The sequence below is a fragment of the Brachionichthys hirsutus genome, unplaced genomic scaffold (assembly GCF_040956055.1).
Source record: "Brachionichthys hirsutus isolate HB-005 unplaced genomic scaffold, CSIRO-AGI_Bhir_v1 contig_1145, whole genome shotgun sequence".
NCBI lineage: Eukaryota > Metazoa > Chordata > Actinopteri > Lophiiformes > Brachionichthyidae > Brachionichthys > Brachionichthys hirsutus.
The window spans coordinates 525,419-647,938 of NW_027180315.1; the positions used below are offsets into that span (position 1 = coordinate 525,419).

The following is a 122,520-nucleotide window of genomic DNA, read 5'->3' on the forward strand; positions in this document are numbered from 1 at the left end:
GGGATGGTGGTCCGGCCTCCTGCTCCCTCCTCTCCATCCCAGGGAATAATACTCCCAAATGGCTGTATAGGGTCGGATAGAGCTGAAGCCCCTGCACTGTCTACTCCCGTTCCCCAGACGCTGGTTCGCTGGGTTGGGGGGTTGCCCGAGCTCGGCGGTGGGTTGGGTGGTGGGGGCGGGGATGGGGTGCATTGGTGGAGGGTCGGGGGGGTGTGGGATGGGTGGAGGGTGCTGGGAGGGGGGCGGATGGTTGTGGGGGGCGTGGTGTTGGGTGCTGGTGGGGCACCAGGCAGGCCCGCTGTGCCCCGGTATGGTATTGGCCCATGGACACAGTGCTTTTTTGTTTGTTTGTTTTTGTTTGTTTTCTGAGAAGAAAGTGCAATGGATTTATTTGTGCTCCTTAATTCTACCCCTTCATCCAACCATCACCAAGAGTTGTCCCAATACACCAGGTTCACATCCGTCTCTAGAGGAAAGTATGGATCACCAAGTTCTCAGATCTGAGGAAAAAGAGAGAGAGCATAGTGAGACCCACAAACACTGACCCAGCAACCTCCACTGACTCAGAGATCTGTGTGCGGGGTTGACTCTCTAAACGAGTTTTAATAGGTGCCAGAGTGGTGGATCTGGCATGTGTGAAACCTCCACCTAAGAATGGGGCAGCCATCCCGGACCCAACAATGGCAACATAAGCCCCCAGATCACCCCAAGCAGCCACAGCAACCCGAGAACGACCACCATGGTCCCACCAGAGTCACACGCAGAAGAACCAACCCAGGGCCCGGGGGCAACCTACACCAACACAGCCGACGAAACCTAGGCCAGCGCAGCAGCACGGGGCACAGTGGGCCGGCCTGGCGCCCCACCAGCACCCAACAACACGCCCCCCACAACCATCCGCCCCCTCCCAGCACCCTCCACCCATCCCACACCCCCCAGCCCCCCCCCCACCCTCCATCAACGCACTCCTGCCCTGCGCCCTCCCCCTTATCTCCCAACCTAGCACCCACGTGTCCCCATGTGGTGCATTAAAATGGGGGGGGGGGTTGCAGAGGGACGCTCGGTGAACGCCCCCAGCACCAGGCCCCCCAGGTGCATGTACCCTATGTGTATATTTACAAATGTGTTGTGCTAAGGTGGTGAGTTAAGAGGCGCAGCACATGAGGCCCCAGCCAACCAGGCGGGGGGAGGAGGGAGCCCGACCATTGTCCCCAGCCTCACCCACTCACAGGTGTAAGAGGGCCCAACCATGCACAGGGCCCGGATCGAGCGCCGCCCCCAACGCATCCCACCCATCCCCCATAATCCAGCCCCCAGGAAGGAGGGAGTCGCGAGGCGCTGGCAGGAGGCAGGATGCCGGAAGAGGAGAGGCGGGGAGAGAGGGGAAAGGGGGAGACCACGAGGGCAGAGAAGGAGAGGCGAAGGAGAAGGGAGAGGGGCGAGGGGGAGGCAGGACAGGAGACGAGACCAAGGAGAAGAGGGCGAGCGGGGGATGGGGAGGGTGGAGGAGAGAGGTCAGGGAGGAGGGAGGGGAGGTGAGGGGGCCATGGCCACGCCAGGTCACCAGCCGGACCCGGGCCGCTACTACCAGCAGAGGAGTGACAGACTGCGCCAGCTCAGTGTCATCCCAAACGCATGGGCCAGCACCCCGGCATGGCAACCTAGTGGAACACCGGCAGCCGCCCGAGAAGCATGCGCCACCCAGCAGAGACCGCACATATCAAGCCACGGGGACAGCCCCTGAAGAGTTAGCCCAGCATGCAACAGCCCTGGAGATCAACCATCCTTGTGTGGAGAACATTGAACTGGAGACTGGAGCTGAAACATAGAAAGTTAGAATGGCTGGGAGGTGATGTACTTCTGAGGTCCACTCGGTCCTGGAGACAGAAACCGGTTTCCTAAATGAAAACAGAAACAAGATGAGTCATGCAAAAAAATGTAAGCAGCATCACCATTTACATCGTTGTGGTGGCTTTCGCTAGCAGGCAGAATCAGGTTGCAATATTTATATTTAATGATTTAATAAAAGGAGACCAACTTTCTGTAAAATATTTCAAATATTTTTTATTTATTTTTTTGGAAGCAGATATTTTCTCCATTGATATGTGTTCTATGAGGAGGTTCAAACAATGGTTGATGTTTAAAAACTGTTTATTTTTCCAGTTAACAAGGATTGTTTTCTTGGCGATGGCGAGGGCTGCGAGTGTGGGGTGCGTATGTTTCTTAGAAATAACGAATGGTCGTATATGACCATTGTTTTTAATTTCTGTTACTGATCTGAAAAATAACGGCGCTAACATGGTCCAGAAATGCTTCATAAATTCAGCCGGGAAGCCGTACGGGCCTGGTGCTTTGCCGTTAGGCATACTATCTAGGGGGCGCTATGGAGTTCATTTATAGACAGCGGAGCTTCCAGAATGTTCTTATACTCTGTTGATAGTTGAGGCATATTCAGATTACTGAGAAATGCCTCAATATCCTCCGGGTTGGGTTTATAAGCTGCTGAATACAAGTTGTGGTAGAACGTGTAAAATATCTGATTGATTTCTTCTGGTGATTGCGTACACTCACCATTTAACCCTTTCATTGCTGTTATGAGAGATCTTTCTCTGTTACGTTGGAGTTGATTCGCCAGAAACTTGCCTCATTTGTTATTATATTCAAAGTTGTTGTATCTCAGTTGTTGTAATATGAACTCTGTTTTCTTTGATAGTATATCATCTAGTTTTAGTTTTGTGTTTTGTAGTTCAATCCACATTTGATTGCTTGAGTTTGCTGCGTACGCATCGGTTAATAGTTTAATTTTCTCCTCTATTTCCTTTTCCATTTTCTGTTCCTGTTTTTTTTTGTAAGAGGCATATGATATAATTTTACCTCTGATTACAGCTTTCCCTGCTTCCCAGAGTAAAGACGGAGATGAGTTTGGAGAGTCATTTGTTTCCAGATAGTCTGCCCACTCTCTTCTTATGACCCTATCAAATTCTGCATCTTTAAGCAAAGAGGTGTTAAAGCGCCACGTTGACGGGGGTTCAAAGGTCGCTGCGATTTGTAAGCTGAGCGTAACCGGAGCATGATCGCTGATAATTATTGGATTAATTTTAGTAGAAATATTCTCAATCACAGAATTATTTGTGAGAAAATAATCAATTCTTGAGAATGAACGGTGCACAGAAGAAAAGAACGTGTATTCCCTCTTCATTGGATTCTTTCATCTCCACCCGTCGCCAAGGCCAAAATCATCCATATATTCCAGTAGTACTTTGGCTGATTGTGTACTGCAGTACTGGAGCAATCTACTGATGGATGTAGAACTGTGTTGAAGTCTCCGCCGATTATGATAGTTGAGTCTGCTGTTAGCTCGAGTAGCTGAGAGAACAATGTGTGGAAGAAGGCCGGATCATCACTATGAGGAGCGTACAGATTCACTATTGAGTATAATTTACTGAATAATAATGTATCGGCCCTCTGGATCCGTTACAGTGTTGTTTAACGTGAAGAGTAGTCTCTTGTGTATTAATACAGAGACTCCTCTTTGTCTGCTGTTATAGCAGGCAGAATAAACTTGACTGAAGTTTGTGTCTGTGAGTAATTTCTCTTCTGATTTTTGTAAATGGGTTTCTTGTAGGAGACAAATGTTCCTGTTGATTCTTTTTGCCTGAGAGCGAGCACCACACACATTCCAGATAGCAAAATGAACTTAGACATACCGATGGTGAGCAGTCAGGTCTAAATGTGTGTATCTCTGTGAGCTGCTTACTATTCTCTGCATGTGATGAGTTAAAGTCGAGGTGTTGGATGGTTGGATAGCTGAGAGGGATATAAAGAGTCTTAAATGTGTGCACAGCAGAATCAAGAACACTGATACATAAACAAGTATAACAAACAAGTGATAGACATAGAGGGTGTGTGTGTGGGAAGAGGGGAGGGGTGAGAAGTGAGGGGGGGAGAGGATCTGAGGGGAGAGTTGGGACAAGAGGAATACATTCATTCCTAATAGCCCAGTGAGATTTGGATCATTCGTTTCTCCATTTCACATTCAAGATTCAAGATTCAAGATACTTTATTGTCATTATGCGAGCATAATAAAATCGTGAGAAGGCCCACGGCTTAAGGCACAAATCATAACAAACTAAATTCTCTCTCTTAAGAAACAATATATATACACACAGAGAGAATATATATACACACAGAGAGAGTGAGAATCACAGGCAGTAGTGCAAAATGGCAACAGCAGCAACAGGGCCGGCATAAAGTGCAAAATAGGAACAGTAGCAACAGGGCCGGCATAAAGTGTCCCAGATCCCTACAAGGGAACGACTGCTTTCACAGCTCGGGGGAAGAAGCTGTTTCTGAGCCTCGCTGTGCTGCTTCTTATTGTCCTGAACCGCTTCCCTGATGGGAGCGGTACAAACAGTCTGTGGCCCGGGTGGGTGGGGTCTGTGGAGATGCGCATATAGATATATACGGACATATACGGACATACACATATATACATACATAAACATCTACATATACACCAAAACATAACTACACCTACACATATACATATTGACGATGCATTATGTTAAATTATAATCCTCATCCACATGAAAATGCCTCTAATTCTTGGCTGAATGGGATAATTACGGGTGTTTCTGACTCAGAACAGCCGGGGGGGGGGGGGGGGGGGGGGTGGCAGGGTCTCGGTACAGCTGGTTGTGGATATATAGTTTATCCACAACCAGCGTAGCTTGTTTGCCCTTCTGCCTATTCTGCTTCATGATCGGATACAGTACCTTTCGCCGCTCGTTGATCTCTCTCAGGAACTGGTCATTCATCCCGAAAGAGGTTCCTTTAAGCTCCCGTCCTTTGCTCTTAAGCAGCATTTTATGTTTAAAGTGTTCAAATTTGGCGATAATAGGACGGGGCCTATCGCCTCTACGGGCTCCGAGGCGGTGGACACGGTGAAAGGAGATTGTACTTACCGTCTCCGGGGGAATTTTCAGTGACGTCGTCATAAAGTTTTTAATTAAGGACTCTGGATTGTCCGCGGCGCTCTCGGAGATGCCTGAGAATATTAAATTGTCTCGCATACTGCGCGACTGAATGTCCAGGACTGTCTCTCTGAGCGTCTTATTTTCTGTTTTAATCTTCTCCATTTCGACTGACACAGTCGCAACGGAGGAGCGTAGCTCGATGTTCTCACGCTGAAGCTCAGCCATCATACGATAAGCGAGCTCCAAACTAGCCTTAAGATCTTTAACGTCGGCGTGGAGCACGCCGAGGACGTCCAGTTTTTTATTAATGGAGTCCAGAATGTTAGTCGGAGTATCTTCGTTGCCGAGATCTTCCGTATCAGTAGCCGAGTCGGCCTTTCTTTTCTTGGAGGGATTATCGCCCGACGCGGATTCCTCCATGGCGCAGCAGCTGGAGTAATACTGGTCGATAAATACCTCGAGGTTCTCCACGCTGAGCAATAATTCAATCCGTCAATGAATAAAAGTAATCGAAAAGGGCGAATTATGCGATGGTGGTGTCTAATATTATATTAGTAGCAGAAAGCCGTCATGTATCTTATCCAAAAATCACACGGGAGGTCTCGCACGATCACATCCGGTCCGACCGCGTCACATCCGCCGTCATCCCGTGTCCATCGACGGCAACCCGTTCAAATGCCTTAACCCTTTATAAACTCTTTACATCAATAGCGGGGTCCTTTTGTTTTATAGTGCACACTTATCTCGTTTTATCACATTTGTTCTCATCACATTTATTCTTATCCTTTTGTTGGGTCTAAAATGGATAAACCCAGAGAGGCCTTGCACCGAAGAGAGGAAACGAGGCAAAACTGTAGATTATTAGATTTATTAAGACAGCTGTCAGCCGGGAGGGATGGAGAGACGCAAGTAGTTAGCTTTGTTCGGCTTCACCAACGCACTCCCCCGCCTCCCGGTCAGCACACAGTTTATAAGCGTTACGCATACACATGAATATCGTGAGTAAGGTCAAGAAGAACAGAGTGGCTCTGTCCTAACTTCTACTGATTGGTGTGTTATTGATAAGCACCAGGCGAAGAATGATTTGACAAACATAGGCTACTGAAGAATCAGGAATACACAATGGAAAATGTCTCCATTTTGTCTCCACTCAGGCTGCAGATAAGAATGTGTACGTGCGCAAATCACCCAGACCTGAAGACTCCAACCTTGGGCAGATAGCTCTTCGAAACAATACGAAGCGTTCCCTTCTTCAGTCTAGTCAGCATATAACAGATCTCCGACTGTCACTAACTCAGCAGTTAGTCACATGGCAGAAGAAAAACGACACAAGGGGGGTTTGAGCATTAAAGAGGATTATACACAGATGTTCTGAGAAATACACAAATATATGGAACGATCTGTTTAAGCAACTTCACATTTTCCAACTGCACTGATCTGCTTCGTCCGTGTGCTTTTCACAGACTTTAACGTTACCGTAATTTCCGGTGTACAAGCCGTTACTTCTTTCCAATATTTTGAACCTTGCGGTTTATGCAACGACGCGGCAAATTTACGTATATTTTCCCACTTTCGATACGAGCCGTGTTTCGTTAAAGCCTATTTATTTTCGTTACAAAATTAACGCCCGCCCGGAGGGAAAGCCTCGCTTGCGCGTAGCTGGGGAGATCCGTGAGAAGGGCCCGGCGCTCGTCCAGAGTCGCCGCCGCCGGACCGCCATACCCGGTCCCCGCCGCCTGTCCGCCATCCGCTACGCGGCGTCGAACGCGCCGCGTAGCGGGGAAGGAACCCACCCCCTCGACCTCCCGGGCGTCCCCACCCCTGCTGCACCACGCTCCCGCGGACGGAGGATGAGGGGCACGGGGGCAAGGGGGACGGGGACACCCCGCCAGGCGGGCGCGCGCGCCGCACAGCCTCCGACGGGCGGAGAGGGGAGGGCGACGGGGCGACTGCTCCCCCAGCCGCGGCCCGAGCCCAGCCCCGCTTCGCACCCCAGCCCGACCGACCCAGCCCTTAGAGCCAATCCTTATCCCGAAGTTACGGATCTGATTTGCCGACTTCCCTTATTCTAACATGCCAGACGCTGTTCACCTTGGAGACCTGCTGCGGATATCGTTACGAGCCGTGTTCCGTAAAATATAATTTGTCTCAATGCACTTACGGCTTACGAATATGGGCGGCTTATTTTAGTACAAAATATATATATTTTTTAATTCAGTGGGTGTGGCTTTTTCACAGGTGCGCATAATAGTTCAGCAATTACGGTACTTTATTAAACGGGCGTTACTTCAAATCCATATTTAACTCGTACGCTCATGCAAGGCCAAGCTACTATCTGGCAGAATTAATCAAATAGGTTCTGCTCACCTTTGTTTGTGCAGCAGCAAGGTCTCCCAGCGAGCGGACTGCGCCCACAGAAGTCACCGGGCGGGCAAACACCGGTTTCTGTAGGGTTTTACCAAACCCTCTTCCGGTTCTTTGTTCTCCTTCGTGGGCGCGTAGTCAATGAGGAGGACATGTGTCAAGATTAAAAAGTTTATACAAACAAACAGATCAGTACAAATTGGTTTAGATTATCAGCGCTGAGGTTCGATCCTGTTCCTTGTGTGTGTCCCAAGTCTGAACAAAGGGCCGTTCTCTGTCCACGAGCCCACCCCCTCAGCGGGTGGGGGCCCGGCCCAGCCAATCTCATCCCCTGTTATTCAGCATTATTATGTGTCGTCACCAATAGGTGCGTTTACATGGACAACATTTCTTTATTCCGATCAGAGTTCAGAGTAAAATTGTGATCCGATGCGCCGTGTTCATGGACCCTAAAAATCCGATCCGATTAGGATTTGCGTGTTCATGCATCACACTTTTGATCGGAACAGAATATTCTGACATGCGCAGTTTGACCAAAAGCACCGGAAATGGCAGAAGAAGAAGCGTAGCGTAGCGACTTCCGCTGTAAACAAATCATTGCTCCGCGCTTTCCTGCCTGAAACGTCAGCGTTATTTCGCTCGTTGTCCCCGTTTGCGCTTTTAGTTTCCTCCTTTAATGTCTCCGGCAACATGTTTGTCTCAGATATTGACCAGTTCTGTCTTCCGCCCGCCGTGCTTTTCGCTCGCTCTGCTTCAACTAGCTTCCAGCGATAGCAGCAGCACGTGTAGCTGACGTCACAGACATGCGCAGTAAGGACGACTTGTACCGAAACATCGGAATAAGTGTTTTCATGCGCCCTGACCGGGTCACAAATCGGTATAAACCACCCCTCTCCATCGGGATAGAATTGTGACCGGATCAGGCTGGATTGGGTTGGACTATTCCGGTTAAGGTGTGTCCGTGAAGCATTTTTATTCCGATCAGGATTTTAACCGGGTTAAACGTGTCCATGTAAACGCACCTGATGAGACGTTCAAGTGTTATCAGTAATAGTAATACTGTTGTGATGTCGGCGTGTAATCATGTTATGGAATCCCATCTAATACAGGAATCCCTACATACATAATCATCTGCATGTACCAGTGACCCTAAATGGTCCCGTTATGGACGGCTTGTTTATTTAAACGTGATTACACTGGTCTCTAATTGTTTCTTGTGTATTTATATAACGAGAGCTGTGTCTGAGTTCTGTCATCAAAGCAGTGTTTTGTGTAAAACGAGCGATGTTAGTGTATTATAATTCCTAGCTGCTGTATTTAGGTGACCGGGCCTGCTTTGGACACTCTAATTGGAAGAACAGGTTCCAGAAACCTCTGTGATTGGGGGCCCCAAAGTTGAAACTGTGAGAACAAGCTTCCCCTGGCAGATACTGACACAAGGACACAGAACGTGACTCCCACAGTCACACCCACTTGTCTGTCACCTCAGTTCCAGCCACATATGTCATCTATAAGTATGCAGTTACAAGTTATTGAGACATTTGCTTGTGTGCATATTTATGCTGAATGTAAACTTCAAACGCTCACTGAGGCGGCCCGTGCGCTCTCTTGTGGACGTTTCTGGAATAACACCAGAAGTGTTCAAAACATTTGTAATCTAAATATCGCGTGAACCGTACATTGTAGAAACTTTGGTCCCGGCGTCGTGGGAGGGGTTTCCAGTACCTGGTCGACTGGGAGGGGTACGGTCCGGAGGAACGCTCGTGGGTCCCGGCGTGGGACATCCTGGACCCGTCCCTCATCCAGGACTTCTGTCGGGACCACCCCAGCCAGCCTGGGGGAACATCAGGTGCTGTTCCTAGAGGGGGGGTTCTGTCACACCTTGAGGCAGGCCGGTGTCAGTCGCCCACTATCTGTCACTGTCTTCCCCTCTCCTGTGCTCCTGACAATCAGCTAATTCCAGTCACCTGTGCTCCTGCCACCACCTGCATCTCATCAGTCCGGACACTATTTATACCCAGCTCAGTCCTCTGCTCTCTGTCAGATTGTCAGTGATGCCCTGCCTGATTCCTGGCTCTTAGCCTGCTCCTTGGGATCTGTCTGCTGGTTTGGGTTCTTTTCTGCCTCGGCCCGTGAAATAAGGTGTCAGCAATAACACACGCACGCACTTCTGTCAGTTAATAAAGTCGAGTTGTGTGTGTGTGTTATTTTGACATCTTAGGTAAATTCAGAAGAGCCTGGTGTAAGGGTTCACCAAACCCTCTTCCGGTTCTTTGTTCTCCTTTGTGGGTGCGTATTCAATGAGGGATGTGGGTTCAGATTAAGACATTTATATAATAAAAAGATCAGTAGTCAGTTAGTTCAGATATCAGCGCTGAGGTTTGATCCTGTACCTTGTGAGTGTCCCAAGTCTGAACAAAGGGCCGTTCACTGCTTCCGTGTCTTCATATGTCTCCTCCAAACAGCCGATCTGTCGGAGTCCTGCCCCGGTGCCCAGAGGAGATCCCCCGCCCTCGTGCTCCTTCCCGCCTGCCTCACCCGGAGAGCCAGGCCGCCGCTGCTGTGTCCTTATTTTCGTGGGTCCAGCTCCTTCGTCCGAATGGGCACAGAGGCGATTCTTCTTTGTGGCTGCGTCTGCAGCCTTCCGCCTGCAGCTTCAGCTGCTTTGATGGCTGCTGCCGCCATCCGGAACGCGGCCACGGGGGGGATCTGCATGTGCTTCCTTACCAGCAAGTTTCTGGAGGTCCAGATGGCGTCTTTGATGGCGGTGATGGCGAGCCACTGCTTTGCATGTTCTTTTGCAGGCACTTGTTTTTGGTTCACTCCGTCGAGGACCAGTTGTGCAGTGAGGACCTCCCTTGCTGGCAAGTACGGGAAATTCAAGGAGCTGGCCATTTCCCACAGGTCCACAGCAGCGCCGCACTCCAAGAGCAGATGCCTCACCGACTCCGGGGCGCCACAACCCAGTTGGGGGCAGATCGACAGTCTTGCCATTCCCCGGGAGTGCATTACGGACCCGACCGGGAGGATCTCGTGGGCCACCATCCAGGACAGATCCCGGAGCTTGTTTGAAAGAGCAGGATGGTTCAAGTTGCGCCAAACTGTTTGGGGTTCGCCGAGTGCAAGCCCCCGCACTGGACTCACCGGCTCGCGCTCCTGCACAACACATAAAAGAGAGCGATGGCTGGTTAAAACCGACAACTCCTCATGTTCCAGATTAAAATTCTTTAAAAAAAACTTAATCAAAGTGTAGGCTGGTGGCAGGTTAGAAGACACAGGAACTTTAAGATCAGTGGGTAAAATATTTGAGTGTCTGAGGTAGGACCCCATCCAGAAGCGTGCCATGGCCACAGTTTTTGGGTTTCTGGATGGGGCTGTGGCTGCTCCAATGTGCGCTGTGGTGTACAAGGATGTTAAGAACAAGGTCAGGTATGGAACCCCCTTGCCTCCTTTCTCCTTTGGCCTTTTTACCACACTTCTCCTCAACCTTTCCCACTTGGATCCCCATAAAAAATAAAAAATGGCTCGTTCCAAGTCTAAAATCACTCTCCTCGGAGGGGTAAAAACAGAACTGACCAATAAATGCAAAGGTAAAATCACGGCTTTAATGATTAAAACCTTCCCTTCCATAGTCAGTTCCCTTAGTCCCCAATACCCCAGTCTCTGCCTAACTTTCCCTACCACGTCTGGCCAATTTGTATGCCCTCCCCCATCCCTGTCAAATTTAATCCCCAGAATCTTTTGGTCAGTCTGAGTCACAGTCAGGGGCAGTCCTGTACGTTCAGTTGGTGTCCAAGGGCCATAAAATTGGGCTAGCGTCTTGCTTCTGTTCAGTTTGGAACCAGAAGCCCGCCCAAACCAGTCAGTCAAGTCCAGGGTCCGGTTGACAGATAAAAGGTCAGTGCATAAAACGATGTCATCCATGTATAAAACGCATTTGCTACTCAGTCCCCCGGACCCTGGTACTACCACCCCGTGGATTCGTGGGTCCCTTCTCAAGACCTGTGCCAGCGGTTCGATGCAGATTACATAGAGGAGAGCGGATAACGGACAACCCTGACGGACACCGCAGTTAATCTCCACTGCTTTTGTAAGATCCCCGTTAACCATGAATTTGCTGGTGATGTCTCTGTACAGCAATCCCACCCAAACTATAAACCTCCCTGGAAACCCCATTTTTTTCAGTACCTGGAACAGGTACTGGTGCGAGACCCGATCAAAGGCTTTCTCAAAATCTAGGTTTAAAACAACTAACCGAATGTTCCTGTCTCTCGCAAAACAGACGGTGTCTCGGATCAGTACGAGGCTGTCGGTGATCTTCCTCCCCGGGACGGCACAGGCTTGATCCGGGTGAATCAAGTCTTCTAAAACAAGGGACATCCGAACTGCTAAAAGTTTGCTAAAAAGTTTACAGTCGAAGTTTAAAAGCGTGATTGGTCTCCAGTTTCTAATGTCAGTCTTGTCTTTGTTTTTAAATAGGAGGGTCACTATCCCTATCCTAAAACTGTCAGGTAGCCGATCTAGTCTTTCGAATTCCATAAAAACAGTCAGTAAGTCAGGTGCTAAAAGATCCCAAAATGTCAAATAAAATTCCAAGGGAAGTCCGTCTTGTCCTGGTGACTTCCCTTTCGTAAAAGCTTGTATGGATTTATTTAACTCTAGCATGTTAAAATCTTGGGATAAAAGCACACTGTCACTTAAAACCTGTTCAGTGGAATCTAAAACTTCATTCAAGGTGTCAATAAAAACAGGTTTTTCTCTATACAATTCAGAATAAAAGCTTTCTATATGCTCTCGTATTTCTTTGGAAGTATTAAAAGTGCATCCGTTCGGGTCCTTTAGTTTTAAAATTGCCCCTCTTTTATTTAAAATCTTTCTAAAAAAGTATCGCGTGCACTTTTCCCCTTCCTCTAGCTGCTTCTCCCTGCTTCTTAAAATGACACCTTTACTGTGGTTATCTGCTAAAATTGACATTTCACGCTTAATATATTTTACCTCCTCACTAAAATCCAAACCTTGTAAAGTTAATCTAAAATAACGCTGCAGTCTTTTCTGCAGTCCCATCATGCGTCTGTTTTCCCTATCTTTCTTTCTCTTACCTGCCTGCCTAAAGAAAGTCTGGGTCCTTTTTTTAACCATTTCCCACCATAGTGCTCGTGTATCGTAGAAGTCTTGGAGGGTCTGCCACATTGTGTACTGCTCCCTGTACTGACTAACTAACTCCCTATCTTCTAGAAGGGAGCAGTTGAGCTTCCACAGACCCATCCCTACAGTCACACCTGAAGAGAGTGAGAGGGTGCAGGTCAGCATCGAGTGATCTGAGAAGAAAACAGGGATTAATCTAGCATCGGTGGGTGGGCAACCCCGGGTAAAAATGTAATCTATGCGAGAGGCTCTGGTGCCGTCACCACTGGTCCAGGTGAAGCCCTCCTCTCTGGGATGCATGGATCTAAAGCAGTCAGTCAGCTTAAAATCCTTGCAAATTCCCTGAAGTAAAACCGACGTCTTGTCTATTTTAAAATCTGTCCCTGCTCTCTTCCTATCCTGCCTACTCAAGATACAATTAAAATCACCCCCTACAACTAATGGCGCCCTACCTAGCATGTGGGACTGCAGGTCTTCTAAAAAGTCGTACCTGTCGTTTTTGTCATTAAAACCATAAACATTTAAGAGGTTAAAATCCTGTTCCATAAAAGTCAAATGTGCTAAAAGTGCCCGACCGTGTCTCACCACAGTGCTGCCCTTCACCACAATCTGAGGATTTTTTACTAAAATGGCCACTCCGTCATTCTTGTTTTCATCTGATCCGCTCCATATAGACGGGAGTGGCCACATCTCCTCCCACTGCGTGTACCTCTTTAAAAACGGAAGGTTGCATTCTTGAATTAAAAACACATCTGACTTAAAATTGTAAAGGAAGGATAAAATACTCTGTGCCCTCACCCTCGACTTCACACTCCTGACATTAATTGTCGTGAAGGTGAGGGTCATGAATATGGTTATTAAAAACAGGTACAACATTTTAAAAGACAATAAATAATTAAAACACTAAACCTAGTCGTACGTGTCCGCCAATATTGTAACAGGATCTCATGTCATAATATCCTCACAGTCGGGAGGTGAACTTCGAGATCCTGTCCTCCGGAAAGCAATATCTGCTCGCCGTTCCAATGGAGTTGATTGCAGTGCAATTGTTAGGAAGGAACACTGACCTGGTGAACCGGAGGGGGGGGGGGGCTTCGTCCTGCTCCACAGGGGAACTGTGAGAGCCTGGCTCAGCCTTTCCCCTCTTCTCCAAGGCTTCCTCAGCCTCAGAGCTCGACAGTTCCGATGCAGTCCTCTTATAACAGGGCTGGGCATTGGGGAGGCAGATTTCACCGGACCCCTCTTCACTCACTGTGATAAGACTTCCCGTGGAGTCCTCACCGGAAGAGCTAGGTCCAGCTCCACCATCTGCCTGACTCTCCCCAGCAGGCTCCCCAGCTGCCTGGCTCGCCACGGCAGGCTCCTCAGCTCCCTCTGCTGGGTTGAGTTCAGGCCCCTCCCCTTTTCCCGCCTCACCGGGCTCTCCTCCAATCACCAGTTTTGGCGGGAAGTTTGAATTTCCCAGCCCCGCCCCTTCAATCAGCACTTTGCCGCCATTTTCCGCAGGTGTGTCGGTCATTGTCGGTCTGGCCTTCAATTTGTTCGCAAATGAGTTTGGGCAATCCCTGAAGAGATGGGTAGTGACTCCACAGAGATTACACTTTCTGCCATTGGTACATTCCTCAAATGTATGCCCAATCTCTCTACATTTACCACAAATGATGTGCGGACACGCCTCAGCAAGGTGCCCATGCTCACCACACTTGTGGCACAGCTTGGGCTGTCCTTGATAGTGGATGTAGCCCCGGTCGTTTCCCAGGACTATCATGGACGGGAGATGCTTCAGGCCCTGGAAGCCCTGAGGGTCCTCCCATTGTTGAATGGGGACCCTCCAGGCACAGTTCCAAATGCCATCCACATCCCTCACTTTGGTAGCCTGTCCTTTGACCGTGCAGTATCTACCCAGCCATACCAAAATGTCTCCTGCGTTCACCATTTCATTGAACATCCTGACAATAACCGTTTTAAGGCTATTGTCAGTCAGTTTCTCAATTTCGAACACAGAGAACTGGGTCTTCACATTTTCATACTTCATCCAAAACTGTTTCAGTAATAAATCGGACATAAAACTTACGTCAAAACCTTTGTTAAAAGGGAGGGTCAAAATACAATGGAGGTCATCTGGCTGAAAACCTAGGGCCTGCTGGATTAGCTTCCTGGAGAAGTCTAGCCTCGACATCCCCAGGAGCCTCCCACCCTCCTCCCTGAATTTAAAACGCACACTGTGGTGCCTCCGCATGCCGGCACGTGCAGCCGACATGGCGAGAGGCACCACCAAGAACAATAAATTAGCTAAAAACAGGTAAAATACAATTTAAAATATAAAAAATGTTAAAACTTACCTTGAGGTAGACCTAAAGTGCAAGTGGAAAAAGTGCAAACAAGCAAGTAATGTGCAAAATACAACAAATTAACACAGAAACGGAACAATATCCTCCTCTCAAGCTAAGGGATTTTTCCAATAATTTGGAAAGACCTTACTGCCAAGGAGTGATCACTGTCTTAGCCAAAAGGCCGAGAAGCGATGAGCCCGGTTCGTTTGGCGCAGGTGCCAACTGCCTGAAGCCTATCCCTCAGGTCGTGGTGCAGACACATGCTGACCATAGGAAAAGCTGCTGATTCAAACTCGGCTTGTGGTCCGAAGCTCACATTGACTATATTATACCCTGTTGATCATTTTGGTCTTGACAGGGTGGATCCTGGATGTCCCTCCTCTCCCTCTCTCCCTCTCTGCCCATCTCCCAAGGCCCACCCACCCGTCGCAGAACACTGCCCGACCTCACCTCACCCACGCTGGGCTGAAGAGGGAGATGCCCCCCCCTACCCCACATTCTGGCCCCAGTCCGGGGATGCCCGACCGACACAACCCGGCTCTCCACCACCTCCCAGGCACCCACACTCTGGCCCCCATCCGGCAAGGCCAGACCGCCACAACCCGTCTCTCCACCACCTCCAAGTCACCCACACTCTGGCCCCAGTCCGGCGAGGCCAGACCGCCACAAGCCGTCTCTCCACCACCTCCAGGGCACCCACACTCTGGCCCCAGTCCGGCGAGGCCAGACCGCTACAACCCGTCTCTCCACCACCTCCAGGGCACCCACACTCTGGCCCCAGTCCGGCGAGGCCCGACCGACACAACCCGGCTCTCCACCACCTCCCGGGCACCCACACTTTGATGATGATCACACACGGTTCATTTTATGCACCATTAAAAAAAATCATATAAATATGTCTTGAATTTGAAAGAAATCACATTTTATTTTTTTCCCCACTAAAGATGGGTTCGGCGAATGTGCATATGAAACTGGTGGGGTTCGGCACCTCCGACAACAGTAAGAACCACCGTGCAATGCTGCTTTGCTTTGATGTTATGCTTTGAGTTCACAATGGTTTGGTATTGTGTAATGCCTGTATGCTTTGATGTTTTGAAACTCTGGACGTTTTCCCTTTTCCCCTCCAGGGGAGGGGGTGCTGCCGCTCCAAATGTGCCCAGGGGAAGAGGCAAGGCGTCATCGTGAAGACTAGCGTATTCCTCCACCTCTTGACGGGTTTCGACCACAGCAGTGAAACACACAAAGCTCTCTCATAGCTGAAATCGTATTCCACGGATCAAGTGGAGCTTTACGATGTAAAAATTGATTTATTCAGAACAATGATTTGAATTTGTAAAATACAATTTAAGAGTAACAATTTGAGCTGAGGTCATGGAGACAAAATGAAAGAATTGATCCCTCTGGATCTAACTCATTTGACTCATTTCTGTGCAGTTGAGGACCAAACTAGAAAGATAAAACTGGCTTCCTGGAATCTCAGGTTTTCCGTGATGTTTCAGCCCATGGACAGCACTGGCAGGGAAACAACTGACCCAGATGAGTCTATCAGCTCATCCTGTGTAAAGGAAGGTTTAGCCAGAGCTAACTATGCTTTGCTCCTATGCTATGCTACTGTGCCTTCAGCCTGTCATCCCTCCCTCTAAATGCAGTGAGCTCATGAAGGATCTTGTTTTTGACCACATCTGGAGTCAAACACGATGTGTTTGCTTTATGACACAGCAGGAAAATTATTTGTCCATCAAGGCGGTGCATCGCCTCCTGAGCAGTTGAAGAAGACGCTGCCGTCAGTGAGAAACACTGATCCATGCTGCAGCCATAGATTTAATGTTAAAATTCTAACATCAAAGCACAAGTTGATCAAAGGCCTACAGTGCATATAAGAAGGATTGCGTCCCACATCAGCCACGTGTACACTACACTACACTTAATCGGAAATAACAAATACTTTTTTTCACAGGGAAAGGACACCCCACTTTAGCGGGGCGTAAAAAATTGGCTTCAACTCTCGTTGTTCCACTCCACGGAAATCTTTAGCAAAAGGCGAAAGATTTATACGATCTGAAGTGAAGCAAGAGCGATCTACCTCTCATTGAAAGTCAGACCGACCCCATTTCTGACAACAAGACTTTCAGTCCTGGTTCATCTCAGAATATCACCCGCACTGATCTCCAGTCAGCATGCAACAGTCATTGGTTTTACACAAGGCAGGAGGAGGGTGCACCGTCCCTGGCAGCACTGCAATACCAGGTCAATGCGCAGAGCGAGTGAGGCAAGCCCCTTTCTCAGCTCCCAGCTCTAAAAATCTGCTTAATATGGTATCCTCTAATAGAGGACATATCAGATATTAAACTGATAAGAACAGATACTACACTTGATCTTAGCCAAAAGGCCGAGAAGCGATGAGCCCAGCTTGTTTGGCGCAGGTGCCAACTGCCTGAAACCTATCCCTCAGGTCGTGGTGCAGACACATGCTGACCATAGTAAAAGCTGCTGATTCAAACTCGGCTTGTGGTCCAAAGCTCACATTGACTATATTAAACCCTGTTGATCATTTTGGTCTTGACAGGATGGATCCTGGATGTCCCTCCTCTCCCTCTCTCCCTCTCTGCCCATCTCCCAAGGCCCACCCAAGGCAGAACACTGCCCGACCTCACCTCACCCACGCTGGGCTGAAGAGGGAGATGCCCCCCCCCTACCCCACATTCTGGCCCCAGTCCGGGGATGCCCGACCGACACAACCCGGCTCTCCACCACCTCCCAGGCACCCACACTCTGGCCCCCGTCCGGCAAGGCCAGACCGCCACAACCCGTATCTCCACCACCTCCAGGGCACCCACACTCTGGCCCCCGTCCGGCGAGGCCAGACCGCTACAACCCGTCTCTCCACCACCTCCAGGGCACCCACACTCTGGCCCCAGTCCGGCGAGGCCCGACCGACACAACCCGGCTCTCCACCACCTCCCGGGCACCCACACTTTGATGATGATCACACACGGTTCATTTTATGCACCATTAAAAAAAATCATATAAATATGTCTTGAATTTGAAAGAAATCACATTTTATTTTTTTCCCCACTAAAGATGGGTTCGGCGAATGTGCATATGAAACTGGTGGGGTTCGGCACCTCCGACAACAGTAAGAACCACCGTGCAATGCTGCTTTGCTTTGATGTTATGCTTTGAGTTCACAATGGTTTGGTATTGTGTAATGCCTGTATGCTTTGATGTTTTGAAACTCTGGACGTTTTCCCTTTTCCCCTCCAGGGGAGGGGGTGCTGCCGCTCCAAATGTGCCCAGGGGAAGAGGCAAGGCGTCATCGTGAAGACTAGCGTATTCCTCCACCTCTTGACGGGTTTCGACCACAGCAGTGAAACACACAAAGCTCTCTCATAGCTGAAATCGTATTCCACGGATCAAGTGGAGCTTTACGATGTAAAAATTGATTTATTCAGAACAATGATTTGAATTTGTAAAATACAATTTAAGAGTAACAATTTGAGCTGAGGTCATGGAGACAAAATGAAAGAATTGATCCCTCTGGATCTAACTCATTTGACTCATTTCTGTGCAGTTGAGGACCAAACTAGAAAGATAAAACTGGCTTCCTGGAATCTCAGGTTTTCCGTGATGTTTCAGCCCATGGACAGCACTGGCAGGGAAACAACTGACCCAGATGAGTCTATCAGCTCATCCTGTGTAAAGGAAGGTTTAGCCAGAGCTAACTATGCTTTGCTCCTATGCTATGCTACTGTGCCTTCAGCCTGTCATCCCTCCCTCTAAATGCAGTGAGCTCATGAAGGATCTTGTTTTTGACCACATCTGGAGTCAAACACGATGTGTTTGCTTTATGACACAGCAGGAAAATTATTTGTCCATCAAGGCGGTGCATCGCCTCCTGAGCAGTTGAAGAAGACGCTGCCGTCAGTGAGAAACACTGATCCATGCTGCAGCCATAGATTTAATGTTAAAATTCTAACATCAAAGCACAAGTTGATCAAAGGCCTACAGTGCATATAAGAAGGATTGCGTCCCACATCAGCCACGTGTACACTACACTACACTTAATCGGAAATAACTTTTTTTCACAGGGAAAGGACACCCCACTTTAGCGGGGCGTAAAAAATTGGCTTCAACTCTCGTTGTTCCACTCCACGGAAATCTTTAGTAAAAGGCGAAAGATTTATACGATCTGAAGTGAAGCAAGAGCGATCTACCTCTCATTGAAAGTCAGACCGACCCCATTTCTGACAACAAGACTTTCAGTCCTGGTTCATCTCAGAATATCACCCGCACTGATCTCCAGTCAGCATGCAACAGTCATTGGTTTTACACAAGGCAGGAGGAGGGTGCACCGTCCCTGGCAGCACTGCAATACCAGGTCAATGCGCAGAGCGAGTGAGGCAAGCCCCTTTCTCAGCTCCCAGCTCTAAAAATCTGCTTAATATGGTATCCTCTAATAGAGGACATATCAGATATTAAACTGATAAGAACAGATACTACACTTGATCTTAGCCAAAAGGCCGAGAAGCGATGAGCCCAGCTCGTTTGGCGCAGGTGCCAACTGCCTGAAACCTATCCCTCAGGTCGTGGTGCAGACACATGCTGACCATAGTAAAAGCTGCTGATTCAAACTCGGCTTGTGGTCCAAAGCTCACATTGACTATATTAAACCCTGTTGATCATTTTGGTCTTGACAGGATGGATCCTGGATGTCCCTCCTCTCCCTCTCTCCCTCTCTGCCCATCTCCCAAGGCCCACCCAAGGCAGAACACTGCCCGACCTCACCTCACCCACGCTGGGCTGAAGAGGGAGATGCCCCCCCCCTACCCCACATTCTGGCCCCAGTCCGGGGATGCCCGACCGACACAACCCGGCTCTCCACCACCTCCCAGGCACCCACACTCTGGCCCCCGTCCGGCAAGGCCAGACCGCCACAACCCGTATCTCCACCACCTCCAGGGCACCCACACTCTGGCCCCCGTCCGGCGAGGCCAGACCGCTACAACCCGTCTCTCCACCACCTCCAGGGCACCCACACTCTGGCCCCAGTCCGGCGAGGCCCGACCGACACAACCCGGCTCTCCACCACCTCCCGGGCACCCACACTTTGATGATGATCACACACGGTTCATTTTATGCACCATTAAAAAAAATCATATAAATATGTCTTAAATTTGAAAGAAATCACATTTTATTTTTTTCCCCACTAAAGATGGGTTCGGCGAATGTGCATATGAAACTGGTGGGGTTCGGCACCTCCGACAACAGTAAGAACCACCGTGCAATGCTGCTTTGCTTTGATGTTATGCTTTGAGTTCACAATGGTTTGGTATTGTGTAATGCCTGTATGCTTTGATGTTTTGAAACTCTGGGCGTTTTCCCTTTTCCCCTCCAGGGGAGGGGGTGCTGCCGCTCCAAATGTGCCCAGGGGAAGAGGCAAGGCGTCATCGTGAAGACTAGCGTATTCCTCCACCTCTTGACGGGTTTCGACCACAGCAGTGAAACACACAAAGCTCTCTCATAGCTGAAATCGTATTCCACGGATCAAGTGGAGCTTTACGATGTAAAAATTGATTTATTCAGAACAATGATTTGAATTTGTAAAATACAATTTAAGAGTAACAATTTGAGCTGAGGTCATGGAGACAAAATGAAAGAATTGATCCCTCTGGATCTAACTCATTTGACTCATTTCTGTGCAGTTGAGGACCAAACTAGAAAGATAAAACTGGCTTCCTGGAATCTCAGGTTTTCCGTGATGTTTCAGCCCATGGACAGCACTGGCAGGGAAACAACTGACCCAGATGAGTCTATCAGCTCATCCTGTGTAAAGGAAGGTTTAGCCAGAGCTAACTATGCTTTGCTCCTATGCTATGCTACTGTGCCTTCAGCCTGTCATCCCTCCCTCTAAATGCAGTGAGCTCATGAAGGATCTTGTTTTTGACCACATCTGGAGTCAAACACGATGTGTTTGCTTTATGACACAGCAGGAAAATTATTTGTCCATCAAGGCGGTGCATCGCCTCCTGAGCAGTTGAAGAAGACGCTGCCGTCAGTGAGAAACACTGATCCATGCTGCAGCCATAGATTTAATGTTAAAATTCTAACATCAAAGCACAAGTTGATCAAAGGCCTACAGTGCATATAAGAAGGATTGCGTCCCACATCAGCCACGTGTACACTACACTACACTTAATCGGAAATAACAAATACTTTTTTTCACAGGGAAAGGACACCCCACTTTAGCGGGGCGTAAAAAATTGGCTTCAACTCTCGTTGTTCCACTCCACGGAAATCTTTAGTAAAAGGCGAAAGATTTATACGATCTGAAGTGAAGCAAGAGCGATCTACCTCTCATTGAAAGTCAGACCGACCCCATTTCTGACAACAAGACTTTCAGTCCTGGTTCATCTCAGAATATCACCCGCACTGATCTCCAGTCAGCATGCAACAGTCATTAGTTTTACACAAGGCAGGAGGAGGGTGCACCATCCCTGGCAGCACTGCAATACCAGGTCAATGCGCAGAGCGAGTGAGGCAAGCCCCTTTCTCAGCTCCCAGTTCTAAAAATCTGCTTAATATGGTATCCTCTAATAGAGGACATATCAGATATTAAACTGATAAGAACAGATACTACACTTGATCTTAGCCAAAAGGCCGAGAAGCGATGAGCCCAGCTCGTTTGGCGCAGGTGCCAACTGCCTGAAACCTATCCCTCAGGTCGTGGTGCAGACACATGCTGACCATAGTAAAAGCTGCTGATTCAAACTCGGCTTGTGGTCCAAAGCTCACATTGACTATATTAAACCCTGTTGATCATTTTGGTCTTGACAGGATGGATCCTGGATGTCCCTCCTCTCCCTCTCTCCCTCTCTGCCCATCTCCCAAGGCCCACCCAAGGCAGAACACTGCCCGACCTCACCTCACCCACGCTGGGCTGAAGAGGGAGATGCCCCCCCCTTCCCCACATTCTGGCCCCAGTCCGGGGATGCCCGACCGACACAACCCGGCTCTCCACCACCTCCCAGGCACCCACACTCTGGCCCCCGTCCGGCAAGGCCAGACCGCCACAACCCGTATCTCCACCACCTCCAGGGCACCCACACTCTGGCCCCCGTCCGGCGAGGCCAGACCGCTACAACCCGTCTCTCCACCACCTCCAGGGCACCCACACTCTGGCCCCAGGCCGGCGAGGCCCGACCGACACAACCCGGCTCTCCACCACCTCCCGGGCACCCACACTTTGATGATGATCACACACGGTTCATTTTATGCACCATTAAAAAAAATCATATAAATATGTCTTGAATTTGAAAGAAATCACATTTTATTTTTTTCCCCACTAAAGATGGGTTCGGCGAATGTGCATATAAAACTGGTGGGGTTCGGCACCTCCGACAACAGTAAGAACCACCGTGCAATGCTGCTTTGCTTTGATGTTATGCTTTGAGTTCACAATGGTTTGGTATTGTGTAATGCCTGTATGCTTTGATGTTTTGAAACTCTGGACGTTTTCCCTTTTCCCCTCCAGGGGAGGGGGTGCTGCCGCTCCAAATGTGCCCAGGGGAAGAGGCAAGGCGTCATCGTGAAGACTAGCGTATTCCTCCACCTCTTGACGGGTTTCGACCACAGCAGTGAAACACACAAAGCTCTCTCATAGCTGAAATCGTATTCCACGGATCAAGTGGAGCTTTACGATGTAAAAATTGATTTATTCAGAACAATGATTTGAATTTGTAAAATACAATTTAAGAGTAACAATTTGAGCTGAGGTCATGGAGACAAAATGAAAGAATTGATCCCTCTGGATCTAACTCATTTGACTCATTTCTGTGCAGTTGAGGACCAAACTAGAAAGATAAAACTGGCTTCCTGGAATCTCAGGTTTTCCGTGATGTTTCAGCCCATGGACAGCACTGGCAGGGAAACAACTGACCCAGATGAGTCTATCAGCTCATCCTGTGTAAAGGAAGGTTTAGCCAGAGCTAACTATGCTTTGCTCCTATGCTATGCTACTGTGCCTTCAGCCTGTCATCCCTCCCTCTAAATGCAGTGAGCTCATGAAGGATCTTGTTTTTGACCACATCTGGAGTCAAACATGATGTGTTTGCTTTATGACACAGCAGGAAAATTATTTGTCCATCAAGGCGGTGCATCGCCTCCTGAGCAGTTGAAGAAGACGCTGCCGTCAGTGAGAAACACTGATCCATGCTGCAGCCATAGATTTAATGTTAAAATTCTAACATCAAAGCACAAGTTGATCAAAGGCCTACAGTGCATATAAGAAGGATTGCGTCCCACATCAGCCACGTGTACACTACACTACACTTAATCGGAAATAACAAATACTTTTTTTCACAGGGAAAGGACACCCCACTTTAGCGGGGCGTAAAAAATTGGCTTCAACTCTCGTTGTTCCACTCCACGGAAATCTTTAGTAAAAGGCGAAAGATTTATACGATCTGAAGTGAAGCAAGAGCGATCTACCTCTCATTGAAAGTCAGACCGACCCCATTTCTGACAACAAGACTTTCAGTCCTGGTTCATCTCAGAATATCACCCGCACTGATCTCCAGTCAGCATGCAACAGTCATTGGTTTTACACAAGGCAGGAGGAGGGTGCACCGTCCCTGGCAGCACTGCAATACCAGGTCAATGCGCAGAGCGAGTGAGGCAAGCCCCTTTCTCAGCTCCCAGCTCTAAAAATCTGCTTAATATGGTATCCTCTAATAGAGGACATATCAGATATTAAACTGATAAGAACAGATACTACACTTGATCTTAGCCAAAAGGCCGAGAAGCGATGAGCCCAGCTCGTTTGGCGCAGGTGCCAACTGCCTGAAACCTATCCCTCAGGTCGTGGTGCAGACACATGCTGACCATAGTAAAAGCTGCTGATTCAAACTCGGCTTGTGGTCCAAAGCTCACATTGACTATATTAAACCCTGTTGATCATTTTGGTCTTGACAGGATGGATCCTGGATGTCCCTCCTCTCCCTCTCTCCCTCTCTGCCCATCTCCCAAGGCCCACCCAAGGCAGAACACTGCCCGACCTCACCTCACCCACGCTGGGCTGAAGAGGGAGATGCCCCCCCCCTACCCCACATTCTGGCCCCAGTCCGGGGATGCCCGACCGACACAACCCGGCTCTCCACCACCTCCCAGGCACCCACACTCTGGCCCCCGTCCGGCAAGGCCAGACCGCCACAACCCGTATCTCCACCACCTCCAGGGCACCCACACTCTGGCCCCCGTCCGGCGAGGCCAGACCGCTACAACCCGTCTCTCCACCACCTCCAGGGCACCCACACTCTGGCCCCAGTCCGGCGAGGCCCGACCGACACAACCCGGCTCTCCACCACCTCCCGGGCACCCACACTTTGATGATGATCACACACGGTTCATTTTATGCACCATTAAAAAAAATCATATAAATATGTCTTGAATTTGAAAGAAATCACATTTTATTTTTTTCCCCACTAAAGATGGGTTCGGCGAATGTGCATATGAAACTGGTGGGGTTCGGCACCTCCGACAACAGTAAGAACCACCGTGCAATGCTGCTTTGCTTTGATGTTATGCTTTGAGTTCACAATGGTTTGGTATTGTGTAATGCCTGTATGCTTTGATGTTTTGAAACTCTGGACGTTTTCCCTTTTCCCCTCCAGGGGAGGGGGTGCTGCCGCTCCAAATGTGCCCAGGGGAAGAGGCAAGGCGTCATCGTGAAGACTAGCGTATTCCTCCACCTCTTGACGGGTTTCGACCACAGCAGTGAAACACACAAAGCTCTCTCATAGCTGAAATCGTATTCCACGGATCAAGTGGAGCTTTACGATGTAAAAATTGATTTATTCAGAACAATGATTTGAATTTGTAAAATACAATTTAAGAGTAACAATTTGAGCTGAGGTCATGGAGACAAAATGAAAGAATTGATCCCTCTGGATCTAACTCATTTGACTCATTTCTGTGCAGTTGAGGACCAAACTAGAAAGATAAAACTGGCTTCCTGGAATCTCAGGTTTTCCGTGATGTTTCAGCCCATGGACAGCACTGGCAGGGAAACAACTGACCCAGATGAGTCTATCAGCTCATCCTGTGTAAAGGAAGGTTTAGCCAGAGCTAACTATGCTTTGCTCCTATGCTATGCTACTGTGCCTTCAGCCTGTCATCCCTCCCTCTAAATGCAGTGAGCTCATGAAGGATCTTGTTTTTGACCACATCTGGAGTCAAACACGATGTGTTTGCTTTATGACACAGCAGGAAAATTATTTGTCCATCAAGGCGGTGCATCGCCTCCTGAGCAGTTGAAGAAGACGCTGCCGTCAGTGAGAAACACTGATCCATGCTGCAGCCATAGATTTAATGTTAAAATTCTAACATCAAAGCACAAGTTGATCAAAGGCCTACAGTGCATATAAGAAGGATTGCGTCCCACATCAGCCACGTGTACACTACACTACACTTAATCAGAAATAACAAATACTTTTTTTCACAGGGAAAGGACACCCCACTTTAGCGGGGCGTAAAAAATTGGCTTCAACTCTCGTTGTTCCACTCCACGGAAATCTTTAGTAAAAGGCGAAAGATTTATACGATCTGAAGTGAAGCAAGAGCGATCTACCTCTCATTGAAAGTCAGACCGACCCCATTTCTGACAACAAGACTTTCAGTCCTGGTTCATCTCAGAATATCACCCGCACTGATCTCCAGTCAGCATGCAACAGTCATTGGTTTTACACAAGGCAGGAGGAGGGTGCACCGTCCCTGGCAGCACTGCAATACCAGGTCAATGCGCAGAGCGAGTGAGGCAAGCCCCTTTCTCAGCTCCCAGCTCTAAAAATCTGCTTAATATGGTATCCTCTAATAGAGGACATATCAGATATTAAACTGATAAGAACAGATACTACACTTGATCTTAGCCAAAAGGCCGAGAAGCGATGAGCCCAGCTCGTTTGGCGCAGGTGCCAACTGCCTGAAACCTATCCCTCAGGTCGTGGTGCAGACACATGCTGACCATAGTAAAAGCTGCTGATTCAAACTCGGCTTGTGGTCCAAAGCTCACATTGACTATATTAAACCCTGTTGATCATTTTGGTCTTGACAGGATGGATCCTGGATGTCCCTCCTCTCCCTCTCTCCCTCTCTGCCCATCTCCCAAGGCCCACCCAAGGCAGAACACTGCCCGACCTCACCTCACCCACGCTGGGCTGAAGAGGGAGATGCCCCCCCTACCCCACATTCTGGCCCCAGTCCGGCAAGGCCAGACCGCCACAACCCGTATCTCCACCACCTCCAGGGCACCCACACTCTGGCCCCCGTCCGGCGAGGCCAGACCGCCACAACCCGTATCTCCACCACCTCCAGGGCACCCACACTCTGGCCCCCGTCCGGCGAGGCCAGACCGCTACAACCCGTCTCTCCACCACCTCCAGGGCACCCACACTCTGGCCCCAGTCCGGCGAGGCCCGACCGACACAACCCGGCTCTCCACCACCTCCCGGGCACCCACACTTTGATGATGATCACACACGGTTCATTTTATGCACCATTAAAAAAAATCATATAAATATGTCTTGAATTTGAAAGAAATCACATTTTATTTTTTTCCCCACTAAAGATGGGTTCGGCGAATGTGCATATGAAACTGGTGGGGTTCGGCAGCTCCGACAACAGTAAGAACCACCGTGCAATGCTGCTTTGCTTTGATGTTATGCTTTGAGTTCACAATGGTTTGGTATTGTGTAATGCCTGTATGCTTTGATGTTTTGAAACTCTGGACGTTTTCCCTTTTCCCCTCCAGGGGAGGGGGTGCTGCCGCTCCAAATGTGCCCAGGGGAAGAGGCAAGGCGTCATCGTGAAGACTAGCGTATTCCTCCACCTCTTGACGGGTTTCGACCACAGCAGTGAAACACACAAAGCTCTCTCATAGCTGAAATCGTATTCCACGGATCAAGTGGAGGTTTACGATGTAAAAATTGATTTATTCAGAACAATGATTTGAATTTGTAAAATACAATTTAAGAGTAACAATTTGAGCTGAGGTCATGGAGACAAAATGAAAGAATTGATCCCTCTGGATCTAACTCATTTGACTCATTTCTGTGCAGTTGAGGACCAAACTAGAAAGATAAAACTGGCTTCCTGGAATCTCAGGTTTTCCGTGATGTTTCAGCCCATGGACAGCACTGGCAGGGAAACAACTGACCCAGATGAGTCTATCAGCTCATCCTGTGTAAAGGAAGGTTTAGCCAGAGCTAACTATGCTTTGCTCCTATGCTATGCTACTGTGCCTTCAGCCTGTCATCCCTCCCTCTAAATGCAGTGAGCTCATGAAGGATCTTGTTTTTGACCACATCTGGAGTCAAACACGATGTGTTTGCTTTATGACACAGCAGGAAAATTATTTGTCCATCAAGGCGGTGCATCGCCTCCTGAGCAGTTGAAGAAGACGCTGCCGTCAGTGAGAAACACTGATCCATGCAGCAGCCATAGATTTAATGTTAAAATTCTAACATCAAAGCACAAGTTGATCAAAGGCCTACAGTGCATATAAGAAGGATTGCGTCCCACATCAGCCACGTGTACACTACACTACACTTAATCCGAAATAACAAATACTTTTTTTCACAGGGAAAGGACACCCCACTTTAGCGGGGCATAAAAAATTGGCTTCAACTCTCGTTGTTCCACTCCACGGAAATCTTTAGTAAAAGGCGAAAGATTTATACGATCTGAAGTGAAGCAAGAGCGATCTACCTCTCATTGAAAGTCAGACCGACCCCATTTCTGACAACAAGACTTTCAGTCCTGGTTCATCTCAGAATATCACCCACACTGATCTCCAGTCAGCATGCAACAGTCACTGGTTTTACACAAGGCAGGAGGAGGGTGCACCGTCCCTGGCAGCACTGCAATACCAGGTCAATGCGCAGAGCGAGTGAGGCAAGCCCCTTTCTCAGCTCCCAGTTCTAAAAATCTGCTTAATATGGTATCCTCTAATAGAGGACATATCAGATATTAAACTGATAAGAACAGATTTTTTCTTTCGAAAAGTTTTATTGACACTTAATACTCATATATACATTCATATAATTCTTTTCATATAGTATGTGTACACAATTCTGTAAAAACACATCTAAGACATTAAAATTCTGCCTTAAAAGAGGTTATACAGATAAAAGTGTTTGTGAAAAGATGATCTTATACAAGTTAAAACTGTGTCAAATATCCTTAAAACAGTCTTTAAAAGAGGAGTGCATTGTTTAAAAGGCTCTGCTGATCTTTCAGTTTGTGCCGGAGCGCAGTGAGTCCCTACCAAGGGGAACTCATCCTGCTCCTCCAAACAGCCGGTCTGTCGGGGTCCTGCCCCGGTGCCCAGAGGAGATCCCCCGCCCTCGTGCTCCTTCCCGCCTGCCTCACCCGGAGAGCCAGGCCGCCGCTGCTGTGTCCTTATTTTCGTGGGTCCAGCTCCTTCGTCCGAATGGGCACAGAGGCAATTCTTCTTTGTGGCTGCGTCCGCAGCCTTCCGCCTGCAGCTTCAGCTGCTTTGACGGTTGCTGCCGCCATCCGGAACGCAGCCACGGGGGGGATCTGCATGTGCTTCCTTACCAGCAAGTTTCTGGAGGTCCAGATGGCGTCTTTGATGGCGGTGATGGCGAGCCACTGCTTTGCGTGTTCTTTTGCAGGCACTTGTTTTTGGTTCACTCCGTAGAGGACCAGTTGTGCAGTGAGGACCTCCCTTGCTGGCAAGTACGGGAAATTCAAGGAGCTGGCCATTTCCCACAGGTCCACAGCAGCGCCGCACTCCCAGAGCAGATGCCTCACCGACTCTGGGGCGCCACAACCCGGTCGGGGGCAGGTCGACAGTCTCGCCATTCCCCGGGAGTGCATTACGGACCTGACCGGGAGGATCTCGTGGGCCACCATCCAGGACAGATCCCGGAGCTTGTTTGAAAGAGCAGGATGGTTCACGTTGCGCCAAACTGTTTGGGGTTCGCCGAGTGCAAGCCCCCGCACTGGACTCACCGGCTCGCGCTCCTGCACAACACATAAAAGAGAGCGATGCCTGGTTAAAACCGACAACTCCTCATGTTCCAGATTAAAATTCTTTAAGAAATTTTTAATCGCAGTGTAAGCTGGTGGTAGGTTAAAAGACACAGGAACTTTAAGATCAGTGGGTAAAATCTTTAAGTGTCTGAGGTAGGACCCCATCCAGAAGCGTGCCATGGCCGCAGTTTTTGGGTTTCTGGATGGGGCTGTGGCTGCTCCAATGTGCGCTGTGGTGTACAAGGACGTTAAAAACAAGGTCAGGTCTGGAACCCCCTTGCCTCCTTTCTCCTTTGGCCTTTTTACCACACCTCTCCTCAACCTTTCCCACTTGGATCCCCATAAAAAATAAAAAATGGCTCGTTCCAGGTCTAAAATCACTCTCCTCGGAGGGGTAAAAACAGAACTGACCAATAAAAGCAAAGGTAAAATCACGGCTTTAATGATTAAAACCTTCCCTTCCATAGTCAGTTCCCTTAGTCCCCAATACCCCAGTCTCTGCCTAACTTTCCCTACCACGTCTGGCCAATTTGTATGCCCTCCCCCATCCCTGTCAAATTTAATCCCCAGAATCTTTTGGTCAGTCTGAGTCACAGTCAGGGGCAGTCCTGTACGTTCAGTCGGTGTCCAAGGGCCATAAAATTGGGCTAGCGTCTTGCTTCTGTTCAGTTTGGAACCAGAAGCCCGCCCAAACCAGTCAGTCAAGTCCAGGGTCCGGTTGACAGATAAAAGGTCAGTGCATAAAACGTTGATGTCATCCATGTATAAAACGCATTTGCTACTCAGTCCCCCGGACCCTGGTACTACCACCCCGTGGATTTGTGGGTCCCTTCTCAAGACCTGTGCCAGCGGTTCGATGCAGATTACATAGAGGAGAGCGGATAACGGACAACCCTGACGGACACCGCAGTTAATCTCCACTGCTTTTGTAGGATCCCCGTTAACCATGAATTTGCTGGTGATGTCTTTGTACAGCAATCCCACCCAAGCTATAAACCTCCCTGGAAACCCCATTTTTTGCAGTACCTGGAACAGGTACTGGTGCGAGACCCGATCGAAGGCTTTCTCAAAATCTAGGTTTAAAACAACTAACCGAATATTCCTGTCTCTCGCAAAACAGATGGTGTCTCGGATCAGTACGAGGCTGTCGGTGATCTTCCTCCCCGGGACGGCACAGGCTTGATCCGGGTGAATCAAGTCTTCTAAAACAAGGGACATCCGAACTGCTAAAAGTTTGCTAAAAAGTTTACAGTCAAAGTTTAAAAGCGTGATTGGTCTCCAGTTTCTAATGTCAGTCTTGTCTTTGTTTTTAAATAGGAGGGTCACTATCCCTGTCCTAAAACTGTCAGGTAGCCGATCTAGTCGTTCGAATTCCATAAAAACAGTCAGTAAGTCAGGTGCTAAAAGATCCCAAAATGTCAAATAAAATTCCAAGGGAAGTCCGTCTTGTCCTGGGGACTTCCCTTTCGTAAAAGCTTGTACGGATTTATTTAACTCAAGCATGTTAAAATCTTGGGATAAAAGCACACTGTCACTTAAAACCTGTTCAGTGGAATCTAAAACTTCATTCAAGGTGTCAATAAAAACAGGTTTTTCTCTATACAATTCAGAATAAAAGCTTTCTATATGCTCTCGTATTTCTTTGGAAGTATTAAAAGTGCATCCGTTAGGGTCCTTTAGTTTTAAAATTGCCCCTCTTTTATTTAAAATCTTTTTAAAGAAGTATCGCGTGCACTTTTCCCCTTCCTCTAGCTGCTTCTCCCTGCTTCTTAAAATGACACCTTTACTGTGGTTATCTGCTAAAATTGACATTTCACGCTTAATATATTTTACCTCCTCACTAAAATCCAAACCTTGTAAAGTTAATCTAAAATAACGCTGCAGTCTTTTCTGCAGTCCCATCATGCGTCTGTTTTCCCTATCTTTCTTTCTCTTACCTGCCTGCCTAAAGAAAGTCTGGGTCCTTTTTTTAACCATTTCCCACCATAGTGCTCGTGTATCGTAGAAGTCTTGGAGGGTCTGCCACATTGTGTACTGCTCCCTGTACTGACTAACTAACTCCCTATCTTCTAGAAGGGAGCAGTTGAGCTTCCACAGACCCGTCCCTACAGTCACACCTGAAGAGAGTGAGAGGGTGCAGGTCAGCATCGAGTGATCTGAGAAGAAAACAGGGATTAATCTAGCATCGGTGGGTGGGCAACCCCGGGTAAAAATGTAATCTATGCGAGAGGCTCTGGTGCCGTCACCACTGGTCCAGGTGAAGCCCTCCTCTCTGGGATGCATGGATCTAAAGCAGTCAGTCAGCTTAAAATCCTTGCAAATTCCCTGAAGTAAAACCGACGTCTTGTCTATTTTAAAATCTGTCCCTGCTCTCTTCCTATCCTGCCTACTCAAGATACAATTAAAATCACCCCCTACAACTAATGGCGCCCTACCTAGCATGTGGGACTGCAGGTCTTCTAAAAAGTCGTACCTGTCGTTTTTGTCATTAAAACCATAAACATTTAAGAGGTTAAAATCCTGTTCCATAAAAGTCAAATGTGCTAAAAGTGCCCGACCGTGTCTCACCACAGTGCTGCCCTTCACCACAATCTGAGGATTTTTTACTAAAATGGCCACTCCGTCATTCTTGTTTTCGTCTGATCCGCTCCATATAGACGGGAGTGGCCACATCTCCTCCCACTGCGTGTACCTCTTTAAAAACGGAAGGTTGCATTCTTGAATTAAAAACACATCTGACTTAAAATTGTAAAGGAAAGATAAAATACTCTGTGCCCTCACCCTCGACTTCACACTCCTGACATTAATTGTCGTGAAGGTGAGGGTCATGAATATGGTTATTAAAAACAGGTACAACATTTTAAAAGACAATAAATAATTAAAACACTAAACCTAGTCGTACGTGTCCGCCAATATTGTAACAGGATCTCATGTCATAATATCCTCACAGTCGGGAGGTGAACTTCGAGATCCTGTCCTCCGGAAAGCAATATCTGCTCGCCGTTCCAATGGAGTTGATTGCAGTGCAATTGTTAGGAAGGAACACTGACCTGGTGAACCGGAGGGGGGGGCTTCGTCCTGCTCCACAGAGGAACTGTGAGAGCCTGGCTCAGCCCTTCCCCTCTTCTCCAAGGCTTCCTCAGCCTCAGAGCTCGACAGTTCCGATGCAGTCCTCTTATAACAGGGCTGGGCATTGGGGAGGCAGGTTTCACCGGACCCCTCTTCACTCACTGTGATAAGACTTCCAGTGGAGTCCTCACCGGAAGAGCTAGGTCCAGCTCCACCATCTGCCTGACTCTCCCCAGCAGGCTCCCCAGCTGCCTGGCTCGCCACGGCAGGCTCCTCAGCTCCCTCTGCTGGGTTGAGTTCAGGCCCCTCCCCTTTTCCCGCCTCACCGGGCTCTCCTCCAATCACCAGTTTTGGCGGGAAGTTTGAATTTCCCAGCCCCGCCCCTTCAATCAGCACTTTGCCGCCATTTTCCGCAGGTGTGTCGGTCATTGTCGGTCTGGCCTTCAATTTGTTCGCAAATGAGTTTGGGCAATCCCTGAAGAGATGGGTAGTGACTCCACAGAGATTACACTTTCTGCCATTGGTACATTCCTCAAATGTATGCCCAATCTCTCTACATTTACCACAAATGATGTGCGGACACGCCTCAGCAAGGTGCCCATGCTCACCACACTTGTGGCACAGCTTGGGCTGTCCTTGATAGTGGATGTAGCCCCGGTCGTTTCCCAGGACTATCATGGACGGGAGATGCTTCAGGCCCTGGAAGCCCTGAGGGTCCTCCCATTGTTGAATGGGGACCCTCCAGGCACAGTTCCAAATGCCATCCACATCCCTCACTTTGGTAGCCTGTCCTTTGACCGTGCAGTATCTACCCAGCCAAACCAAAATGTCTCCTGCGTTCACCATTTCATTGAACATCCTGACAATAACCGTTTTAAGGCTATTGTCAGTCAGTTTCTCAATTTCGAACACAGAGAACTGGGTCTTCACATTTTCATACTTCATCCAAAACTGTTTCAGTAATAAATCGGACATAAAACTTACGTCAAAACCTTTGTTAAAAGGGAGGGTCAAAATACAATGGAGGTCATCTGGCTGAAAACCTAGGGCCTGCTGGATTAGCTTCCTGGAGAAGTCTAGCCTCGACATCCCCAGGAGCCTCCCACCCTCCTCCCTGAATTTAAAACGCACACTGTGGTGCCTCCGCATGCCGGCACGTGCAGCCGACATGGCGAGAGGCACCACCAAGAACAATAAATTAGCTAAAAACAGGTAAAATACAATTTAAAATATAAAAAATGTTAAAACTTACCTTGAGGTAGACCTAAAGTGCAAGTGGAAAAAGTGCAAACAAGCAAGTAATGTGCAAAATACAACAAATTAACACAGAAACGGAACAATATCCTCCTCTCAAGCTAAGGGATTTTTCCAATAATTTGGAAAGACCTTACTGCCAAGGAGTGATCACTGTCTTAGCCAAAAGGCCGAGAAGCGATGAGCCCGGTTCGTTTGGCGCAGGTGCCAACTGCCTGAAGCCTATCCCTCAGGTCGTGGTGCAGACACATGCTGACCATAGGAAAAGCTGCTGATTCAAACTCGGCTTGTGGTCCGAAGCTCACATTGACTATATTATACCCTGTTGATCATTTTGGTCTTGACAGGGTGGATCCTGGATGTCCCTCCTCTCCCTCTCTCCCTCTCTGCCCATCTCCCAAGGCCCACCCACCCGTCGCAGAACACTGCCCGACCTCACCTCACCCACGCTGGGCTGAAGAGGGAGATGCCCCCCCCTACCCCACATTCTGGCCCCAGTCCGGGGATGCCCGACCGACACAACCCGGCTCTCCACCACCTCCCAGGCACCCACACTCTGGCCCCCATCCGGCAAGGCCAGACCGCCACAACCCGTCTCTCCACCACCTCCAGGGCACCCACACTCTGGCCCCAGTCCGGCGAGGCCAGACCGCTACAACCCGTCTCTCCACCACCTCCAGGGCACCCACACTCTGGCCCCAGTCCGGCGAGGCCCGACCGACACAACCCGGCTCTCCACCACCTCCCGGGCACCCACACTTTGATGATGATCACACACGGTTCATTTTATGCACCATTAAAAAAAATCATATAAATATGTCTTGAATTTGAAAGAAATCACATTTTATTTTTTTCCCCACTAAAGATGGGTTCGGCGAATGTGCATATGAAACTGGTGGGGTTCGGCACCTCCGACAACAGTAAGAACCACCGTGCAATGCTGCTTTGCTTTGATGTTATGCTTTGAGTTCACAATGGTTTGGTATTGTGTAATGCCTGTATGCTTTGATGTTTTGAAACTCTGGACGTTTTCCCTTTTCCCCTCCAGGGGAGGGGGTGCTGCCGCTCCAAATGTGCCCAGGGGAAGAGGCAAGGCGTCATCGTGAAGACTAGCGTATTCCTCCACCTCTTGACGGGTTTCGACCACAGCAGTGAAACACACAAAGCTCTCTCATAGCTGAAATCGTATTCCACGGATCAAGTGGAGCTTTACGATGTAAAAATTGATTTATTCAGAACAATGATTTGAATTTGTAAAATACAATTTAAGAGTAACAATTTGAGCTGAGGTCATGGAGACAAAATGAAAGAATTGATCCCTCTGGATCTAACTCATTTGACTCATTTCTGTGCAGTTGAGGACCAAACTAGAAAGATAAAACTGGCTTCCTGGAATCTCAGGTTTTCCGTGATGTTTCAGCCCATGGACAGCACTGGCAGGGAAACAACTGACCCAGATGAGTCTATCAGCTCATCCTGTGTAAAGGAAGGTTTAGCCAGAGCTAACTATGCTTTGCTCCTATGCTATGCTACTGTGCCTTCAGCCTGTCATCCCTCCCTCTAAATGCAGTGAGCTCATGAAGGATCTTGTTTTTGACCACATCTGGAGTCAAACACGATGTGTTTGCTTTATGACACAGCAGGAAAATTATTTGTCCATCAAGGCGGTGCATCGCCTCCTGAGCAGTTGAAGAAGACGCTGCCGTCAGTGAGAAACACTGATCCATGCTGCAGCCATAGATTTAATGTTAAAATTCTAACATCAAAGCACAAGTTGATCAAAGGCCTACAGTGCATATAAGAAGGATTGCGTCCCACATCAGCCACGTGTACACTACACTACACTTAATCAGAAATAACAAATACTTTTTTTCACAGGGAAAGGACACCCCACTTTAGCGGGGCGTAAAAAATTGGCTTCAACTCTCGTTGTTCCACTCCACGGAAATCTTTAGTAAAAGGCGAAAGATTTATACGATCTGAAGTGAAGCAAGAGCGATCTACCTCTCATTGAAAGTCAGACCGACCCCATTTCTGACAACAAGACTTTCAGTCCTGGTTCATCTCAGAATATCACCCGCACTGATCTCCAGTCAGCATGCAACAGTCATTGGTTTTACACAAGGCAGGAGGAGGGTGCACCGTCCCTGGCAGCACTGCAATACCAGGTCAATGCGCAGAGCGAGTGAGGCAAGCCCCTTTCTCAGCTCCCAGCTCTAAAAATCCGCTTAATACGGTATCCTCTAATAGAGGACATATCAGATATTAAACTGATAAGAACAGATACTACACTTGATCTTAGCCAAAAGGCCGAGAAGCGATGAGCCCAGCTCGTTTGGCGCAGGTGCCAACTGCCTGAAACCTATCCCTCAGGTCGTGGTGCAGACACATGCTGACCATAGTAAAAGCTGCTGATTCAAACTCGGCTTGTGGTCCAAAGCTCACATTGACTATATTAAACCCTGTTGATCATTTTGGTCTTGACAGGATGGATCCTGGATGTCCCTCCTCTCCCTCTCTCCCTCTCTGCCCATCTCCCAAGGCCCACCCAAGGCAGAACACTGCCCGACCTCACCTCACCCACGCTGGGCTGAAGAGGGAGATGCCCCCCCCCTACCCCACATTCTGGCCCCAGTCCGGGGATGCCCGACCGACACAACCCGGCTCTCCACCACCTCCCAGGCACCCACACTCTGGCCCCCGTCCGGCAAGGCCAGACCGCCACAACCCGTATCTCCACCACCTCCAGGGCACCCACACTCTGGCCCCCGTCCGGCGAGGCCAGACCGCTACAACCCGTCTCTCCACCACCTCCAGGGCACCCACACTCTGGCCCCAGTCCGGCGAGGCCCGACCGACACAACCCGGCTCTCCACCACCTCCCGGGCACCCACACTTTGATGATGATCACACACGGTTCATTTTATGCACCATTAAAAAAAATCATATAAATATGTCTTGAATTTGAAAGAAATCACATTTTATTTTTTTCCCCACTAAAGATGGGTTCGGCGAATGTGCATATGAAAATGGTGGGGTTCGGCACCTCCGACAACAGTAAGAACCACCGTGCAATGCTGCTTTGCTTTGATGTTATGCTTTGAGTTCACAATGGTTTGGTATTGTGTAATGCCTGTATGCTTTGATGTTTTGAAACTCTGGACGTTTTCCCTTTTCCCCTCCAGGGGAGGGGGTGCTGCCGCTCCAAATGTGCCCAGGGGAAGAGGCAAGGCGTCATCGTGAAGACTAGCGTATTCCTCCACCTCTTGACGGGTTTCGACCACAGCAGTGAAACACACAAAGCTCTCTCATAGCTGAAATCGTATTCCACGGATCAAGTGGAGCTTTACGATGTAAAAATTGATTTATTCAGAACAATGATTTGAATTTGTAAAATACAATTTAAGAGTAACAATTTGAGCTGAGGTCATGGAGACAAAATGAAAGAATTGATCCCTCTGGATCTAACTCATTTGACTCATTTCTGTGCAGTTGAGGACCAAACTAGAAAGATAAAACTGGCTTCCTGGAATCTCAGGTTTTCCGTGATGTTTCAGCCCATGGACAGCACTGGCAGGGAAACAACTGACCCAGATGAGTCTATCAGCTCATCCTGTGTAAAGGAAGGTTTAGCCAGAGCTAACTATGCTTTGCTCCTATGCTATGCTACTGTGCCTTCAGCCTGTCATCCCTCCCTCTAAATGCAGTGAGCTCATGAAGGATCTTGTTTTTGACCACATCTGGAGTCAAACACGATGTGTTTGCTTTATGACACAGCAGGAAAATTATTTGTCCATCAAGGCGGTGCATCGCCTCCTGAGCAGTTGAAGAAGACGCTGCCGTCAGTGAGAAACACTGATCCATGCTGCAGCCATAGATTTAATGTTAAAATTCTAACATCAAAGCACAAGTTGATCAAAGGCCTACAGTGCATATAAGAAGGATTGCGTCCCACATCAGCCACGTGCACACTACACTACACTTAATCGGAAATAACAAATACTTTTTTTCACAGGGAAAGGACACCCCACTTTAGCGGGGCGTAAAAAATTGGCTTCAACTCTCGTTGTTCCACTCCACGGAAATCTTTAGTAAAAGGCGAAAGATTTATACGATCTGAAGTGAAGCAAGAGCGATCTACCTCTCATTGAAAGTCAGACCGACCCCATTTCTGACAACAAGACTTTCAGTCCTGGTTCATCTCAGAATATCACCCGCACTGATCTCCAGTCAGCATGCAACAGTCATTGGTTTTACACAAGGCAGGAGGAGGGTGCACCGTCCCTGGCAGCACTGCAATACCAGGTCAATGCACAGAGCAAGTGAGGCAAGCCCCTTTCTCAGCTCCCAGCTCTAAAAATCTGCTTAATATGGTATCCTCTAATAGAGGACATATCAGATATTAAACTGATAAGAACAGATACTACACTTGATCTTAGCCAAAAGGCCGAGAAGCGATGAGCCCAGCTCGTTTGGCGCAGGTGCCAACTGCCTGAAACCTATCCCTCAGGTCGTGGTGCAGACACATGCTGACCATAGTAAAAGCTGCTGATTCAAACTCGGCTTGTGGTCCAAAGCTCACATTGACTATATTAAACCCTGTTGATCATTTTGGTCTTGACAGGATGGATCCTGGATGTCCCTCCTCTCCCTCTCTCCCTCTCTGCCCATCTCCCAAGGCCCACCCAAGGCAGAACACTGCCCGACCTCACCTCACCCACGCTGGGCTGAAGAGGGAGATGCCCCCCCCTACCCCACATTCTGGCCCCAGTCCGGGGATGCCCGACCGACACAACCCGGCTCTCCACCACCTCCCAGGCACCCACACTCTGGCCCCCGTCCGGCAAGGCCAGACCGCCACAACCCGTATCTCCACCACCTCCAGGGCACCCACACTCTGGCCCCCGTCCGGCGAGGCCAGACCGCCACAACCCGTCTCTCCACCACCTCCAGGGCACCCACACTCTGGCCCCAGTCCGGCGAGGCCCGACCGACACAACCCGGCTCTCCACCACCTCCCGGGCACCCACACTTTGATGATGATCACACACGGTTCATTTTATGCACCATTAAAAAAAATCATATAAATATGTCTTGAATTTGAAAGAAATCACATTTTATTTTTTTCCCCACTAAAGATGGGTTCGGCGAATGTGCATATGAAACTGGTGGGGTTCGGCACCTCCGACAACAGTAAGAACCACCGTGCAATGCTGCTTTGCTTTGATGTTATGCTTTGAGTTCACAATGGTTTGGTATTGTGTAATGCCTGTATGCTTTGATGTTTTGAAACTCTGGACGTTTTCCCTTTTCCCCTCCAGGGGAGGGGGTGCTGCCGCTCCAAATGTGCCCAGGGGAAGAGGCAAGGCGTCATCGTGAAGACTAGCGTATTCCTCCACCTCTTGACGGGTTTCGACCACAGCAGTGAAACACACAAAGCTCTCTCATAGCTGAAATCGTATTCCACGGATCAAGTGGAGCTTTACGATGTAAAAATTGATTTATTCAGAACAATGATTTGAATTTGTAAAATACAATTTAAGAGTAACAATTTGAGCTGAGGTCATGGAGACAAAATGAAAGAATTGATCCCTCTGGATCTAACTCATTTGACTCATTTCTGTGCAGTTGAGGACCAAACTAGAAAGATAAAACTGGCTTCCTGGAATCTCAGGTTTTCCGTGATGTTTCAGCCCATGGACAGCACTGGTAGGGAAACAACTGACCCAGATGAGTCTATCAGCTCATCCTGTGTAAAGGAAGGTTTAGCCAGAGCTAACTATGCTTTGCTCCTATGCTATGCTACTGTGCCTTCAGCCTGTCATCCCTCCCTCTAAATGCAGTGAGCTCATGAAGGATCTTGTTTTTGACCACATCTGGAGTCAAACACGATGTGTTTGCTTTATGACACAGCAGGAAAATTATTTGTCCATCAAGGCGGTGCATCGCCTCCTGAGCAGTTGAAGAAGACGCTGCCGTCAGTGAGAAACACTGATCCATGCTGCAGCCATAGATTTAATGTTAAAACTCTAACATCAAAGCACAAGTTGATCAAAGGCCTACAGTGCATATAAGAAGGATTGCGTCCCACATCAGCCACGTGTACACTACACTACACTTAATCGGAAATAACAAATACTTTTTTTCACAGGGAAAGGACACCCCACTTTAGCGGGGCGTAAAAAATTGGCTTCAACTCTCGTTGTTCCACTCCACGGAAATCTTTAGTAAAAGGCGAAAGATTTATACGATCTGAAGTGAAGCAAGAGCGATCTACCTCTCATTGAAAGTCAGACCGACCCCATTTCTGACAACAAGACTTTCAGTCCTGGTTCATCTCAGAATATCACCCGCACTGATCTCCAGTCAGCATGCAACAGTCATTGGTTTTACACAAGGCAGGAGGAGGGTGCACCGTCCCTGGCAGCACTGCAATACCAGGTCAATGCGCAGAGCGAGTGAGGCAAGCCCCTTTCTCAGCTCCCAGCTCTAAAAATCTGCTTAATACGGTATCCTCTAATAGAGGACATATCAGATATTAAACTGATAAGAACAGATACTACACTTGATCTTAGCCAAAAGGCCGAGAAGCGATGAGCCCAGCTCGTTTGGCGCAGGTGCCAACTGCCTGAAACCTATCCCTCAGGTCGTGGTGCAGACACATGCTGACCATAGTAAAAGCTGCTGATTCAAACTCGGCTTGTGGTCCAAAGCTCACATTGACTATATTAAACCATGTTGATCATTTTGGTCTTGACAGGATGGATCCTGGATGTCCCTCCTCTCCCTCTCTCCCTCTCTGCCCATCTCCCAAGGCCCACCCAAGGCAGAACACTGCCCGACCTCACCTCACCCACGCTGGGCTGAAGAGGGAGATGCCCCCCCCCTACCCCACATTCTGGCCCCAGTCCGGGGATGCCCGACCGACACAACCCGGCTCTCCACCACCTCCCAGGCACCCACACTCTGGCCCCCGTCCGGCAAGGCCAGACCGCCACAACCCGTATCTCCACCACCTCCAGGGCACCCACACTCTGGCCCCCGTCCGGCGAGGCCAGACCGCTACAACCCGTCTCTCCACCACCTCCAGGGCACCCACACTCTGGCCCCAGTCCGGCGAGGCCCGACCGACACAACCCGGCTCTCCACCACCTCCCGGGCACCCACACTTTGATGATGATCACACACGGTTCATTTTATGCACCATTAAAAAAAATCATATAAATATGTCTTGAATTTGAAAGAAATCACATTTTATTTTTTTCCCCACTAAAGATGGGTTCGGCGAATGTGCATATGAAACTGGTGGGGTTCGGCACCGCCGACAACAGTAAGAACCACCGTGCAATGCTGCTTTGCTTTGATGTTATGCTTTGAGTTCACAATGGTTTGGTATTGTGTAATGCCTGTATGCTTTGATGTTTTGAAACTCTGGACGTTTTCCCTTTTCCCCTCCAGGGGAGGGGGTGCTGCCGCTCCAAATGTGCCCAGGGGAAGAGGCAAGGCGTCATCGTGAAGACTAGCGTATTCCTCCACCTCTTGACGGGTTTCGACCACAGCAGTGAAACACACAAAGCTCTCTCATAGCTGAAATCGTATTCCACGGATCAAGTGGAGCTTTACGATGTAAAAATTGATTTATTCAGAACAATGATTTGAATTTGTAAAATACAATTTAAGAGTAACAATTTGAGCTGAGGTCATGGAGACAAAATGAAAGAATTGATCCCTCTGGATCTAACTCATTTGACTCATTTCTGTGCAGTTGAGGACCAAACTAGAAAGATAAAACTGGCTTCCTGGAATCTCAGGTTTTCCGTGATGTTTCAGCCCATGGACAGCACTGGTAGGGAAACAACTGACCCAGATGAGTCTATCAGCTCATCCTGTGTAAAGGAAGGTTTAGCCAGAGCTAACTATGCTTTGCTCCTATGCTATGCTACTGTGCCTTCAGCCTGTCATCCCTCCCTCTAAATGCAGTGAGCTCATGAAGGATCTTGTTTTTGACCACATCTGGAGTCAAACACGATGTGTTTGCTTTATGACACAGCAGGAAAATTATTTGTCCATCAAGGCGGTGCATCGCCTCCTGAGCAGTTGAAGAAGACGCTGCCGTCAGTGAGAAACACTGATCCATGCTGCAGCCATAGATTTAATGTTAAAATTCTAACATCAAAGCACAAGTTGATCAAAGGCCTACAGTGCATATAAGAAGGATTGCGTCCCACATCAGCCACGTGTACACTACACTACACTTAATCGGAAATAACAAATACTTTTTTTCACAGGGAAAGGACACCCCACTTTAGCGGGGCGTAAAAAATTGGCTTCAACTCTCGTTGTTCCACTCCACGGAAATCTTTAGTAAAAGGCGAAAGATTTATACGATCTGAAGTGAAGCAAGAGCGATCTACCTCTCATTGAAAGTCAGACCGACCCCATTTCTGACAACAAGACTTTCAGTCCTGGTTCATCTCAGAATATCACCCGCACTGATCTCCAGTCAGCATGCAACAGCCATTAGTTTTACACAAGGCAGGAGGAGGGTGCACCATCCCTGGCAGCACTGCAATACCAGGTCAATGCGCAGAGCGAGTGTGGCAAGCCCCTTTCTCAGCTCCCAGTTCTAAAAATCTGCTTAATATGGTATCCTCTAATAGAGGACATATCAGATATTAAACTGATAAGAACAGATACTACACTTGATCTTAGCCAAAAGGCCGAGAAGCGATGAGCCCAGCTCGTTTGGCGCAGGTGCCAACTGCCTGAAACCTATCCCTCAGGTCGTGGTGCAGACACATGCTGACCATAGTAAAAGCTGCTGATTCAAACTCGGCTTGTGGTCCAAAGCTCACATTGACTATATTAAACCCTGTTGATCATTTTGGTCTTGACAGGATGGATCCTGGATGTCCCTCCTCTCCCTCTCTCCCTCTCTGCCCATCTCCCAAGGCCCACCCAAGGCAGAACACTGCCCGACCTCACCTCACCCACGCTGGGCTGAAGAGGGAGATGCCCCCCCCTACCCCACATTCTGGCCCCAGTCCGGGGATGCCCGACCGACACAACCCGGCTCTCCACCACCTCCCAGGCACCCACACTCTGGCCCCCGTCCGGCAAGGCCAGACCGCCACAACCCGTATCTCCACCACCTCCAGGGCACCCACACTCTGGCCCCCGTCCGGCGAGGCCAGACCGCTACAACCCGTCTCTCCACCACCTCCAGGGCACCCACACTCTGGCCCCAGTCCGGCGAGGCCCGACCGACACAACCCGGCTCTCCACCACCTCCCGGGCACCCACACTTTGATGATGATCACACACGGTTCATTTTATGCACCATTAAAAAAAATCATATAAATATGTCTTGAATTTGAAAGAAATCACATTTTATTTTTTTCCCCACTAAAGATGGGTTCGGCGAATGTGCATATGAAACTGGTGGGGTTCGGCACCTCCGACAACAGTAAGAACCACCGTGCAATGCTGCTTTGCTTTGATGTTATGCTTTGAGTTCACAATGGTTTGGTATTGTGTAATGCCTGTATGCTTTGATGTTTTGAAACTCTGGACGTTTTCCCTTTTCCCCTCCAGGGGAGGGGGTGCTGCCGCTCCAAATGTGCCCAGGGAAAGAGGCAAGGCGTCATCGTGAAGACTAGCGTATTCCTCCACCTCTTGACGGGTTTCGACCACAGCAGTGAAACACACAAAGCTCTCTCATAGCTGAAATCGTATTCCACGGATCAAGTGGAGCTTTACGATGTAAAAATTGATTTATTCAGAACAATGATTTGAATTTGTAAAATACAATTTAAGAGTAACAATTTGAGCTGAGGTCATGGAGACAAAATGAAAGAATTGATCCCTCTGGATCTAACTCATTTGACTCATTTCTGTGCAGTTGAGGACCAAACTAGAAAGATAAAACTGGCTTCCTGGAATCTCAGGTTTTCCGTGATGTTTCAGCCCATGGACAGCACTGGCAGGGAAACAACTGACCCAGATGAGTCTATCAGCTCATCCTGTGTAAAGGAAGGTTTAGCCAGAGCTAACTATGCTTTGCTCCTATGCTATGCTACTGTGCCTTCAGCCTGTCATCCCTCCCTCTAAATGCAGTGAGCTCATGAAGGATCTTGTTTTTGACCACATCTGGAGTCAAACACGATGTGTTTGCTTTATGACACAGCAGGAAAATTATTTGTCCATCAAGGCGGTGCATCGCCTCCTGAGCAGTTGAAGAAGACGCTGCCGTCAGTGAGAAACACTGATCCATGCTGCAGCCATAGATTTAATGTTAAAATTCTAACATCAAAGCACAAGTTGATCAAAGGCCTACAGTGCATATAAGAAGGATTGCGTCCCACATCAGCCACGTGTACACTACACTACACTTAATCGGAAATAACAAATACTTTTTTTCACAGGGAAAGGACACCCCACTTTAGCGGGGCGTAAAAAATTGGCTTCAACTCTCGTTGTTCCACTCCACGGAAATCTTTAGTAAAAGGCGAAAGATTTATACGATCTGAAGTGAAGCAAGAGCGATCTACCTCTCATTGAAAGTCAGACCGACCCCATTTCTGACAACAAGACTTTCAGTCCTGGTTCATCTCAGAATATCACCCGCACTGATCTCCAGTCAGCATGCAACAGTCATTGGTTTTACACAAGGCAGGAGGAGGGTGCACCGTCCCTGGCAGCACTGCAATACCAGGTCAATGCGCAGAGCGAGTGAGGCAAGCCCCTTTCTCAGCTCCCAGTTCTAAAAATCTGCTTAATATGGTATCCTCTAATAGAGGACATATCAGATATTAAACTGATAAGAACAGATACTACACTTGATCTTAGCCAAAAGGCCGAGAAGCGATGAGCCCAGCTCGTTTGGCGCAGGTGCCAACTGCCTGAAACCTATCCCTCAGGTCGTGGTGCAGACACATGCTGACCATAGTAAAAGCTGCTGATTCAAACTCGGCTTGTGGTCCAAAGCTCACATTGACTATATTAAACCCTGTTGATCATTTTGGTCTTGACAGGATGGATCCTGGATGTCCCTCCTCTCCCTCTCTCCCTCTCTGCCCATCTCCCAAGGCCCACCCAAGGCAGAACACTGCCCGACCTCACCTCACCCACGCTGGGCTGAAGAGGGAGATGCCCCCCCCCTACCCCACATTCTGGCCCCAGTCCGGGGATGCCCGACCGACACAACCCGGCTCTCCACCACCTCCCAGGCACCCACACTCTGGCCCCCGTCCGGCAAGGCCAGACCGCCACAACCCGTATCTCCACCACCTCCAGGGCACCCACACTCTGGCCCCCGTCCGGCGAGGCCAGACCGCTACAACCCGTCTCTCCACCACCTCCAGGGCACCCACACTCTGGCCCCAGTCCGGCGAGGCCCGACCGACACAACCCGGCTCTCCACCACCTCCCGGGCACCCACACTTTGATGATGATCACACACGGTTCATTTTATGCACCATTAAAAAAAATCATATAAATATGTCTTGAATTTGAAAGAAATCACATTTTATTTTTTTCCCCACTAAAGATGGGTTCGGCGAATGTGCATATGAAACTGGTGGGGTTCGGCACCTCCGACAACAGTAAGAACCACCGTGCAATGCTGCTTTGCTTTGATGTTATGCTTTGAGTTCACAATGGTTTGGTATTGTGTAATGCCTGTATGCTTTGATGTTTTGAAACTCTGGACGTTTTCCCTTTACCCCTCCAGGGGAGGGGGTGCTGCCGCTCCAAATGTGCCCAGGGGAAGAGGCAAGGCGTCATCGTGAAGACTAGCGTATTCCTCCACCTCTTGACGGGTTTCGACCACAGCAGTGAAACACACAAAGCTCTCTCATAGCTGAAATCGTATTCCACGGATCAAGTGGAGCTTTACGATGTAAAAATTGATTTATTCAGAACAATGATTTGAATTTGTAAAATACAATTTAAGAGTAACAATTTGAGCTGAGGTCATGGAGACAAAATGAAAGAATTGATCCCTCTGGATCTAACTCATTTGACTCATTTCTGTGCAGTTGAGGACCAAACTAGAAAGATAAAACTGGCTTCCTGGAATCTCAGGTTTTCCGTGATGTTTCAGCCCATGGACAGCACTGGCAGGGAAACAACTGACCCAGATGAGTCTATCAGCTCATCCTGTGTAAAGGAAGGTTTAGCCAGAGCTAACTATGCTTTGCTCCTATGCTATGCTACTGTGCCTTCAGCCTGTCATCCCTCCCTCTAAATGCAGTGAGCTCATGAAGGATCTTGTTTTTGACCACATCTGGAGTCAAACACGATGTGTTTGCTTTATGACACAGCAGGAAAATTATTTGTCCATCAAGGCGGTGCATCGCCTCCTGAGCAGTTGAAGAAGACGCTGCCGTCAGTGAGAAACACTGATCCATGCTGCAGCCATAGATTTAATGTTAAAATTCTAACATCAAAGCACAAGTTGATCAAAGGCCTACAGTGCATATAAGAAGGATTGCGTCCCACATCAGCCACGCGTACACTACACTACACTTAATCGGAAATAACAAATACTTTTTTTCACAGGGAAAGGACACCCCACTTTAGCGGGGCGTAAAAAATTGGCTTCAACTCTCGTTGTTCCACTCCACGGAAATCTTTAGTAAAAGGCGAAAGATTTATACGATCTGAAGTGAAGCAAGAGCGATCTACCTCTCATTGAAAGTCAGACCGACCCCATTTCTGACAACAAGACTTTCAGTCCTGGTTCATCTCAGAATATCACCCGCACTGATCTCCAGTCAGCATGCAACAGTCATTGGTTTTACACAAGGCAGGAGGAGGGTGCACCGTCCCTGGCAGCACTGCAATACCAGGTCAATGCACAGAGCGAGTGAGGCAAGCCCCTTTCCCAGCTCCCAGCTCCAAAAATCTGCTTAATATGGTATCCTCTAATAGAGGACATATCAGATATTAAACTGATAAGAACAGATACTACACTTGATCTTAGCTAAAAGGCCGAGAAGCGATGAGCCCAGCTCGTTTGGCGCAGGTGCCAACTGCCTGAAACCTATCCCTCAGGTCGTGGTGCAGACACATGCTGACCATAGTAAAAGCTGCTGATTCAAACTCGGCTTGTGGTCCAAAGCTCACATTGACTATATTAAACCCTGTTGATCATTTTGGTCTTGACAGGATGGATCCTGGATGTCCCTCCTCTCCCTCTCTGCCCATCTCCCAAGGCCCACCCAAGGCAGAACACTGCCCGACCTCACCTCACCCACGCTGGGCTGAAGAGGGAGATGCCCCCCCCCTACCCCACATTCTGGCCCCAGTCCGGGGATGCCCGACCGACACAACCCGGCTCTCCACCACCTCCCAGGCACCCACACTCTGGCCCCCGTCCGGCAAGGCCAGACCGCCACAACCCGTATCTCCACCACCTCCAGGGCACCCACACTCTGGCCCCCGTCCGGCGAGGCCAGACCGCTACAACCCGTCTCTCCACCACCTCCAGGGCACCCACACTCTGGCCCCAGTCCGGCGAGGCCCGACCGACACAACCCGGCTCTCCACCACCTCCCGGGCACCCACACTTTGATGATGATCACACACGGTTCATTTTATGCACCATTAAAAAAAATCATATAAATATGTCTTGAATTTGAAAGAAATCACATTTTATTTTTTTCCCCACTAAAGATGGGTTCGGCGAATGTGCATATGAAACTGGTGGGGTTCGGCACCTCCGACAACAGTAAGAACCACCGTGCAATGCTGCTTTGCTTTGATGTTATGCTTTGAGTTCACAATGGTTTGGTATTGTGTAATGCCTGTATGCTTTGATGTTTTGAAACTCTGGACGTTTTCCCTTTTCCCCTCCAGGGGAGGGGGTGCTGCCGCTCCAAATGTGCCCAGGGGAAGAGGCAAGGCGTCATCGTGAAGACTAGCGTATTCCTCCACCTCTTGACGGGTTTCGACCACAGCAGTGAAACACACAAAGCTCTCTCATAGCTGAAAACGTATTCCACGGATCAAGTGGAGCTTTACGATGTAAAAATTGATTTATTCAGAACAATGATTTGAATTTGTAAAATACAATTTAAGAGTAACAATTTGAGCTGAGGTCGTGGAGACAAAATGAAAGAATTGATCCCTCTGGATCTAACTCATTTGACTCATTTCTGTGCAGTTGAGGACCAAACTAGAAAGATAAAACTGGCTTCCTGGAATCTCAGGTTTTCCGTGATGTTTCAGCCCATGGACAGCACTGGCAGGGAAACAACTGACCCAGATGAGTCTATCAGCTCATCCTGTGTAAAGGAAGGTTTAGCCAGAGCTAACTATGCTTTGCTCCTATGCTATGCTACTGTGCCTTCAGCCTGTCATCCCTCCCTCTAAATGCAGTGAGCTCATGAAGGATCTTGTTTTTGACCACATCTGGAGTCAAACACGATGTGTTTGCTTTATGACACAGCAGGAAAATTATTTGTCCATCAAGGCGGTGCATCGCCTCCTGAGCAGTTGAAGAAGACGCTGCCGTCAGTGAGAAACACTGATCCATGCTGCAGCCATAGATTTAATGTTAAAATTCTAACATCAAAGCACAAGTTGATCAAAGGCCTACAGTGCATATAAGAAGGATTGCGTCCCACATCAGCCACGTGTACACTACACTACACTTAATCGGAAATAACAAATACTTTTTTTCACAGGGAAAGGACACCCCACTTTAGCGGGGCGTGAAAAATTGGCTTCAACTCTCGTTGTTCCACTCCACGGAAATCTTTAGTAAAAGGCAAAAGATTTATACGATCTGAAGTGAAGCAAGAGCGATCTACCTCTCATTGAAAGTCAGACCGACCCCATTTCTGACAACAAGACTTTCAGTCCTGGTTCATCTCAGAGTATCACCCGCACTGATCTCCAGTCAGCATGCAACAGCCATTAGTTTTACACAAGGCAGGAGGAGGGTGCACCATCCCTGGCAGCACTGCAATACCAGGTCAATGCGCAGAGCGAGTGAGGCAAGCCCCTTTCTCAGCTCCCAGTTCTAAAAATCTGCTTAATATGGTATCCTCTAATAGAGGACATATCAGATATTAAACTGATAAGAACAGATACTACACTTGATCTTAGCCAAAAGGCCGAGAAGCGATGAGACCAGCTCGTTTGGCGCAGGTGCCAACTGCCTGAAACCTATCCCTCAGGTCGTGGTGCAGACACATGCTGACCATAGTAAAAGCTGCTGATTCAAACTCGGCTTGTGGTCCAAAGCTCACATTGACTATATTAAACCCTGTTGATCATTTTGGTCTTGACAGGATGGATCCTGGATGTCCCTCCTCTCCCTCTCTCCCTCTCTGCCCATCTCCCAAGGCCCACCCAAGGCAGAACACTGCCCGACCTCACCTCACCCATGCTGGGCTGAAGAGGGAGATGCCCCCCCCTACCCCACATTCTGGCCCCAGTCCGGGGATGCCCGACCGACACAACCCGGCTCTCCACCACCTCCCAGGCACCCACACTCTGGCCCCCGTCCGGCAAGGCCGGACCGCCACAACCCGTATCTTCACCACCTCCAGGGCACCCACACTCTGGCCCCCGTCCGGCGAGGCCAGACCGCTACAACCCGTCTCTCCACCACCTCCAGGGCACCCACACTCTGGCCCCAGTCCGGCGAGGCCCGACCGACACAACCCGGCTCTCCACCACCTCCCGGGCACCCACACTTTGATGATGATCACACACGGTTCATTTTATGCACCATTAAAAAAAATCATATAAATATGTCTTGAATTTGAAAGAAATCACATTTTATTTTTTTCCCCACTAAAGATGGGTTCGGCGAATGTGCATATGAAACTGGTGGGGTTCGGCACCGCCGACAACAGTAAGAACCACCGTGCAATGCTGCTTTGCTTTGATGTTATGCTTTGAGTTCACAATGGTTTGGTATTGTGTAATGCCTGTATGCTTTGATGTTTTGAAACTCTGGACGTTTTCCCTTTTCCCCTCCAGGGGAGGGGGTGCTGCCGCTCCAAATGTGCCCAGGGGAAGAGGCAAGGCGTCATCGTGAAGACTAGCGTATTCCTCCACCTCTTGACGGGTTTCGACCACAGCAGTGAAACACACAAAGCTCTCTCATAGCTGAAATCGTATTCCACGGATCAAGTGGAGCTTTACGATGTAAAAATTGATTTATTCAGAACAATGATTTGAATTTGTAAAATACAATTTAAGAGTAACAATTTGAGCTGAGGTCATGGAGACAAAATGAAAGAATTGATCCCTCTGGATCTAACTCATTTGACTCATTTCTGTGCAGTTGAGGACCAAACTAGAAAGATAAAACTGGCTTCCTGGAATCTCAGGTTTTCCGTGATGTTTCAGCCCATGGACAGCACTGGCAGGGAAACAACTGACCCAGATGAGTCTATCAGCTCATCCTGTGTAAAGGAAGGTTTAGCCAGAGCTAACTATGCTTTGCTCCTATGCTATGCTACTGTGCCTTCAGCCTGTCATCCCTCCCTCTAAATGCAGTGAGCTCATGAAGGATCTTGTTTTTGACCACATCTGGAGTCAAACACGATGTGTTTGCTTTATGACACAGCAGGAAAATTATTTGTCCATCAAGGCGGTGCATCGCCTCCTGAGCAGTTGAAGAAGACGCTGCCGTCAGTGAGAAACACTGATCCATGCTGCAGCCATAGATTTAATGTTAAAATTCTAACATCAAAGCACAAGTTGATCAAAGGCCTACAGTGCATATAAGAAGGATTGCGTCCCACATCAGCCACGTGCACACTACACTACACTTAATCGGAAATAACAAATACTTTTTTTCACAGGGAAAGGACACCCCACTTTAGCGGGGCGTAAAAAATTGGCTTCAACTCTCGTTGTTCCACTCCACGGAAATCTTTAGTAAAAGGCGAAAGATTTATACGATCTGAAGTGAAGCAAGAGCGATCTACCTCTCATTGAAAGTCAGACCGACCCCATTTCTGACAACAAGACTTTCAGTCCTGGTTCATCTCAGAATATCACCCGCACTGATCTCCAGTCAGCATGCAACAGTCATTGGTTTTACACAAGGCAGGAGGAGGGTGCACCGTCCCTGGCAGCACTGCAATACCAGGTCAATGCGCAGAGCGAGTGAGGCAAGCCCCTTTCTCAGCTCCCAGCTCTAAAAATCTGCTTACCGTAATTCTCGGTGTACAAGCCGCTACTTTTTTCCAATATTTTGAACCTTGCGGTTTATGCAACGACGCGGCAAATTTACGTATATTTTCCCACTTTCTTTGCGAGCCGTGTTTCGTTAAAGACTATTTATTTTCGTTACAAAATTAACGCCCGCCCGCCCGGAGGGAAAGCCCCGCTTGCGCGTAGCTGGGGAGATCTGCGAGAAGGGCCCGGCGTGCGTCCAGAGTCGCCGCCGCTGGACCGCCGTACCCGGTCCCCGCCGCCTGTCCGCCATCCGCTACGCGGCGTCGGACGCGCCGCGTAGCGGGGAAGGAACCCACCCCCTCGACCTCCCGGGCGTCCCCACCCCTGCCGCACCACGCTCGCGCGGACGGACGCCGGCGAAGGCGCCGCACCGCGCTCGCGCGGACGGAGGATGAGGGGCACGGGGGCAAGGGGGACGGGGACACCCCGCCAGGCGGGCGCGCGCGCCGCGCAGCCTCCGACGGGCGGAGAGGGGAGGGCGACGGGGCGACTGCTCCCCCAGCCGCGGCTCGAGCCCAGCCCCGCTTCGCACCCCAGCCCGACCGACCCAGCCCTTAGAGCCAATCCTTATCCCGAAGTTACGGATCTGATTTGCCGACTTCCCTTGATCTAACATGCCAGAGGCTGTTCACCTTGGAGACCTGCTGCGGATATCGTTACGAGCCGTGTTCCGTTAAATATCATTTGTCTCAATGCACTTGCGGCTTACGAATATGTGCGGCTTATTTTAGTACAAAATATATATATTTTTTAATTCAGTGGGTGCGGCTTTTTCACAGGTGCGCATAATAGTTCAGCAATTACGGTAATATGGTATCCTCTAATAGAGGACATATCAGATATTAAACTGATAAGAACAGATACTACACTTGATCTTAGCCAAAAGGCCGAGAAGCGATGAGCCCAGCTCGTTTGGCGCAGGTGCCAACTGCCTGAAACCTATCCCTCAGGTCGTGGTGCAGACACATGCTGACCATAGTAAAAGCTGCTGATTCAAACTCGGCTTGTGGTCCAAAGCTCACATTGACTATATTAAACCCTGTTGATCATTTTGGTCTTGACAGGATGGATCCTGGATGTCCCTCCTCTCCCTCTCTCCCTCTCTGCCCATCTCCCAAGGCCCACCCAAGGCAGAACACTGCCCGACCTCACCTCACCCACGCTGGGCTGAAGAGGGAGATGCCCCCCCCTACCCCACATTCTGGCCCCAGTCCGGGGATGCCCGACCGACACAACCCGGCTCTCCACCACCTCCCAGGCACCCACACTCTGGCCCCCGTCCGGCAAGGCCAGACCGCCACAACCCGTATCTCCACCACCTCCAGGGCACCCACACTCTGGCCCCCGTCCGGCGAGGCCAGACCGCCACAACCCGTCTCTCCACCACCTCCAGGGCACCCACACTCTGGCCCCAGTCCGGCGAGGCCCGACCGACACAACCCGGCTCTCCACCACCTCCCGGGCACCCACACTTTGATGATGATCACACACGGTTCATTTTATGCACCATTAAAAAAAATCATATAAATATGTCTTGAATTTGAAAGAAATCACATTTTATTTTTTTCCCCACTAAAGATGGGTTCGGCGAATGTGCATATGAAACTGGTGGGGTTCGGCACCTCCGACAACAGTAAGAACCACCGTGCAATGCTGCTTTGCTTTGATGTTATGCTTTGAGTTCACAATGGTTTGGTATTGTGTAATGCCTGTATGCTTTGATGTTTTGAAACTCTGGACGTTTTCCCTTTTCCCCTCCAGGGGAGGGGGTGCTGCCGCTCCAAATGTGCCCAGGGGAAGAGGCAAGGCGTCATCGTGAAGACTAGCGTATTCCTCCACCTCTTGACGGGTTTCGACCACAGCAGTGAAACACACAAAGCTCTCTCATAGCTGAAATCGTATTCCACGGATCAAGTGGAGCTTTACGATGTAAAAATTGATTTATTCAGAACAATGATTTGAATTTGTAAAATACAATTTAAGAGTAACAATTTGAGCTGAGGTCATGGAGACAAAATGAAAGAATTGATCCCTCTGGATCTAACTCATTTGACTCATTTCTGTGCAGTTGAGGACCAAACTAGAAAGATAAAACTGGCTTCCTGGAATCTCAGGTTTTCCGTGATGTTTCAGCCCATGGACAGCACTGGCAGGGAAACAACTGACCCAGATGAGTCTATCAGCTCATCCTGTGTAAAGGAAGGTTTAGCCAGAGCTAACTATGCTTTGCTCCTATGCTATGCTACTGTGCCTTCAGCCTGTCATCCCTCCCTCTAAATGCAGTGAGCTCATGAAGGATCTTGTTTTTGACCACATCTGGAGTCAAACACGATGTGTTTGCTTTATGACACAGCAGGAAAATTATTTGTCCATCAAGGCGGTGCATCGCCTCCTGAGCAGTTGAAGAAGACGCTGCCGTCAGTGAGAAACACTGATCCATGCTGCAGCCATAGATTTAATGTTAAAATTCTAACATCAAAGCACAAGTTGATCAAAGGCCTACAGTGCATATAAGAAGGATTGCGTCCCACATCAGCCACGTGTACACTACACTACACTTAATCGGAAATAACAAATACTTTTTTTCACAGGGAAAGGACACCCCACTTTAGCGGGGCGTAAAAAATTGGCTTCAACTCTCGTTGTTCCACTCCACGGAAATCTTTAGTAAAAGGCGAAAGATTTATACGATCTGAAGTGAAGCAAGAGCGATCTACCTCTCATTGAAAGTCAGACCGACCCCATTTCTGACAACAAGACTTTCAGTCCTGGTTCATCTCAGAATATCACCCGCACTGATCTCCAGTCAGCATGCAACAGTCATTGGTTTTACACAAGGCAGGAGGAGGGTGCACCGTCCCTGGCAGCACTGCAATACCAGGTCAATGCACAGAGCGAGTGAGGCAAGCCCCTTTCCCAGCTCCCAGCTCTAAAAATCTGCTTAATATGGTATCCTCTAATAGAGGACATATCAGATATTAAACTGATAAGAACAGATACTACACTTGATCTTAGCCAAAAGGCCGAGAAGCGATGAGCCCAGCTCGTTTGGCGCAGGTGCCAACTGCCTGATACCTATCCCTCAGGTCGTGGTGCAGACACATGCTGACCATAGTAAAAGCTGCTGATTCAAACTCGGCTTGTGGTCCAAAGCTCACATTGACTATATTAAACCCTGTTGATCATTTTGGTCTTGACAGGATGGATCCTGGATGTCCCTCCTCTCCCTCTCTCCCTCTCTGCCCATCTCCCAAGGCCCACCCAAGGCAGAACACTGCCCGACCTCACCTCACCCACGCTGGGCTGAAGAGGGAGATGCCCCCCCCCTACCCCACATTCTGGCCCCAGTCCGGGGATGCCCGACCGACACAACCCGGCTCTCCACCACCTCCCAGGCACCCACACTCTGGCCCCCGTCCGGCAAGGCCAGACCGCCACAACCCGTATCTCCACCACCTCCAGGGCACCCACACTCTGGCCCCCGTCCGGCGAGGCCAGACCGCTACAACCCGTCTCTCCACCACCTCCAGGGCACCCACACTCTGGCCCCAGTCCGGCGAGGCCCGACCGACACAACCCGGCTCTCCACCACCTCCCGGGCACCCACACTTTGATGATGATCACACACGGTTCATTTTATGCACCATTAAAAAAAATCATATAAATATGTCTTGAATTTGAAAGAAATCACATTTTATTTTTTTCCCCACTAAAGATGGGTTCGGCGAATGTGCATATGAAACTGGTGGGGTTCGGCACCTCCGACAACAGTAAGAACCACCGTGCAATGCTGCTTTGCTTTGATGTTATGCTTTGAGTTCACAATGGTTTGGTATTGTGTAATGCCTGTATGCTTTGATGTTTTGAAACTCTGGACGTTTTCCCTTTTCCCCTCCAGGGGAGGGGGTGCTGCCGCTCCAAATGTGCCCAGGGGAAGAGGCAAGGCGTCATCGTGAAGACTAGCGTATTCCTCCACCTCTTGACGGGTTTCGACCACAGCAGTGAAACACACAAAGCTCTCTCATAGCTGAAATCGTATTCCACGGATCAAGTGGAGCTTTACGATGTAAAAATTGATTTATTCAGAACAATGATTTGAATTTGTAAAATACAATTTAAGAGTAACAATTTGAGCTGAGGTCATGGAGACAAAATGAAAGAATTGATCCCTCTGGATCTAACTCATTTGACTCATTTCTGTGCAGTTGAGGACCAAACTAGAAAGATAAAACTGGCTTCCTGGAATCTCAGGTTTTCCGTGATGTTTCAGCCCATGGACAGCACTGGCAGGGAAACAACTGACCCAGATGAGTCTATCAGCTCATCCTGTGTAAAGGAAGGTTTAGCCAGAGCTAACTATGCTTTGCTCCTATGCTATGCTACTGTGCCTTCAGCCTGTCATCCCTCCCTCTAAATGCAGTGAGCTCATGAAGGATCTTGTTTTTGACCACATCTGGAGTCAAACACGATGTGTTTGCTTTATGACACAGCAGGAAAATTATTTGTCCATCAAGGCGGTGCATCGCCTCCTGAGCAGTTGAAGAAGACGCTGCCGTCAGTGAGAAACACTGATCCATGCTGCAGCCATAGATTTAATGTTAAAATTCTAACATCAAAGCACAAGTTGATCAAAGGCCTACAGTGCATATAAGAAGGATTGCGTCCCACATCAGCCACGTGTACACTACACTACACTTAATCAGAAATAACAAATACTTTTTTTCACAGGGAAAGGACACCCCACTTTAGCGGGGCGTAAAAAATTGGCTTCAACTCTCGTTGTTCCACTCCACGGAAATCTTTAGTAAAAGGCGAAAGATTTATACGATCTGAAGTGAAGCAAGAGCGATCTACCTCTCATTGAAAGTCAGACCGACCCCATTTCTGACAACAAGACTTTCAGTCCTGGTTCATCTCAGAATATCACCCGCACTGATCTCCAGTCAGCATGCAACAGTCATTGGTTTTACACAAGGCAGGAGGAGGGTGCACCGTCCCTGGCAGCACTGCAATACCAGGTCAATGCGCAGAGCGAGTGAGGCAAGCCCCTTTCTCAGCTCCCAGCTCTAAAAATCCGCTTAATACGGTATCCTCTAATAGAGGACATATCAGATATTAAACTGATAAGAACAGATACTACACTTGATCTTAGCCAAAAGGCCGAGAAGCGATGAGCCCAGCTCGTTTGGCGCAGGTGCCAACTGCCTGAAACCTATCCCTCAGGTCGTGGTGCAGACACATGCTGACCATAGTAAAAGCTGCTGATTCAAACTCGGCTTGTGGTCCAAAGCTCACATTGACTATATTAAACCCTGTTGATCATTTTGGTCTTGACAGGATGGATCCTGGATGTCCCTCCTCTCCCTCTCTCCCTCTCTGCCCATCTCCCAAGGCCCACCCAAGGCAGAACACTGCCCGACCTCACCTCACCCACGCTGGGCTGAAGAGGGAGATGCCCCCCCCCTACCCCACATTCTGGCCCCAGTCCGGGGATGCCCGACCGACACAACCCGGCTCTCCACCACCTCCCAGGCACCCACACTCTGGCCCCCGTCCGGCAAGGCCAGACCGCCACAACCCGTATCTCCACCACCTCCAGGGCACCCACACTCTGGCCCCCGTCCGGCGAGGCCAGACCGCTACAACCCGTCTCTCCACCACCTCCAGGGCACCCACACTCTGGCCCCAGTCCGGCGAGGCCCGACCGACACAACCCGGCTCTCCACCACCTCCCGGGCACCCACACTTTGATGATGATCACACACGGTTCATTTTATGCACCATTAAAAAAAATCATATAAATATGTCTTGAATTTGAAAGAAATCACATTTTATTTTTTTCCCCACTAAAGATGGGTTCGGCGAATGTGCATATGAAAATGGTGGGGTTCGGCACCTCCGACAACAGTAAGAACCACCGTGCAATGCTGCTTTGCTTTGATGTTATGCTTTGAGTTCACAATGGTTTGGTATTGTGTAATGCCTGTATGCTTTGATGTTTTGAAACTCTGGACGTTTTCCCTTTTCCCCTCCAGGGGAGGGGGTGCTGCCGCTCCAAATGTGCCCAGGGGAAGAGGCAAGGCGTCATCGTGAAGACTAGCGTATTCCTCCACCTCTTGACGGGTTTCGACCACAGCAGTGAAACACACAAAGCTCTCTCATAGCTGAAATCGTATTCCACGGATCAAGTGGAGCTTTACGATGTAAAAATTGATTTATTCAGAACAATGATTTGAATTTGTAAAATACAATTTAAGAGTAACAATTTGAGCTGAGGTCATGGAGACAAAATGAAAGAATTGATCCCTCTGGATCTAACTCATTTGACTCATTTCTGTGCAGTTGAGGACCAAACTAGAAAGATAAAACTGGCTTCCTGGAATCTCAGGTTTTCCGTGATGTTTCAGCCCATGGACAGCACTGGCAGGGAAACAACTGACCCAGATGAGTCTATCAGCTCATCCTGTGTAAAGGAAGGTTTAGCCAGAGCTAACTATGCTTTGCTCCTATGCTATGCTACTGTGCCTTCAGCCTGTCATCCCTCCCTCTAAATGCAGTGAGCTCATGAAGGATCTTGTTTTTGACCACATCTGGAGTCAAACACGATGTGTTTGCTTTATGACACAGCAGGAAAATTATTTGTCCATCAAGGCGGTGCATCGCCTCCTGAGCAGTTGAAGAAGACGCTGCCGTCAGTGAGAAACACTGATCCATGCTGCAGCCATAGATTTAATGTTAAAATTCTAACATCAAAGCACAAGTTGATCAAAGGCCTACAGTGCATATAAGAAGGATTGCGTCCCACATCAGCCACGTGCACACTACACTACACTTAATCGGAAATAACAAATACTTTTTTTCACAGGGAAAGGACACCCCACTTTAGCGGGGCGTAAAAAATTGGCTTCAACTCTCGTTGTTCCACTCCACGGAAATCTTTAGTAAAAGGCGAAAGATTTATACGATCTGAAGTGAAGCAAGAGCGATCTACCTCTCATTGAAAGTCAGACCGACCCCATTTCTGACAACAAGACTTTCAGTCCTGGTTCATCTCAGAATATCACCCGCACTGATCTCCAGTCAGCATGCAACAGTCATTGGTTTTACACAAGGCAGGAGGAGGGTGCACCGTCCCTGGCAGCACTGCAATACCAGGTCAATGCACAGAGCAAGTGAGGCAAGCCCCTTTCTCAGCTCCCAGCTCTAAAAATCTGCTTAATATGGTATCCTCTAATAGAGGACATATCAGATATTAAACTGATAAGAACAGATACTACACTTGATCTTAGCCAAAAGGCCGAGAAGCGATGAGCCCAGCTCGTTTGGCGCAGGTGCCAACTGCCTGAAACCTATCCCTCAGGTCGTGGTGCAGACACATGCTGACCATAGTAAAAGCTGCTGATTCAAACTCGGCTTGTGGTCCAAAGCTCACATTGACTATATTAAACCCTGTTGATCATTTTGGTCTTGACAGGATGGATCCTGGATGTCCCTCCTCTCCCTCTCTCCCTCTCTGCCCATCTCCCAAGGCCCACCCAAGGCAGAACACTGCCCGACCTCACCTCACCCACGCTGGGCTGAAGAGGGAGATGCCCCCCCCTACCCCACATTCTGGCCCCAGTCCGGGGATGCCCGACCGACACAACCCGGCTCTCCACCACCTCCCAGGCACCCACACTCTGGCCCCCGTCCGGCAAGGCCAGACCGCCACAACCCGTATCTCCACCACCTCCAGGGCACCCACACTCTGGCCCCCGTCCGGCGAGGCCAGACCGCCACAACCCGTCTCTCCACCACCTCCAGGGCACCCACACTCTGGCCCCAGTCCGGCGAGGCCCGACCGACACAACCCGGCTCTCCACCACCTCCCGGGCACCCACACTTTGATGATGATCACACACGGTTCATTTTATGCACCATTAAAAAAAATCATATAAATATGTCTTGAATTTGAAAGAAATCACATTTTATTTTTTTCCCCACTAAAGATGGGTTCGGCGAATGTGCATATGAAACTGGTGGGGTTCGGCACCTCCGACAACAGTAAGAACCACCGTGCAATGCTGCTTTGCTTTGATGTTATGCTTTGAGTTCACAATGGTTTGGTATTGTGTAATGCCTGTATGCTTTGATGTTTTGAAACTCTGGACGTTTTCCCTTTTCCCCTCCAGGGGAGGGGGTGCTGCCGCTCCAAATGTGCCCAGGGGAAGAGGCAAGGCGTCATCGTGAAGACTAGCGTATTCCTCCACCTCTTGACGGGTTTCGACCACAGCAGTGAAACACACAAAGCTCTCTCATAGCTGAAATCGTATTCCACGGATCAAGTGGAGCTTTACGATGTAAAAATTGATTTATTCAGAACAATGATTTGAATTTGTAAAATACAATTTAAGAGTAACAATTTGAGCTGAGGTCATGGAGACAAAATGAAAGAATTGATCCCTCTGGATCTAACTCATTTGACTCATTTCTGTGCAGTTGAGGACCAAACTAGAAAGATAAAACTGGCTTCCTGGAATCTCAGGTTTTCCGTGATGTTTCAGCCCATGGACAGCACTGGTAGGGAAACAACTGACCCAGATGAGTCTATCAGCTCATCCTGTGTAAAGGAAGGTTTAGCCAGAGCTAACTATGCTTTGCTCCTATGCTATGCTACTGTGCCTTCAGCCTGTCATCCCTCCCTCTAAATGCAGTGAGCTCATGAAGGATCTTGTTTTTGACCACATCTGGAGTCAAACACGATGTGTTTGCTTTATGACACAGCAGGAAAATTATTTGTCCATCAAGGCGGTGCATCGCCTCCTGAGCAGTTGAGGAAGACGCTGCCGTCAGTGAGAAACACTGATCCATGCTGCAGCCATAGATTTAATGTTAAAACTCTAACATCAAAGCACAAGTTGATCAAAGGCCTACAGTGCATATAAGAAGGATTGCGTCCCACATCAGCCACGTGTACACTACACTACACTTAATCGGAAATAACAAATACTTTTTTTCACAGGGAAAGGACACCCCACTTTAGCGGGGCGTAAAAAATTGGCTTCAACTCTCGTTGTTCCACTCCACGGAAATCTTTAGTAAAAGGCGAAAGATTTATACGATCTGAAGTGAAGCAAGAGCGATCTACCTCTCATTGAAAGTCAGACCGACCCCATTTCTGACAACAAGACTTTCAGTCCTGGTTCATCTCAGAATATCACCCGCACTGATCTCCAGTCAGCATGCAACAGTCATTGGTTTTACACAAGGCAGGAGGAGGGTGCACCGTCCCTGGCAGCACTGCAATACCAGGTCAATGCGCAGAGCGAGTGAGGCAAGCCCCTTTCTCAGCTCCCAGCTCTAAAAATCTGCTTAATACGGTATCCTCTAATAGAGGACATATCAGATATTAAACTGATAAGAACAGATACTACACTTGATCTTAGCCAAAAGGCCGAGAAGCGATGAGCCCAGCTCGTTTGGCGCAGGTGCCAACTGCCTGAAACCTATCCCTCAGGTCGTGGTGCAGACACATGCTGACCATAGTAAAAGCTGCTGATTCAAACTCGGCTTGTGGTCCAAAGCTCACATTGACTATATTAAACCATGTTGATCATTTTGGTCTTGACAGGATGGATCCTGGATGTCCCTCCTCTCCCTCTCTCCCTCTCTGCCCATCTCCCAAGGCCCACCCAAGGCAGAACACTGCCCGACCTCACCTCACCCACGCTGGGCTGAAGAGGGAGATGCCCCCCCCCTACCCCACATTCTGGCCCCAGTCCGGGGATGCCCGACCGACACAACCCGGCTCTCCACCACCTCCCAGGCACCCACACTCTGGCCCCCGTCCGGCAAGGCCAGACCGCCACAACCCGTATCTCCACCACCTCCAGGGCACCCACACTCTGGCCCCCGTCCGGCGAGGCCAGACCGCTACAACCCGTCTCTCCACCACCTCCAGGGCACCCACACTCTGGCCCCAGTCCGGCGAGGCCCGACCGACACAACCCGGCTCTCCACCACCTCCCGGGCACCCACACTTTGATGATGATCACACACGGTTCATTTTATGCACCATTAAAAAAAATCATATAAATATGTCTTGAATTTGAAAGAAATCACATTTTATTTTTTTCCCCACTAAAGATGGGTTCGGCGAATGTGCATATGAAACTGGTGGGGTTCGGCACCGCCGACAACAGTAAGAACCACCGTGCAATGCTGCTTTGCTTTGATGTTATGCTTTGAGTTCACAATGGTTTGGTATTGTGTAATGCCTGTATGCTTTGATGTTTTGAAACTCTGGACGTTTTCCCTTTTCCCCTCCAGGGGAGGGGGTGCTGCCGCTCCAAATGTGCCCAGGGGAAGAGGCAAGGCGTCATCGTGAAGACTAGCGTATTCCTCCACCTCTTGACGGGTTTCGACCACAGCAGTGAAACACACAAAGCTCTCTCATAGCTGAAATCGTATTCCACGGATCAAGTGGAGCTTTACGATGTAAAAATTGATTTATTCAGAACAATGATTTGAATTTGTAAAATACAATTTAAGAGTAACAATTTGAGCTGAGGTCATGGAGACAAAATGAAAGAATTGATCCCTCTGGATCTAACTCATTTGACTCATTTCTGTGCAGTTGAGGACCAAACTAGAAAGATAAAACTGGCTTCCTGGAATCTCAGGTTTTCCGTGATGTTTCAGCCCATGGACAGCACTGGTAGGGAAACAACTGACCCAGATGAGTCTATCAGCTCATCCTGTGTAAAGGAAGGTTTAGCCAGAGCTAACTATGCTTTGCTCCTATGCTATGCTACTGTGCCTTCAGCCTGTCATCCCTCCCTCTAAATGCAGTGAGCTCATGAAGGATCTTGTTTTTGACCACATCTGGAGTCAAACACGATGTGTTTGCTTTATGACACAGCAGGAAAATTATTTGTCCATCAAGGCGGTGCATCGCCTCCTGAGCAGTTGAAGAAGACGCTGCCGTCAGTGAGAAACACTGATCCATGCTGCAGCCATAGATTTAATGTTAAAATTCTAACATCAAAGCACAAGTTGATCAAAGGCCTACAGTGCATATAAGAAGGATTGCGTCCCACATCAGCCACGTGTACACTACACTACACTTAATCGGAAATAACAAATACTTTTTTTCACAGGGAAAGGACACCCCACTTTAGCGGGGCGTAAAAAATTGGCTTCAACTCTCGTTGTTCCACTCCACGGAAATCTTTAGTAAAAGGCGAAAGATTTATACGATCTGAAGTGAAGCAAGAGCGATCTACCTCTCATTGAAAGTCAGACCGACCCCATTTCTGACAACAAGACTTTCAGTCCTGGTTCATCTCAGAATATCACCCGCACTGATCTCCAGTCAGCATGCAACAGTCATTGGTTTTACACAAGGCAGGAGGAGGGTGCACCGTCCCTGGCAGCACTGCAATACCAGGTCAATGCACAGAGCAAGTGAGGCAAGCCCCTTTCTCAGCTCCCAGCTCTAAAAATCTGCTTAATATGGTATCCTCTAATAGAGGACATATCAGATATTAAACTGATAAGAACAGATACTACACTTGATCTTAGCCAAAAGGCCGAGAAGCGATGAGCCCAGCTCGTTTGGCGCAGGTGCCAACTGCCTGAAACCTATCCCTCAGGTCGTGGTGCAGACACATGCTGACCATAGTAAAAGCTGCTGATTCAAACTCGGCTTGTGGTCCAAAGCTCACATTGACTATATTAAACCCTGTTGATCATTTTGGTCTTGACAGGATGGATCCTGGATGTCCCTCCTCTCCCTCTCTCCCTCTCTGCCCATCTCCCAAGGCCCACCCAAGGCAGAACACTGCCCGACCTCACCTCACCCACGCTGGGCTGAAGAGGGAGATGCCCCCCCCTACCCCACATTCTGGCCCCAGTCCGGGGATGCCCGACCGACACAACCCGGCTCTCCACCACCTCCCAGGCACCCACACTCTGGCCCCCGTCCGGCAAGGCCAGACCGCCACAACCCGTATCTCCACCACCTCCAGGGCACCCACACTCTGGCCCCCGTCCGGCGAGGCCAGACCGCCACAACCCGTCTCTCCACCACCTCCAGGGCACCCACACTCTGGCCCCAGTCCGGCGAGGCCCGACCGACACAACCCGGCTCTCCACCACCTCCCGGGCACCCACACTTTGATGATGATCACACACGGTTCATTTTATGCACCATTAAAAAAAATCATATAAATATGTCTTGAATTTGAAAGAAATCACATTTTATTTTTTTCCCCACTAAAGATGGGTTCGGCGAATGTGCATATGAAACTGGTGGGGTTCGGCACCTCCGACAACAGTAAGAACCACCGTGCAATGCTGCTTTGCTTTGATGTTATGCTTTGAGTTCACAATGGTTTGGTATTGTGTAATGCCTGTATGCTTTGATGTTTTGAAACTCTGGACGTTTTCCCTTTTCCCCTCCAGGGGAGGGGGTGCTGCCGCTCCAAATGTGCCCAGGGGAAGAGGCAAGGCGTCATCGTGAAGACTAGCGTATTCCTCCACCTCTTGACGGGTTTCGACCACAGCAGTGAAACACACAAAGCTCTCTCATAGCTGAAATCGTATTCCACGGATCAAGTGGAGCTTTACGATGTAAAAATTGATTTATTCAGAACAATGATTTGAATTTGTAAAATACAATTTAAGAGTAACAATTTGAGCTGAGGTCATGGAGACAAAATGAAAGAATTGATCCCTCTGGATCTAACTCATTTGACTCATTTCTGTGCAGTTGAGGACCAAACTAGAAAGATAAAACTGGCTTCCTGGAATCTCAGGTTTTCCGTGATGTTTCAGCCCATGGACAGCACTGGTAGGGAAACAACTGACCCAGATGAGTCTATCAGCTCATCCTGTGTAAAGGAAGGTTTAGCCAGAGCTAACTATGCTTTGCTCCTATGCTATGCTACTGTGCCTTCAGCCTGTCATCCCTCCCTCTAAATGCAGTGAGCTCATGAAGGATCTTGTTTTTGACCACATCTGGAGTCAAACACGATGTGTTTGCTTTATGACACAGCAGGAAAATTATTTGTCCATCAAGGCGGTGCATCGCCTCCTGAGCAGTTGAAGAAGACGCTGCCGTCAGTGAGAAACACTGATCCATGCTGCAGCCATAGATTTAATGTTAAAACTCTAACATCAAAGCACAAGTTGATCAAAGGCCTACAGTGCATATAAGAAGGATTGCGTCCCACATCAGCCACGTGTACACTACACTACACTTAATCGGAAATAACAAATACTTTTTTTCACAGGGAAAGGACACCCCACTTTAGCGGGGCGTAAAAAATTGGCTTCAACTCTCGTTGTTCCACTCCACGGAAATCTTTAGTAAAAGGCGAAAGATTTATACGATCTGAAGTGAAGCAAGAGCGATCTACCTCTCATTGAAAGTCAGACCGACCCCATTTCTGACAACAAGACTTTCAGTCCTGGTTCATCTCAGAATATCACCCGCACTGATCTCCAGTCAGCATGCAACAGTCATTGGTTTTACACAAGGCAGGAGGAGGGTGCACCGTCCCTGGCAGCACTGCAATACCAGGTCAATGCGCAGAGCGAGTGAGGCAAGCCCCTTTCTCAGCTCCCAGCTCTAAAAATCTGCTTAATACGGTATCCTCTAATAGAGGACATATCAGATATTAAACTGATAAGAACAGATACTACACTTGATCTTAGCCAAAAGGCCGAGAAGCGATGAGCCCAGCTCGTTTGGCGCAGGTGCCAACTGCCTGAAACCTATCCCTCAGGTCGTGGTGCAGACACATGCTGACCATAGTAAAAGCTGCTGATTCAAACTCGGCTTGTGGTCCAAAGCTCACATTGACTATATTAAACCATGTTGATCATTTTGGTCTTGACAGGATGGATCCTGGATGTCCCTCCTCTCCCTCTCTCCCTCTCTGCCCATCTCCCAAGGCCCACCCAAGGCAGAACACTGCCCGACCTCACCTCACCCACGCTGGGCTGAAGAGGGAGATGCCCCCCCCCTACCCCACATTCTGGCCCCAGTCCGGGGATGCCCGACCGACACAACCCGGCTCTCCACCACCTCCCAGGCACCCACACTCTGGCCCCCGTCCGGCAAGGCCAGACCGCCACAACCCGTATCTCCACCACCTCCAGGGCACCCACACTCTGGCCCCCGTCCGGCGAGGCCAGACCGCTACAACCCGTCTCTCCACCACCTCCAGGGCACCCACACTCTGGCCCCAGTCCGGCGAGGCCCGACCGACACAACCCGGCTCTCCACCACCTCCCGGGCACCCACACTTTGATGATGATCACACACGGTTCATTTTATGCACCATTAAAAAAAATCATATAAATATGTCTTGAATTTGAAAGAAATCACATTTTATTTTTTTCCCCACTAAAGATGGGTTCGGCGAATGTGCATATGAAACTGGTGGGGTTCGGCACCGCCGACAACAGTAAGAACCACCGTGCAATGCTGCTTTGCTTTGATGTTATGCTTTGAGTTCACAATGGTTTGGTATTGTGTAATGCCTGTATGCTTTGATGTTTTGAAACTCTGGACGTTTTCCCTTTTCCCCTCCAGGGGAGGGGGTGCTGCCGCTCCAAATGTGCCCAGGGGAAGAGGCAAGGCGTCATCGTGAAGACTAGCGTATTCCTCCACCTCTTGACGGGTTTCGACCACAGCAGTGAAACACACAAAGCTCTCTCATAGCTGAAATCGTATTCCACGGATCAAGTGGAGCTTTACGATGTAAAAATTGATTTATTCAGAACAATGATTTGAATTTGTAAAATACAATTTAAGAGTAACAATTTGAGCTGAGGTCATGGAGACAAAATGAAAGAATTGATCCCTCTGGATCTAACTCATTTGACTCATTTCTGTGCAGTTGAGGACCAAACTAGAAAGATAAAACTGGCTTCCTGGAATCTCAGGTTTTCCGTGATGTTTCAGCCCATGGACAGCACTGGTAGGGAAACAACTGACCCAGATGAGTCTATCAGCTCATCCTGTGTAAAGGAAGGTTTAGCCAGAGCTAACTATGCTTTGCTCCTATGCTATGCTACTGTGCCTTCAGCCTGTCATCCCTCCCTCTAAATGCAGTGAGCTCATGAAGGATCTTGTTTTTGACCACATCTGGAGTCAAACACGATGTGTTTGCTTTATGACACAGCAGGAAAATTATTTGTCCATCAAGGCGGTGCATCGCCTCCTGAGCAGTTGAAGAAGACGCTGCCGTCAGTGAGAAACACTGATCCATGCTGCAGCCATAGATTTAATGTTAAAATTCTAACATCAAAGCACAAGTTGATCAAAGGCCTACAGTGCATATAAGAAGGATTGCGTCCCACATCAGCCACGTGTACACTACACTACACTTAATCGGAAATAACAAATACTTTTTTTCACAGGGAAAGGACACCCCACTTTAGCGGGGCGTAAAAAATTGGCTTCAACTCTCGTTGTTCCACTCCACGGAAATCTTTAGTAAAAGGCGAAAGATTTATACGATCTGAAGTGAAGCAAGAGCGATCTACCTCTCATTGAAAGTCAGACCGACCCCATTTCTGACAACAAGACTTTCAGTCCTGGTTCATCTCAGAATATCACCCGCACTGATCTCCAGTCAGCATGCAACAGCCATTAGTTTTACACAAGGCAGGAGGAGGGTGCACCATCCCTGGCAGCACTGCAATACCAGGTCAATGCGCAGAGCGAGTGTGGCAAGCCCCTTTCTCAGCTCCCAGTTCTAAAAATCTGCTTAATATGGTATCCTCTAATAGAGGACATATCAGATATTAAACTGATAAGAACAGATACTACACTTGATCTTAGCCAAAAGGCCGAGAAGCGATGAGCCCAGCTCGTTTGGCGCAGGTGCCAACTGCCTGAAACCTATCCCTCAGGTCGTGGTGCAGACACATGCTGACCATAGTAAAAGCTGCTGATTCAAACTCGGCTTGTGGTCCAAAGCTCACATTGACTATATTAAACCCTGTTGATCATTTTGGTCTTGACAGGATGGATCCTGGATGTCCCTCCTCTCCCTCTCTCCCTCTCTGCCCATCTCCCAAGGCCCACCCAAGGCAGAACACTGCCCGACCTCACCTCACCCACGCTGGGCTGAAGAGGGAGATGCCCCCCCCTACCCCACATTCTGGCCCCAGTCCGGGGATGCCCGACCGACACAACCCGGCTCTCCACCACCTCCCAGGCACCCACACTCTGGCCCCCGTCCGGCAAGGCCAGACCGCCACAACCCGTATCTCCACCACCTCCAGGGCACCCACACTCTGGCCCCCGTCCGGCGAGGCCAGACCGCTACAACCCGTCTCTCCACCACCTCCAGGGCACCCACACTCTGGCCCCAGTCCGGCGAGGCCCGACCGACACAACCCGGCTCTCCACCACCTCCCGGGCACCCACACTTTGATGATGATCACACACGGTTCATTTTATGCACCATTAAAAAAAATCATATAAATATGTCTTGAATTTGAAAGAAATCACATTTTATTTTTTTCCCCACTAAAGATGGGTTCGGCGAATGTGCATATGAAACTGGTGGGGTTCGGCACCTCCGACAACAGTAAGAACCACCGTGCAATGCTGCTTTGCTTTGATGTTATGCTTTGAGTTCACAATGGTTTGGTATTGTGTAATGCCTGTATGCTTTGATGTTTTGAAACTCTGGACGTTTTCCCTTTTCCCCTCCAGGGGAGGGGGTGCTGCCGCTCCAAATGTGCCCAGGGAAAGAGGCAAGGCGTCATCGTGAAGACTAGCGTATTCCTCCACCTCTTGACGGGTTTCGACCACAGCAGTGAAACACACAAAGCTCTCTCATAGCTGAAATCGTATTCCACGGATCAAGTGGAGCTTTACGATGTAAAAATTGATTTATTCAGAACAATGATTTGAATTTGTAAAATACAATTTAAGAGTAACAATTTGAGCTGAGGTCATGGAGACAAAATGAAAGAATTGATCCCTCTGGATCTAACTCATTTGACTCATTTCTGTGCAGTTGAGGACCAAACTAGAAAGATAAAACTGGCTTCCTGGAATCTCAGGTTTTCCGTGATGTTTCAGCCCATGGACAGCACTGGCAGGGAAACAACTGACCCAGATGAGTCTATCAGCTCATCCTGTGTAAAGGAAGGTTTAGCCAGAGCTAACTATGCTTTGCTCCTATGCTATGCTACTGTGCCTTCAGCCTGTCATCCCTCCCTCTAAATGCAGTGAGCTCATGAAGGATCTTGTTTTTGACCACATCTGGAGTCAAACACGATGTGTTTGCTTTATGACACAGCAGGAAAATTATTTGTCCATCAAGGCGGTGCATCGCCTCCTGAGCAGTTGAAGAAGACGCTGCCGTCAGTGAGAAACACTGATCCATGCTGCAGCCATAGATTTAATGTTAAAATTCTAACATCAAAGCACAAGTTGATCAAAGGCCTACAGTGCATATAAGAAGGATTGCGTCCCACATCAGCCACGTGTACACTACACTACACTTAATCGGAAATAACAAATACTTTTTTTCACAGGGAAAGGACACCCCACTTTAGCGGGGCGTAAAAAATTGGCTTCAACTCTCGTTGTTCCACTCCACGGAAATCTTTAGTAAAAGGCGAAAGATTTATACGATCTGAAGTGAAGCAAGAGCGATCTACCTCTCATTGAAAGTCAGACCGACCCCATTTCTGACAACAAGACTTTCAGTCCTGGTTCATCTCAGAATATCACCCGCACTGATCTCCAGTCAGCATGCAACAGTCATTGGTTTTACACAAGGCAGGAGGAGGGTGCACCGTCCCTGGCAGCACTGCAATACCAGGTCAATGCGCAGAGCGAGTGAGGCAAGCCCCTTTCTCAGCTCCCAGTTCTAAAAATCTGCTTAATGTGGTATCCTCTAATAGAGGACATATCAGATATTAAACTGATAAGAACAGATACTACACTTGATCTTAGCCAAAAGGCCGAGAAGCGATGAGCCCAGCTCGTTTGGCGCAGGTGCCAACTGCCTGAAACCTATCCCTCAGGTCGTGGTGCAGACACATGCTGACCATAGTAAAAGCTGCTGATTCAAACTCGGCTTGTGGTCCAAAGCTCACATTGACTATATTAAACCCTGTTGATCATTTTGGTCTTGACAGGATGGATCCTGGATGTCCCTCCTCTCCCTCTCTCCCTCTCTGCCCATCTCCCAAGGCCCACCCAAGGCAGAACACTGCCCGACCTCACCTCACCCACGCTGGGCTGAAGAGGGAGATGCCCCCCCCCTACCCCACATTCTGGCCCCAGTCCGGGGATGCCCGACCGACACAACCCGGCTCTCCACCACCTCCCAGGCACCCACACTCTGGCCCCCGTCCGGCAAGGCCAGACCGCCACAACCCGTATCTCCACCACCTCCAGGGCACCCACACTCTGGCCCCCGTCCGGCGAGGCCAGACCGCTACAACCCGTCTCTCCACCACCTCCAGGGCACCCACACTCTGGCCCCAGTCCGGCGAGGCCCGACCGACACAACCCGGCTCTCCACCACCTCCCGGGCACCCACACTTTGATGATGATCACACACGGTTCATTTTATGCACCATTAAAAAAAATCATATAAATATGTCTTGAATTTGAAAGAAATCACATTTTATTTTTTTCCCCACTAAAGATGGGTTCGGCGAATGTGCATATGAAACTGGTGGGGTTCGGCACCTCCGACAACAGTAAGAACCACCGTGCAATGCTGCTTTGCTTTGATGTTATGCTTTGAGTTCACAATGGTTTGGTATTGTGTAATGCCTGTATGCTTTGATGTTTTGAAACTCTGGACGTTTTCCCTTTACCCCTCCAGGGGAGGGGGTGCTGCCGCTCCAAATGTGCCCAGGGGAAGAGGCAAGGCGTCATCGTGAAGACTAGCGTATTCCTCCACCTCTTGACGGGTTTCGACCACAGCAGTGAAACACACAAAGCTCTCTCATAGCTGAAATCGTATTCCACGGATCAAGTGGAGCTTTACGATGTAAAAATTGATTTATTCAGAACAATGATTTGAATTTGTAAAATACAATTTAAGAGTAACAATTTGAGCTGAGGTCATGGAGACAAAATGAAAGAATTGATCCCTCTGGATCTAACTCATTTGACTCATTTCTGTGCAGTTGAGGACCAAACTAGAAAGATAAAACTGGCTTCCTGGAATCTCAGGTTTTCCGTGATGTTTCAGCCCATGGACAGCACTGGCAGGGAAACAACTGACCCAGATGAGTCTATCAGCTCATCCTGTGTAAAGGAAGGTTTAGCCAGAGCTAACTATGCTTTGCTCCTATGCTATGCTACTGTGCCTTCAGCCTGTCATCCCTCCCTCTAAATGCAGTGAGCTCATGAAGGATCTTGTTTTTGACCACATCTGGAGTCAAACACGATGTGTTTGCTTTATGACACAGCAGGAAAATTATTTGTCCATCAAGGCGGTGCATCGCCTCCTGAGCAGTTGAAGAAGACGCTGCCGTCAGTGAGAAACACTGATCCATGCTGCAGCCATAGATTTAATGTTAAAATTCTAACATCAAAGCACAAGTTGATCAAAGGCCTACAGTGCATATAAGAAGGATTGCGTCCCACATCAGCCACGCGTACACTACACTACACTTAATCGGAAATAACAAATACTTTTTTTCACAGGGAAAGGACACCCCACTTTAGCGGGGCGTAAAAAATTGGCTTCAACTCTCGTTGTTCCACTCCACGGAAATCTTTAGTAAAAGGCGAAAGATTTATACGATCTGAAGTGAAGCAAGAGCGATCTACCTCTCATTGAAAGTCAGACCGACCCCATTTCTGACAACAAGACTTTCAGTCCTGGTTCATCTCAGAATATCACCCGCACTGATCTCCAGTCAGCATGCAACAGTCATTGGTTTTACACAAGGCAGGAGGAGGGTGCACCGTCCCTGGCAGCACTGCAATACCAGGTCAATGCACAGAGCGAGTGAGGCAAGCCCCTTTCCCAGCTCCCAGCTCCAAAAATCTGCTTAATATGGTATCCTCTAATAGAGGACATATCAGATATTAAACTGATAAGAACAGATACTACACTTGATCTTAGCTAAAAGGCCGAGAAGCGATGAGCCCAGCTCGTTTGGCGCAGGTGCCAACTGCCTGAAACCTATCCCTCAGGTCGTGGTGCAGACACATGCTGACCATAGTAAAAGCTGCTGATTCAAACTCGGCTTGTGGTCCAAAGCTCACATTGACTATATTAAACCCTGTTGATCATTTTGGTCTTGACAGGATGGATCCTGGATGTCCCTCCTCTCCCTCTCTGCCCATCTCCCAAGGCCCACCCAAGGCAGAACACTGCCCGACCTCACCTCACCCACGCTGGGCTGAAGAGGGAGATGCCCCCCCCCTACCCCACATTCTGGCCCCAGTCCGGGGATGCCCGACCGACACAACCCGGCTCTCCACCACCTCCCAGGCACCCACACTCTGGCCCCCGTCCGGCAAGGCCAGACCGCCACAACCCGTATCTCCACCACCTCCAGGGCACCCACACTCTGGCCCCCGTCCGGCGAGGCCAGACCGCTACAACCCGTCTCTCCACCACCTCCAGGGCACCCACACTCTGGCCCCAGTCCGGCGAGGCCCGACCGACACAACCCGGCTCTCCACCACCTCCCGGGCACCCACACTTTGATGATGATCACACACGGTTCATTTTATGCACCATTAAAAAAAATCATATAAATATGTCTTGAATTTGAAAGAAATCACATTTTATTTTTTTCCCCACTAAAGATGGGTTCGGCGAATGTGCATATGAAACTGGTGGGGTTCGGCACCTCCGACAACAGTAAGAACCACCGTGCAATGCTGCTTTGCTTTGATGTTATGCTTTGAGTTCACAATGGTTTGGTATTGTGTAATGCCTGTATGCTTTGATGTTTTGAAACTCTGGACGTTTTCCCTTTTCCCCTCCAGGGGAGGGGGTGCTGCCGCTCCAAATGTGCCCAGGGGAAGAGGCAAGGCGTCATCGTGAAGACTAGCGTATTCCTCCACCTCTTGACGGGTTTCGACCACAGCAGTGAAACACACAAAGCTCTCTCATAGCTGAAAACGTATTCCACGGATCAAGTGGAGCTTTACGATGTAAAAATTGATTTATTCAGAACAATGATTTGAATTTGTAAAATACAATTTAAGAGTAACAATTTGAGCTGAGGTCATGGAGACAAAATGAAAGAATTGATCCCTCTGGATCTAACTCATTTGACTCATTTCTGTGCAGTTGAGGACCAAACTAGAAAGATAAAACTGGCTTCCTGGAATCTCAGGTTTTCCGTGATGTTTCAGCCCATGGACAGCACTGGCAGGGAAACAACTGACCCAGATGAGTCTATCAGCTCATCCTGTGTAAAGGAAGGTTTAGCCAGAGCTAACTATGCTTTGCTCCTATGCTATGCTACTGTGCCTTCAGCCTGTCATCCCTCCCTCTAAATGCAGTGAGCTCATGAAGGATCTTGTTTTTGACCACATCTGGAGTCAAACACGATGTGTTTGCTTTATGACACAGCAGGAAAATTATTTGTCCATCAAGGCGGTGCATCGCCTCCTGAGCAGTTGAAGAAGACGCTGCCGTCAGTGAGAAACACTGATCCATGCTGCAGCCATAGATTTAATGTTAAAATTCTAACATCAAAGCACAAGTTGATCAAAGGCCTACAGTGCATATAAGAAGGATTGCGTCCCACATCAGCCACGTGTACACTACACTACACTTAATCGGAAATAACAAATACTTTTTTTCACAGGGAAAGGACACCCCACTTTAGCGGGGCGTGAAAAATTGGCTTCAACTCTCGTTGTTCCACTCCACGGAAATCTTTAGTAAAAGGCAAAAGATTTATACGATCTGAAGTGAAGCAAGAGCGATCTACCTCTCATTGAAAGTCAGACCGACCCCATTTCTGACAACAAGACTTTCAGTCCTGGTTCATCTCAGAATATCACCCGCACTGATCTCCAGTCAGCATGCAACAGCCATTAGTTTTACACAAGGCAGGAGGAGGGTGCACCATCCCTGGCAGCACTGCAATACCAGGTCAATGCGCAGAGCGAGTGAGGCAAGCCCCTTTCTCAGCTCCCAGTTCTAAAAATCTGCTTAATATGGTATCCTCTAATAGAGGACATATCAGATATTAAACTGATAAGAACAGATACTACACTTGATCTTAGCCAAAAGGCCGAGAAGCGATGAGACCAGCTCGTTTGGCGCAGGTGCCAACTGCCTGAAACCTATCCCTCAGGTCGTGGTGCAGACACATGCTGACCATAGTAAAAGCTGCTGATTCAAACTCGGCTTGTGGTCCAAAGCTCACATTGACTATATTAAACCCTGTTGATCATTTTGGTCTTGACAGGATGGATCCTGGATGTCCCTCCTCTCCCTCTCTCCCTCTCTGCCCATCTCCCAAGGCCCACCCAAGGCAGAACACTGCCCGACCTCACCTCACCCATGCTGGGCTGAAGAGGGAGATGCCCCCCCCTACCCCACATTCTGGCCCCAGTCCGGGGATGCCCGACCGACACAACCCGGCTCTCCACCACCTCCCAGGCACCCACACTCTGGCCCCCGTCCGGCAAGGCCGGACCGCCACAACCCGTATCTTCACCACCTCCAGGGCACCCACACTCTGGCCCCCGTCCGGCGAGGCCAGACCGCTACAACCCGTCTCTCCACCACCTCCAGGGCACCCACACTCTGGCCCCAGTCCGGCGAGGCCCGACCGACACAACCCGGCTCTCCACCACCTCCCGGGCACCCACACTTTGATGATGATCACACACGGTTCATTTTATGCACCATTAAAAAAAATCATATAAATATGTCTTGAATTTGAAAGAAATCACATTTTATTTTTTTCCCCACTAAAGATGGGTTCGGCGAATGTGCATATGAAACTGGTGGGGTTCGGCACCGCCGACAACAGTAAGAACCACCGTGCAATGCTGCTTTGCTTTGATGTTATGCTTTGAGTTCACAATGGTTTGGTATTGTGTAATGCCTGTATGCTTTGATGTTTTGAAACTCTGGACGTTTTCCCTTTTCCCCTCCAGGGGAGGGGGTGCTGCCGCTCCAAATGTGCCCAGGGGAAGAGGCAAGGCGTCATCGTGAAGACTAGCGTATTCCTCCACCTCTTGACGGGTTTCGACCACAGCAGTGAAACACACAAAGCTCTCTCATAGCTGAAATCGTATTCCACGGATCAAGTGGAGCTTTACGATGTAAAAATTGATTTATTCAGAACAATGATTTGAATTTGTAAAATACAATTTAAGAGTAACAATTTGAGCTGAGGTCATGGAGACAAAATGAAAGAATTGATCCCTCTGGATCTAACTCATTTGACTCATTTCTGTGCAGTTGAGGACCAAACTAGAAAGATAAAACTGGCTTCCTGGAATCTCAGGTTTTCCGTGATGTTTCAGCCCATGGACAGCACTGGCAGGGAAACAACTGACCCAGATGAGTCTATCAGCTCATCCTGTGTAAAGGAAGGTTTAGCCAGAGCTAACTATGCTTTGCTCCTATGCTATGCTACTGTGCCTTCAGCCTGTCATCCCTCCCTCTAAATGCAGTGAGCTCATGAAGGATCTTGTTTTTGACCACATCTGGAGTCAAACACGATGTGTTTGCTTTATGACACAGCAGGAAAATTATTTGTCCATCAAGGCGGTGCATCGCCTCCTGAGCAGTTGAAGAAGACGCTGCCGTCAGTGAAAACACTGATCCATGCTGCAGCCATAGATTTAATGTTAAAATTCTAACATCAAAGCACAAGTTGATCAAAGGCCTACAGTGCATATAAGAAGGATTGCGTCCCACATCAGCCACGTGTACACTACACTACACTTAATCGGAAATAACAAATACTTTTTTTCACAGGGAAAGGACACCCCACTTTAGCGGGGCGTAAAAAATTGGCTTCAACTCTCGTTGTTCCACTCCACGGAAATCTTTAGTAAAAGGCGAAAGATTTATACGATCTGAAGTGAAGCAAGAGCGATCTACCTCTCATTGAAAGTCAGACCGACCCCATTTCTGACAACAAGACTTTCAGTCCTGGTTCATCTCAGAATATCACCCGCACCGATCTCCAGTCAGCATGCAACAGCCATTAGTTTTACACAAGGCAGGAGGAGGGTGCACCATCCCTGGCAGCACTGCAATACCAGGTCAATGCGCAGAGCGAGTGAGGCAAGCCCCTTTCTCAGCTCCCAGTTCTAAAAATCTGCTTAATATGGTATCCTCTAATAGAGGACATATCAGATATTAAACTGATAAGAGCAGATACCACACTTGATCTCAGCCAAAAGGCCGAGAAGCGATGAGCCCAGCTCGTTTGGCGCAGGTGCCAACTGCCTGAAACCTATCCCTCAGGTCGTGGTGCAGACACATGCTGACCATAGTAAAAGCTGCTGATTTAAACTCGGCTTGTGGTCCAAAGCTCACATTGACTATATTAAACCCTGTTGATCATTTTGGTCTTGACAGGATGGATCCTGGATGTCCCTCCTCTCCCTCTCTCCCTCTCTGCCCATCTCCCAAGGCCCACCCAAGGCAGAACACTGCCCGACCTCACCTCACCCACGCTGGGCTGAAGAGGGAGATGCCCCCCCCTACCCCACATTCTGGCCCCAGTCCGGGGATGCCCGACCGACACAACCCGGCTCTCCACCACCTCCCAGGCACCCACACTCTGGCCCCCGTCCGGCAAGGCCAGACCGCCACAACCCGTATCTCCACCACCTCCAGGGCACCCACACTCTGGCCCCCGTCCGGCGAGGCCAGACCGCTACAACCCGTCTCTCCACCACCTCCAGGGCACCCACACTCTGGCCCCAGTCCGGCGAGGCCCGACCGACACAACCCGGCTCTCCACCACCTCCCGGGCACCCACACTTTGATGATGATCACACACGGTTCATTTTATGCACCATTAAAAAAAATCATATAAATATGTCTTGAATTTGAAAGAAATCACATTTTATTTTTTTCCCCACTAAAGATGGGTTCGGCGAATGTGCATATGAAACTGGTGGGGTTCGGCACCTCCGACAACAGTAAGAACCACCGTGCAATGCTGCTTTGCTTTGATGTTATGCTTTGAGTTCACAATGGTTTGGTATTGTGTAATGCCTGTATGCTTTGATGTTTTGAAACTCTGGACGTTTTCCCTTTACCCCTCCAGGGGAGGGGGTGCTGCCGCTCCAAATGTGCCCAGGGGAAGAGGCAAGGCGTCATCGTGAAGACTAGCGTATTCCTCCACCTCTTGACGGGTTTCGACCACAGCAGTGAAACACACAAAGCTCTCTCATAGCTGAAATCGTATTCCACGGATCAAGTGGAGCTTTACGATGTAAAAATTGATTTATTCAGAACAATGATTTGAATTTGTAAAATACAATTTAAGAGTAACAATTTGAGCTGAGGTCATGGAGACAAAATGAAAGAATTGATCCCTCTGGATCTAACTCATTTGACTCATTTCTGTGCAGTTGAGGACCAAACTAGAAAGATAAAACTGGCTTCCTGGAATCTCAGGTTTTCCGTGATGTTTCAGCCCATGGACAGCACTGGCAGGGAAACAACTGACCCAGATGAGTCTATCAGCTCATCCTGTGTAAAGGAAGGTTTAGCCAGAGCTAACTATGCTTTGCTCCTATGCTATGCTACTGTGCCTTCAGCCTGTCATCCCTCCCTCTAAATGCAGTGAGCTCATGAAGGATCTTGTTTTTGACCACATCTGGAGTCAAACACGATGTGTTTGCTTTATGACACAGCAGGAAAATTATTTGTCCATCAAGGCGGTGCATCGCCTCCTGAGCAGTTGAAGAAGACGCTGCCGTCAGTGAGAAACACTGATCCATGCTGCAGCCATAGATTTAATGTTAAAATTCTAACATCAAAGCACAAGTTGATCAAAGGCCTACAGTGCATATAAGAAGGATTGCGTCCCACATCAGCCACGTGTACACTACACTACACTTAATCGGAAATAACAAATACTTTTTTTCACAGGGAAAGGACACCCCACTTTAGCGGGGCGTAAAAAATTGGCTTCAACTCTCGTTGTTCCACTCCACGGAAATCTTTAGTAAAAGGCGAAAGATTTATACGATCTGAAGTGAAGCAAGAGCGATCTACCTCTCATTGAAAGTCAGACCGACCCCATTTCTGACAACAAGACTTTCAGTCCTGGTTCATCTCAGAATATCACCCGCACTGATCTCCAGTCAGCTTGCAACAGTCATTGGTTTTACACAAGGCAGGAGGAGGGTGCACCGTCCCTGGCAGCACTGCAATACCAGGTCAATGCGCAGAGCGAGTGAGGCAAGCCCCTTTCTCAGCTCCCAGCTCTAAAAATCTGCTTAATATGATATCCTCTAATAGAGGACATATCAGATATTAAACTGATAAGAACAGATACTACACTTGATCTTAGCCAAAAGGCCGAGAAGCGATGAGCCCAGCTCGTTTGGCGCAGGTGCCAACTGCCTGAAACCTATCCCTCAGGTCGTGGTGCAGACACATGCTGACCATAGTAAAAGCTGCTGATTCAAACTCGGCTTGTGGTCCAAAGCTCACATTGACTATATTAAACCCTGTTGATCATTTTGGTCTTGACAGGATGGATCCTGGATGTCCCTCCTCTCCCTCTCTCCCTCTCTGCCCATCTCCCAAGGCCCACCCAAGGCAGAACACTGCCCGACCTCACCTCACCCACGCTGGGCTGAAGAGGGAGATGCCCCCCCCCTACCCCACATTCTGGCCCCAGTCCGGGGATGCCCGACCGACACAACCCGGCTCTCCACCACCTCCCAGGCACCCACACTCTGGCCCCCGTCCGGCAAGGCCAGACCGCCACAACCCGTATCTCCACCACCTCCAGGGCACCCACACTCTGGCCCCCGTCCGGCGAGGCCAGACCGCTACAACCCGTCTCTCCACCACCTCCAGGGCACCCACACTCTGGCCCCAGTCCGGCGAGGCCCGACCGACACAACCCGGCTCTCCACCACCTCCCGGGCACCCACACTTTGATGATGATCACACACGGTTCATTTTATGCACCATTAAAAAAAATCATATAAATATGTCTTGAATTTGAAAGAAATCACATTTTATTTTTTTCCCCACTAAAGATGGGTTCGGCGAATGTGCATATGAAACTGGTGGGGTTCGGCACCTCCGACAACAGTAAGAACCACCGTGCAATGCTGCTTTGCTTTGATGTTATGCTTTGAGTTCACAATGGTTTGGTATTGTGTAATGCCTGTATGCTTTGATGTTTTGAAACTCTGGACGTTTTCCCTTTTCCCCTCCAGGGGAGGGGGTGCTGCCGCTCCAAATGTGCCCAGGGGAAGAGGCAAGGCGTCATCGTGAAGACTAGCGTATTCCTCCACCTCTTGACGGGTTTCGACCACAGCAGTGAAACACACAAAGCTCTCTCATAGCTGAAATCGTATTCCACGGATCAAGTGGAGCTTTACGATGTAAAAATTGATTTATTCAGAACAATGATTTGAATTTGTAAAATACAATTTAAGAGTAACAATTTGAGCTGAGGTCATGGAGACAAAATGAAAGAATTGATCCCTCTGGATCTAACTCATTTGACTCATTTCTGTGCAGTTGAGGACCAAACTAGAAAGATAAAACTGGCTTCCTGGAATCTCAGGTTTTCCGTGATGTTTCAGCCCATGGACAGCACTGGCAGGGAAACAACTGACCCAGATGAGTCTATCAGCTCATCCTGTGTAAAGGAAGGTTTAGCCAGAGCTAACTATGCTTTGCTCCTATGCTATGCTACTGTGCCTTCAGCCTGTCATCCCTCCCTCTAAATGCAGTGAGCTCATGAAGGATCTTGTTTTTGACCACATCTGGAGTCAAACACGATGTGTTTGCTTTATGACACAGCAGGAAAATTATTTGTCCATCAAGGCGGTGCATCGCCTCCTGAGCAGTTGAAGAAGACGCTGCCGTCAGTGAGAAACACTGATCCATGCTGCAGCCATAGATTTAATGTTAAAATTCTAACATCAAAGCACAAGTTGATCAAAGGCCTACAGTGCATATAAGAAGGATTGCGTCCCACATCAGCCACGTGTACACTACACTACACTTAATCGGAAATAACAAATACTTTTTTTCACAGGGAAAGGACACCCCACTTTAGCGGGGCGTAAAAAATTGGCTTCAACTCTCGTTGTTCCACTCCACGGAAATCTTTAGTAAAAGGCGAAAGATTTATACGATCTGAAGTGAAGCAAGAGCGATCTACCTCTCATTGAAAGTCAGACCGACCCCATTTCTGACAACAAGACTTTCAGTCCTGGTTCATCTCAGAATATCACCCGCACTGATCTCCAGTCAGCATGCAACAGTCATTAGTTTTACACAAGGCAGGAGGAGGGTGCACCATCCCTGGCAGCACTGCAATACCAGGTCAATGCGCAGAGCGAGTGAGGCAAGCCCCTTTCTCAGCTCCCAGTTCTAAAAATCTGCTTAATATGGTATCCTCTAATAGAGGACATATCAGATATTAAACTGATAAGAACAGATTTTTGTTTTTTTTTTTTTTCGAAAAGTTTTATTGACACTTAATATTCATATATATACATTCATATAATTCTTTTCATATAGTATGTGAACACAATTCTGTAAAAACACATCTAAGACATTAAAGTTCTGCCTTAAAAGGGGTTATACAGATAAAAGTGTTTTTGAAAAGATGATCTTATACAAGTTAAAACTGTGTCAAATATCCTTAAAACAGTCTTTAAAAGAGGAGTGCATTGTTTAAAAGGCTCTGCTGATCTTTCAGTTTGTGCCGGAGCGCAGTGAGTCCCTACCAAGGGGAACTCATCCTGCTCCTCCAAACAGCCGGTCTGTCGGGGTCCTGCCCCGGTGCCCAGAGGAGATCCCCCGCCCTCGTGCTCCTTCCCGCCTGCCTCACCCGGAGAGCCAGGCCGCCGCTGCTGTGTCCTTATTTTCGTGGGTCCAGCTCCTTCGTCCGAATGGGCACAGAGGCGATTCTTCTTTGTGGCTGCGTCCGCAGCCTTCCGCCTGCAGCTTCAGCTGCTTTGACGGTTGCTGCCGCCATCCGGAACGCAGCCACGGGGGGGATCTGCATGTGCTTCCTTGCCAGCAAGTTTCTGGAGGTCCAGATGGCGTCTTTGATGGCGGTGATGGCGAGCCACTGCTTTGCATGTTCTTTTGCAGGCACTTGTTTTTGGTTCACTCCGTAGAGGACCAGTTGTGCAGTGAGGACCTCCCTTGCTGGCAAGTACGGGAAATTCAAAGAGCTGGCCATTTCCCACAGGTCCACAGCAGCGCCGCACTCCCAGAGCAGATGCCTCACCGACTCCGGGGCGCCACAACCCGGTCGGGGGCAGATCGATAGTCTCGCCATCCCCCGGGAGTGCATTACGGACCTGACCGGGAGGATCTCGTGGGCCACCATCCAAGACAGATCCCGGAGCTTGTTTGGAAGAGCAGGATGGTTCACGTTGCGCCAAACTGTTTGGGGTTCGCCGAGTGCAAGCCCCCGCACTGGACTCACCGGCTCGCGCTCCTGCACAACACATAAAAGAGAGCGATGGCTGGTTAAAACCGACAACTCCTCATGTTCCAGATTAAAATTCGTTAAGAAATTTTTAATCGCCGTGTAGGCTGGTGGCAGGTTAAAAGACACAGGAACTTTAAGATCAGTGGGTAAAATCTTTAAGTGTCTGAGGTAGGACCCCATCCAGAAGCGTGCCATGGCCGCAGTTTTTGGGTTTCTGGATGGGGCTGTGGCTGCTCCAATGTGCGCTGTGGTGTACAAGGACGTTAAAAACAAGGTCAGGTCTGGAACCCCCTTGCCTCCTTTCTCCTTTGGCCTTTTTACCACACCTCTCCTCAACCTTTCCCACTTGGATCCCCATAAAAAATAAAAAATGGCTCGTTCCAGGTCTAAAATCACTCTCCTCGGAGGGGTAAAAACAGAACTGACCAATAAAAGCAAAGGTAAAATCACGGCTTTAATGATTAAAACCTTCCCTTCCATAGTCAGTTCCCTTAGTCCCCAATACCCCAGTCTCTGCCTAACTTTCCCTACCACGTCTGGCCAATTTGTATGCCCTCCCCCATCCCTGTCAAATTTAATCCCCAGAATCTTTTGGTCAGTCTGAGTCACAGTCAGGGGCAGTCCTGTACGTTCAGTCGGTGTCCAAGGGCCATAAAATTGGGCTAGCGTCTTGCTTCTGTTCAGTTTGGAACCAGAAGCCCGCCCAAACCAGTCAGTCAAGTCCAGGGTCCGGTTGACAGATAAAAGGTCAGTGCATAAAACGTTGATGTCATCCATGTATAAAACGCATTTGCTGCTCAGTCCCCCGGACCCTGGTACTACCACCCCGTGGATTTGTGGGTCCCTTCTCAAGACCTGTGCCAGCGGTTCGATGCAGATTACATAGAGGAGAGCGGATAACGGACAACCCTGACGGACACCGCAGTTAATCTCCACTGCTTTTGTAGGATCCCCGTTAACCATGAATTTGCTGGTGATGTCTTTGTACAGCAATCCCACCCAAGCTATAAACCTCCCTGGAAACCCCATTTTTTGCAGTACCTGGAACAGGTACTGGTGCGAGACCCGATCGAAGGCTTTCTCAAAATCTAGGTTTAAAACAACTAACCGAATATTCCTGTCTCTCGCAAAACAGATGGTGTCTCGGATCAGTACGAGGCTGTCGGTGATCTTCCTCCCCGGGACGGCACAGGCTTGATCCGGGTGAATCAAGTCTTCTAAAACAAGGGACATCCGAACTGCTAAAAGTTTGCTAAAAAGTTTACAGTCAAAGTTTAAAAGCGTGATTGGTCTCCAGTTTCTAATGTCAGTCTTGTCTTTGTTTTTAAATAGGAGGGTCACTATCCCTGTCCTAAAACTGTCAGGTAGCCGATCTAGTCGTTCGAATTCCATAAAAACAGTCAGTAAGTCAGGTGCTAAAAGATCCCAAAATGTCAAATAAAATTCCAAGGGAAGTCCGTCTTGTCCTGGGGACTTCCCTTTCGTAAAAGCTTGTACGGATTTATTTAACTCAAGCATGTTAAAATCTTGGGATAAAAGCACACTGTCACTTAAAACCTGTTCAGTGGAATCTAAAACTTCATTCAAGGTGTCAATAAAAACAGGTTTTTCTCTATACAATTCAGAATAAAAGCTTTCTATATGCTCTCGTATTTCTTTGGAAGTATTAAAAGTGCATCCGTTAGGGTCCTTTAGTTTTAAAATTGCCCCTCTTTTATTTAAAATCTTTTTAAAGAAGTATTGCGTGCACTTTTCCCCTTCCTCTAGCTGCTTCTCCCTGCTTCTTAAAATGACACCTTTACTGTGGTTATCTGCTAAAATTGACATTTCACGCTTAATATATTTTACCTCCTCACTAAAATCCAAACCTTGTAAAGTTAATCTAAAATAACGCTGCAGTCTTTTCTGCAGTCCCATCATGCGTCTGTTTTCCCTATCTTTCTTTCTCTTACCTGCCTGCCTAAAGAAAGTCTGGGTCCTTTTTTTAACCATTTCCCACCATAGTGCTCGTGTATCGTAGAAGTCTTGGAGGGTCTGCCACATTGTGTACTGCTCCCTGTACTGACTAACTAACTCCCTATCTTCTAGAAGAGAGCAGTTGAGCTTCCACAGACCCGTCCCTACAGTCACACCTGAAGAGAGTGAGAGGGTGCAGGTCAGCATCGAGTGATCTGAGAAGAAAACAGGGATTAATCTAGCATCGGTGGGTGGGCAACCCCGGGTAAAAATGTAATCGATGCGAGAGGCTCTGGTGCCGTCACCACTGGTCCAGGTGAAGCCCTCCTCTCTGGGATGCATGGATCTAAAGCAGTCAGTCAGCTTAAAATCCTTGCAAATTCCCTGAAGTAAAACCGACGTCTTGTCTATTTTAAAATCTGTCCCTGCTCTCTTCCTATCCTGCCTGCTCAAGATACAATTAAAATCACCCCCTACAACTAATGGCGCCCTACCTAGCATGTGGGACTGCAGGTCTTCTAAAAGGTCGTACCTGTCGTTTTTGTCATTAAAACCATAAACATTTAAGAGGTTAAAATCCTGTTCCATAAAAGTCAAATGTGCTAAAAGTGCCCGACCGTGTCTCACCACAGTGCTGCCCTTCACCACAATCTGAGGATTTTTTACTAAAATGGCCACTCCGTCATTCTTGTTTTCGTCTGATCCGCTCCATATAGACGGGAGTGGCCACATCTCCTCCCACTGCGCGTACCTCTTTAAAAACGGAAGGTTGCATTCTTGAATTAAAATCACATCTGACTTAAAATTGTAAAGGAAGGATAAAATACTCTGTGCCCTCACCCTCGACTTCACACTCCTGACATTAATTGTCGTGAAGGTGAGGGTCATGAATATGGTTATTAAAAACAGGTACAACATTTTAAAAGACAATAAATAATTAAAACACTAAACCTAGTCGTACGTGTCCGCCAATATTGTAACAGGATCTCATGTCATAATATCCTCACAGTCGGGAGGTGAACTTTGAGATCCTGTCCTCTGGAAAGCAATATCTGCTCGCCGTTCCAATGGAGTTGATTGCAGTGCAATTGTTAGGAAGGAACACTGACCTGGTGAACCGGAGGGGGGGGCTTCGTCCTGCTCCACAGAGGAACTGTGAGAGCCTGGCTCAGCCCTTCCCCTCTTCTCCAAGGCTTCCTCAGCCTCAGAGCTCGACAGTTCCGATGCAGTCCTCTTATAACAGGGCTGGGCATTGGGGAGGCAGGTTTCACCGGACCCCTCTTTACTCACTGTGATAAGACTTCCAGTGGAGTCCTCACCGGAAGAGCTAGGTCCAGCTCCACCATCTGCCTGACTCTCCCCAGCAGGCTCCCCAGCTGCCTGGCTCGCCACGGCAGGCTCCTCAGCTCCCTCTGCTGGGTTGAGTTCAGGCCCCTCCCCTTTTCCCGCCTCACCGGGCTCTCCTCCAATCACCAGTTTTGGCGGGAAGTTTGAATTTCCCAGCCCCGCCCCTTCAATCAGCACTTTGCCGCCATTTTCCGCAGGTGTGTCGGTCATTGTCGGTCTGGCCTTCAATTTGTTAGCAAACGAGTTTGGGCAATCCCTGAAGAGATGGGTAGTGACTCCACAGAGATTACACTTTCTGCCATTGGTACATTCCTCAAATGTATGCCCAATCTCTCTACATTTACCACAAATGATGTGCGGACACGCCTCAGCAAGGTGCCCATGCTCACCACACTTGTGGCACAGCTTGGGCTGTCCTTGATAATGGATGTAGCCCCGGTCGTTTCCCAGGACTATCATGGACGGGAGATGCTTCAGGCCCTGGAAGCCCTGAGGGTCCTCCCATTGTTGAATGGGGACCCTCCAGGCACAGTTCCAAATGCCATCCACATCCCTCACTTTGGTAGCCTGTCCTTTGACCGTGCAGTATCTACCCAGCCAAACCAAAATGTCTCCTGCGTTCACCATTTCATTGAACATCCTGACAATAACCGTTTTAAGGCTATTGTCAGTCAGTTTCTCAATTTCGAACACAGAGAACTGGGTCTTCACATTTTCATACTTCATCCAAAACTGTTTCAATAATAAATCGGACATAAAACTTACGTCAAAACCTTTGTTAAAAGGGAGGGTCAAAATACAATGGAGGTCATCTGGCTGAAAACCTAGGGCCTGCTGGATTAGCTTCCTGGAGAAGTCTAGCCTTGACATCCCCAGGAGCCTCCCACCCTCCTCCCTGAACTTAAAACGCACACTGTGGTGCCTCCGCATGCCGGCACGTGCAGCCGACATGGCGAGAGGCACCACTAAAAACAATAAATTAGCTAAAAACAGGTAAAATACAATGTAAAATATAAAAAATGTTAAAACTCACCTTGAGGTAGACCTAAAGTGCAAGTGGAAAAAGTGCAAACAAGCAAGTAATGTCCAAAATACAACAAATTAACACAGAAATGGAACAATATCCTCCTCTCAAGCTAAGGGATTTTTCCAATAATTTGGAAAGACCTTACTGCCAAGGAGTGATCACTGTCTTAGCCAAAAGGCCGAGAAGCGATGAGCCCAGGGGGTGCTGCCGCTCCAAATGTGCCCAGGGGAAGAGGCAAGGCGTCATCGTGAAGACTAGCGTATTCCTCCACCTCTTGACGGGTTTCGACCACAGCAGTGAAACACACAAAGCTCTCTCATAGCTGAAATCGTATTCCACGGATCAAGTGGAGCTTTACGATGTAAATATTGATTTATTCAGAACAATGATTTGAATTTGTAAAATACAATTTAAGAGTAACAATTTGAGCTGAGGTCATGGAGACAAAATGAAAGAATTGATCCCTCTGGATCTAACTCATTTGACTCATTTCTGTGCAGTTAAGGACCAAACTAGAAAGATAAAACTGGCTTCCTGGAATCTCAGGTTTTCCGTGATGTTTCAGCCCATGGACAGCACTGGCAGGGAAACAACTGACCCAGATGAGTCTATCAGCTCATCCTGTGTAAAGGAAGGTTTAGCCAGAGCTAACTATGCTTTGCTCCTATGCTATGCTACTGTGCCTTCAGCCTGTCATCCCTCCCTCTAAATGCAGTGAGCTCATGAAGGATCTTGTTTTTGACCACATCTGGAGTCAAACACGATGTGTTTGCTTTATGACACAGCAGGAAAATTATTTGTCCATCAAGGCGGTGCATCGCCTCCTGAGCAGTTGAAGAAGACGCTGCCGTCAGTGAGAAACACTGATCCATGCTGCAGCCATAGATTTAATGTTAAAATTCTAACATCAAAGCACAAGTTGATCAAAGGCCTACAGTGCATATAAGAAGGATTGCGTCCCACGTCAGCCACGTGTACACTACACTACACTTAATCGGAAATAACAAATACTTTTTTTCACAGGGAAAGGACACCCCACTTTAGCGGGGCGTAAAAAATTGGCTTCAACTCTCGTTGTTCCACTCCACGGAAGTCTTTAGTAAAAGGCGAAAGATTTATACGATCTGAAGTGAAGCAAGAGCGATCTACCTCTCATTGAAAGTCAGACCGACCCCATTTCTGACAACAAGACTTTCAGTCCTGGTTCATCTCAGAATATCACCCACACTGATCTCCAGTCAGCATGCAACAGTCATTGGTTTTACACAAGGCAGGAGGAGGGTGCACCGTCCCTGGCAGCACTGCAATACCAGGTCAATGCGCAGAGCGAGTGAGGCAAGCCCCTTTCTCAGCTCCCAGTTCTAAAAATCTGCTTAATATGGTATCCTCTAATAGAGGACATATCAGATATTAAGCTGATAAGAACAGATACTACACTTGATCTTAGCCAAAAGGCCGAGAAGCGATGAGCCCGGTTCGTTTGGCGCAGGTGCCAACTGCCTGAAGCCTATCCCTCAGGTCGTGGTGCAGACACATGCTGACCATAGGAAAAGCTGCTGATTCAAACTCGGCTTGTGGTCCGAAGCTCACATTGACTATATTATACCCTGTTGATCATTTTGGTCTTGACAGGGTGGATCCTGGATGTCCCTCCTCTCCCTCTCTCCCTCTCTGCCCATCTCCCAAGGCCCACCCACCCGTCGCAGAACACTGCCCGACCTCACCTCACCCACGCTGGGCTGAAGAGGGAGATGCCCCCCCCTACCCCACATTCTGGCCCCAGTCCGGGGATGCCCGACCGACACAACCCGGCTCTCCACCACCTCCCAGGCACCCACACTCTGGCCCCCGTCCGGCAAGGCCAGACCACCACAACCCGTCTCTCCACCACCTCCAAGTCACCCACACTCTGGCCCCAGTCCGGCGAGGCCAGACCGCTACAACCCGTCTCTCCACCACCTCCAGGGCACCCACACTCTGGCCCCAGTCCGGCGAGGCCCAACCGACACAACCCGGCTCTCCACCACCTCCCGGGCACCCACACTTTGATGATGATCACACACGGTTCATTTTATGCACCATTAAAAAAAATCATATAAATATGTCTTGAATTTGAAAGAAATCACATTTTATTTTTTTCCCCACTAAAGATGGGTTTGGCGAATGTGCATATGAAACTGGTGGGGTTCGGCACCTCCGACAACAGTAAGAACCACCGTGCAATGCTGCTTTGATTTGATGTTATGCTTTGAGTTCACAATGGTTTGGTATTGTGTAATGCCTGTATGCTTTGATGTTTTGAAACTCTGGACGTTTTCCCTTTTCCCCTCCAGGGGAGGGGGTGCTGCCGCTCCAAATGTGCCCAGGGGAAGAGGCAAGTCGTCATCGTGAAGACTAGCGTATTCCTCCACCTCTTGATGGGTCTCCACCACAGCAGTGAAACACACAAAGCTCTCTCATAGCTGAAATCGTATTCCACGGATCAAGTGGAGCTTTACCATGTAAGAATTGATTTATTCAGAACAATGATTTGAATTTGTAAAATACAATTTAAGAGTAACAATTTGAGCTGAGGTCATGGAGACAAAATGAAAGAATTTATCCCTCTGGATCTAACTCATTTGATTAATTTCTGTGCAGTTGAGGACCAAACTAGAAAGATAAAACTGGCTTCCTGGAATCTCAGGTTTTTCGTGATGTTTCAGCCCATGGACAGCGCTGGCAGGGAAACAACTGACCCAGATGAGTCTATCAGCTCATCCTGTGTAAAGGAAGGTTTAGCCAGAGCTAACTATGCTTTGCTCCTATGCTATGCTACTGTGCCTTCAGCCTGTCATCCCTCCCTCTAAATGCAGTGAGCTCAAGAAAAGTCATTAATCACAAGTCTTCAAATTGACAACCATCTTGATTTCCGACTTTTGGATGAAAAAATTCCATTTTGTTTGCCCGCAGCCTCAGGGATGAGGAAAAGCTTATCCCCGAGATCGGACGAGATCGGGCGAGATCGGGCGTGTTCGGAGTGGTATGGCCGTAGACGAAAACCGCAGCGAAAAGGACAGTATATAAACACGACTGTCCAAACTCAGCGGACCGCTGTGTATCTAAAAAAACAAAATACTTTCCCAGCGGGCATCACCTTGCGCGTATTTGTCTTCCTCGTTAGTATAGTGGACAGTATCTCCGCCTGTCACGCGGAAGACTGGGGTTAGATTCCCCAACGGGGAGATGTTCTTTGTATCCAGGTGTCTGGCGTAAATACTTTCCAAAGGAATTAAGCATGCAATCAACTTCTTGATCTTGACCTTTAGTACAACTCGCGCTGGAACATCTTTAGTACATCTTTAGTACATTTTTATTGGATCTTTAGTACATCTTTAGTGCATCTTTAGTGCATCTTTAGTACATCTTTAGTGCATCTTTAGTGCATCTTTAGTACATCTTTAGTACATCTTTAGTGCATCTTTAGTGCATCTTTAGTGCATCTTTAGTACATCTTTAGTACATCTTTAGTGCATCTTTAGTACATCTTTAGTGCATCTTTAGTGCATCTTTAGTGCATCTTTAGTACATCTTTAGTACATCTTTAGTGCATCTTTAGTACATCTTGAGTACAACTCGCACTGGAACATCAACTCTGCATTCTTCTTCTCTCATTCTCTCTCTCGCTCCTCTCGCTTCTTCTGCAGTCCCTATTTCTCAGCATCAGAGTACTTTCGCCCTCTTGTGGCGAAAGCATAGAACACAAAAAATGGCATCCGGCGAAAATATTTTCCAAAAGAATTATTCATGCAATAAACTTCTTGATCTTGATCAATCTTGGAACACATTTAATTCTGAGATCCATCCTGTCTCGATACAAAAAAGGTTCATTCTTTGCTGTCCAATCACAGCTGTTCAATCACTGATCAAAGATCAAATTAAAAGATGATGAACATCAAAGATACAAATCAAATAAAAGATGATGGACATCAAAGATACAGATCAAATAAAAGATGATGAACATCAAAGATACAGATCAAATAAAAGATGATGAATATCAAAGATACAAATCAAACCATACAGGGCAATGCAGCCTCATGGTAGTACCGGTAGTGCGGTTAGCAGGAGCTAACGTAGCATTGCTAGTTTCTCCCTTGTGCCGGTCTCAAGCCCGGATAAATGCAGAGAGTTGCATCAGGAATGGTGTGGTGTTGGTTGGAAATAAGAAGGCAGTAGCAGTTCCAACCACTTAACTTTATCAGAACATCTTTAGTACATCTTTAGTACATCTTTAGTACATCTTTAGTACATCGTTAGTGCATCTTTAGTACATCTTGAGTACAACTCGCACTGGAACATCAACTCTGCATTCTTCTTCTCTCATTCTCTCTCTCGCTCCTCTCGCTTCTTCTGCAGTCCCTATTTCTCAGCATCAGAGTACTTACGCCCTCTTGTGGCGAAAGCATAGAACACAAAAATGGCATCCGGCGAAAATATTTTCCAAAAGAATTATTCATGCATTAAACTTCTTGATCTTGATCATCTTGGAATACATTTAATTCTGAAATCGATCCTGTCTGGATACAAAAAAGGTCCAATCTCTGCTGTCCAATCGCAGCTGTTCAGTCACTGATCAAAGATCAAATTAAAAGATGATGAACATCAAATATACAGATCAAATAAAATATCTAAAAATCAAAGGAAGCACAATTTTATATATATAATCACACATGGTCATTTTACTCTGGCGTCATCCATGCTTGTGTCATTAAAAATAAATAAATAAATAAAATCAACCTATGAAATCAATCAACTGCTCAAGGAAAGTCATCAATCACAAGTCTTCAAATTGACAACCATCTTGATTTCCGACTTTTGGATGAAAAAATTCCATTTTGTTTGCTCGCAGCCTCAGGGATGAGGAAAAGCTTACGGCACCTGGTATTCCCAGGCGGTCTCCCATCCAAGTACTAACCAGGCCCGACCCTGCTTAGCTTCCGAGATCAAACGAGATCGGGCATGTTCAGAGTGGTATGGTCGTAGACGAAAGCCGCGGCGAAAAGGACAGTATATAAACACGACTGTCCAAACTCGGCGGACCGCCGTGTATTCCAAAAAAAAGAATACTTTCCCAGCGGGCGTCACCTTGTATCTCCGCCTGTCACGCGGAAGACCGGGGCTCAGTTCCCCGACAGGGAGATGTTCTTTGTATCCAGGCATCCGGCGTAAATATTTTCCAAATAAATTAAGCATGCAATCAACGTCTTGATCAATCTTGGAACACATTTAATTCTGAGATCCATCCTGTCTCGTTACAAAAAGGTTCATTCTTTGCTGTCCAATCACAGCTGTTCAATCACTGATCAAAGATCAAATTGAAAGATGATGAACATCAAAGATACAAATCAAATAAAAGATGATGAACATCAAAGATACAGATCAAATAAAAGATGATGAACATCAAAGATACAGATCAAATAAAAGATGATGAACATCAAAGATACAAATCAAACCATACAGGGCAATGCAGCCTCATGGTAGTACGGGTAGTGCGGTTAGCAGGAGCTAACGTAGCATTGCTAGTATCTCCCTTGTGCCGGTCTCAAGCCCGGATAAATGCAGAGAGTTGCATCAGGAATGGTGTGGTGTTGGTTGGAAATAAGAAGGCAGTAGCAGTTCCAACCACTTAACTTTATCAGAACATCTTTAGTACATCTTTAGTACATCTTTAGTACATCTTTAGTGCACCTTTAGTACATCTTGAGTACAACTCGCTCTGGAACATCAACTCTGCATTCTTCTTCTCTCATTCTCTCTCTCACTCCTCTCGCTTCTTCTGCAGTCCCTATTTCTCAGCATCAGAGTACTTACGCCCTCTTGTGGCGAAAGCATAGAACACAAAAAATGGCATCCGGCGAAAATATTTTCCAAAATAATTATGCATGCAATAAACTTCTTGATCTTGATCATCTTGGAATACATTTAATTCTGAAATCGATCCTGTCTGGATACAAAAAAGGTCCAATCTCTGCTGTCCAATCGCAGCTGTTCAATCACTGATCAAAGATCAAATTAAAAGATGATGAACATCAAATATACAGATCAAATAAAATATCTACAAATCAAAGGAAGCACAATTTTATATATATAATCACACATGGTCATTTTACTCTGGCGTCATCCATGCTTGTGTCATTAAAAATAAATAAATAAAATCAACCTATGAAATCAATCAACTGCTCAAGGAAAGTCATCAATCACAAGTCTTCAAATTGACAACCATCTTGATTTCCGACTTTTGGATGAAAAAATTCCATTTTGTTTGCCCGCAGCCTCAGGGATGAGGAAAAGCTTACTGCACCTGGTATTCCCAGGCGGTCTCCCATCCAAGTACTAACCAGGCCCGACCCCGCTCAGCTTCCGAGATCTGACGAGATCGGGCGTGTTCAGAGTGGTATGGCCGTAGACGAAAGCTGCGGCGAAAAGGAAGTATATAAACACGACTGTCCAAACTCGGCGGAGCGCCGTGTATAACAAAAAAAAAATACTTTCCCAGCGGGCGTCACCTTGTATCTCCGCCTGTCACGCGGAAGACCGGGGTTCCGTTCCCCGACGGGGAGATGTTCTTTGTATCCAGGCATCCGGCGTAAAGATTTTCCAAAGAAATTAAGCATGCAATCAACTTCTTGATCAATCTTGGAACACATTTAATTCTGAGATCCATCCTGTCTCGATACAAAAAGGTTCATTCTTTGCTGTCCAATCACAGCTGTTCAATCACTGATCAAAGATCAAATTAAAAGATGATGAACATCAAAGATACAAATCAAATAAAAGATGATGAACATCAAAGATACAGATCAAATAAAAGATGATGAACATCAAAGATACAGATCAAATAAAAGATGATGAACATCAGAGATATAGATCAAATAAAAGATGATGAACATCAAAGATACAAATCAAACCATACCGGGCAATGCAGCCTCATGGTAGTACCGGTAGTGCGGTTAGCAGGAGCTAACGTAGCATTGCTAGTATCTCCCTTGTGCCGGTCTCAAGCCCGGATAAATGCAGAGAGTTGCATCAGGAATGGTGTGGTGTTGGTTGGAAATAAGAAGGCAGTAGCAGTTCCAACCACTTAACTTTATCAGAACATCTTTAGTACATCTTTAGTACATCTTTAGTACATCTTTAGTGCATCTTTAGTACATCTTTAGTGCACCTTTAGTACATCTTGAGTACAACTCGCACTGGAACATCAACTCTGCATTCTTCTTCTCTCATTCTCTCTCTCGCTCCTCTCGCTTCTTCTGCAGTCCCTATTTCTCAGCATCAGAGTACTTACGCCCTCTTGTGGCGAAAGCATAGAACACAAAAAATGGCATCCGGCGAAAATATTTTCCAAAAGAATTATGCATGCAATAAACTTCTTGATCTTGATCAATCTTGGAATACATTTAATTCTGAAATCGATCCTGTCTGGATACAAAAAAGGTCCAATCTCTGCTGTCCAATCGCAGCTGTTCAATCACTGATCAAAGATCAAATTAAAAGATGATGAACATCAAATATACAAATCAAATAAAATATCTAAAAATCAAAGGAAGCACAATTTTATATATATAATCACACATGGTCATTTTACTCTGGCGTCATCCATGCTTGTGTCATTAAAAATAAATAAATAAAATCAACCTATGAAATCAATCAACTGCTCAAGGAAAGTCATCAATCACAAGTCTTCAAATTGACAACCATCTTGATTTCCGACTTTTGGAAGAAAAAATTCCATTTTGTTTGCCCGCAGCCTCAGGGATGAGGAAAAGCTTACGGCACCTGGTATTCCCAGGCGGTCTCCCATCCAAGTACTAACCAGGCCCGACCCTGCTTAGCTTCCGAGATCGGACGAGATCGGGCGTGTTCAGAGTGGTATGGCCGTAGACTAAAGCTGCGGCGAAAAGGACAGTATATAAACACGACTGTCCAAACTCAGCGGACCGCCGTGTATTAAAAAAAACAAATACTTTCCCAGCGGGCGTCACCTTGTATCTCCGCCTGTCACGCGGAAGACCGGGGTTCGGTTCCCCGACGGGGAGATGTTCTTTGTATCCAGGCATCCGGCGTAAATATTTTCCAAATAAATTAAGCATGCAATCAACTTCTTGATCAATATTGGAACACATTTAATTCTGAGATCCATCCTGTCTCGATACAAAAAGGTTCATTCTTTGCTGTCCAATCACAGCTGTTCAATCACTGATCAAAGATCAAATTAAAAGATGATGAACATCAAAGATACAAATCAAATAAAAGATGATGAACATCAAAGATACAGATCAAATAAAAGATGATGAACATCAAAGATACAGATCAAATAAAAGATGATGAACATCAGAGATATAGATCAAATAAAAGATGATGAACATCAAAGATACAAATCAAACCATACCGGGCAATGCAGCCTCATGGTAGTACCGGTAGTGCGGTTAGCAGGAGCTAACGTAGCATTGCTAGTATCTCCCTTGTGCCGGTCTCAAGCCCGGATAAATGCAGAGAGTTGCATCAGGAATGGTGTGGTGTTGGTTGGAAATAAGAAGGCAGTAGCAGTTCCAACCACTTAACTTTATCAGAACATCTTTAGTACATCTTTAGTACATCTTTAGTACATCTTTAGTGCATCTTTAGTACATCTTTAGTGCATCTTTAGTACATATTTAGTGCACCTTTAGTACATCTTGAGTACAACTCGCTCTGGAACATCAACTCTGCATTCTTCTTCTCTCATTCTCTCTCTCGCTCCTCTCGCTTCTTCTGCAGTCCCTATTTCTCAGCATCAGAGTACTTACGCCCTCTTGTGGCGAAAGCATAGAACACAAAAAATGGCATCCGGCGAAAATATTTTCCAAAAGAATTATGCATGCAATAAACTTCTTGATCTTGATCAATCTTGGAATACATTTAATTCTGAAATCGATCCTGTCTGGATACAAAAAAGGTCCAATCTCTGCTGTCCAATCGCAGCTGTTCAATCACTGATCAAAGATCAAATTAAAAGATGATGAACATCAAATATACAGATCAAATAAAATATCTAAAAATCAAAGGAAGCACAATTTTATATATATAACCACACGTGGTCATTTTACTCTGGCGTCATCCATGCTTGTGTCATTAAAAATAAATAAATAAATAAAATCAACCTATGAAATCAATCAACTGCTCAAGGAAAGTCATCAATCACAAGTCTTCAAATTGACAACCATCTTGATTTCCGACTTTTGGATGAAAAAATTCCATTTTGTTTGCCCGCAGCCTCAGGGATGAGGAAAAGCTCACGGCACCTGGTATTCCCAGGCGGTCTCCCATCCAAGTACTAACCAGGCCCGACCCTGCTTAGCTTCCGAGATCGGACGAGATCGGGCGTGTTCAGAGTGGTATGGCCGTAGACGAAAGCTGTGGCGAAAAGGACAGTATATAAACACGACTGTCCAAACTTGGCGGACCGCCGTGTATTAAAAAAAACAAAATACTTTCACAGCGGGCGTCACCTTGCACGTCTGTGTCTTCCTCGTTAGTATAGTGGACAGTATCTCCGCCTGTCACGTGGAAGACCGGGGTTCAGTTCCCCGACGGGGAGGTGTTCTTTGTATCCAGGCATCCGGCGTAAATATTTTCCAAAGAAATTAAGCATGCAATCAACTTCTTGATCAATCTTGGAACACATTTAATTCTGAGATCCATCCTGTCTCGATACAAAAAAGGTTCATTCTTTGCTGTCCAATCACAGCTGTTCAATCACTGATCAAAGATCAAATTAAAAGATGATGAACATCAAAGATACAAATCAAATAAAAGATGATGAACATCAAATAAAAGATGATGAACATCAAATAAAAGATGATGAACATCAAAGATACAGATCAAATAAAAGATGATGAACATCAGAGATATAGATCAAATAAAAGATGATGAACATCAAAGATACAAATCAAACCATACCGGGCAATGCAGCCTCATGGTAGTACGGGTAGTGCGGTTAGCAGGAGCTAACGTAGCATTGCTAGTTTCTCCCTTGTGCCGGTCTCAAGCCCGGATAAATGCAGAGAGTTGCATCAGGAATGGTGTGGTGTTGGTTGGAAATAAGAAGGCAGTAGCAGTTCCAACCACTTAACTTTATCAGAACATCTTTAGTACATCTTTAGTACATCTTTAGTACATCTTTAGTGCATCTTTAGTACATCTTTAGTGCATCTTTAGTACATCTTTAGTGCACCTTTAGTACATCTTGAGTACAACTCGCTCTGGAACATCAACTCTGCATTCTTCTTCTCTCATTCTCTCTCTCGCTCCTCTCGCTTCTTCTGCAGTCCCTATTTCTCAGCATCAGAGTACTTACGCCCTCTTGTGGCGAAAGCATAGAACACAAAAAATGGCATCCGGCAAAAATATTTTCCAAAAGAATTATGCATGCAATAAACTTCTTGATCTTGATCAATCTTGGAATACATTTAATTCTGAAATCGATCCTGTCTGGATACAAAAAAGGTCCAATCTCTGCTGTCCAATCGCAGCTGTTCAATCACTGATCAAAGATCAAATTAAAAGATGATGAACATCAAATATACAGATCAAATAAAATATCTAAAAATCAAAGGAAGCACAATTTTATATATATAATCACACATGGTCATTTTACTCTGGCGTCATCCATGCTTGTGTCATTAAAAATAAATAAATAAAATCAACCTATGAAATCAATCAACTGCTCAAGGAAAGTCATCAATCACAAGTCTTCAAATTGACAACCATCTTGATTTCCGACTTTTGGAAAAAAAAATTCCATTTTGTTTGCCCGCAGCCTCAGGGATGAGGAAAAGCTTACGGCACCTGGTATTCCCAGGCGGTCTCCCATCCAAGTACTAACCAGGCCCGACCCTGCTTAGCTTCCGAGATCGGACGAGATCGGGCGTGTTCAGAGTGGTATGGCCGTAGACGAAAGCTGCGGCGAAAAGGACAGTATATAAACACGACTGTCCAAACTCAGCGGACCGCCGTGTATTAAAAAAAACAAATACTTTCCCAGCGGGCGTCACCTTGTATCTCCGTCTGTCACGCGGAAGACCGGGGTTCGGTTCCCCGACGGGGAGATGTTCTTTGTATCCAGGCATCCGGCGTAAATATTTTCCAAAGAAATTAAGCATGCAATCAACTTCTTGATCAATATTGGAACACATTTAATTCTGAGATCCATCCTGTCTCGATACAAAAAGGTTCATTCTTTGCTGTCCAATCACAGCTGTTCAATCACTGATCAAAGATCAAATTAAAAGATGATGAACATCAAAGATACAAATCAAATAAAAGATGATGAACATCAAAGATACAGATCAAATAAAAGATGATGAACATCAAAGATACAGATCAAATAAAAGATGATGAGCATCAGAGATATAGATCAAATAAAAGATGATGAACATCAAAGATACAAATCAAACCATACCGGGCAATGCAGCCTCATGGTAGTACCGGTAGTGCGGTTAGCAGGAGCTAACGTAGCATTGCTAGTATCTCCCTTGTGCCGGTCTCAAGCCCGGATAAATGCAGAGAGTTGCATCAGGAATGGTGTGGTGTTGGTTGGAAATAAGAAGGCAGTAGCAGTTCCAACCACTTAACTTTATCAGAACATCTTTAGTACATCTTTAGTACATCTTTAGTACATCTTTAGTGCATCTTTAGTACATCTTTAGTGCACCTTTAGTACATCTTGAGTACAACTCGCACTGGAACATCAACTCTGCATTCTTCTTCTCTCATTCTCTCTCTCGCTCCTCTCGCTTCTTCTGCAGTCCCTATTTCTCAGCATCAGAGTACTTACGCCCTCTTGTGGCGAAAGCATAGAACACAAAAAATGGCATCCGGCGAAAATATTTTCCAAAAGAATTATGCATGCAATAAACTTCTTGATCTTGATCAATCTTGGAATACATTTAATTCTGAAATCGATCCTGTCTGGATACAAAAAAGGTCCAATCTCTGCTGTCCAATCGCAGCTGTTCAATCACTGATCAAAGATCAAATTAAAAGATGATGAACATCAAATATACAAATCAAATAAAATATCTAAAAATCAAAGGAAGCACAATTTTATATATATAATCACACATGGTCATTTTACTCTGGCGTCATCCATGCTTGTGTCATTAAAAATAAATAAATAAAATCAACCTATGAAATCAATCAACTGCTCAAGGAAAGTCATCAATCACAAGTCTTCAAATTGACAACCATCTTGATTTCCGACTTTTGGAAGAAAAAATTCCATTTTGTTTGCCCGCAGCCTCAGGGATGAGGAAAAGCTTACGGCACCTGGTATTCCCAGGCGGTCTCCCATCCAAGTACTAACCAGGCCCGACCCTGCTTGGCTTCCGAGATCGGACGAGATCGGGCGTGTTCAGAGTGGTATGGCCGTAGACTAAAGCTGCGGCGAAAAGGACAGTATATAAACACGACTGTCCAAACTCAGCGGACCGCCGTGTATTAAAAAAAACAAATACTTTCCCAGCGGGCGTCACCTTGTATCTCCGCCTGTCACGCGGAAGACCGGGGTTCGGTTCCCCGACGGGGAGATGTTCTTTGTATCCAGGCATCCGGCGTAAATATTTTCCAAAGAAATTAAGCATGCAATCAACTTCTTGATCAATATTGGAACACATTTAATTCTGAGATCCATCCTGTCTCGATACAAAAAGGTTCATTCTTTGCTGTCCAATCACAGCTGTTCAATCACTGATCAAAGATCAAATTAAAAGATGATGAACATCAAAGATACAAATCAAATAAAAGATGATGAACATCAAAGATACAGATCAAATAAAAGATGATGAACAGAAAAAGATACAGATCAAATAAAAGATGATGAGCATCAGAGATATAGATCAAATAAAAGATGATGAACATCAAAGATACAAATCAAACCATACCGGGCAATGCAGCCTCATGGTAGTACCGGTAGTGCGGTTAGCAGGAGCTAACGTAGCATTGCTAGTATCTCCCTTGTGCCGGTCTCAAGCCCGGATAAATGCAGAGAGTTGCATCAGGAATGGTGTGGTGTTGGTTGGAAATAAGAAGGCAGTAGCAGTTCCAACCACTTAACTTTATCAGAACATCTTTAGTACATCTTTAGTACATCTTTAGTACATCTTTAGTGCATCTTTAGTACATCTTTAGTGCACCTTTAGTACATCTTGAGTACAACTCGCACTGGAACATCAACTCTGCATTCTTCTTCTCTCATTCTCTCTCTCGCTCCTCTCGCTTCTTCTGCAGTCCCTATTTCTCAGCATCAGAGTACTTACGCCCTCTTGTGGCGAAAGCATAGAACACAAAAAATGGCATCCGGCGAAAATATTTTCCAAAAGAATTATGCATGCAATAAACTTCTTGATCTTGATCAATCTTGGAATACATTTAATTCTGAAATCGATCCTGTCTGGATACAAAAAAGGTCCAATCTCTGCTGTCCAATCGCAGCTGTTCAATCACTGATCAAAGATCAAATTAAAAGATGATGAACATCAAATATACAAATCAAATAAAATATCTAAAAATCAAAGGAAGCACAATTTTATATATATAATCACACATGGTCATTTTACTCTGGCGTCATCCATGCTTGTGTCATTAAAAATAAATAAATAAAATCAACCTATGAAATCAATCAACTGCTCAAGGAAAGTCATCAATCACAAGTCTTCAAATTGACAACCATCTTGATTTCCGACTTTTGGAAGAAAAAATTCCATTTTGTTTGCCCGCAGCCTCAGGGATGAGGAAAAGCTTACGGCACCTGGTATTCCCAGGCGGTCTCCCATCCAAGTACTAACCAGGCCCGACCCTGCTTGGCTTCCGAGATCGGACGAGATCGGGCGTGTTCAGAGTGGTATGGCCGTAGACTAAAGCTGCGGCGAAAAGGACAGTATATAAACACGACTGTCCAAACTCAGCGGACCGCCGTGTATTAAAAAAAACAAATACTTTCCCAGCGGGCGTCACCTTGTATCTCCGCCTGTCACGCGGAAGACCGGGGTTCGGTTCCCCGACGGGGAGATGTTCTTTGTATCCAGGCATCCGGCGTAAATATTTTCCAAAGAAATTAAGCATGCAATCAACTTCTTGATCAATATTGGAACACATTTAATTCTGAGATCCATCCTGTCTCGATACAAAAAGGTTCATTCTTTGCTGTCCAATCACAGCTGTTCAATCACTGATCAAAGATCAAATTAAAAGATGATGAACATCAAAGATACAAATCAAATAAAAGATGATGAACATCAAAGATACAGATCAAATAAAAGATGATGAACATCAAAGATACAGATCAAATAAAAGATGATGAACATCAGAGATATAGATCAAATAAAAGATGATAAACATCAAAGATACAAATCAAACCATACCGGGCAATGCAGCCTCATGGTAGTACCGGTAGTGCGGTTAGCAGGAGCTAACGTAGCATTGCTAGTATCTCCCTTGTGCCGGTCTCAAGCCCGGATAAATGCAGAGAGTTGCATCAGGAATGGTGTGGTGTTGGTTGGAAATAAGAAGGCAGTAGCAGTTCCAACCACTTAACTTTATCAGAACATCTTTAGTACATCTTTAGTACATCTTTAGTACATCTTTAGTACATCTTTAGTGCATCTTTAGTGCATCTTTAGTACATCTTTAGTGCACCTTTAGTACATCTTGAGTACAACTCGCTCTGGAACATCAACTCTGCATTCTTCTTCTCTCATTCTCTCTCTCGCTCCTCTCGCTTCTTCTGCAGTCCCTATTTCTCAGCATCAGAGTACTTACGCCCTCTTGTGGCGAAAGCATAGAACACAAAAAATGGCATCCGGCGAAAATATTTTCCAAAAGAATTATGCATGCAATAAACTTCTTGATCTTGATCAATCTTGGAATACATTTAATTCTGAAATCGATCCTGTCTGGATACAAAAAAGGTCCAATCTCTGCTGTCCAATCGCAGCTGTTCAATCACTGATCAAAGATCAAATTAAAAGATGATGAACATCAAATATACAGATCAAATAAAATATCTAAAAATCAAAGGAAGCACAATTTTATATATATAACCACACGTGGTCATTTTACTCTGGCGTCATCCATGCTTGTGTCATTAAAAATAAATAAATAAATAAAATCAACCTATGAAATCAATCAACTGCTCAAGGAAAGTCATCAATCACAAGTCTTCAAATTGACAACCATCTTGATTTCCGACTTTTGGATGAAAAAATTCCATTTTGTTTGCCCGCAGCCTCAGGGATGAGGAAAAGCTCACGGCACCTGGTATTCCCAGGCGGTCTCCCATCCAAGTACTAACCAGGCCCAACCCTGCTTAGCTTCCGAGATCGGACGAGATCGGTCGTGTTCAGAGTGGTATGGCCGTAGACGAAAGCTGCGGCGAAAAGGACAGTATATAAACACGACTGTCCAAACTCGGCGGACCGCCGTGTATAACAAAAAAAATAATACTTTCCAAGCGGGCGTCACCTTGCACGTCTGTGTCTTCCTCGTTAGTATAGTGGACAGTATCTCCGCCTGTCACGTGGAAGACCGGGGTTCGATTCCCCGACGGGGAGGTGTTCTTTGTATCCAGGCATCCGGCGTAAATATTTTCCAAAGAAATTAAGCATGCAATCAACTTCTTGATCAATCTTGGAACACATTTAATTCTGAGATCCATCCTGTCTCGATACAAAAAAGATTCATTCTTTGCTGTCCAATCACAGCTGTTCAATCACTGATCAAAGATCAAATTAAAAGATGATGAACATCAAAGATACAAATCAAATAAAAGATGATGAACATCAAAGATACAGATCAAATAAAAGATGATGAACATCAAAGATACAGATCAAATAAAAGATGATGAACATCAGAGATATAGATCAAATAAAAGATGATGAACATCAAAGATACAAATCAAACCATACCGGGCAATGCAGCCTCATGGTAGTACCGGTAGTGCGGTTAGCAGGAGCTAACGTAGCATTGCTAGTATCTCCCTTGTGCCGGTCTCAAGCCCGGATAAATGCAGAGAGTTGCATCAGGAATGGTGTGGTGTTGGTTGGAAATAAGAAGGCAGTAGCAGTTCCAACCACTTAACTTTATCAGAACATCTTTAGTACATCTTTAGTACATCTTTAGTACATCTTTAGTGCATCTTTAGTACATCTTTAGTGCATCTTTAGTACATCTTTAGTGCACCTTTAGTACATCTTGAGTACAACTCGCTCTGGAACATCAACTCTGCATTCTTCTCTCATTCTCTCTCTCGCTCCTCTTGCTTCTTCTGCAGTCCCTATTTCTCAGCATCAGAGTACTTACGCCCTCTTGTGGCGAAAGCATAGAACACAAAAAATGGCATCCGGCAAAAATATTTTCCAAAAGAATTATGCATGCAATAAACTTCTTGATCTTGATCAATCTTGGAATACATTTAATTCTGAAATCGATCCTGTCTGGATACAAAAAAGGTCCAATCTCTGCTGTCCAATCGCAGCTGTTCAATCACTGATCAAAGATCAAATTAAAAGATGATGAACATCAAATATACAGATCAAATAAAATATCTAAAAATCAAAGGAAGCACAATTTTATATATATAATCACACATGGTCATTTTACTCTGGCGTCATCCATGCTTGTGTCATTAAAAATAAATAAATAAATAAAATCAACCTATGAAATCAATCAACTGCTCAAGGAAAGTCATCAATCACAAGTCTTCAAATTGACAACCATCTTGATTTCCGACTTTTGGATGAAAAAATTCCATTTTGTTTGCCCGCAGCCTCAGGGATGAGGAAAAGCTCACGGCACCTGGTATTCCCAGGCGGTCTCCCATCCAAGTACTAACCAGGCCCGACCCTGCTTAGCTTCCGAGATCGGACGAGATCGGGCGTGTTCAGAGTGGTATGGCCGCTGACGAAAGCTGTGGCGAAAAGGACAGTATATAAACACGACTGTCCAAACTCGGCGGACCGCCGTGTATTTAAAAAAAAAAAAAACTTTCCCAGCGGGCGTCACCTTGTATCTCCGCCTGTCACGCGGAAGACCGGGGTTCGGTTCCCCGACGGGGAGATGTTATTTGTATCCAGGCATCCGGCGTAAATATTTTCCAAAGAAATTAAGCATGCAATCAACTTCTTGATCAATCTTGGAACACATTTAATTCTGAGATCCATCCTGTCTCGATACAAAAAAGGTTCATTCTTTGCTGTCCAATCACAGCTGTTCAATCACTGATCAAAGATCAAATTAAAAGATGATGAACATCAAAGATACAAATCAAATAAAAGATGATGAACATCAAAGATACAAATCAAATAAAAGATGATGAACATCAAAGATACAAATCAAATAAAAGATGATGAACATCAAAGATACAGATCAAATAAAAGATGATGAACTTCAAAGATACAGATCAAATAAAAGATGATGAACATCAAAGATACAAATCAAACCATACAGGGCAATGCAGCCTCATGGTAGTACGGGTAGTGCGGTTAGCAGGAGCTAACGTAGCATTGCTAGTATCTCCCTTGTGCCGGTCTCAAGCCCGGATAAATGCAGAGAGTTGCATCAGGAATGGTGTGGTGTTGGTTGGAAATAAGAAGGCAGTAGCAGTTCCAACCACTTAACTTTATCAGAACATCTTTAGTACATCTTTAGTGCATCTTTAGTGCATCTTTAGTACATCTTTAGTGCACCTTTAGTACATCTTGAGTACATCTTGAGTACAACTCGCACTGGAACATCAACTCTGCATTCTTCTTCTCTCATTCTCTCTCTCGCTCCTCTCGCTTCTTCTGCAGACACTATTTCTCAGCATCAGAGTACTTACGCCCTCTTGTGGCGAAAGCATAGAACACAAAAAATGGCATCCGGCGAAAATATTTTCCAAAATAATTATGCATGCAATAAACTTCTTGATCTTGATCAATCTTGGAATACATTTAATTCTGAAATCGATCCCGTCTGGATACAAAAAAGGTCCAATCTCTGCTGTCCAATCGCAGCTGTTCAATCACTGATCAAAGATCAAATTAAAAGATGATGAACATCAAATATACAGATCAAATAAAATATCTAAAAATCAAAGGAAGCACAATTTTATATATATAATCACACATGGTCATTTTACTCTGGCGTCATCCATGCTTGTGTCATTAAAAATAAATAAATAAAATCAACCTATGAAATCAATCAACTGCTCAAGGAAAGTCATCAATCACAAGTCTTCAAATTGACAACCATCTTGATTTCCGACTTTTGGATGAAAAAATTCCATTTTGTTTGCCCGCAGCCTCAGGGATGAGGAAAAGCTTACGGCACCTGGCATTCCCAGGCGGTCTCCCGTCCAAGTACTAACCAGGCCCGACCCTGCTTAGCTTCCGAGATCGGACGAGATCGGGCGTGTTCAGAGTGGTATGGCCGTAGACGAAAGCCGCGGCGAAAAGGACAGTATATAAACACGACTGCCCAAACTCGGCGGACCGCCGTGTATTACAAAAAAAAAAAAACTTTCCCAGCGGGCGTCACCTTGTATCTCCGCCTGTCACGCGGAAGACCGGGGTTCGGTTCCCCGACGGGGAGATGTTCTTTGTATCCAGGCATCCGGCGTAAATATTTTCCAAAGAAATTAAGCATGCAATCAACTTCTTGATCAATCTTGGAACACATTTAATTCTGAGATCCATCCTGTCTCGATACAAAAAAGGTTCATTCTTTGCTGTCCAATCACAGCTGTTCAATCACTGATCAAAGATCAAATTAAAAGATGATGAACATCAAAGATACAGATCAAATAAAAGATGATGAACATCAAAGATACAGATCAAATAAAAGATGATGAACATCAAAGATACAAATCAAACCATACAGGGCAATGCAGCCTCATGGTAGTACCGGTAGTGCGGTTAGCAGGAGCTAACGTAGCATTGCTAGTATCTCCCTTGTGCCGGTCTCAAGCCCGGATAAATGCAGAGAGTTGCATCAGGAATGGTGTGGTGTTGGTTGGAAATAAGAAGGCAGTAGCAGTTCCAACCACTTAACTTTATCATAACATCTTTAGTACATCTTTAGTACATCTTTAGTACATCTTTAGTGCGTCTTTAGTACATCTTTAGTACATCTTTAGTACATCTTTAGTGCATCTTTAGTACATATTTAGTACGTCTTTAGTACATCTTTAGTACATCTTTAGTACATATTTAGTACATCTTTAGTACATCTTTAGTGCCTCTTTAGTACATCTTGAGTACAACTCGCTCTGGAACATCAACTCTGCATTCTTCTTCTCTCATTCTCTCTCTCGCTCCTCTCGCTTCTTCTGCAGTCCCTATTTCTCAGCATCAGAGTACTTACGCCCTCTTGTGGCGAAAGCATAGGACACAAAAAATGGCATCCGGCGAAAATATTTTCCAAAAGAATTATGCATGCAATAAACTTCTTGATCTTGATCAATCTTGGAATACATTTAATTCTGAAATCGATCCTGTCTGGATACAAAAAAGGTCCAATCTCTGCTGTCCAATCGCAGCTGTTCAGTCACTGATCAAAGATCAAATTAAAAGATGATGAACATCAAATATACAGATCAAATAAAATATCTAAAAATCAAAGGAAGCACAATTTTATATATATAATCACACATGGTCATTTTACTCTGGCGTCATCCATGCTTGTGTCATTAAAAATAAATAAATAAATAAAATCAACCTATGAAATCAATCAACTGCTCAAGGAAAGTCATCAATCACAAGTCTTCAAATTGACAACCATCTTCATTTCCGACTTTTGGATGAAAAAATTCCATTTTGTTTGCCCGCAGCCTCAGGGATGAGGAAAAGCTTACGGCACCTGGTATTCCCAGGCGGTCTCCCATCCAAGTACTAACCAGGCCCGACCCTGCTTAGCTTCCGAGATCGGACGAGATCGGGCGTGTTCAGAGTGGTATGGCCGTTGACGAAAGCTGCGGCGAAAAGGACAGTATATAAACACGACTGTCCAAACTCGGCGGACCGCCGTGTATTAAAAAAAAAAAAAAACTTTCCCAGCGGGCGTCACCTTGTATCTCCGCCTGTCACGCGGAAGACCGGGGTTCGGTTCCCCGACGGGGAGATGTTCTTTGTATCCAGGCATCCGGCGTAAATATTTTCCAAAGAAATTAAGCATGCAATCAACTTCTTGATCAATCTTGGAACACATTTAATTCTGAGATCCATCCTGTCTCGATACAAAAAAGGTTCATTCTTTGCTGTCCAATCACAGCTGTTCAATCACTGATCAAAGATCAAATTAAAAGATGATGAACATCAAAGATACAAATCAAATAAAAGATGATGAACATCAAAGATACAAATCAAATAAAAGATGATGAACATCAAAGATACAAATCAAATAAAAGATGATGAACATCAAAGATACAGATCAAATAAAAGATGATGAACTTCAAAGATACAGATCAAATAAAAGATGATGAACATCAAAGATACAAATCAAACCATACAGGGCAATGCAGCCTCATGGTAGTACGGGTAGTGCGGTTAGCAGGAGCTAACGTAGCATTGCTAGTATCTCCCTTGTGCCGGTCTCAAGCCCGGATAAATGCAGAGAGTTGCATCAGGAATGGTGTGGTGTTGGTTGGAAATAAGAAGGCAGTAGCAGTTCCAACCACTTAACTTTATCAGAACATCTTTAGTACATCTTTAGTACATCTTTAGTACATCTTTAGTACATCTTTAGTGCATCTTTAGTGCATCTTTAGTACATCTTTAGTGCACCTTTAGTACATCTTGAGTACATCTTGAGTACAACTCGCACTGGAACATCAACTCTGCATTCTTCTTCTCTCATTCTCTCTCTCGCTCCTCTCGCTTCTTCTGCAGACACTATTTCTCAGCATCAGAGTACTTACGCCCTCTTGTGGCGAAAGCATAGAACACAAAAAATGGCATCCTGCGAAAATATTTTCCAAAATAATTATGCATGCAATAAACTTCTTGATCTTGATCAATCTTGGAATACATTTAATTCTGAAATCGATCCCGTCTGGATACAAAAAAGGTCCAATCTCTGCTGTCCAATCGCAGCTGTTCAATCACTGATCAAAGATCAAATTAAAAGATGATGAACATCAAATATACAGATCAAATAAAATATCTAAAAATCAAAGGAAGCACAATTTTATATATATAATCACACATGGTCATTTTACTCTGGCGTCATCCATGCTTGTGTCATTAAAAATAAATAAATAAAATCAACCTATGAAATCAATCAACTGCTCAAGGAAAGTCATCAATCACAAGTCTTCAAATTGACAACCATCTTGATTTCCGACTTTTGAATGAAAAAATTCCATTTTGTTTGCCCGCAGCCTCAGGGATGAGGAAAAGCTTACGGCACCTGGTATTCCCAGGCGGTCTCCCGTCCAAGTACTAACCAGGCCCGACCCTGCTTAGCTTCCGAGATCGGACGAGATCGGGCGTGTTCAGAGTGGTATGGCCGTAGACAAAAGCCGCGGCGAAAAGGACAGTATATAAACACGACTGCCCAAACTCGGCGGACCGCCGTGTATTACAAAAAAAAAAAAACTTTCCCAGCGGGCGTCACCTTGTATCTCCGCCTGTCACGCGGAAGACCGGGGTTCGGTTCCCCGATGGGGAGATGTTCTTTGTATCCAGGCATCCGGCGTAAATATTTTCCAAAGAAATTAAGCATGCAATCAACTTCTTGATCAATCTTGGAACACATTTAATTCTGAGATCCATCCTGTCTCGATACAAAAAAGGTTCATTCTTTGCTGTCCAATCACAGCTGTTCAATCACTGATCAAAGATCAAATTAAAAGATGATGAACATCAAAGATACAGATCAAATAAAAGATGATGAACATCAAAGATACAGATCAAATAAAAGATGATGAACATCAAAGATACAAATCAAACCATACAGGGCAATGCAGCCTCATGGTAGTACCGGTAGTGCGGTTAGCAGGAGCTAACGTAGCATTGCTAGTATCTCCCTTGTGCCGGTCTCAAGCCCGGATAAATGCAGAGAGTTGCATCAGGAATGGTGTGGTGTTGGTTGGAAATAAGAAGGCAGTAGCAGTTCCAACCACTTAACTTTATCATAACATCTTTAGTACATCTTTAGTACATCTTTAGTACATCTTTAGTGCGTCTTTAGTACATCTTTAGTACATCTTTAGTACATCTTTAGTGCATCTTTAGTACATATTTAGTACGTCTTTAGTACATCTTTAGTACATCTTTAGTACATATTTAGTACATCTTTAGTACATCTTTAGTGCCTCTTTAGTACATCTTGAGTACAACTCGCTCTGGAACATCAACTCTGCATTCTTCTTCTCTCATTCTCTCTCTCGCTCCTCTCGCTTCTTCTGCAGTCCCTATTTCTCAGCATCAGAGTACTTACGCCCTCTTGTGGCGAAAGCATAGGACACAAAAAATGGCATCCGGCGAAAATATTTTCCAAAAGAATTATGCATGCATTCAACTTCTTGATCTTGATCAATCTTGGAATACATTTAATTCTGAAATCGATCCTGTCTGGATACAAAAAAGGTCCAATCTCTGCTGTCCAATCGCAGCTGTTCAGTCACTGATCAAAGATCAAATTAAAAGATGATGAACATCAAATATACAGATCAAATAAAATATCTAAAAATCAAAGGAAGCACAATTTTATATATATAATCACACATGGTCATTTTACTCTGGCGTCATCCATGCTTGTGTCATTAAAAATAAATAAATAAATAAAATCAACCTATGAAATCAATCAACTGCTCAAGGAAAGTCATCAATCACAAGTCTTCAAATTGACAACCATCTTCATTTCCGACTTTTGGATGAAAAAATTCCATTTTGTTTGCCCGCAGCCTCAGGGATGAGGAAAAGCTTACGGCACCTGGTATTCCCAGGCGGTCTCCCATCCAAGTACTAACCAGGCCCGACCCTGCTTAGCTTCCGAGATCGGACGAGATCGGGCGTGTTCAGAGTGGTATGGCCGTAGACGAAAGCCATGGCGAAAAGGACAGTATATAAACACGACTGTCCAAACTCGGCGGACCGCCGTGTATTAAAAAAAACAAAATACTTTCCTAGCGGGCGTCACCTTGTATCTCCGCCTGTCACGCGGAAGACCGGGGTTCGATTCCCCGACGTGGAGGTGTTCTTTGTGTCCAGGCATCCGGCGTAAATATTTTCCAAATAAATTAAGCATGCAATCAACTTCTTGATCAATCTTGGAACACATTTAATTCTGAGATCCATCCTGTCTCGATACAAAAAAGGTTCATTCTTTGCTGTCCAATCACAGCTGTTCAATCACTGATCAAAGATCAAATTAAAAGATGATGAACATCAAAGATACAAATCAAATAAAAGATGATGAACATCAAAGATACAAATCAAATAAAAGATGATGAACATCAAAGATACAAATCAAATAAAAGATGATGAACATCAAAGATACAGATCAAATAAAAGATGATGAACTTCAAAGATACAGATCAAATAAAAGATGATGAACATCAAAGATACAAATCAAACCATACAGGGCAATGCAGCCTCATGGTAGTACGGGTAGTGCGGTTAGCAGGAGCTAACGTAGCATTGCTAGTATCTCCCTTGTGCCGGTCTCAAGCCCGGATAAATGCAGAGAGTTGCATCAGGAATGGTGTGGTGTTGGTTGGAAATAAGAAGGCAGTAGCAGTTCCAACCACTTAACTTTATCAGAACATCTTTAGTACATCTTTAGTACATCTTTAGTACATCTTTAGTACATCTTTAGTGCATCTTTAGTGCATCTTTAGTACATCTTTAGTGCACCTTTAGTACATCTTGAGTACATCTTGAGTACAACTCGCACTGGAACATCAACTCTGCATTCTTCTTCTCTCATTCTCTCTCTCGCTCCTCTCGCTTCTTCTGCAGACACTATTTCTCAGCATCAGAGTACTTACGCCCTCTTGTGGCGAAAGCATAGAACACAAAAAATGGCATCCGGCGAAAATATTTTCCAAAATAATTATGCATGCAATAAACTTCTTGATCTTGATCAATCTTGGAATACATTTAATTCTGAAATCGATCCCGTCTGGATACAAAAAAGGTCCAATCTCTGCTGTCCAATCGCAGCTGTTCAATCACTGATCAAAGATCAAATTAAAAGATGATGAACATCAAATATACAGATCAAATAAAATATCTAAAAATCAAAGGAAGCACAATTTTATATATATAATCACACATGGTCATTTTACTCTGGCGTCATCCATGCTTGTGTCATTAAAAATAAATAAATAAAATCAACCTATGAAATCAATCAACTGCTCAAGGAAAGTCATCAATCACAAGTCTTCAAATTGACAACCATCTTGATTTCCGACTTTTGAATGAAAAAATTCCATTTTGTTTGCCCGCAGCCTCAGGGATGAGGAAAAGCTTACGGCACCTGGTATTCCCAGGCGGTCTCCCATCCAAGTACTAACCAGGCCCGACCCTGCTTAGCTTCCGAGATCGGACGAGATCGGGCGTGTTCAGAGTGGTATGGCCGTAGACAAAAGCCGCGGCGAAAAGGACAGTATATAAACACGACTGCCCAAACTCGGCGGACCGCCGTGTATTACAAAAAAAAAAAAACTTTCCCAGCGGGCGTCACCTTGTATCTCCGCCTGTCACGCGGAAGACCGGGGTTCGGTTCCCCGATGGGGAGATGTTCTTTGTATCCAGGCATCCGGCGTAAATATTTTCCAAAGAAATTAAGCATGCAATCAACTTCTTGATCAATCTTGGAACACATTTAATTCTGAGATCCATCCTGTCTCGATACAAAAAAGGTTCATTCTTTGCTGTCCAATCACAGCTGTTCAATCACTGATCAAAGATCAAATTAAAAGATGATGAACATCAAAGATACAGATCAAATAAAAGATGATGAACATCAAAGATACAGATCAAATAAAAGATGATGAACATCAAAGATACAAATCAAACCATACAGGGCAATGCAGCCTCATGGTAGTACCGGTAGTGCGGTTAGCAGGAGCTAACGTAGCATTGCTAGTATCTCCCTTGTGCCGGTCTCAAGCCCGGATAAATGCAGAGAGTTGCATCAGGAATGGTGTGGTGTTGGTTGGAAATAAGAAGGCAGTAGCAGTTCCAACCACTTAACTTTATCATAACATCTTTAGTACATCTTTAGTACATCTTTAGTACATCTTTAGTGCGTCTTTAGTACATCTTTAGTACATCTTTAGTACATCTTTAGTGCATCTTTAGTACATATTTAGTACGTCTTTAGTACATCTTTAGTACATCTTTAGTACATATTTAGTACATCTTTAGTACATCTTTAGTGCCTCTTTAGTACATCTTGAGTACAACTCGCTCTGGAACATCAACTCTGCATTCTTCTTCTCTCATTCTCTCTCTCGCTCCTCTCGCTTCTTCTGCAGTCCCTATTTCTCAGCATCAGAGTACTTACGCCCTCTTGTGGCGAAAGCATAGGACACAAAAAATGGCATCCGGCGAAAATATTTTCCAAAAGAATTATGCATGCATTCAACTTCTTGATCTTGATCAATCTTGGAATACATTTAATTCTGAAATCGATCCTGTCTGGATACAAAAAAGGTCCAATCTCTGCTGTCCAATCGCAGCTGTTCAGTCACTGATCAAAGATCAAATTAAAAGATGATGAACATCAAATATACAGATCAAATAAAATATCTAAAAATCAAAGGAAGCACAATTTTATATATATAATCACACATGGTCATTTTACTCTGGCGTCATCCATGCTTGTGTCATTAAAAATAAATAAATAAATAAAATCAACCTATGAAATCAATCAACTGCTCAAGGAAAGTCATCAATCACAAGTCTTCAAATTGACAACCATCTTCATTTCCGACTTTTGGATGAAAAAATTCCATTTTGTTTGCCCGCAGCCTCAGGGATGAGGAAAAGCTTACGGCACCTGGTATTCCCAGGCGGTCTCCCATCCAAGTACTAACCAGGCCCGACCCTGCTTAGCTTCCGAGATCGGACGAGATCGGGCGTGTTCAGAGTGGTATGGCCGTAGACGAAAGCCATGGCGAAAAGGACAGTATATAAACACGACTGTCCAAACTCGGCGGACCGCCGTGTATTAAAAAAAACAAAATACTTTCCTAGCGGGCGTCACCTTGTATCTCCGCCTGTCACGCGGAAGACCGGGGTTCGATTCCCCGACGTGGAGGTGTTCTTTGTGTCCAGGCATCCGGCGTAAATATTTTCCAAATAAATTAAGCATGCAATCAACTTCTTGATCAATCTTGGAACACATTTAATTCTGAGATCCATCCTGTCTCGATACAAAAAAGGTTCATTCTTTGCTGTCCAATCACAGCTGTTCAATCACTGATCAAAGATCAAATTAAAAGATGATGAACATCAAAGATACAAATCAAATAAAAGATGATGAACATCAAAGATACAGATCAAATAAAAGATGATGAACATCAAAGATACAGATCAAATAAAAGATGATGAACATCAAAGATACAAATCAAACCATACAGGGCAATGCAGCCTCATGGTAGTACCGGTAGTGCGGTTAGCAGGAGCTAACATAGCATTGCTAGTATCTCCCTTGTGCCGGTCTCAAGCCCGGATAAATGCAGAGAGTTGAATCAGGAATGGTGTGGTGTTGGTTGGAAATAAGAAGGCAGTAGCAGTTCCAACCACTTAACTTTATCAGAACATCTTTAGTACATCTTTAGTACATCTTTAGTACATCTTTAGTGCATCTTTAGTACATCTTTAGTACATCTTTAGTGCAGCTTTAGTACATCGTTAGTACATCTTTAGTGCATCTTTAGTACATCTTTAGTACATCTTTAGTGCATCTTTAGTACATCTTTAGTGCATCTTTAGTACATCTTTAGTACATCTTTAGTACATCTTGAGTACAACTCGCACTGGAACATCAACTCTGCATTCTTCTTCTCTCATTCTCTCTCTCGCCCCTCTCGCTTCTTCTGCAGTCCTATTTCTCAGCATCAGAGTACTTACGCCGTCTTGTGGTGAAAGCATAAAACACAAAAAATGGCATCCGGCGAAAATATTTTCCAAAAGAATTATTCATGCAATAAACTTCTTGATCTAGATCAATCTTGGAACACATTTAATTCTGAAATCGATCCTGTCTGGATACAAAAAAGGTCCAATCTCTGCTGTCCAATCACAGCTGTTCAATCACTGATCAAAGATCAAATTAAAAGATGATGAACATCAAAGATACAAATTGAATAAAAGATGATGAACATCAAAGATACAGATCAAATAAAAGATGGTGAACTGTTGGCTCTTCTGCAGCAGCTCGCCGGTTATTTGCTTCTTCCATTTCTGGTGAAGACAGCTTCCAGTACTTCGCTTCGTCGTCTCAGCACATACGACACAGGAGACACGTGAATCACTTTCTTTCGGTACAGCCTCTCCTGTGCTCCGCTCATCCAGCACCAACTTGCACAGGGAGGTTCCGCCTTTTATTCACACAACACAGAACACAGCGTAACCTTCCGCCCAACTCAGCAGTGGCAAGTAGTGCCAACCTAAGCACACATTAATAGTGGCAAACATCGCTCTCAACACCCCCACTCGATGGCGCCACTCACTTTGCTAATGCACTAGTTACCAAACATATATTCACTGAATTTTTCAATTTTGGCCCTTGTGCCAGATTTTGTGAACACATCTGCGACCATATTTTCAGTTGGACAATACACCAAAACAATTTTACCCTGCATCACATTGGACCTGATGAAGTGATACTTAATGTCCACATGTTTGCTCCTCTGGCGATTCACAGGATTTTTTGCAAGGCGTATAGTCCCTTGGTTGTCCTCAAACACTTTTGTTGTTTGCTCAAAACTGTGATCCATGTCCTTCAGTAGTTGAGTCAGATAGAGCGCTTCTTGAACAGTAGCTGCTAATGCTACATATTCTGCTTCACAGGTTGACAGTGCAACAGTTTGCTGCTTCTTTGTTTTCCATGAAACAATAGCACCGTCCTGACTTAGGCTGAAACAATAGCCTGTAGTGCTCTTTCTGTCCTCAGCATCATTGGCCCAGTCGGCATCTGAGTACCCCATCAACTCAGGCTTTGTGTCACTCTTGTGATAACACAACTCACGGCCCTCAGTCCCTTGTAAGTACCTGTACACATGTTTTAAAGCGGTCATGTGCTTCTCCCTGGGATTTGACATGTACTGTGACAGTCTGCTCACAATCCAGCAGATATCTGGCCTTGTACAGGTCATGATGTAGATGAGGCTGCCCAGCATTTCTCTGTATTTTCTCTCATCTGTTTTGTCCCCTTCCGGAGTCAGATCACATTTGGTTTCACTCGGAGTGGCTCTGGCTTTACACTCAGCCATCCCAAATCTTTCCAGTATTTTCCCAATATACCTGGATTGGTTCATTTTAATAGCACCCCCTTTTTGAGTGAAATCAATTCCAATGAAATGAGAGAGATGTCCGAGGTCTTTCATTTTAAACTTACTCTTTAGTTTCTCTTTGACCTCATTTGAACACATTTCACTGCTGGCAGCCACAAGTATATCATCAACCCATACTAACAAAATCACTTTTTCTTTGTCAGACAGTTTAGTGTAAATACAGTGGTCGGCTTGACTCTGCACAAACTCATTCTCAATCAAAAACTCATGGAGCATCATGTTCCAATTCCTGCCAGACTGTTTAAGTCCATAGATCGATTTGTTCAACTTACAAACAAGTTGTACACCATTCCTTCCCTTAACCTGAAAGCCTTCTGGTTGGTCCATGTACAGTTCACAGTCAATAGGTGCATGCAAGTACGCTGCCTTAACGTCCATCTGGTTTAGTGTCAGGTCATGCTGTGCAGCGAGTTGCATCAGCACACGTAGTGATGTTAAGTTAGCCGTTGGTGAGAATGTCTCTGAGTAGTCAAGTCCCTCCACCTGACTGTACCCCTTTGCTACATACCTGTCTTTGTATGTCTCACTCCCTTTGTCATCCTCTTTGAGAGCATAAACCCACCTTCCCCCCACTGTCTGTCTACCCTCTGGTAACGGTACAAGTGAGAAGGTGTCATTCTCTTTAAATGAAGTCATTTCATCTTTCATTGCCTCCTTCCACTTTTCTGATCCTGGTGATGTCATAGCCTCCTTAAAGGTCTGTGGCAGCCCAGCTGTAGCTCTGTAACAGTAGTCAATTGTTAACTCACTGCTCTGCACTGCACACTCATAGTCCTCTAAGTATTTAGGCTTATTTCTGGGTCTACCTGCAGCACGAGGAGTCTGTGTGTCAGAGTCTGGCTCTTCCTCCGTGTCTGAACCTTTAGGCTCTACTTTCTCCGTCTATGATTGACGCATTTCACTTGGTATAGTTACCCACTCTACAAAGTGATCCTCCGATTGGTCCGTGTCAGTCTGTGTCTGGCTCTCAGTCACCCTCTTTGTGATGAATTGGACCAGTCGGTGTTTCTGAACCTTGTTTGTCTCTGGAAAATAGATCATATAAGCAGGTGAATGGCGGTAAAAACCAACAAAGATTCCCTTCCTCCCTTTTGGTTCTAACTTTTTCCTGTTCTGCTCATACACCACACACTCAGTACCAAACTTTCTCATCTTTGACAAATCTGGTCTTTTTCCTGTAAAAAGGAAATAGGGCGTCTCTCCCGTTCTTTTGCAGTAACACCTGTTCCTTATTATTGCGGCTGTCCTAGCTGCATAAGGCCACAGCTCTTTGGGTAACCCTGATTCTATCAGCATACATCTTACCATCTCGAATAATGTACGCCAATTCCTCTCCGCTGTCCCATTTTGATGCGGGGAGTAAGGAGCCGATCTCTCATGTTTTATTGCATTATCCCTGAGTAATGACTGGTACTCCTCTGAAACAAACTCCGTCCCATTGTCTGATCTCAGACGTTTTACTTTACCATAAGGCGCCGTGTCTGCGAGGAACTGCCTCGTTGCCTCCACTGCCTTGTTTTTGTTCCTGAGAAAACACACATACATCGTACCAGAAAAATCGTCAGTGAATGTGATAGCATATTTGTACCCTTCGAATGACTCTGGGTCTGTTGGCCCACTCAGGTCTGTATGTACCAGCTCTAATGGCTTTTTAGCCCTTGCATCACTCTGCCTGTTCCTGCTTTGGGAAAATTTACCCTGTAAACAAGTTTCACATTGGTTAGGCTTGCATGTTTTATCCTGGATCTTCATACCCCTTACAACTGTTTCAAGTTTTACAATATCATCATGGTTGCAATGACCCATTATCTCATGCCATGTTTTCAGATAAAAGATACATTGCAGGAGTCCTCGCTGCTTTCATCTTTTTCTGTTACTGTGTCCAGATAGTACAGTCTGTCTTTTACCTTCATTTTGCATGTTGTGCCATCAGGAAAGATCATTTTGTTGTCATCTTTCTCAAAAATGAATCTCGCTCCTTTAGAAGCTGCAGCTTCCACAGAGAGGATGTTCTGTGGATATCCTGGGATCAGGAGGGCGTCGGTGAGCTTGACACTCACCACCTTTCCGTTGCTGTCAATCAGCTTGATCTGCGCATCCCCCTTTTTCTGGACGCTCCCGGTCGTCCGTGTCCCATCCGCCAGCTGCATGATGTGGTTCCTCGGCCTGAAGGTCTCGTTGAATCCGATGAAGGCTCGCTCGTCGGTCACGATGTGGGAAGAGGCGCCGCTGTCCACGAGAAGTCCCTGCTGTCGCGTGGCATGGGGCCTCCATTCGCTCCCCTGGAACGCGAATGTTTCCTTTTCTTCCTTCGCGGGTCTGGAGCCATCTTTATCCCGACGATAACCTTGTCCAGTGTCTGCAATGGTGGCCACTTTATTGCTGTTATGTGGACCCGCCCATCTTCTCTGCGTCTTCTTTTCTTTATATCTGCAATCTCTTGCTTTATGTCCCACTTTATCACAAATAAAGCATTCTCCGTTGAAGACATATTTTTTCTCCTTCTCGTTACACTTTGATCTGGGCGTTTTGTAATTAGCCGTCATTACTTCATCAGCCCGGGGTCTGCTACGGTAGCGCAGTGAGCATTCAAAACTTCTCAACCTTGCTTTGAACTCAGAGAAGGTTAGCACTTCCCTTGTTTGTGTAACATGTACAGAAAACGGGTTGTAGTCATCTGTGAGTCCTTTTAGCACCATTGCCACCAAAAGTGCATCGCTGAGGGTCTCTTTAGCTCTGTTTAATGCGGCCACTATCTTCTCCACACGCGCTAGATAGTCCGCTAGCTCTTCACCGTCAGCCATTAGCATATTGGTTAGCTCCGTTTACAGCCCGACAATTCGTGGCTTTTCTTCTGACTCAAAATGGCGCCTCAATATTTCTAGGCTTCTCTTGCCATCATCCGGCGCTTCATAGAGGATTAGCACAAGTGTCTTGTCGTCCAAACAGCCACACAATTCTGCGTATGCTAGCTCGTTTTTCCTACCCGTCTCGGCAGCTTCATGTGCGTTAGCTCCTGCTGCTAACCCACGTCCAAGGATAGCGTCTTTGAGGTGGATGGTTTTCAAGTACGCTAAAAACCTTGCCTCCCATATATGGTAGCGTGACTCGTCTCCGTCGAAGCGTGGCGGTAGCCCCCGTCCGTGCACCGCCGTACCTAGCCTGGGCCCATAACCTGTTGGCTCTTCTGCAGCAGCTCGCCGGTTATTTGCTTCTTCCATTTCTGGTGAAGACAGCTTCCAGTACTTCGCTTCGTCGTCTCAGCACATACGACACAGGAGACACGTGAATCACTTTCTTTCGGTACAGCCTCTCCTGTGCTCCGCTCATCCAGCACCAACTTGCACAGGGAGGTTCCGCCTTTTATTCACACAACACAGAACACAGCGTAACCTTCCGCCCAACTCAGCAGTGGCAAGTGTTGCCAACCTAAGCACACATTAATAGTGGCAAACATCGCTCTCAACATGAACGTCAAAGATCCTGATTAAATAAAAGATCTTAAGATCAAAGGAAGCACAATTATATATATAATGTCACTGATCAAACCATACAGGGCAATGCAGCCTCATGGTAGTACTGGTAGTGCGGTTAGCAGGAGCTAACGTAGCATTGCTAGTATCTCCCTTGTGCCGGTCTCAAGCCCGGATAAATGCAGAGTTGCATCAGGAATGGTGTGGTGTTGGTTGGAAATAAGAAGGCAGTAGCAGTTCCAACCAGTTAACTTTATCAGAACATCTTTAGTACATCTTTGGTACATCTTTAGTACATCTTTAGTGCATCTTTAGTACATCTTTAGTGCATCTTTAGTGCATCTTTAGTACATCTTTAGTACATCTTTAGTGCATCTTTAGTACATCTTTAGTACATCCTTAGTACATCTTTAGTACATCTTTAGTGCATCTTTAGTACATCTTTAGTACATCTTTAGTGCATCTTTAGTATAGATAGATTTAGACCGACCCCATTTCTGACAACAAGACTTTCAGTCCTGGTTCATCTCAGAATATCACCCACACTGATTTCCAGTCAGCATGCAACAGTCATTGGTTTTACATAAAGCAGAAGGAGGGTGCACCGTTCCTGGCAGCACTGTAATACCAGGTCAATGCGTAGAGCGAGTGAGGCAAGCCCCTTTCTCAGCTCCCAGTTCTAAAAATCTGCTTAATATGGTATCCTCTAATAGAGGACATATCAGATATTAAACTGATAAGAACAGATTTTTTTTTTTTTCTTTCGAAAAGTTTTATTGACACTTAATACTCATATATACATTCATATAATTCTTTTCATATAGTATGTGTACACAATTCTGTAAAAACACATCTAAGACATTAAAATTCTGCCTTAAAAGAGGTTATACAGATAAAAGTGTTTGTGAAAAGATGATCTTATACAAGTTAAAACTGTGTCAAATATCCTTAAAACAGTCTTTAAAAGAGGAGTGCATTGTTTAAAAGGCTCTGCTGATCTTTCAGTTTGTGCCGGAGCGCAGTGAGTCCCTACCAAGGGGAACTCATCCTGCTCCTCCAAACAGCCGGTCTGTCGGGGTCCTGCCCCGGTGCCCAGAGGAGATCCCCCGCCCTCGTGCTCCTTCCCGCCTGCCTCACCCGGAGAGCCAGGCCGCCGCTGCTGTGTCCTTATTTTCGTGGGTCCAGCTCCTTCGTCCGAATGGGCACAGAGGCGATTCTTCTTTGTGGCTGCGTCCGCAGCCTTCCGCCTGCAGCCTCAGCTGCTTTGACGGTTGCTGCCGCCATCCGGAACGCAGCCACGGGGGGGATCTGCATGTGCTTCCTTACCAGCAAGTTTCTGGAGGTCCAGATGGCGTCTTTGATGGTGGTGATGGCGAGCGACTGCTTTGCATGTTCTTTTGCAGGCACTTGTTTTCGGTTCACTCCGTAGAGGACCAGTTGTGCAGTGAGGACCTCCCTTGCTGGCAAGTACGGGAAATTCAAGGAGCTGGCCATTTCCCACAGGTCCACAGCAGCGCCGCACTCCCAGAGCAGATGCCTCACCGACTCCGGGGTGCCACAACCCGGTCGGGGGCAGATTGACAGTCTTGCCATTCCCCGGGAGTGCATTACGGACCTGACCGGGAGGATCTCGTGGGCCACCATCCAGGACAGATCCCGGAGCTTGTTTGAAAGAGCAGGATGGTTCACGTTGCGCCAAACTGTTTGGGGTTCGCCGAGTGCAAGCCCCTGCACTGGACTCACCGGCTCGCGCTCCTGCACAACACATAAAAGAGAGCGATGGCTGGTTAAAACCGACAACTCCTCATGTTCCAGATTAAAATTCTTTAGGAAATTTTTCATCGCAGTGTAGGCTGGTGGCAGGTTAAAAGACACAGGAACTTTAAGATCAGTGGGTAAAATCTTTAAGTGTCTGAGGTAGGACCCCATCCAGAAGCGTGCCATGGCCGCAGTTTTTGGGTTTCTGGATGGGGCTGTGGCTGCTCCAATGTGCGCTGTGGCGTACAAGGACGTTAAAAACAAGGTCAGGTCTGGAACCCCCTTGCCTCCTTTCTCCTTTGGCCTTTTTACCACACCTCTCCTCAACCTTTCCCACTTGGATCCCCATAAAAAATAAAAAATGGCTCGTTCCAGGTCTAAAATCACTCTCCTCGGAGGGGTAAAAACAGAACTGACCAATAAAAGCAAAGGTAAAATCACGGCTTTAATGATTAAAACCTTCCCTTCCATAGTCAGTTCCCTTAGTCCCCAATACCCCAGTCTCTGCCTAACTTTCCCTACCACGTCTGGCCAATTTGTATGCCCGCCCCCATCCCTGTCAAATTTAATCCCCAGAATCTTTTGGTCAGTCTGAGTCACAGTCAGGGGCAGTCCTGTACATTCAGTCGGTGTCCAAGGGCCATAAAATTGGGCTAGCGTCTTGCTTCTGTTCAGTTTGGAACCGGAAGCCCGCCCAAACCAGTCAGTCAAGTCCAGGGTCCGGTTGACAGATAAAAGGTCAGTGCATAAAACGTTGATGTCATCCATGTATAAAACGCATTTGCTGCTCAGTCCCCCGGACCCTGGTACTACCACCCCGTGGATTCGTGGGTCCCTTCTCAAGACCTGTGCCAGCGGTTCGATGCAGATTACATAGAGGAGAGCGGATAACGGACAACCCTGACGGACACCGCAGTTAATCTCCACTGCTTTTGTAAGATCCCCGTTAACCATGAATTTGCTGGTGATGTCTTTGTACAGCAATCCCACCCAAGCAATAAACCTCCCTGGAAACCCCATTTTTTGCAGTACCTGGAACAGGTACTGGTGCGAGACCCGATCGAAGGCTTTCTCAAAATCTAGGTTTAAAACAACCAACCGAATATTCCTGTCTCTCGCAAAACAGATGGTGTCTCGGATCAGTACGAGGCTGTCGGTGATCTTCCTCCCCGGGACGGCACAGGCTTGATCCGGGTGAATCAAGTCTTCTAAAACAAGGGACATCCGAACTGCTAAAAGTTTGCTAAAAAGTTTACTGTCAAAGTTTAAAAGCGTGATTGGTCTCCAGTTTCTAATGTCAGTCTTGTCTTTGTTTTTAAATAGGAGGGTCACTATCCCTGTCCTAAAACTGTCAGGTAGCCGATTTAGTCGTTCGAATTCCATAAAAACAGTCAGTAAGTCAGGTGCTAAAAGATCCCAAAATGTCAAATAAAATTCCAAGGGAAGTCCGTCTTGTCCTGGGGACTTCCCTCTCGTAAAAGCTTGTATGGATTTATTCAACTCAAGCATGTTAAAATCTTGGGATAAAAGCACACTGTCACTTAAAACCTGTTCAGTGGAATCTAAAACTTCATTCAAGGTGTCAATAAAAACAGGTTTTTCTCTATACAATTCAGAATAAAAACTTTCTATGTGCTCTCGTATTTCTTTGGAAGTATTAAAAGTGCATCCGTTAGGGTCCTTTAGTTTTAAAATTGCCCCTCTTTTATTTAAAATCTTTTTAAAGAAGTATCGCGTGCACTTTTCCCCTTCCTCTAGCTGCTTCTCCCTGCTTCTTAAAATGACACCTTTACTGTTGTTATCTGCTAAAATTGACATTTCACGCTTAATATATTTTACCTCCTCACTAAAATCCAAACCTTGTAAAGTTAGTCTAAAATAACGCTGCAGTCTTTTCTGCAGTCCCATCATGCATCTGTTTTCCCTATCTTTCCTTCTCTTACCTGCCTGCCTAAAGAAAGTCTGGGTCCTTTTTTTAACCATTTCCCACCATAGTGCTCGTGTATCGTAGAAGTCTTGGAGGGTCTGCCACATTGTGTACTGCTCCCTGTACTGACTAACTAACTCCCTATCTTCTAGAAGGGAGCAGTTGAGCTTCCACAGACCCGTCCCTACAGTCACACCTGAAGAGAGTGAGAGGGTGCAGGTCAGCATCGAGTGATCTGAGAAGAAAACAGGGATTAATCTAGCATCGGTGGGTGGGCAACCCCGGGTAAAAATGTAATCGATGCGAGAGGCTCTGGTGCCGTCACCACTGGTCCAGGTGAAGCCCTCCTCTCTGGGATGCATGGATCTAAAGCAGTCAGTCAGCTTAAAATCCTTGCAAATTCCCTGAAGTAAAACCGACGTCTTGTCTATTTTAAAATCTGTCCCTGCTCTCTTCCTATCCTGCCTACTCAAGATACAATTAAAATCACCCCCTACAACTAATGGTGCCCTACCTAGCATGTGGGACTGCAGGTCTTCTAAAAAGTCGTACCTGTCGTTTTTGTCATTAAAACCATAAACATTTAAGAGGTTAAAATCCTGTTCCATAAAAGTCAAATGTGCTAAAAGTGCCCGACCGTGTCTCACCACAGTGCTGCCCTTCACCACAATCTGAGGATTTTTTACTAAAATGGCCACTCCGTCATTCTTGTTTTCGTCTGATCCGCTCCATATAGACGGGAGTGGCCACATCTCCTCCCACTGCGTGTACCTCTTTAAAAACGAAAGGTTGCATTCTTGAATTAAAAACACATCTGACTTAAAATTGTAAAGGAAGGATAAAATACTCTGTGCCCTCACCCTCGACTTCACACTCCTGACATTAATTGTCGTGAAGGTGAGGGTCATGAATATGGTTATTAAAAACAGGTACAACATTTTAAAAGACAATAAATAATTAAAACACTAAACCTAGTCGTACGTGTCCGCCAATATTGTAACAGGATCTCATGTCATAATATCCTCACAGTCGGGAGGTGAACTTCGAGATCCTGTCCTCCGGAAAGTAATATCTGCTCGCCGTTCCAATGGAGTTGATTGCAGTGCAATTGTTAGGAAGGAACACTGACCTGGTGAACCGGAGGGGGGGGCTTCGTCCTGCTCCACAGAGGAACTGTGAGAGCCTGGCTCAGCCCTTCCCCTCTTCTCCAAGGCTTCCTCAGCCTCAGAGCTCGACAGTTCTGACGCAGTCCTCTTATAACAGGGCTGGGCATTGGGGAGGCAGGTTTCACCGGACCCCTCTTCACTCACTGTGATAAGACTTCCAGTGGAGTCCTCACCGGAAGAGCTAGGTCCAGCTCCACCATCTGCCTGACTCTCCCCAGCAGGCTCCCCAGCTGCCTGGCTCGCCACGGCAGGCTCCTCAGCTCCCTCTGCTGGGTTGAGTTCAGGCCCCTCCCCTTTTCCCGCCTCACCGGGCTCTCCTCCAATCACCAGTTTTGGCGGGAAGTTTGAATTTCCCAGCCCCGCCTCTTCAATCAGCACTTTGCCGCCATTTTCCGCAGGTGTGTCGGTCATTGTCGGTCTGGCTTTCAATTTGTTGGCAAACGAGTTTGGGCAATCTCTGAAGAAATGGGTAGTGACTACACAGAGATTACACTTTCTGCCATTGGTACATTCCTCAAAAGTATGCCCAATCTCTCTACATTTACCACAAATGATGTGCGGACACGCCTCAGCAAGGTGCCCATGCTCACCACACTTGTGGCACAGCTTGGGCTGTCCTTGATAGTGGATGTAGCCCCGGTCGTTTCCCAGGACTATCATGGACGGGAGATGCTTCAGGCCCTGGAAGCCCTGAGGGTCCTCCCATTGTTGAATGGGGACCCTCCAGGCACAGTTCCAAATGCCATCCACATCCCTCACTTTGGTAGCCTGTCCTTTGACCGTGCAGTATCTACCCAGCCAAACCAAAATGTCTCCTGCGTTCACCATTTCATTGAACATCCTGACAATAACCGTTTTAAGGCTATTGTCAGTCAGTTTCTCAATTTCAAACACAGAGAACTGGGTCTTCACATTTTCATACTTCATCCAAAACTGTTTCAATAATAAATCAGACATAAAACTTACGTCAAAACCTTTGTTAAAAGGGAGGGTCAAAATACAATGGAGGTCATCTGGCTGAAAACCTAGGGCCTGCTGGATTAGCTTCCTGGAGAAGTCTAGCCGCGACATCCCCAGGAGCCTCCCAGCCTCCTCCCTGAATTTAAAACGCACACTGTGGTGCCTCCGCATGCCGGCACGTGCAGCCGACATGGCGAGAGGCACCACTAAAAACAATAAATTAGCTAAAAATAGGTAAAATACAATTTAAAATATAAAAAATGTTAAAACTTACCTTGAGGTAGACCTAAAG

General features: G+C 46.7%; 69 non-coding genes and 4 pseudogenes across 69 annotated transcripts; all 73 read right to left on the reverse strand.

Moving 5' to 3' along the window:
* Positions 1-16,784: 16,784 nt before the first annotated feature.
* Positions 16,785-16,895, reverse strand: LOC137912459 (U5 spliceosomal RNA). Its single transcript, XR_011106316.1, has one exon. It is a non-coding gene; the product is annotated as a U5 spliceosomal RNA (small nuclear RNA).
* Positions 16,896-17,028: 133 nt separating this feature from the next.
* Positions 17,029-17,219, reverse strand: LOC137912357 (U2 spliceosomal RNA). Its single transcript, XR_011106233.1, has one exon. It is a non-coding gene; the product is annotated as a U2 spliceosomal RNA (small nuclear RNA).
* A 1,696-nt stretch (positions 17,220-18,915) lies between these two features.
* Positions 18,916-19,026, reverse strand: LOC137912419 (U5 spliceosomal RNA). The gene has a single exon (XR_011106278.1). It is a non-coding gene; the product is annotated as a U5 spliceosomal RNA (small nuclear RNA).
* A 133-nt stretch (positions 19,027-19,159) lies between these two features.
* LOC137912358 (U2 spliceosomal RNA) lies at positions 19,160-19,350 on the reverse strand. Its single transcript, XR_011106234.1, has one exon. It is a non-coding gene; the product is annotated as a U2 spliceosomal RNA (small nuclear RNA).
* Positions 19,351-21,052: 1,702 nt separating this feature from the next.
* LOC137912422 (U5 spliceosomal RNA) lies at positions 21,053-21,163 on the reverse strand. The gene has a single exon (XR_011106280.1). It is a non-coding gene; the product is annotated as a U5 spliceosomal RNA (small nuclear RNA).
* A 133-nt stretch (positions 21,164-21,296) lies between these two features.
* LOC137912371 (U2 spliceosomal RNA) lies at positions 21,297-21,487 on the reverse strand. The gene has a single exon (XR_011106246.1). It is a non-coding gene; the product is annotated as a U2 spliceosomal RNA (small nuclear RNA).
* A 1,701-nt stretch (positions 21,488-23,188) lies between these two features.
* Positions 23,189-23,299, reverse strand: LOC137912423 (U5 spliceosomal RNA). Its single transcript, XR_011106281.1, has one exon. It is a non-coding gene; the product is annotated as a U5 spliceosomal RNA (small nuclear RNA).
* A 133-nt stretch (positions 23,300-23,432) lies between these two features.
* Positions 23,433-23,623, reverse strand: LOC137912359 (U2 spliceosomal RNA). The gene has a single exon (XR_011106235.1). It is a non-coding gene; the product is annotated as a U2 spliceosomal RNA (small nuclear RNA).
* Positions 23,624-25,325: 1,702 nt separating this feature from the next.
* LOC137912424 (U5 spliceosomal RNA) lies at positions 25,326-25,436 on the reverse strand. Its single transcript, XR_011106282.1, has one exon. It is a non-coding gene; the product is annotated as a U5 spliceosomal RNA (small nuclear RNA).
* A 133-nt stretch (positions 25,437-25,569) lies between these two features.
* LOC137912360 (U2 spliceosomal RNA) lies at positions 25,570-25,760 on the reverse strand. The gene has a single exon (XR_011106236.1). It is a non-coding gene; the product is annotated as a U2 spliceosomal RNA (small nuclear RNA).
* A 1,700-nt stretch (positions 25,761-27,460) lies between these two features.
* On the reverse strand, positions 27,461-27,571 carry LOC137912410 (U5 spliceosomal RNA). The gene has a single exon (XR_011106269.1). It is a non-coding gene; the product is annotated as a U5 spliceosomal RNA (small nuclear RNA).
* Positions 27,572-27,704: 133 nt separating this feature from the next.
* On the reverse strand, positions 27,705-27,878 carry LOC137912400 (U2 spliceosomal RNA; annotated as a pseudogene).
* A 7,199-nt stretch (positions 27,879-35,077) lies between these two features.
* On the reverse strand, positions 35,078-35,188 carry LOC137912425 (U5 spliceosomal RNA). The gene has a single exon (XR_011106283.1). It is a non-coding gene; the product is annotated as a U5 spliceosomal RNA (small nuclear RNA).
* Positions 35,189-35,321: 133 nt separating this feature from the next.
* LOC137912383 (U2 spliceosomal RNA) lies at positions 35,322-35,512 on the reverse strand. Its single transcript, XR_011106257.1, has one exon. It is a non-coding gene; the product is annotated as a U2 spliceosomal RNA (small nuclear RNA).
* Positions 35,513-37,214: 1,702 nt separating this feature from the next.
* On the reverse strand, positions 37,215-37,325 carry LOC137912426 (U5 spliceosomal RNA). Its single transcript, XR_011106284.1, has one exon. It is a non-coding gene; the product is annotated as a U5 spliceosomal RNA (small nuclear RNA).
* Positions 37,326-37,458: 133 nt separating this feature from the next.
* LOC137912362 (U2 spliceosomal RNA) lies at positions 37,459-37,649 on the reverse strand. The gene has a single exon (XR_011106238.1). It is a non-coding gene; the product is annotated as a U2 spliceosomal RNA (small nuclear RNA).
* Positions 37,650-39,350: 1,701 nt separating this feature from the next.
* On the reverse strand, positions 39,351-39,461 carry LOC137912428 (U5 spliceosomal RNA). The gene has a single exon (XR_011106286.1). It is a non-coding gene; the product is annotated as a U5 spliceosomal RNA (small nuclear RNA).
* Positions 39,462-39,594: 133 nt separating this feature from the next.
* On the reverse strand, positions 39,595-39,785 carry LOC137912378 (U2 spliceosomal RNA). The gene has a single exon (XR_011106253.1). It is a non-coding gene; the product is annotated as a U2 spliceosomal RNA (small nuclear RNA).
* A 1,702-nt stretch (positions 39,786-41,487) lies between these two features.
* LOC137912429 (U5 spliceosomal RNA) lies at positions 41,488-41,598 on the reverse strand. Its single transcript, XR_011106287.1, has one exon. It is a non-coding gene; the product is annotated as a U5 spliceosomal RNA (small nuclear RNA).
* Positions 41,599-41,731: 133 nt separating this feature from the next.
* LOC137912385 (U2 spliceosomal RNA) lies at positions 41,732-41,922 on the reverse strand. The gene has a single exon (XR_011106259.1). It is a non-coding gene; the product is annotated as a U2 spliceosomal RNA (small nuclear RNA).
* Positions 41,923-43,623: 1,701 nt separating this feature from the next.
* Positions 43,624-43,734, reverse strand: LOC137912430 (U5 spliceosomal RNA). Its single transcript, XR_011106288.1, has one exon. It is a non-coding gene; the product is annotated as a U5 spliceosomal RNA (small nuclear RNA).
* Positions 43,735-43,867: 133 nt separating this feature from the next.
* LOC137912354 (U2 spliceosomal RNA) lies at positions 43,868-44,058 on the reverse strand. Its single transcript, XR_011106230.1, has one exon. It is a non-coding gene; the product is annotated as a U2 spliceosomal RNA (small nuclear RNA).
* Positions 44,059-45,760: 1,702 nt separating this feature from the next.
* On the reverse strand, positions 45,761-45,871 carry LOC137912431 (U5 spliceosomal RNA). The gene has a single exon (XR_011106289.1). It is a non-coding gene; the product is annotated as a U5 spliceosomal RNA (small nuclear RNA).
* A 133-nt stretch (positions 45,872-46,004) lies between these two features.
* On the reverse strand, positions 46,005-46,195 carry LOC137912376 (U2 spliceosomal RNA). The gene has a single exon (XR_011106251.1). It is a non-coding gene; the product is annotated as a U2 spliceosomal RNA (small nuclear RNA).
* A 1,694-nt stretch (positions 46,196-47,889) lies between these two features.
* Positions 47,890-48,000, reverse strand: LOC137912447 (U5 spliceosomal RNA). Its single transcript, XR_011106304.1, has one exon. It is a non-coding gene; the product is annotated as a U5 spliceosomal RNA (small nuclear RNA).
* Positions 48,001-48,133: 133 nt separating this feature from the next.
* Positions 48,134-48,324, reverse strand: LOC137912372 (U2 spliceosomal RNA). Its single transcript, XR_011106247.1, has one exon. It is a non-coding gene; the product is annotated as a U2 spliceosomal RNA (small nuclear RNA).
* Positions 48,325-50,025: 1,701 nt separating this feature from the next.
* On the reverse strand, positions 50,026-50,136 carry LOC137912432 (U5 spliceosomal RNA). The gene has a single exon (XR_011106290.1). It is a non-coding gene; the product is annotated as a U5 spliceosomal RNA (small nuclear RNA).
* A 133-nt stretch (positions 50,137-50,269) lies between these two features.
* Positions 50,270-50,450, reverse strand: LOC137912408 (U2 spliceosomal RNA; annotated as a pseudogene).
* A 732-nt stretch (positions 50,451-51,182) lies between these two features.
* Positions 51,183-51,294, reverse strand: LOC137912393 (U2 spliceosomal RNA; annotated as a pseudogene).
* A 1,701-nt stretch (positions 51,295-52,995) lies between these two features.
* On the reverse strand, positions 52,996-53,106 carry LOC137912433 (U5 spliceosomal RNA). Its single transcript, XR_011106291.1, has one exon. It is a non-coding gene; the product is annotated as a U5 spliceosomal RNA (small nuclear RNA).
* Positions 53,107-53,239: 133 nt separating this feature from the next.
* LOC137912345 (U2 spliceosomal RNA) lies at positions 53,240-53,430 on the reverse strand. Its single transcript, XR_011106222.1, has one exon. It is a non-coding gene; the product is annotated as a U2 spliceosomal RNA (small nuclear RNA).
* Positions 53,431-55,132: 1,702 nt separating this feature from the next.
* On the reverse strand, positions 55,133-55,243 carry LOC137912434 (U5 spliceosomal RNA). Its single transcript, XR_011106292.1, has one exon. It is a non-coding gene; the product is annotated as a U5 spliceosomal RNA (small nuclear RNA).
* A 133-nt stretch (positions 55,244-55,376) lies between these two features.
* On the reverse strand, positions 55,377-55,567 carry LOC137912384 (U2 spliceosomal RNA). Its single transcript, XR_011106258.1, has one exon. It is a non-coding gene; the product is annotated as a U2 spliceosomal RNA (small nuclear RNA).
* Positions 55,568-57,269: 1,702 nt separating this feature from the next.
* On the reverse strand, positions 57,270-57,380 carry LOC137912435 (U5 spliceosomal RNA). The gene has a single exon (XR_011106293.1). It is a non-coding gene; the product is annotated as a U5 spliceosomal RNA (small nuclear RNA).
* A 133-nt stretch (positions 57,381-57,513) lies between these two features.
* LOC137912364 (U2 spliceosomal RNA) lies at positions 57,514-57,704 on the reverse strand. Its single transcript, XR_011106239.1, has one exon. It is a non-coding gene; the product is annotated as a U2 spliceosomal RNA (small nuclear RNA).
* Positions 57,705-59,405: 1,701 nt separating this feature from the next.
* LOC137912436 (U5 spliceosomal RNA) lies at positions 59,406-59,516 on the reverse strand. The gene has a single exon (XR_011106294.1). It is a non-coding gene; the product is annotated as a U5 spliceosomal RNA (small nuclear RNA).
* Positions 59,517-59,649: 133 nt separating this feature from the next.
* Positions 59,650-59,840, reverse strand: LOC137912381 (U2 spliceosomal RNA). The gene has a single exon (XR_011106255.1). It is a non-coding gene; the product is annotated as a U2 spliceosomal RNA (small nuclear RNA).
* Positions 59,841-61,542: 1,702 nt separating this feature from the next.
* Positions 61,543-61,653, reverse strand: LOC137912438 (U5 spliceosomal RNA). Its single transcript, XR_011106295.1, has one exon. It is a non-coding gene; the product is annotated as a U5 spliceosomal RNA (small nuclear RNA).
* Positions 61,654-61,786: 133 nt separating this feature from the next.
* LOC137912365 (U2 spliceosomal RNA) lies at positions 61,787-61,977 on the reverse strand. The gene has a single exon (XR_011106240.1). It is a non-coding gene; the product is annotated as a U2 spliceosomal RNA (small nuclear RNA).
* A 1,701-nt stretch (positions 61,978-63,678) lies between these two features.
* On the reverse strand, positions 63,679-63,789 carry LOC137912440 (U5 spliceosomal RNA). Its single transcript, XR_011106297.1, has one exon. It is a non-coding gene; the product is annotated as a U5 spliceosomal RNA (small nuclear RNA).
* Positions 63,790-63,922: 133 nt separating this feature from the next.
* LOC137912382 (U2 spliceosomal RNA) lies at positions 63,923-64,113 on the reverse strand. Its single transcript, XR_011106256.1, has one exon. It is a non-coding gene; the product is annotated as a U2 spliceosomal RNA (small nuclear RNA).
* Positions 64,114-65,815: 1,702 nt separating this feature from the next.
* On the reverse strand, positions 65,816-65,926 carry LOC137912441 (U5 spliceosomal RNA). Its single transcript, XR_011106298.1, has one exon. It is a non-coding gene; the product is annotated as a U5 spliceosomal RNA (small nuclear RNA).
* A 133-nt stretch (positions 65,927-66,059) lies between these two features.
* Positions 66,060-66,250, reverse strand: LOC137912386 (U2 spliceosomal RNA). The gene has a single exon (XR_011106260.1). It is a non-coding gene; the product is annotated as a U2 spliceosomal RNA (small nuclear RNA).
* A 1,701-nt stretch (positions 66,251-67,951) lies between these two features.
* Positions 67,952-68,062, reverse strand: LOC137912442 (U5 spliceosomal RNA). The gene has a single exon (XR_011106299.1). It is a non-coding gene; the product is annotated as a U5 spliceosomal RNA (small nuclear RNA).
* Positions 68,063-68,195: 133 nt separating this feature from the next.
* On the reverse strand, positions 68,196-68,386 carry LOC137912375 (U2 spliceosomal RNA). Its single transcript, XR_011106250.1, has one exon. It is a non-coding gene; the product is annotated as a U2 spliceosomal RNA (small nuclear RNA).
* A 1,702-nt stretch (positions 68,387-70,088) lies between these two features.
* Positions 70,089-70,199, reverse strand: LOC137912443 (U5 spliceosomal RNA). The gene has a single exon (XR_011106300.1). It is a non-coding gene; the product is annotated as a U5 spliceosomal RNA (small nuclear RNA).
* Positions 70,200-70,332: 133 nt separating this feature from the next.
* LOC137912377 (U2 spliceosomal RNA) lies at positions 70,333-70,523 on the reverse strand. Its single transcript, XR_011106252.1, has one exon. It is a non-coding gene; the product is annotated as a U2 spliceosomal RNA (small nuclear RNA).
* A 1,694-nt stretch (positions 70,524-72,217) lies between these two features.
* LOC137912448 (U5 spliceosomal RNA) lies at positions 72,218-72,328 on the reverse strand. The gene has a single exon (XR_011106306.1). It is a non-coding gene; the product is annotated as a U5 spliceosomal RNA (small nuclear RNA).
* Positions 72,329-72,461: 133 nt separating this feature from the next.
* On the reverse strand, positions 72,462-72,652 carry LOC137912373 (U2 spliceosomal RNA). The gene has a single exon (XR_011106248.1). It is a non-coding gene; the product is annotated as a U2 spliceosomal RNA (small nuclear RNA).
* A 1,700-nt stretch (positions 72,653-74,352) lies between these two features.
* LOC137912444 (U5 spliceosomal RNA) lies at positions 74,353-74,463 on the reverse strand. The gene has a single exon (XR_011106301.1). It is a non-coding gene; the product is annotated as a U5 spliceosomal RNA (small nuclear RNA).
* Positions 74,464-74,596: 133 nt separating this feature from the next.
* Positions 74,597-74,787, reverse strand: LOC137912390 (U2 spliceosomal RNA). Its single transcript, XR_011106264.1, has one exon. It is a non-coding gene; the product is annotated as a U2 spliceosomal RNA (small nuclear RNA).
* Positions 74,788-76,488: 1,701 nt separating this feature from the next.
* LOC137912445 (U5 spliceosomal RNA) lies at positions 76,489-76,599 on the reverse strand. Its single transcript, XR_011106302.1, has one exon. It is a non-coding gene; the product is annotated as a U5 spliceosomal RNA (small nuclear RNA).
* A 133-nt stretch (positions 76,600-76,732) lies between these two features.
* On the reverse strand, positions 76,733-76,923 carry LOC137912351 (U2 spliceosomal RNA). The gene has a single exon (XR_011106227.1). It is a non-coding gene; the product is annotated as a U2 spliceosomal RNA (small nuclear RNA).
* A 1,702-nt stretch (positions 76,924-78,625) lies between these two features.
* LOC137912446 (U5 spliceosomal RNA) lies at positions 78,626-78,736 on the reverse strand. The gene has a single exon (XR_011106303.1). It is a non-coding gene; the product is annotated as a U5 spliceosomal RNA (small nuclear RNA).
* A 133-nt stretch (positions 78,737-78,869) lies between these two features.
* Positions 78,870-79,053, reverse strand: LOC137912399 (U2 spliceosomal RNA). The gene has a single exon (XR_011106266.1). It is a non-coding gene; the product is annotated as a U2 spliceosomal RNA (small nuclear RNA).
* Positions 79,054-85,391: 6,338 nt separating this feature from the next.
* On the reverse strand, positions 85,392-85,502 carry LOC137912461 (U5 spliceosomal RNA). Its single transcript, XR_011106318.1, has one exon. It is a non-coding gene; the product is annotated as a U5 spliceosomal RNA (small nuclear RNA).
* Positions 85,503-85,635: 133 nt separating this feature from the next.
* Positions 85,636-85,826, reverse strand: LOC137912374 (U2 spliceosomal RNA). Its single transcript, XR_011106249.1, has one exon. It is a non-coding gene; the product is annotated as a U2 spliceosomal RNA (small nuclear RNA).
* A 3,438-nt stretch (positions 85,827-89,264) lies between these two features.
* Positions 89,265-89,383, reverse strand: LOC137912325 (5S ribosomal RNA). Its single transcript, XR_011106203.1, has one exon. It is a non-coding gene; the product is annotated as a 5S ribosomal RNA (ribosomal RNA).
* Positions 89,384-90,687: 1,304 nt separating this feature from the next.
* LOC137912339 (5S ribosomal RNA) lies at positions 90,688-90,806 on the reverse strand. The gene has a single exon (XR_011106216.1). It is a non-coding gene; the product is annotated as a 5S ribosomal RNA (ribosomal RNA).
* Positions 90,807-92,165: 1,359 nt separating this feature from the next.
* LOC137912420 (5S ribosomal RNA) lies at positions 92,166-92,284 on the reverse strand. The gene has a single exon (XR_011106279.1). It is a non-coding gene; the product is annotated as a 5S ribosomal RNA (ribosomal RNA).
* Positions 92,285-93,670: 1,386 nt separating this feature from the next.
* Positions 93,671-93,789, reverse strand: LOC137912473 (5S ribosomal RNA). Its single transcript, XR_011106330.1, has one exon. It is a non-coding gene; the product is annotated as a 5S ribosomal RNA (ribosomal RNA).
* Positions 93,790-95,216: 1,427 nt separating this feature from the next.
* Positions 95,217-95,335, reverse strand: LOC137912475 (5S ribosomal RNA). Its single transcript, XR_011106332.1, has one exon. It is a non-coding gene; the product is annotated as a 5S ribosomal RNA (ribosomal RNA).
* A 1,360-nt stretch (positions 95,336-96,695) lies between these two features.
* LOC137912478 (5S ribosomal RNA) lies at positions 96,696-96,814 on the reverse strand. The gene has a single exon (XR_011106335.1). It is a non-coding gene; the product is annotated as a 5S ribosomal RNA (ribosomal RNA).
* Positions 96,815-98,175: 1,361 nt separating this feature from the next.
* On the reverse strand, positions 98,176-98,294 carry LOC137912479 (5S ribosomal RNA). The gene has a single exon (XR_011106336.1). It is a non-coding gene; the product is annotated as a 5S ribosomal RNA (ribosomal RNA).
* Positions 98,295-99,680: 1,386 nt separating this feature from the next.
* Positions 99,681-99,799, reverse strand: LOC137912500 (5S ribosomal RNA). Its single transcript, XR_011106356.1, has one exon. It is a non-coding gene; the product is annotated as a 5S ribosomal RNA (ribosomal RNA).
* A 1,420-nt stretch (positions 99,800-101,219) lies between these two features.
* LOC137912503 (5S ribosomal RNA) lies at positions 101,220-101,338 on the reverse strand. The gene has a single exon (XR_011106359.1). It is a non-coding gene; the product is annotated as a 5S ribosomal RNA (ribosomal RNA).
* Positions 101,339-102,734: 1,396 nt separating this feature from the next.
* On the reverse strand, positions 102,735-102,853 carry LOC137912494 (5S ribosomal RNA). The gene has a single exon (XR_011106351.1). It is a non-coding gene; the product is annotated as a 5S ribosomal RNA (ribosomal RNA).
* Positions 102,854-104,261: 1,408 nt separating this feature from the next.
* LOC137912480 (5S ribosomal RNA) lies at positions 104,262-104,380 on the reverse strand. Its single transcript, XR_011106337.1, has one exon. It is a non-coding gene; the product is annotated as a 5S ribosomal RNA (ribosomal RNA).
* Positions 104,381-105,809: 1,429 nt separating this feature from the next.
* LOC137912485 (5S ribosomal RNA) lies at positions 105,810-105,928 on the reverse strand. Its single transcript, XR_011106342.1, has one exon. It is a non-coding gene; the product is annotated as a 5S ribosomal RNA (ribosomal RNA).
* Positions 105,929-107,336: 1,408 nt separating this feature from the next.
* LOC137912486 (5S ribosomal RNA) lies at positions 107,337-107,455 on the reverse strand. The gene has a single exon (XR_011106343.1). It is a non-coding gene; the product is annotated as a 5S ribosomal RNA (ribosomal RNA).
* Positions 107,456-108,884: 1,429 nt separating this feature from the next.
* On the reverse strand, positions 108,885-109,003 carry LOC137912497 (5S ribosomal RNA). Its single transcript, XR_011106354.1, has one exon. It is a non-coding gene; the product is annotated as a 5S ribosomal RNA (ribosomal RNA).
* A 1,408-nt stretch (positions 109,004-110,411) lies between these two features.
* LOC137912314 (5S ribosomal RNA) lies at positions 110,412-110,530 on the reverse strand. The gene has a single exon (XR_011106193.1). It is a non-coding gene; the product is annotated as a 5S ribosomal RNA (ribosomal RNA).
* A 6,481-nt stretch (positions 110,531-117,011) lies between these two features.
* Positions 117,012-117,192, reverse strand: LOC137912397 (U2 spliceosomal RNA; annotated as a pseudogene).
* Positions 117,193-122,520: the final 5,328 nt, after the last annotated feature.